The following is a 104006-nucleotide window of genomic DNA, read 5'->3' on the forward strand; positions in this document are numbered from 1 at the left end:
AGAGAGAAAAAGAGACAGAGAGAGAGAGAGGCAGAGAGAGAGGCATGGCTGACTCAGAGATGTGGGGGCTGTTTGAGTGCAGTACTGCACTGAATCATCAGCATCTTATCCAATATATTCCCCCTCGGATTTTATCACTCCAAACATTATCATCATCAGCGGCCTGGGGTACAACATGTCCCCCGGTCACCCTCTACGCATGGATGGAGAGATAGTGGGAGGGAGAAACGAGTGGGAGACTAGTAGTGAGAGAGCAACAGAGACGTGGAAAGAAAGAATGAGATCAGCTGAAGTAAAGATGCACACATTCATTCAGGTGATGAAGAATGCATTTAATTCAGCAAGAGTGTGGGTGTGTGAACCTCCAGGATATGAGAGAGAGACAGAAAGACAGAGAGAGAGAGAGAGAGAGAGAGAGATAGAGGGGGAGAGAGAGAGAGAGAGAGAGAGAGAGAGAGAGAGAAAAACAGTGACATGTAATACTATAGAGGACTCAGGGACAACAATAGTAAAAAGCAACAGATGGTTTACATTCTAGGAGGGTACAAATGGTGACATAGATAATTATTTGCAGTGGATATGAGATGTTGTTTTAAAGGGTGGAACACGATGTTTGCTTAACTTGAACACACACATCAGTGAGACATAAAGGAAAAACTGAGACAGAAAAAAAAAAAAAAAAAAAAAAAAACTCGGTATAGTACCAGTGATCTCTGACATAGGGATGCATCGATACAGAATCGGTCTGACACCGTGCTCATTTACTCGTCCTCGCACTCATCAAAATGCTCTGATACCAATATTCTATACCAAGCGATACGGTGACGCAAGCCTATTGTAAGTTGAAATGAAATGACAGTGATCTGGATGTATTTCTCGATTAACAATTGCAGCAAACCGTGCTACTACAGCATCTTCCTACAACACAAGAACATCCTTAGGTTGTATAAACAGTATTTTTAACAGAGAGAGCGCAAAGGCGCCCGACGTGAGCATACAGAGCACTATCGCAGAGCGTAGTCATTAAAAATGAGAGCAAGGTGCATTGAATTGTGTACACACAAAGGTATTTGAGAATGTAGAGCAGTGAAGAGAGCATGCAGAGAAACTGGGATACGCGAGAGAGAGAGTGAGCAATTCACTTCTGCGAGCACTGAGCACTGAGCACTGAGCCATACACACTTCAGGTCCTTTCTTTGCTCGCACCAAAGGTGCAAGTCACGTCACCTTGTGTTCATTTTTCATGATCATGTTTTCGCTGCTAATGCTCTGTGTACTCAGGTTTAAAGATACCCTTTCTCTATTAAAGATACTCTTCATTGCTACACAAACAGCGCTAAATAAAATCTGTGACATCCCTGGTTGATTAACACTAAGAAGGTAACTCACTTTAGTATCTCTATCCGTAACAAAAGGCACCAAAACACATCATACACAATCCAAAAAAAAAATCGTATCAATGCATCCCTATAAAATACCTATCATTAATTAATTTTAACTAATTACAAAAATAGTGAAAAAAAAAGAAAAAAGAAAAACAGAAAGCCATGGAGCATCAACTGCATTTTAATTAAAAACTCTTTTTTTTTTTTTTCCAAGTGCCATGACATACAAAATCAAGAGTTAAATCTTAACCCAAAGCAATATATTAAATAATTTGGATTTATTACGGGGAGTGAGTTGATATGAAATATTTTTTCCTATATGTGCAATTACCATTATAATACAGAACTATTTACATTCATGTCGATTTTAATTCACATGAAACATCAACCAAGAAGTGGATGAACCAAATACAAAAAGGATGACATTCATGAAAATAATAATAATTAAAAAAAAAGATACTTCAAATTAAAGCCATAGAATTGTCATTTTAAAAAATATAACGGTTAAGTTCTCTTACAATGACATGACAAATCAAGATTGCTTCTTTTCAAACATAGGCACATAAATTTATTCAGATCTGAGGCTTAGAGAGACTGGAAGTCTCCTTGGCAGCCATCTTGAAAGTGGAGTTCAGGCACCGAAAGCGGCTAACGCTCTGTATGTACTTGCATTTTTGTAAACAAAATCACTGAAGACTAAAGGGTCTGTGTTTAACCTCAACGCCAGTCCTATTAATCCCTTTAACCAGTCTTCAGTCAGCAATCCAAAAATACCTTAATGTCTATTATTTTATCATCCAATATCCTGTTAGAAGACCCTCGCTACCTTCTGGAACATTCCTCGATCTTTAAGATGACATTTTTTGTTTCTTTTAGGCGAGAAGTTTCTTTGGCGTCAACGACTTTCTGATCTTTTCTAGTTTACACCCACTAAAATAAAATAAAACCAAAAATGATTTATCACACATCTGATTGTTGATGTCCTAGGCAATCACCCCAAAAAAAAAAAAAAAAAAAACTGTAAACCTCCCACCACCATGTCACTCTATAAGTTAAAATACCAATTTCCGTAAGCTCATTCATCTAATTCTTCAAACCAGGGAAAAAAAAAAATAAGCAGCTTATCCAAATAATAATAAAAAAAAAAAAACTAACTAAAAGATGATTTCATTCTCAGGTCTAAAGCAGTCCCTTATTCTAAACCCGTCAGTTTACTGATCGCTTTTAAGGCTACAGGTGCCTATGGCACATCAAACCAACATCCCAGATGCAAATCCATGTATAAGAATGTGAGTTTTCAAGTGATGGATATATAACAGTATACTTGTGATGTGAACATTCAAATAATAATAATAATAATAGTAATAATGACAATAAAAAAACAAGCTGTGTTTTGTTACAGTCGTTTTGTAAAGCTGAGAAGAAAACGTCCGAGCGAGACTCTGCGGTGTGACTCTGAGGCTATCGCTGGCTGGGCTGAAGTCTCGGGCCGCTCTGACGGATGAGGCTGTGTGGGCCGCTTGTATTTTTAGGGCCAAAGCGGCGAGAGGTGACCTGCTTTCAGTATGATCGATTGTCTCGCCCGAGGTGCGCTTGAAAAAGAGGAGCATAAATAAAGGGAGGAAAGAGCGACTTTGCTGAGGAAAACGATGGCAAATTTGGCACGCGGCACCGCTGCCCTGTTTTCAGCGCTGGAGCTGCTTCAAGTAAGAAATGAAGAGGGTTTAAAAAAAAAAAAAAAGAAAAAAAAAAAAAGAAAGAAGGATGCTCTTGAGTTCTTGAGAACGCCGTTGGCTCATCCGAAGCGCTTTCAAATCAATGCTGCTAATTCTGATGTCCTCGACTAAAATGACATTAAAACAAGGAGAACTCTTCTCACCGTGTTCCTTTTTGATTAAGGAGGTTTCTGGAAGACGCTGCATATGCGTGTTGGTGTGTTTGTGTGTGAGTGAGAGAGAGAGAGAGAGAGAGAGAGGGCTTTCCTGGTACACCTTTTACCTGCCTGCTATAAGGCAGCGAGGGAGGACACACACTGCGCTGACAGCCCCGACTTTCCCCGTCTCAAGGAGAAACATTCAGCAGTCTGGTGGATTTATTTGGGTAATTGATGGCCAGGCTGATGGCAGCGATGTTCTTCAGGGCCTGCGCAATAAAGAATGAGAGAAAAAGGACAGAAAAGAAACAGAATGGAGGTGAGAAAAGCAGCCAGAGGGATGATTAAGCAAAGTATTACAGGTAATTCATCAGACTGTTCCACACCTGTGGTCCTGAGAACTCCTACGCAGTAATCAATGGCAGTCGCACAAATGGCTGTTTTGTTGTAAATGTGCACTTAAAATTTTTTGGCGTAGGAATAAATAAGCCTGACAAAAACAATTTCCTGAGCCAAAACTAAAGTAAGAGCGTGGTGTGGATATGGACCGGTACACTTCAGCGCATTTAAGCAGCCTACACCGTGTTCACACACACACACACACACACACACACACACACAACACAACATGGTCATCTTCCCACCTCTTCTGATCACATCCACACAGGATAATTACTAAAAGCATAAGAGTTAACCACAACCCACACTCACTTACACACACACACACACACACACAAACGCACACACACACACACACACACACATTTGTCTTACTATCCTTGTAAGGACCGTCCACTGACATAATTATTAAAGGCAGCTAATTAATGCTATGCCTATACTGAAATCTAATCCTAACCTTAACCTTTTGGCTCTTTTAGTTACGTTATAAAATAAAAGCTGCAGTTTTCCACGAGAAAACCAGCCAAATGTCCCCATAAGGTAAAAACTGTCACCCCATCAAGATATAAAACCATGCCCACAAATGCATCATATCAGCTTCGACATTTCATGTCCCGATAGTCACATTGCAGAGGCAGCGATTGTCGAGTTGTTTTAAATCCACTGAGAGAAAACATTTTAGTGTTTCACAGGAGACATGAACTAGCAGCGTTTGTGATTTTTATGGCTAATCCTGAAGAGACACAGAAGTGCCAACATTGCTCGCAAAATAACTTTAGCAAGCAGAGAAAAAAAAATCATTTTCACCACAAAACCCCCCTAGTGTATGTCCGTGGACTAAGTGACTCGATACTAATAGCATAACGATTTAGTGGTTGAACCGACATTTAACTCAATGCTTATAAATCTGCAAAAATGTCTGCAAAAATGTATAAGCAACTACCTGAATATACTGTATATATATTTTTATGATCATAAAAATAAAGTGCGTGTCTGCTCTACAATCCTATCTACAACAGTACATATAAAAAAAAAACAACAAAAACAAAAACCAGTTCCACCGTTTCCCTGTGTTTGACTTGTAAATCATAACTCAGAATTTTCAACCTCTGACTAAGAAAACCACCGCCAAGAAAACGCCCCTTCAACCTACAATTCCTACACGGAAAGTCAAGAAGGTCTCCTTAACCGCGAGTTCAGCAAGTGACATCACTTCATCACGGCTGCTCACGTCATCAGCAAGTAAACAAACAATCACTTCTTATCTTTAAATGAGTTATACTGTATATACAAGTATTTGCTTTAGGTTAATCAACACACACAGGTATTCGCTTGTTAAATTTTGAACCCTGACTATACAGTTCGCTGTTATGAGGAGGGAAATATAAAATCACACACCACAGTTATCTAGCTAGCTTGTTGCCAACAAAAGACAAACATGAGGCATCCATGTTTTTTCCCTCACTTTGTAGCTTGAACATACAGACGTCGTAAAATGCTGTAATTCCAAGTTCTGACTTCTCGCTTTCATGTTAAGTTGAACGCAGCATTAGCTAGCTAGCAAATTCCCTCTCCTTGCCCCATTATTCTCCACAAATTGGTCACCTCTACTACAATTCCCTGCCAGCTCTCCAACAGCTACCTGATGGGGAGAGTGAAGGCTAACACGTGTTTCCTCTGACACGTGACCACATCTTTGCGTACTGCTGCTCATGCTGCATCACAGGGCAGCGTAACATGCTTAGAGGAAAGAGTTATCTGCCCTCTTCCGCATACATGAGCTCACAGATGCCCATGATTGGCTAGTGTCGCTATGATTGACAGGAGATAGATAGAGAGAGAGAGAGAGAGAGAGACAGACAGAGAGAGTATCCCTCCTACCCAGAGAGCACAACCAATTTTGCTCCCTTGTTTCCCGCCCAAAGATGGTTGTGGCACAGTTGGGATTCAAACTCATCACGACAGAGCAAACACCTTTCTGTTGTTCCACATGGGAATCCAGCTAGCTGGCAAATTTATTGTTTTTTTTTTTCCCCCCCAAATGTGAGCCAAGCAACAGTAAAAAAAAAAAAAAGAAACCGCAGGAAAATTTTCCGCTACTTAATAATAAACATCCTTGGGTTTTTTTAACTGACCAAAAAGTTCACGGTCTTTGTTTCTATTGGCTCAAAGACTGAGCCTTGTGAATTCCCAGGTCATGGTTCATCGAGATAAAACCGGTGTGAAGTGAAAGTAACCACTGTCAGAAACAAAGCACGCTTTTCACATCCTGTCTCATTTCCCATTCAGTGAATAGGCTTTGCTGTGGCTGAACTGTTGATGACAGCACCTCTGGAAACAATGTCGAGTGTGTAAAAAGAACGAGTTGGCCATTTCTCGCGCCTGCGCAAATCATCATCGTTATCATCCCCGATAATGGTGAAGAAAATCACAAGAGGCAAATTCATAATTTTACAGTTTTATAGTATTTTACACCTTATTATATAGGCTCACTGTCCACTTTATTAGGAACACCTGTACACCTGCACGTTCATGCAGTTATCTAATCAACCAATCATGTTGCAGCAAAAACCATACCACAAGTAAAGTCACAGAGATCACATTTTCTTCCCATTCTCTTGTTTGATATGAACATTAACCGAAGCTCTTGGCCTGTCTTTGCGTGATTTCTTGCTGCCACATGATGTGTACAGATGTTCCTAATAAAGTGGCCAGGGAGTGTATATTTATGCTCCATCAATGCATCATAATACGTAGACACTGTAAGACAGGCTTTGTGTGAAATCAAACAGAGCCAGTTTTTTTTAACCTTTCCATTCTATTCTTTCACAGGAAGTGCTAAGATACAACATGAATACAACCCTGCTATATATATATTTTTTTTCCTAGTGCTCCTGACAACAACTCTAAACATTTTGTGTCCTTTTTAGAATCACAATCACCGTAACCATCTTTCCAAAGGCTGATCACTGTTCCCATTTATCATTATGTGCTTAAAAGCTTCATCTCCTTCCTGTCTCATTGTCAATCTGTTTTTCTTTTGTCTCTTTCTTTCCCCAGCGGCAGTGCTGAATTTACGGTCCGCTGCAAACACATGTGTAACCAAAGGCAAGATTCGATTTTATAGCAATGTCTTTGGGATACTCTCGGTTTCTAGACAACCTTCCAATACCAAGTGCACTATTCAGGAAGGACTGTTATTACACTCAAAAATGAAGCACTGAAGGATCATTATTCCACTGAATACTGCCAAGGAAAAAACAAAACATAGCCGTAACAGCATCATTAAGCTTTCATGATATGTAGCGCGCTATAGCGGTCTTTCAACGGTGTATGTAAACAAGATCACGTGTAAACGCGAAGTTTATCTGCTCGATCTTTCTCATACAATATATCATGTATGTCAACATATATTAATAGACATGGCATATGCAGTCACGAATGCTCTAGGCTATATGTTTCCTGTCCTTTAACACAGCACACTGCTGCTAGAAAGGTTTAAAATAATAATATAACATTTCTAACATCTGCAAAGTGCCTATTTAACGGAGAAATCCACCCTGAACGACATGCATTTTAATCTTTCTACTCACAAATGACATCCAAGATTTATTTTGTAATGAATTTCTGAGCTGACTTTAACTTTTAACATCGACATGTTGGTCAATATTTTCACTTTGCTTTACAGTTTCAACTTCTGATCATGGTGCCAGTGGGACATGGATCTCACTTTATATCTACTTAAAGAGAGCAATGCAGCAGCACTTTAGTCCTTTAGTCTGTCAGCTCTCTCACTTCCTGTTCAGACAGATCCGGTTCGAAAGCTTCATCTTTCACGGTGTAGATCGCTAACTAGCCGAGACGTAACTCAGTGCAACTGGGTCGTATAGCTGCATTGCATTCTGGAGCATTGAGCCCAACTTTTGCTGTTCAACTACTTCTATGTTGGATACATACTCATTAGTATGGCATTAAACATTGCTGGAAAATGAAGTCAGAAAAGAAGCTCTTGTTTTTTTTTGTTGTTGTTGTTGGTGGTGGTTTTTTACAAGCAAACAGGCAGCCTGACCATTATTCACTGATTCACTCAGCTTTGTTACACATGAAAACAGATTGTCTGGTTCGATTGTCTTGCTTGAAAACTCTTTTCCTGTATGGACTGTTGCCAGGTAATGTCACAATCATCCCTTTTCAACTTTTGCTACTGTTTGTAATAACACAATAATCCAGGGGAAATCTCTCCACTACTAAAGACTGCGCTTCCTTGTTCCCTTTGCTTGCTTTCTTCCCTCATGTTTAAGCTCCGCCTCCTGACAACATGACGAAATATTACGAGAAAAGGAATCAAGGTGTTACAGGTGTTACATCATTTATGAAATGAAATGTCCTGGCTCACGTTTCTGCAGCTGGAACTGCACATACACATCGTGGTGTAATTACAAACTGATTAAACATCGATAATAAAACAATATCGCACGTGACTCAGTTGTGTAATTTATCGTCCATTCTTTATTCGCGATACCTCTTAAGAAGAACTGCTTCATTTGACAGGCATAATGCTATGTTTTGTTAACACTACCAGCATTTTCGGAATTGGCTTAGCACTTTGTACGACTTACATTTGTGGACTTTTTTTTTTTTTTTTTTAATTAGCACAGGATGTGTTTCTCCTAGCATCTGCAACAATGTAGTATTCATGTTATAACACTTCCTGTGAAGGAGGTTAACACACTTCATAATGCACACTCGAGAGGAGGAAGGTCGTCTTACCTGAGCTGTGCGCATTACCAGTTGTTCGTTGGTTGTGAGAGCGAGCAGATACTCCTGAAGTATGCCCTGCTCCTGAAAAAAAAAAAAAAAAAAAAAGAACAGCTGTGTGTAAGCTAATACTCTAAGACACTACCAAAATTGCAATCTCGAATAACGTCAGCCATGTAAATATACAGTGTTTAAATTTCGACACAAAATCCTGCAAATCAGTAATGTGTAGATCACCAGGGTAACATCTACTTAATCATCTAATGCAATAAACAATATGATCAATGATAGCACCGAAGTCATCCCTTATCTTCTCCTGGTGCTGGCATTTCATCCATTTGTACACCGACAAATTGATTTTCCAACTGCATTTATTCACTGGCTATGACGTGGACGACTTGCAGACAGACCAGCTAGCTCTGAGATAGATAAGAAGCTTGCAGTGTTTATAAAGAGAGACTAAAAGTGGGATTGGGGCAGAAAAATGTCATGTAGGAGACATCATCCTGATTCAAGCCAGACTCCTCTTCGTCTCTCTGAGCTCTGGTCTTAATGCCATCTACGGTAAGAAGGTGCACTGTTCCCTGAACCTTTCCTCATGATGAACGTTTGTGGATCGTTGCTGAGTGATTAGTGTTGTGTTTTTTGGCAGTACTCGTGTGTCCTTTATGAGCTTCACTCGATCTACACTGTGAATGGTAAAACAGCCTGGAGTTACACAGAGCCTGATTGAGCTGTACTTGCTGGATATGCTGCATGGTAACACAGCATCACTGATCGTGGTGAGGCTTTATTGACAAACGCAGTGACAATGTGTAGCATATGGGCATCTATTATCGAGTAGAAATGTTGAACCAGTTCACTAAGAAAACCTAAAACAGTACGGTTTGGAAGCCAGTCACCAATGACCCATGTTCTGCTAGTCACAGCGCTATTATAATAATAAAATGGCTGCCATGCATAAAAACACCAATCGCTTCCAACACCTTCCCATGTTAGTCAACGTACCCTGTTAGCCCAGACATGTGCAGCACATGGAACGGTTACAAAACGTCTGTACTGATTTCGATTTTTGCTGCACACCACATGCAAAATGAAAGAAGAAGAAGCGTTTATTTGTCACATGTACATTATAGTACAGTGAAATTCTTTTCTTCACATACCCCAGCTTGTTAGAAAGTTAGGGTCAGAACTCAGGGTCAGGCATGATACGGCGGCCCTGGAGCAGAAAGGGTTAAGGGCCTTGCTCAAGGGCCCAATAGTGGCAGTTTGGTGGTGCTGGGGCTAGACTACCAAGCCTTCTGATCGGTAACCCAGAGCCTTAACGGTTGAGCCACCAATGCCCATGTCTAAAATGCCACAAATTCAAACTCTGAAATTTCCTCTCTCACCATGGCGTCTCCTTTAATGAGTGACCTTTAAGATTTGAAAAATGTGTGCATGTGTGTAATATGTAAGGAATAAAATGTGACAGGGCATGCTGTTAATCACCGACCAGGTGGCATGATGTGAAGCAGAGTTAGTTACCACCCTATAGTTGATTATTTTCCGAGAGTTTTATTCCTCTTACGCCACACCAAGTTATCGACAACTGCAATTTTTAAATTTTTTTTTGCAATTTATTATCGCACGACTCGGAATGCTCTTATAGCTACATTTAATATTGGAGAACAGAGGTATTCAAACTGTGGGATGCGAACCAAGACATTTCTCAAAAAAATGGGGCTCATGGGGGATCTGTCATTACTGAGAAACTGGAACGCATAATGTCCTCTGTCCTGAAGACTTTTCTGTGGTGGAAAAGTTAACGCTACGAAGCGTCGCTGGTAGTGTCTCTTTACAGAAAACTTCCCCATAACAGCAAATACACGTTATTCTTTGTTAATTTTTCCGTATCCACCATACGAGCCTGTCTAACTGTAGCTATTGAAAATTAAGCATAAGGTTGTGTGGGCTGCTAATAACTCTCACAACATTATTTTAATTACTGTGATGTTGTCAGGTTTTGTGCTTTCGCACACCAAGTATGCATTCCAGGGCAGTGTGAATGTGTGTGTTAGGTGTATATATACACCGAACTGCCATAAAATTAAAACCACTGACAGGTGAAGTGAATAACATTGATTATGTCGTTACAATGGCACCTGTCAAGGGGTGGAATATATTTGACAGCAAGTGAACAGTCAGTTCTTGAAGTTGATGTGTTGGAAGCAGGAAAAATGGGCAAGCGTAAGAATCTGAGAGACTCTGACAAGGGCCAAATTGTGATCGCTAGATGACTGGGTCAGAGCATCTTCAAAATGGCAGGTCTTGTGGGGTGTTCCTGGTATGCAGTGGTTAGTACCTACCAAAATGGTCCAAGGAAGCACAACCGGTGAACCGGCGACAGGATCATGGGCACCCAAGGCTCATTGATGCGCGTGGGGAGTGAAGGCTAGACTGTCTGGTCTCATCCCACAGAGGAGCTACTGTAGGACAGATTGCTGAAAAGGTTAATGCTGGCTATGACAGAAAGATGTCAGAACACACAGTCCATAGCAGCTTGCTGCATATGGGGCTGCGTAGCCACAGACTGGTCAGAGTGCCCATGCCGACTCCTGTCCACTGCCGAAAGCACCTACCATGGGCATGTGAGCATCAGAACTGGACCATGGAGCAATGGAAGAAGGTGGTCTGGTCTGATGAATCACTTTTTATTTCACATCGTGTGGACGGCCAGGTGCGTGTGCATCGTTTACCTGGGGAAGAGATGGCACCAGGATGCACTATAGGAAGTAGGCAAGCTGATGGAGGCAGTGTGATGCTCTGGGAAATGTTCTGCTGGGAAACCTTGAGTCCTGGCATTCATGTGGATGTCACTTTGACATGTACCACCTACATTGTTACAGACCAAGTACATCTCTTCATGGCAACAGTATTCCCTAAAGGCAGTGGCCTCTTTCAGCAGGAAAATGCGCCCTGCCACACTGCAAAAAAAATGTTCAGGAATGGTCTGAGGAACATGACAAAGAATTTGAGGTGTTGACTTGGCCTCCAAATTCCCCAGATCTCAATCCGATCGAGCATCTGTAGGATGTGCTGAACAAACAAGTCCGTTCCATGGAGGCCCCACCTCGGAACATACAACATAACGTCTTGGTGCTAGGTACCACAGCACATCTTCAGAGGTCTTGTGGAGTCCATGCCTCGATGGCTCAGAGCTATTTTGGCGGCACAAGGGGAGCTACACAATATTAGGCAGGTGATTTTAATTGTATGGCTGATCAGTGTAAATGTAAGTGTGTAACGAGCACTTACTTTACTCTAAAAGCTGTCAAGATGTGCTACTGCCCTCTAATGGAGTTTTTTTCTTCATTCATCTCGCACTCTTTCAAGCACACACACACACACACACACACACACACACATAGTTCTCTATTCAGGTGAGCAGGTGAACAGGATAAACAGAGTGTGTGTTCAGCAGTACTCCTAGAACTAACACTTATACACTGAGTAATGTGATACACGCAAACTCACATGATTTGAAGTGGACTTTGGTGCTGGGGAATAATAGTGTTACTGTGTGTGTGTGTGTGTGTGTGTGTGTGTGTGTGTGTGTGTGTAAGAAAGAGTGTGAGAGGAGGAGGGTAGTCTCACCATGGCTTTGGTCTCAGCAATGAAGAAGAGTTCAGTGAGGGCTCGATGAAGAGGCAACAGGACGGTGATGCTGGTGGGATCCTGGTTCACGCCACCCTCCATGGTGGTAAAGAGCTGCCAGAGCGGCCTCAGCAGGGTCAAATCACAGCCCCTGCAACACACACACACACACACACACACACACTTGTCTTACTTCCTTTGTTAGGATTTTCCACTGACATAATTATTAATGCCATTAATAACGATAATTTCTCCATCTAGAGCTACAATAATCTTAACCTCATTAAGCAAAAGCAAACCTTTTGGCACTTCCAGCTTTTATTATTTTCTTAATTAAAGCTTTTTTTGGTAAAAAAAAAAAAAAAAAAAAAAGCAGTTTTCCTCAGATATTCCTATCCTTCTGGGGACACTTTGGCCCCGACCAAGATATAAAAACTTGCTCGCACACAAATGGTTGGTTTAACAGGAACATGACAGGACAGTCAAATTACTTTAACTATTATATTTTAATTATTTAAAACAGTATTAACAGTAGTATTTGAATATTAATGAGACTGTTATTTCATTTTGCCACACACTGGGAGAACATTAGCACTAGCAATACATTCACTGTGTGTTCATATTATATTAACTATAGAAGCTGAAGCTGTATCGCTTTCTTAAACAACCCAAATAATGAGGTTCTATAATTTTCATAACATTTTAGATTCATTTTGATTCCTTTACCCTTTAATGTTTCCCTTCTTCTGATATTTTAATCACCTTTACATTTACCTTTACATTTTTTTCACATAGCAATAATTTAGTTAGACCAAATCCAAAATGACTTCCTATTCACTATATATGCTCACTACATAGTGTGTAACGTTGTCAAACACATGTAATGCGCAATATTCCCAACAGAACGTCATTTGAGATTCAGCTACAGAAAAAGTTACTTACGTGTAATATTAACTCTATAATACATTTTTTTAAGGACAAACATATTTGGTTTGTCTTTTTAAAAAAAGAACAAAATATGTCTTTTTTTAAAGAACAAAATCTATCTTTTTATTTATTTATTTATTTATTTTATTTAATTTTTTTTTTTTTGGACAAACATAGTTTGTCCTTAAAAAAAAAAAAAGAACAAAATATGTATTGGAAAGGTAATATTAGGTAAGGTAACATGTAAGTAACTTTTTTTGTAGCTGAATCTCTTTTTTTTTTTTTATTATTATTATACTTTGACAAGTCTCTAAAACCCTTCATATGTTTTTTATGAAATTTGGCACAGTGATAGAGGACAGTCTCAGCTACCTACACAGCAATTTTGGTGCTCTAAGTGCTCTAATGCCACAAACAAGGCAAATTTGGACATAGATTTGCTATAACTGGATTTTCCACCATTTTTAATTTTTTCAAAAACTGTTTTTTTTTTTTTGCTTCTTCTACAAACTTTGTCCAATCATCACAAAATTTGGATCACAGCATCATGAGACCAATCCAAACAAAACTTATTTCTCAGAGTTCTGATATATATACTGTCTATAACGTGAAAGCGTTCTTGACAGTAAAGTTGTTTAACAGGAAGTGAGGGCATATTTCAGTAACGTTGTTGATCGTTCAGACCAAACTTCTAATATGATTGAAGGACTAGGACCTGGTCCTTCACAGAAACTGAGGCCATTTCTCAGCAATGCTTTTACGTATCGAGACCAAACTTGGCACATATGTTTAGCAGCATGACCTAATGTTAACAAACAAGCTTTAAGTTCATTTGCAACTTGAGAAGGCTATAGATTCTGGTCTTCATCGTCACTAAGTGGACGAGTGAGGAAGTGCTTGGCCCCGCAATCGCTGCTTATATATATATTTTTACATTTAATAGGAAAAATGACAAAATTTAAAAAAAAAAAAAAAAAAAAAACAATATTGTGAAAATAAAGTATGACACAAATGACAAGAATTTATTCCTCTATTCCAGGTTATTCAGCCAAAAAAGTTCAGGAAAGATGAGTTTCAAACAGACTTATGTTAGGTGAGTGTAAGTGGAACATGGGATCTGCCATCAAATACGTAAATATTATGAAAATTTAGATAGTATTCAAATAGCAGAATTCAACAGCATTAGAACATGAAAACACATACACATTGTGTGTTGTATGCACACTGGGTCAGATTTGTTCACAGATATGAACACACACTCACACTCACTGAAAAGAATGAGCTCATTCTTTCTTTAATAGGCACAGTCATCCACTGTAATTCAGTGCTCTTGGGGACTGCTGCATCATTTTCAGCCACAGGTGGGCACGGAGCCATGTGCATGGCCTATTCCTCCAGCCTCTTATTCATCTGACACCACAGACCATAATATCCTCATTTTAGATCAACACACACACACAAACACACACACACACACACACACACCCTGCTGGGGATGATCGTGTCCTGGAGTCCAGACACCATGGAAAACATGCAAATCGTCTCACTGGCATGTGAACCCATCGTCATGGCAACAATCAAGGGAGGAAGCATGCGGCCAGTGTTTTATGCAAAAGCTTTGTAAATCTGAAGCGCAGGCACACGCGCACACACACACACACACACACAATTGTCAACTTATTAACCAAATGTTTCACATCTGGCTGGATGACTATACATGAGATAATGAGGTAACGCTACTATATTTACTCTGGATCTGGGTTCAGTCCTTTATAGTTGACTAAACACACTAAGTCTGGGAGACACACACACAGTGCCAGCTGCTGATACCATGACGTCATACTATGGAGTCAATTTTGTGCACAAAGTAATAAAGAAAATAACAATAAATAAATATATTAAATATCAATTGATCAAAAAAAAAAAATTAATAAAAGTTGCAGTGATGGGGAAAAACATTTCCAAAAATTACCTGCTCCTTTAGTTCTGTTTTTATTTTTATTTATTTTGTTAATTTGTCAATTTTTGTTTATGAATTTTTGCCGATGCATTTTTTCTTCTGGATTCCCTTTTTAGGTCCTGGAATATTTTTTTTACTTCTGACTTTTAGCACATTTTTCACATGTAAGCGAGTCTTAGAAGACATACACCTGAAATGTCTATTGGTCAAATGGAAAGTGGAGTCACATGATCTCTGACCTCTTAGCCACGCCCATTTAGTGACCCGCCTCTCCTTACTCAACATAGACCGAGCTGGAATATCCAGCTCGACTTGAACACGTACCTTATGCTGTAATCATGTAATTACTACAGGAAGTGTCTCTGAAATGCTGTGCAGTTTACTTTCCCTCAGAAATATTTGCCTGTTGTTAATGTTAGCTACTTGACAAACACCAGCAAACACTGAGTGGGTGTGGCTAAGAGATCGGAGGATGTGCCACTCCATTATTTTAGCTAAACAATAAACATTTAGGGTGTAATCCACCTTCTAAGCCCCGCCTCCTTGTGAAAAATGTGCCAAAGGTCAGAAGCCAGGAATGATTCCAGAAGCAAAAAACACATTCTGGCAAATTTCTCAAAAGAAAAAACAAAAAAAAGTGACAGGAATATTTAAGAAAAATTACTTTGGATTTATGTTTGATTTTTTTGTATTTGCAACATCAACTTTTAGATATAAAGACATAATACTTTTGGGACTCTCACATTACAAAGAAGAATGTATGTTGCTGAAAAAAAAAAAAAAAAAAATAGACCAAAAAGGTAGCCGGAAAATCAGAAGGCCTACATTACAGCTGATTCACTAGCTTTATTAAAGGGTAAATATTAGGGCTGTCAAAATGAAAGTCTGTACAAATACTATTCAAAATTTCATAACACAGATCCCATGTAGCTACTTGATGTAAGTCTACTGAAACACCCTTTTAGCCAAATAAGCCTTGTCACTTGATGGAGGTAAAGAATTTAAGTAATACTAGTTTATAATAGTAATAATAGTTTATAATTAGGGGTCGGTAGACATCTGTGAGAAAGCTACCACCAAAAATCTGACCATTTTACAGCTTGGGTGCCATGAAATTTTACCATTTTACAGCTTGGGTGCCAAAAAACCAACCAAATATGTTATATTTACATCTGCCATTTTAGCTTTTTTGTCTCTGCTACCATTTTGCTTGCTTACTGACACCAACTAAAGCTGATATTTCACATAGAGTACTGTCTTAGGCAAAAGTCTTAGGCATATGCAAAGACAAGCTATAAAGTAAAGATGCCTTCAAAAATAATAAAATTAAATATTTCTCTATTTAAAAAAGAGCAGTAAACAGTAATAAATTAAACAAAGTCAGTATTTGGTGTGACGACCCTTTGCATTAAAAAAAAAACACACTTTGCGCAGTTTTATAAGGAAATAATTAGCTCTTGAGTTTTTCTGAGCATCTTGAAGAATCTGCCGCAGTTAAATTTTTCCTTTCACCTGACGATGGCGGTAGACTGTGCTAACACAGTTAGTTAAATTTAGAGGCTTTTTTTTCCCTCCTCGAACTACACCTGCAAATTCATTTACTGAATGATATTTAGTCACGGCTCCGGATAATGGCAAAAGCGCAAAGTTAACCGTGAGAAGGAGCGATTTCAAAAGAGCTGGAAACGAGAATACTTTTTCATCAAGAGCCTTGTATGTCAAAAGACTTTTGCGGTAATTAAGGAATATAATATCATGAGACATTATGAAACAAATCAAGGGCACTGCAAAAAAATATTCAGAGGATGAGAATCTGAAGTAGCTGGAAGCTATCCAGGCAGAAACAACTTTTAATCAGAGCAGGGCACGGAACATTACTCAGAGCTAATAAGTGGTGATGTTTCCAACCACTAAGCATAGAAAATCTTTCGTGAAGCCTTGAAAGAGTCCTTAACAAAAGTGGTCAATGTCATCTGTCCTGAAAAGAAGCATGAATTTATGAATATCATAAATATGTGTCACAACTACAGCTGTCAGGTGATACCCTGCAGCTTTTCCACTAAAATTATATTCACTACATTGGAGCTCTAAAATAATAGATTGAAGTCTGGCACTCATTCATTATGTTTTTGGTCTGAAAAGTGGTCTGTTATGTAATATGCTCCTTTCTTTACTGGCATATAAACATTATTTTATTTTATTTTTTTTGTTGGAAAAGTAATGTTTGGAAATATAAAGTTTTTGTACACAGTAATAAATAAGTTATAAAATAAACCTCTATAAAAATGAAAAAAAGGGTTCTTAGGGACTTTTGCACAATACTCTATATTCACACGGATCCTAGGTTGTGTAACAATATTCTAATAATAATAAAAAAAGACCTGAATTTAACAAGAATAAAAGGAAAATAAATGTGCTATACGTGATACGAGTGCATAGGGTACAGCAACGGTTAATGTTAGCTGCTGGGAGCAGTATAAAATTCTATCATTTGAGTACTAAATCCAATATGAATGCAATTTTAAAGGAATTTTAACATTCCATGTCAGCTCTAATTCCTGAGTTCGTGGCCTGACAGTAACAGGCTCAGAAATGGAGGGATACATTTACACAACCATTAAAAGCTGAAGGTCTCAACTAGCAGATGCAAATTTATGGGACTGCAGTATGGAAATTCTCCTGCCTCTGTGTGATCTAAACCTAGGCTTCAGTATGAGCAGAGTAAGGCTTGTGATTAAATTACAGAGCAAATATTCATTACTTTGTCGGGTAGTAGGGAACCTAAAACACGTCGTGCATTCTTTTAATACATTTGTAAGTGGTGTAGTGACTGAGGGAATAGAAATGAATGTGTGTGTGTGTGTGTGAGAGAGAGAGAGAGAGAAAGAGAGAGAGAGCGATAACTAGCTCATACCACTGAGTAGGACACTGCAGTATCCGCAGCAGCAGGTGAATCGCCTTTAGGCGCTGACTTCCTGTCTGACGACAGGCCACGCCCACTTGCCATTCCCAGATGTCTGCCAGAGGCAGATGGGCGAGAGCCTGGTCATCAGCCAACATCTGCTTCAGGATCTCAAATCCTGCGTTCGGAAAAATAAAGTGGATCAGCGACAAGACATAATTACTGTAGGAAAATGAATCAAAATTAATCTGGAACATTAAATTGTATAATAAGATTTTGATATTGACTACTCATGAAGATTTCTACAGAAAAGCAATTCCAACCAGACAAGGTATCAGAGCAATTCTCTGTCGAGTGAGCTTTAATGGTCTGCACTATTTTGAGCTCCACTAATACGTCCTGGCTTGGCTCGCACTCTACCTGGGCAGGATGGGTAAGCAAATTAAGCCAGGGTGCTTAGGTATGTAGTGGAAATGGAAAACAATCATGGTTGATTTCCCAATGAGCCACATCGTCAGATGGAAAAAAGCTATCAGAGTACTGATTTAATATCAGATCAGCTTTATCCATACAAGTGCATTCTGAGCAATACAAAAAAATAAAAAAAAAATAAAAAAAATCGAGGCTCAGCACCTTTAAGAATTTTGCCAATTATGGACAATGAGAGCTCCTGGGCAGAAATCTGAAATATTTATAATGAGGCCCAAGAGAAAGCACTTAATGTTTAAATTACACAACTAGCCAGATGGAAAGAAAAAGTTCAGGATGGTAACTTTCCCCTCAACATTGTACCTCTCATCAAAACAGTTTTTTTCGGTTAATGCAGCACTGCTTTCTAAAATCAGAGACACAAAAAAGGCATCGTCCTGTGCTAGGAACTATCCTTTTCTACATAACGACTCATTTTCCACTATTTACCTGAAAGGCCATGGAAAAGCCTGGGTTGCCAAGTTTACCTTAATTCCCCTCCTGCCTGAGATAAATTACTTTAGCGTTCCATATAAACAAAGCATTTACACCGCGGATGGAAAAAAGCTATTTGATATTCCTGGACAGACTCATAATTCCAGCCATGGGGCAGAAAGGTGCACGACTCAATTAGTTTGATAATTAAGAGTGGCGAGGGCGCAGGTGAGGAGCGCGCACCTGCTGCTGCCCCAAAAATGACTACAGTAATCAATCACACACACTCTGGGGATAAATGCCACCTCTCTCAGGCAGAGGTAGAACTGGGTCAAGCAATTCTGATGGAAATTGACTGAATCTGGAAGCTATTTTACTAAAAATAGGCTAAACAGTGAAAGAAAACAGGACTACATTATTAGAGGGTGAGAGACGCTGACCAGTTTGGAAGCGTCCACGATGTCCTCCAGTCACAGTGAACTTGTAGCCCCACTCTGTATTACTCATGTCTGACACGAACCTGTAGTGAAGAGTGTCCCCTGTAGGAGAAAAAGAGAACAATCGAAATCTTTTCCACATTTTTATAGTCTTATACACTGGAACGGAAATGAATTCATTGTGATTTGATGTCCTGCATCTACAGAAAATAGTCCATAATAATACTGAAGTGGAGGGATTTTTTTTTTCACAGTTGGATGGCAATTAAATGGCAATTAAAGTCTCAGTACATGTACAACTAACACCAGAGTTAAATAAACAGCATCATGAATACCAAAGAGCTATCAAAACATGTGTGGGACGAAGTTCTAGGAACATGTCAATCAGGGTTTGGATTAAAAAAAAAACAAACAAAAAAAAATCCCCAACTTTGAATACACCATGAAGCACCGTTAAATCCATTATTTAAAAAAATGGAAAAATGTGGCTTAACCATGCCTTGGACTAGAGGTAACCGTCCACCAAAAGTCAGTGACCGGATAAGATCCACAACTCAGATCAGAGAAGCTGTTCACAGGACAACCCTGGCCTGGACATTCCACAAAGCTGGGTTTTATGGAAGAGTGGCACATCATATGAAATCCCATTTGGCAGACATGTTTGAAAAGGGTTGTGGAAAAAATTTCTTTGGTCTGCTGAGAGCAAAAGTAAACTTTTTGGCTCTGGCACAAAGCACTACATTTGGTGGAAAGCCAACACTGCTCGTTACCCTGAGAACAGCATCTCTACATGAAGCATGGTAGTGGTAGCATCCTGTTATGGGGATGTTTTTCATCAGCAGGAATTGGGAAAATGGTCTGGCTTGAGGACAAGAGGGATGGACAAATAGAGGACAATCCAAGAAGAAAACCTGTTCCAGTCTGCAAGACACTTGAGACTGGGGCAGAGGCAGGACAGCAGTCCCTTAGCATACTGCCAAGGTTACACTGTGGTTGAATGTTTATGCAAGGTACTGTTCAAGCACATGAACCCATTACCTGGTATCTCCACATCAGCCCATTTGTGGTAGGAACCGCTAAAGGTGTGCAGGTCCTGCTGGAAGTCAGCACTGCTGGACAGCTGCAGCTCATCACAGCCCTCCTCAGTTTGGCAGCGAGAGTCAAACTTCACAGACAGATAAAAAGCCCCGGGGATGTGCACCTTGTCCTGAAACAGTGGAGAAAATGGAGCATGTCAGAACAAGATTTCTGTTTTAGCACCAGTGTTCCTTATACTCCTATTATTCACAATATTGTGGCAGAATGGGGGCAGTATAGTGGCAAGACGGGGACTGTACAGGGCAGAATGGGGTGGTATGGGGCTGTATGGAGACAGAATGTGGTAGGATGAGGGCAAAATAGGGCAGTGTTGGGACGCAATGGGGCAGAATGACGGCAGTATGCTACAGAATAGTGGTAGAATTGGGGAGGTATGGGGCTGAACCGTGGCAGATTGGGCCATGATGGGGCAGGATGGGGCCAAGTTGGTGTGCTGTGGGGGCAGAATGAGGGCAGCATGAGGACAGGATAGGGGTACAAAGGAATCAGAATGGAGCAGGATGGGGCAGCATGAGGGCAGAAGAGGGGTAAAATGGTGTAGGTATGGGGACAAATAAGGGAGGTATAGGGGCTGTATGGTAGCAGTATGTGAGATCATAGGCAGTATGGGGCAAAATGCTGAAAGAATTAGAGTAGTAAAGCGGCCAGCATGCGGGCAGAATTGGGGCAGACTGGAAGCAGAATGGAGGCAATACTGGGTCAGTATATGGGTTGTGGCTGGCATGGAGGCTGAATGGGGGCAGACTGGAGGCTGAATGGGGGCAGACTGGTGGCAGTATGGGAGCAGTATGAGAAAAGGATGGAGGCAGAATGATGTAGAATAATGACAGAAGCACAAATTTCCTACCTCAAAGTTGGTGTTGTTGTCGTAGGGGTGTTTGGATTCCCGGACCTGCATGGCCATAACAGGCTCCTCCATGAACTGACACGCAGTCAGGGACAGACTGTCCAGCATGCTCTGACTGCAGCCTTTTATGACTTTCTGCAGGATCTGTGTCAGGACAAAAGAGGACAGTCAATATAAGCACCGGGGCACGCACACACACACACACACACACACACACACACACTTTTCCTACACATTCACAAGCATACTTGCACTTTGTTGAGGAAAGTTTCATATTGATTTAGGGATTTCTTTTCACCTGTGCAAGTTTTATAAAGAATATCTGAATGGAAACAGCCAAATATTGCTTTGGAGAAAAAGGTTCTGCAAATGGCTGAGGCTGAATCTTATTTAAAGAGATTTTTTTAACTGAACCTACATTTCCATTACTTATATACAATCCCCTCCGAAAATATTGGAACAGCAAGGCCAATTCTTTTGTTTTTGCTATACACTGCAGACAGCTGTTTTGAGATCAAAAAATGAATACAAGACAATATATCAGAATTTCAGCTTTCATTTCCTGATATATATATCTAGATGTGTTAAATAACTTAGAACTTGGAACCTTTTGTATGAACCCACCCACTTCTCAAGCGATCAGAAATATTGGAACATGGAACTGACAGGTGTTTCTTATTGCTCAGGTGTGCCCTGTTAGATCGAATGTTTAAACAGTTGTTTAAAGAAAATCCATCAGAGCCACTGCACAAGCATTTGACATAGCCAATACAACCATTTAGAATGTCCTGAAAAACAAAGAAACCACTGGTGTACTAACAACCAGACATCAAACAGGTCGGCCAAGGAAAACAACAGCAGTTGATGACAAACATTGTGAGAGCTGTGAAAAAACCCCCAGAAACAACAGTCAGTGACATCGCCAACAACCTCCACAGGGCAGGCGTGAAGGTATCACAATCCACCGTTGGAAGAAGACTTCAAGAGCAGAAATATAGAGGCCATACCACAAGATGCAAACCACTCATCAGCAGTAAGCATCAGAAGGCCAGATAGGAGTTTGCAAAGAAATACAGAGATGAGCCACAAAAGTTCTGGAACCAAGATGAACCTCCACCAAAGTGATGAAAAGGCCAAAGTGTGGAGAAAGAAAGAATCTGTTCATGATCCAAAACATATGAGCTCATTGGTCAAGCATGGTGGAGGTAGTGTCATGGCTTGGGCTTGCATGGCTGCTTCTGAAACAGGCTCACTAATCTTTATTGATGACATAACTCATGATGGTAGCAAACATCCTGTCTGCCAATTTACAGAGAAATGCATCCAATCTAATTGGGAGGAACTTCAAAATGCAGCAAGACAACGACCCAATGCACACTGCCAACACAACAAAGGACTTCATCAGGGGGGAAAAAGTGGAAGGTTTTAGACTGGCCAAGTCAATCCCCACACCTTACCCCAATAGAGCATGCATTTCATCACCTGAAGAGGTGACTGAAGGGAGAAAGCCCCAAAACAACTGACGAAGCTGTGGTAAAAGCCTGGAAAAGCATCACAAAAGAAGAATGCAACAGTTTGGTGATGTGAGTGGGTCGCTGGCTTGATGCAATTATTGCAAGCAAGGGATATGCAACCAAATATTAAGTATTATTCACTTTAAGACTATCTGTTCCAATACATTTGCTCACCTAAAAATTGGGTGCCCTGGTCCAAGATGTTTAACACATCCAGATGTCAGGAAATTAAATAAATATCAGGAAATGAAAGCTGAAATTCTAATCTATCATCTCATCTTCTAATCTCAAACCCACATGTCTTCAGTATATAGCAAAAACAAAAGAATTGGCCTTGTTGTTCCAATATTTTCGAAGGGGATTGTACATGACAGCTATTGCTCCTCTAACAGTATTTTTAAATTTTAAATCAAAAATATGATTCTTGATGATTCCTTACTGATTGACCAAAAAACCCCCAAACCATTTGGACCTAAAAATCAGCTTAAATTTTGCAAAAATATTCGAATTTATGCATAGCTTGTGTATTTTGCTAGCTCGGGAGTGCTGTGTATACACCTTTACACACAGATGTACCTTTTCCCACAACGGCTTCTCCTCCAGCTGCATGAGCATGTCCAGGATGTGGGCCATGTGTGAGGCTCCGCTCAGCTCCAGGTCCTCCTCTCTGATAGGGTCACGGTCGGGCCAGTGGGCCAGCAGTAGAGCCAGCACATGCCGGGCGTACAGGATGCTGATTGCTTCATTCACACGGAACAGGTAGTGGCGCACGGCCTTGTTGCTGCGTGCATCCAGCTCCTTGTGCAGCAGCGCTGAGCTCTTGGTGCGCCGCTGCTTGGCATAACTGAGCTGCAGCTCACTTTCTGTGATGGTGATCAGCTTCTGCGTCACCGCGTTCGTCTCCTCGGTGGCCGTATCGCAACGGCTCGGCTTCAACTGTGAGAGATGGGGAGAGAAAAAGATCAGAGATCAGAGTCTCGCAAATAAAATATAGTACTTCGTGGTACTGATTCCTCAGCAGCTTTTGAGAGTTTTATGGATTTCCCAGAGAACTGGGAAATACAAGACTGCTAATAATTTTCTGAAATTGTTCTATAATTTCCAGTTTTTTATTGTTGTGATGTCACATACAATCACATGATCTCCCTGTTAATCTGCCATTCTGTGTCTTCTTTAATTAATAAAATTGTCCTTGTTTTTGGGTCATTGTGCTCCCCTTTTAAGAAAACGAACAAACTGAACAAACAAGTTACAGCTTAGGTGACAGTCATGAAGGTGAAGTCTCCACATACACTTTTTGTCAGCAGCGAAATGGACACGAGTCTAATCAATTAAGTTTGTAATCAGACACAGGCTGATAAAATATCCGTCATGCTCCAGTGCCGCAGTTGTAACGGAATATTTACTTCTGGGCGCATTAACTATTTCATTTTTGGGCGCAACCTGACATAAAAATTCTACAACTTCATTTGCGATACACGCAGAAGAGAAACCTATCTCAGTTCTAGAAAGACTGTAGTTTAAATCTGAGCACGTAAAGGGTTTTCCCAGGTGGCCATAAAATTAAAGATGTCTGCAACACTGTAAGACAGATCACAGATGATATTAATGGTGCATGAGATTAATCACATCAATACACTGATTACTCAGTAGAGGAGATGGAATATTTCTAGATGAACGTTGGATATAGAAAGTTTCAAAAAGATGCCTGAACAGTTCTTGCTGAACTCGATGACAATTACTGAAGCTTGTTACTTAACTTATTACTTAACCATTATACTGCTGCTTTCTCTACGTCGATCTATAGCCACGCAATCTCTGTCACCTTGCAAATGCTAATTAAGGAATGATTTCTCTAAAGGATAGCAAATTAACCAAAACATAGGCACAATTTTACTAACTCGAACTAGCAACCAGAAAACATATGCACACAGTATGATTTTTTTTTAAACTTCATATTTAGTAGCTCATGGCTACATTAAAGTAAACTGTGCACACATGCACTTGGACTTATATACACATATATACTTAAAAAAAGTTTTTTTTCTCTAAAATTCCAGATCTGCTTGCGATGCCTACTCCTCCTACTCCTCAAGTTAAGTATTGGGCATCATCTAATCTAACATTTAACAGTTTGTAGATGGCCCAGAGAAATGTACCGCGCAGGGGATGATGATCATGTCTGTGTCCACGGCCTTTGCATGACGCTCGTCTGAGTGCATGCGTTTAGCAGGTTGCCATTTCTGTGCCAGAGTCCGGATCGTCTCATCTGTCTTTATTACGTCTCCGTCGAACCTGAGAGAAAGAACTCGTTCTCAGATCATTTCCATTTTAATAGCGTTTGTTACAGATGTTCCTTTTGATTTATCAGGCCGGAGGACTTCTCCATTCCAGGTTACATTGCTATTTCAGATATTAGTTGAAAGGACGAATAATTTTAATAGCAAATGAAAAACTCACCGTTTCTGCACTTCCCGGAAAAAGGAGTCTGTCCTCTTCATCTGGAGTTCATACAAAGCTCTCAGAATGTGTAGAGGAGCGTTTAGAGCATCGTGAGTAAGCTGGAAGCACACACAGAAACACCAGCATTAATTGGTTTTAAGTGTTTCATGTTTCATATTGGTGTAGGATTTAATGTATCCCATATATGGAAAGAATAGTTATCACATTATTGTCTTCTGTGTACGCTGTGTATTTGCGTGTCCTGTATAGGGATGCACCAATACTGATATACTGATGTTATCGCTCCAATATCAAGCTCATTTAGTTGTACTTGTACTCTTAAGGAAATACTCTGATGCCAAGAATGTGACATTGGCCTTGTGTACGTTGTGACTTTGCTCAACAGACGACACAAAATGACAGCGATCTGGATGTGTTTCACAATTAATGACAGCAAAATAGACTGCAAGTGTGCAAAAATATCAAGAGGATTAAACATCTTAAACATAAAACTCAAGCACAAGGAGTTCATTACTTGCACTGACGTTGGCTAGGTGAGAGAAATTGTTTACAGACAACACTAGATGAGTGAAAATAGCATCTCTTACTCAGTATGTTGCACTTGATGATCAGCCACTATCGGTCATTGAATACAAGGTGTTGAAAGCGACAAACCGTAATTTACATACAGCTGTACAGAAGCACTTTTGTGAAGTGAAACAAAACGCACTTTTCACCACTGCAACCCTGCTCGATCCAAGGTAATGAATGTAGCTAGCAAACTCACTTCAGTTAAAATGTCATTACATAAACAACGATCCTAGTAGCCTGAGTGCATGAACACACGTGCACGTGCGTGCTTTCCATGGCCACTATGTAAATAGATGAAACATAAACGGAGTACATAACATGTTCCATGACGCCTCTGACTGATTAATATTAAGTAGATTACTCATTCTGGTATTAGTAAAGCAATCAGTATCATCAAGTACCAAAAAACGTACTTGTACTTGGATGGAAAATTGATATTGGTGCATCCCTACTCCTGTATTCTGAAATGACTGTGTCTCCCATATATGGACAAAGAATCTGGAAAGAGGTTTGATGTATAGTTTACATAACATTTGTGTTGACTATAAGAGAAATGCTTGGAGCTTGGAGCTTGGTCGTGACAATAAAGAACTTGTTGGTCCGTGTTGTCGGTGGTCTCTGTGTTGGCTTGTTGATCACTCTCACCTGGAAGCAGGCCTTGGTCTCTTCGTCCAGCCCCTCAAGTGGGTCGACGTCTTCAGCGCAGCAGCTGGAAATGTCCGAGTCGTGCTCTTTCTCCCTCTCTCTGTCCTCCTCTCGCTCGCCGCTCTCGCTCTCCTCAGCCATGGAGTGGATCTCGCGTTTGGACGAGTACAGCATGATGGAGAGGATCTCCAGGTCACGCAGCAGCCACGTCTTGCTGAAGCCCGTGCCCTTGCTGCATTTGCGTACCAGCAGCTGCATAAGGCCGGCGCTATGCATGGCCTGCTGGGCCTGCTCACTGCCGTGCTTCTGCCCACACACACACACACACACACACACACACACACACACACACCGTTTACTGTCTGCTGGAGCATAATCAATAATGCTGAGTTAAAAAGCAGAGTCTTAGGCCAAGACATATATTTCTGCACAAACGTTAGCATGGTGCCAAGAGCAAAGCAAGCTAATAACTGCAGAACTAACAAATCTGAAGCTTATGTATTGTTGCCCCAGACAAGAATTTCACCACATTTCCCTGTTCTGAGAAAAGAACATACCCCCCCTCTATACTCCAAACTCATTTATAATGGAAGTCTCCAAGAGCAGCTCTCAAATTCCAGCACTCTCTGAACAATCTCATTTACTGTATCTCTGAAAGAAGCTCTAAATCTGTATAATTCATCATATTCAGATGAGACTATTTTTCAGAAGACAGATCTTGTGGTGGTGCTTTACTAACTGAGGCATGTAAAGACAAAAATGCCTCAGGAAACCTTCAGGAAGATGCTCTGCCTTAAGCTTCCTTATAAGCCTTGTGTTACAAGTTACTGATCTTTTCTTAGTATAGAAAATGTGACAAAATTCCTATGAATAGGTATTCCTATGAAGCTGAAGAAACAATACAGCATTCATTACTATTACTATGTACACTAGGGCTCAAAAGTCAACTACTGAAGCCAACATTTACACAGACAGAAAAAGACAGACATGAATACTACGGTGTTATCTTTTTAAAACAGAAATACACAGAACCCAAATAACCGCCTGGGTAACGTTCACCTTCACTTCCTTTCCATTTACTGCATGACATATCCGATAACTTCATTAAGGTAGGTGCGGAAAGGTTGCCAGATCTTACCAAACTAATTAAGGTCTAACTTTCCAAATGACCCTGATCCTCTTTAGTTGTAAAGTATTGACTAATTCACAAAGCTAGGCCTCCGGAAATGTCCTTTTTAGAACATACACTATACGGCTAAAGCTTTGTGGATATCTGACCATCACACCCATATGTGGTTCCTCCCCAAACTGTTGCCACAAAGTTGGAAGCACAAAACTGTATAGAATGTCTCTGTATGCTGTAGCAGTACAATTTCGCTTCACTGGAACTAAGAGGCCCAAACCTGTTCCAGCAATACAATGCCTCTGTGCACACAGCGAGCTCCATGAAGACATGCTTTTCCAAGGTTGGAGTGGAAGAACTCGAGTGAGCTGCACAGAGCACTGACTCAACCCCACTGAACACCTTTGGGATGAACTGGAACACCGACTGCACCCCAGGCCTCCTCGCACAACATCAGTGCCTGACCTCACTAATGCTCTTCTGGCTGATTGAACATAAATCCCCACAGCAATGTTCCAAAATGTAGAGGAAGGCCTTCCCAGAAGAGTAGAGGTTATTATAACAGCAAAAAGGAACTAAATTTGGAAAAAATTGGGATGCTCAGAAAGCACATATGGGTGTAATAGTCAGGTAATTCATAAACCTTTGGCTGTGTAGTGTACATATTTTATTTTGCAGTCTAGAGGGCATAATTGATCAATTGCTAATGAGATATCATTAAGCATGAAACGTTCTCTGACATCACAAGAATAATGGTGTTGCAGACTGGGGAAAAAATGTGAGATGTCTCAGTGGCTGAGTTCTGGCATAATTCAACCAAAAAAAAAAAAAAAAAATATATATATATATATATATATATATATATATATATATATATATATATATATATATATATATATATATATAGGGTTTTGCCCGAAATAGAGATTTCTGCTTATTACCTACATATTTACTTTAAGAATAAATATATGTGTGGAATATATCTCCAAAATATCTTTGACATTCCAGTTAGGATTAAATCTTTAAATGCAGATTTTTGCCTTTTCATTTTTTGGGGGTAACCAGAAATATAGAATGCTACAACTTTACTTCTGTAAAAAATGAATTAGAAAATGTCAAAATTTCAGCATAGCTGTCTGAGAAATAATTGCATTTATATATTGAACTCAGGTTCTAACACTTGTAAGAATTCTACTTCTTTCTTTAAATAAGAAAAATAAGAAAACTCTCATTTTTCTGATAATGCATGAAACAGTTGTAACAGTCTGTAACGTCAGCACATGCTTCAGATTTTTGTGCGGTATTTGCATGTGTGATAATAAGCTTATGTCACCTTAAGGATGCTGTAGAGGCCTTTGAGGGCGAGCGAGAGCACCCAGGTGGCTTCCACTGCTTCCGGGGAGCTGCTCTCCACCCCAGTCTGCAGCAGCTGGCTCACGATGGAGATTAAGTTCTTCAGGTAGTGGCTGGACAGAGCCAAGCTCTCATCAGCCTGCATCAGCTGGTAATCCTTCACTGTGGGGAAAGTGAGTAATGAGTACTGACATGATAACTGCAGTGCAATATGTCAGGGGGGGAAAAAAAACCCACACACAATGGGGCGTGCTGGTATAGGAAAATAATCAATGACGTAGTGGTGTGATGAATGTAATGAGTGGAATAGTTGATAGGGTTGGCTTTACATTCTTAAACACATGCAGGAGATCTTTAGTAGTTCTCAAACATTTTGCATCCAGAGTAAAAGAATTTCCAAAGTCCTCCTTATAATCAGAGAACAGATTTAACTTTAAGAACAATATGCAAATATGGACCATTATAGTAATTTTTTTTTAAGGCTTTTTATTCCCGAACTCTCCTGAACACTGTGTTTCATATTGTACCTTTCTGATGTTATTAAAATTGCAATTAAAGTTAACATTATTTATACATTTCTTTAGTTACTGTAAGTCAACTAGGCTTGCATCTATGATAAATAAATAATAACCACATCCCACTGGATATATCACGGACTCCTGGAACACCACTTTGAGAATCAAAACTATAAAGCATCCTAAAACTGAAAAAAAACATATTCTAAATATCTATAATTTAGATCGGCCCTTCTGCATAAAACATGTTCAGAGCGATTTCAAGTGTCGTGTTATTAAGGTGCCAGGCAGGCCAGTCATAATCATCGTTCAGGAGTGTGTTCTGACTGTGTCTCTCTCACCCGTCCTCCTTTTACGTGTCTTGACGTCGACGACGGCGGCTCGGTTCTTCTCGGTGAAGTGTTTGAGCAGAATGATGTTGTGCTGCTCGTTAGCATTGTCTATGAACACCGACTGAGTTCCCATACACAGCACCTGAAACCACAGCCGTTTGTTTAGCTTCAGCAAGGTATATTTGGATCGTGGTAATTTATGTTTATAACTCCTTGTCGCAAAGGCCACTCAAATTTGAATGCTTGTTTAATATAAATCATTTTAGTGAGATGGGCCAGATGTAAACACGGCTCGCGGCTGGAACTTGACGCCTCCTTTTACACGGAGACACACAATGGAATCTGTCAGCCACTCTTTATACCACATTGCTTAAGATGATCTGTGCAGCCAGTCATCTAGTTCTTTTTTTTTTAAACAGTCTGCCTTTAAGGGTGAATTAAAACCTTGATGGATCCTTATTCAGATTTAAAACTAAGATTCGTCTGAATTAATTTGATTGCATTGGCTTGATAAGGACAAATAATTAAACTTGCATGATCTGACTAACAGGTGGGGAAGATTAAGTGATTTACACACAGACAAAGCTGCTCAATTCAATTAAGTTTTATTTGTATTTGAAAAAGCCGCTCTAGATTTAGATTTAGATCCCTAATGAGAAAGCCAGAGGCAAGGAAAAAGCTCAGAGGACGAACCATTTGAGTAACCAAACTCAAAAAGGAAACCATTCTCTTCTAAATCATTACTCTTTTTTTAACAACTGTGCACTATTAAGTCAAACAGTACCAAGTGTCTTGAAAGGATGTTCAGTATGAGCAGATGTGTGAAGAGTCCTGAGATGAGCACTTTGTCTTTATGATTACAGCAGCAGCTCTTAGGCACAAGTCTACAATAACCAGGTGAAATAATCTACTAAAGTAAGAATGAGAATGGGCATAAACTGTGCTCACTGTGTGCGAGTATGCATGCTCATACCTCAGGGAAGATGACCAGGACATGCAGAGTGAAGATGTTGGTGCGTTTGAGTTGGTGTGGTAACTGCTGAATGCAGTGGTCAGTGAAGCTTGCAATAACGTCGCACCACTGAGGACATGCGTTCAGATTTCTCAAGATGTCCGCCACTGAGCTTGCCCAGTCCAAACCAATGCGACTGCAATGACACAAAGGTGCAGGAATATAATTTTAGGATTTATTAGAGACACACATCTTCAGCTCATACACCTGAAACATTCTCTTGTGTCCTCCCAAATGGCAAATATTTGTTTAACAAGTGTTTACAGATATAAAGCAGTGACGAGTGATCATCAGGTTCAACAACAATAAAAATCATCTGATGTGCAATGCTAGCATAACAAGATTTACAGTGAGTTCAATCATTTTAAATCTGTTTGCAATTTGAATAAAATGAAGAACAGAAGATGTTCATTTGTTGGTCATATCAACAGTAAAAAAAGGAAACATTTCCTAGAGTCATGTGAACATAAAACATGGGGCACAGGGAATCTGCACGCAGCCTCAGGTTAAATTTTTCTTATTATAAGTCATTTTAAACTTCAAATGTAATTTAAGGCCATCTAATTTGCCATGATTATATATATATATATATATGTGTGTGTGTGTGTGTGTATATATATATATATATATATACACACACACACACACACACACACACACACACACACACACACATATATATATATATATATATATATATATATATATATATACAGAGAGAGAGATAGATAGATAGATACAGTATTAACATAAAATATATATTTAATTAAATTTAATTTATATAAAGTGTCTTAAAAAATAAGAGTTTTATGGCAGGTTTTATTCAGTGAGAGGGTTTATTGTTCACCAACCACATTTAAAAATCCTACTTGTATTATTTAATATGTCTGATGTAATTTAGAAAAATTAATCTAAAAGGAAGAAATAAGAAAAAAGGAAAACCTAACAGAGCTAAATTTTACAAACATGTAAAATCAAGGCATAACTCGTAAAATACGACTTTCAATCATTTCAAATTAAGACTGTTTGTGTATCAGTAGTGAAATGAGCCTGGCTCCCGCATGCCTTTATCCCTGTCTGGTATTTTTAATTGGATTACTCAAGGGTGTGAGAATCTCTGACCTGTCCAGGCACACAGCTCCCAGGCTGAACAGAAGCTGAGTGGTTTTCCAGCCTTGTGTGTCGTTGATCGCTCCGTTGGCCGGCGCCAGCAGTTCGTATTTCTCTGAAAGAGCCTCAGTGACGGCTGCGTCGGCCTCAGCGGGTGAGATGCGCAGGAGCAGCTGCCCTAGAAGCCCGAGTGTCAGGTGGTAGGCCTCGTTCAGACAGCCCGCATTGGAGATGACCACACGGAAGAGCAGAGGCAGGATAGGGCTCAGACCGGATAGGGAAATTGTAGCGCCCTGCAAAGTCAAAGGCCAAACATGTGACCATGTATTTTTTTTTTTTTTTTTTTTTTTTTTTTTTTTAAAGGATACCTTTTTGAGGTAACATTAATGATCAGGAAGAATCTGGAATATCTCGACACGTATACAGGGTATGATTAATCTAAAGTAGCTTATAAAGAAGTTTGTCGTAAATATTGCGCCACATCTGATCATTAATCAGGCTTTGCTAAAAATGCTCATATATAAAGTCAGGCCTGTATTCTATAAATGTACACCTGAGTGCAAAAGTTTGCATCCCCTCAGGAGAAAATGAAGAGAGGAATGAAATTTATTTATTAGCAGCAGATATTTAGTGTGTTAGGTTCGGTACAGGACGTACAAACGCAACCATAAAATTCTTAAATGTTACCGGTTTGGCTGGAGGTAACATGGCTGCCAGCAATCCCAGAATCCTCTCCCTGGAGCACTCAGCGAAAACCTGCTCTTGCAGAGGCCCTTTAGGCGTCCCGTCTTCCTGTTCTTTATTCATGTCCAGATGTTCGGAGGTGGGAGACGTGATGGTATCACCACTGGAATCAGCAGCTGAGAGAGAAAATCAGATTCCCACACGCCACCATGGTACAGTGCAAGAATTAGATGTGTTATTTGTGTAGATTTGTATTCAGTGACAAATTATATTCCAGAATTTGCCATTTCTTTTATATATTTAAATGCATGAGGCAAGTATTCAATTCAAACTTAACATCTCACACTATCATACTCTCACAAGCAATCATACTCTCTCACACACCTTTATACTCTCACAAGCAATCATACTCTTACACACCTTTATACTCTCTCACAAGCAATCATACTCACTCACACACCTTTATACTCTCTCACAAGCAATCATACTCTCTCACACACCTTTATACTCTCTCACAAGCAATCATACTCTCTCATACACCTTTATACACTCTCACAAGCAATCATACTCTCACACACACCTTTATACTCTCTCACAAGCAATCATACTCACTCACACACCTTTATACTCTCTCACAAGCAATCATACTCACTCACACACCTTTATACTCTCTCACAAGCAATCATACTCTCTCATACACCTTTATACTCTCTCACACTATCACACACTCTCACACACATCTTTATACTCTCTCACAATCAATCATATTCTCTCATACACCTTTATACTCTCTCACAATCAATCATACTCTCTCATACACCTTTATACTCTCTCACAAGCAATCATACTCTCTCATACACCTTTATACACTCTCACAAGCAATCATACTCTCACACACACCTTTATACTCTTTCACACTATCACACACTCTCATACACCTTTATACTCCCTCACACTATCACACTCTCTCACAAGCAATCATACTCTCTCATACACCTTTATATGCTCTCACTCACCTTTATACTCTCTCACACTCACAAGCAATTATACTCTCTCACACACCATTACATGCTCTCACACTTTCATACTCTCACACACACCATGCTTGAACATGTTAATTTAACTGTAAATGTTATTACATTCTTGGTAATCCACACTGGGATATGCCATGCTGTCTCACCTCTGAGCTCTGGGGACAGCGTGTCTTCACTGGACAGTGACGGAGAATCCAGTGTATCCTGGGAAACCAGCTGGTCCTGCTCCTCCTTCTCTTCTGCAGACAATGATCTAAAAAGAGAGGATGGTGGAGAGCAGAGAGCTGCAGTGCTGCCAGGTAGAGAGGATGTGTCTGAGATGCTGAGCTCCTGACTGGGCTCTGGGCTGGGAGGACACGGCTCTGGCTCATTAGTGGAGAGCAAGGACAAAAGAGCTGAAGCGCGCAAACCTAGAGGAGGTGAAGAGACAGACAGGAACAGAAAATGGAAGAGATGGATAGAGAAGTCAGACTGTGATAAAGCACAATGATAGAGACAATGATAAATGATAGAGCTCGTATTAGTACTGAAAGTTTCCAGAGAAACATGGCGTTTCGGATGAATGCCCTTCATCAGCTGTGCAAGCAAAGTGCAAAGTTTCACCTCCTACAGCCTCAGAAGCATGTCGCTTACACAGAAGATAAAGGACACTCATCCGAAACATCCTGTTTCTCTGGAAACTTTGTGTATTATGCTTCATTTTTACTACATCCACCATCTTTATTGAAGAACACCACGGTTATTTCCTGGATTCTTCTTCATATATTACCTTTTCCTGTCTGACCCTTCATCAAACACTCGGTGATGAGCTGGGAGCAGCGGCTTTGCAGCGCTGCAGCGTGACCCTGAGCCACGGTGTCCGTCGACTCGCTCGTCAGCTCGGAGGTGAACAAGGCCAGGCTGGCAAACAGGAGCCAGGAATAGTTGTGTATGTAAGGCTGGATGAGCCTGTGCCGATCGCTGATGCGGATGGTCACCATGGGGTAGACTGTGATACGGTGGGTGGGCAGATGGCTGCAGGAAAATATTGAAGAAATTGTTACATGTAGCCAAAATTGACTAACTGTGGCATTTCCATTCACTTTATTAACACAAATTTTTCAATTTCTCCTCTTAGGCCAAGCATCTGGATGGGAATTTATATGCTGATCTGCTGAACTGTTGTGATCATTCCTAATCCAGTTTTCTGCTGAAACTTTCTACCTGTCGGGGTATTTCTTGGCGTTGTAGCAGCCGAAGCAGAGGTCGAAGTCCTCGCAGACGTTGCAGTTGATCCTGCTGCCTACGATGAGACCCTGGCAGTGATCACAAGCGTACTCCATGTTCACCATCTCATGCTCGTCCTCGTGCCCTTCAGGCTTGGCGCCGCCTGTAGAGTAAAAGCAGAACCATAACCAGTAAAAATAATCCCTTCTGCTGACACCTTAAAAACAAGTGTTTAACATCACAACAAACTCATTATGCATGCTGATAATTGGATATGATTACGATTTAAAAATATCATCAATACTCCTGTAATGAGACTGCCTCAACAAGTAAGATTTTTTGAGCAGCAACAAAAAAAATAAATAAATAAATAAATAAAAATAAATAAATAAAAATAAAAATATGCATGCCTCTGAGATACGGAGATAGAGATTAATAAGATAAATAAAACAAGATTCCTTTTTTGGCCAATTTTTATGCAGCAATGCATGTATTCTTGTTAAAATTTCTATGTTTCTTCACACAAGAGTTCTTTGGAACTACTGTTCCAGGAACTGGAACTGTGCCACTGCGGCAGACGACTGTACTTATAACAATATTATACATCATGTGCGTGATAAGTAAGAAATAAACACTTCAGGGCTTGCTGTTAAAATAATTAATAATGAGGTGGTGTCATGTAGTACAGTTACAACAGCAAAGCCTATCATAACAGCACATCCAGAAGTGTTTTATTCCTTCAATACCAGAGAAAGTCTAAAAAATAATAATAATAATAATAATATTTTATCCATTTATAGTTATATTTAATTTTGTGGAACATCCACGAGGCAATTTAGTTCCAGTTTTTGTCACTTACATTATAGCTGCTATAAATAGTCATTCTCTCACCATTTAGAAATATTTTCTTGTTGAGAAACAACCTTTTGTGTTACAGAAATATAAACCAAACATTGCTTTGCTACTGCTTTTATGAGGAGTTAAAGATCTCAGCAGCTCACTGAGGAAGCAGGTCTTGCACAGATCCATGTCAGTGCACTGCAGACAGCGGTAACGGTGTCCAGGAGCGATTCTCTCACATCCGTCACACGAGATCTCCACGTTCAACAGATCACAGTACCGCGCAATGAACATGTGCATCTGCAGAGAGCAAAGGACACAAGGTCGAAGGTCAAAATGTAGACACGAACAAGCTGAGCAAACTTCCACGAGTAAGAACTGTATCCATTAGCTGTATTATAAATCAGTGTAGTGCTTTAGTAGAATGTTTCGTATAGTTAATTCAGTCGCAGTTCAGAATGAGCTCATGGAAATACTCCTTAGCGTGTCTTCATAATTGGTAACAAACTGATAAACAGTAGATCTAGTGAGGAAAAATGAACATGAGCGTATACGGAGCATTTTCCATGGAAAGGTTTTTGTTATGCTGTTAAAAAAAAAAAGGAGATTTGTGTAAAGTGAAATGGCAAGTTTGCTAAGTTTGAGGTTGAATTCATTGTAAATATTTGTCTGGCTCGAGCTGTGGAATTATAACAGGTGTTGACATTTTCCCCATGTTTACTGAGTCAAGACAAAGAGACTCGCTGTTGCAAAAAACGCATTTGGGACACGCTTTAAGGGCCATTTTTCTTACTATTATTCTGAATAGGACACCTGTTAGCTATAAAAAGATTTACCATGCTTTTTGATTATTTTTACCATTCACTATTAATTCTACCATTCACTATTACTTCTACCATTCACTATTAATTCTACCATTCACTATTACTTCCACCATTCACTATTAATTCTACCATTCACTATTAATTCCACCATTCACTATTAATTCTACCATTCACTATTACTTCCACCATTCACTATTACTTCCACCATTCACTATTACTTCTACCATTCACTATTACTTCCACCATTCACTATTAATTCTACCATTCACTATTACTTCCACCATTCACTATTAGTTCTACCATTCACTATTTTCAGAGCTCCCTAGTTTTAATAAAATGCTGTGGTTTCTGAACTCTGGAACCCAGCCCGGGTTTTGTAACTAGTTGACAAAGAGGAAAAATGCAAAAGTGAAGTTTTTTGCATGGCAAAATCACTGTCTGTGTGATCATTAGCATTGTGTATTCAGGTGTGTCTACCTTTCTCTTGTCCTCTGCTGAGGCCTGGGAGATCTTGTCGAACCATTTCTCGAACATGCCGTCCATGCACTCGTCCATCCACTCTGTGTTTCTCTCATAGTCGGCGATCTCGTCCTCTTCTGTCCACTGACTGCAGAAACGACAGAGACAAGGAAGTATACATCAGTGGACATTAAGGACACTGAAGGCTTGCACACATGCTTAAAAACAAAGTCTGAATCTTTTATTCCGAGTAAACTGATTAATCATGATTGATTAAATAAATAAAGCTGGAATACAGCAGTAAGAATCCAGCAGGGGGCGCTAAGCTCCAGGACACACCTGATGGCGATGTCATGCACGCTGATGTTCTCCTGAGACATGGTGAGCAGCAGATCAGGTAACTTGATGTCTTCAAAAAGAGGCAGGTCTTGAACTTCCCAGCTCATGTCTAGCAGGTGGAGCAGACACGTCTGCACACACGACAATGCCGGCAGCAGCACCCTGAGGCACAAGAACACAGTCTTATTTAAAAGAAAATAAAACACATATCAAATTTATATGCATTCTGTTATACACACATACACACACATATATATACACTCACCATCCACTTTAACAGGAACATCTGTCCACCTGCTCATTCATGCAGTTATCCAATCAGCCAATCACGTGGCAGCAGTACAATGCATAAAATCATGCAGATACAGGTCAAGAGCTTCAGTTAATGTTCACATCCAACATCAGAATGGGAGAAAATGTGATCTCAGCGACTTTGTTCATGCCAGAAGGGTTGGTTTGAGATCTCCTGGGATTTCCACACACAACAGTTTTACACAGAATGTCTCGAAAAGAAAGTTCTGTGGGTGGAAACGCCTTATTGATAAGAGAGGTCAGAGGAAAATGGTCAGACTGGTTCAAGCTGCCAGGAAGGATATAGTAACTCATATAATCACTCTTTACAACTGTAGTGAGCAGAACAGTATCTCAGAATGCACAGAACATTGAAGGTAGATGGGCTACAACAGCAGAAGACCACATCAGGTTCCACTTCTGTCAGCCAGGAACAGGTATCTGAAGCTATCATGGGTACAGACTCACTCAAACTGGATAGTTGAAGATTAGAAAAAAAAACACCTGGTCTTTTTCCAGTCTTCAGCTGTCCAGTGTGGGTGAGTCTGTACCCATGATAGCCTCAGATTCCTGTTCTTGGTTGACAGGAGTGGAACCTGATGTGGTCTTCTGCTGTTGTAGCTCATCCACCACAGGTTTTGATGTTTTGTGTGTTCTGAGAGGCTTTTCTGCTCACCATGGTTGTAAACAGTGATTATTTGGTTACTATAGACTTCCTGTCAGCTCAGACCAGTCTGGTCATTCTCCTCTGATCTCTCTCACCAAGAAGGTGTTTCAGCCTGCAGACCTTCCGCATACAGGACGTTTTTTGTTTTTCGCACCATTCTGTGTCCTAGTAGATCAGCAGTTTCTGAAATACTCAAACCAGACCCTCTGGCACCAACAACCACGCCACGGTTAAAGTCACAGAGATCACACATTTTCTTCATTCTGATGTTTGACGTGTACGTTAACTAAAGCTCTTGACCTGCATCTGCGTGATTTTATGCACTGTGCTGCTGCCACATGATTGGCTGATTAGGTAACTGCATAAATGAGCAGGTGTACAAGTGTTCCTAATAAAGTTGACAGTGATTGTATATAACATTGCTTACATGGAAAGGAGTTCAATGAGTTTACATTCAATTATTCTTCTTTTTACATGTATTGTAAAAAGAATTCTGGTCATATAATAAGAAATACAATAATAATAATAATAATAATGACCAAAACCTTCATGGATTAAGATAAACAATTAATGATAAAATAACTGTGCTCAATAAAAACGCTGAGCTGAATCTTGATACACAGAAACAAAGACTACTTTACAAAAACAGTTTAAATAGCTCTCCCTTGTGGAGAATCATCAACTTACGACACACACGAGTGAGTGGGAAAGCTAAAATCTCTCTAAATACAGAAATCAGTCACTCTACTTCTTCAGTGTTTTGCATGTGGTCCTGCACCCGGTGATTAAAAAAAATATTTCTCATATTTACATCAAATTAATTAAATAGACTGTACATATAAGCTATATTAATCTAAAACAAAAGGCTCATTCACACTATCAAACATGATCTTACTTGTCATTGAGTTCGCCGAATCCTTGCACCGCCTCTTCGAGCATGCGAATGAGTTGATGGTAGGACGACCTGACCTGCTCCTTCAGATCCGACCCACAGCCGGATAACTGCGAGAAATAACTGAGAGAGACAGAGGACTATTATTAAATGTGTACACTGGCGAGAAGGTGTATGTAATTAGGACAGTGAATAAGCAGTACTATTAACATTATACATTATGCTATCCATGGCAACACAGAAAATAATCCAGGTGAAGCACACTGCTTGAAAACTGCTGCAAGAACTTAATAATCACGTAAACAAAAATGACACGTTTGAGATATAACCAACATATGAGGTCATGATGAGATCCCATGGTAATCAGCGTGACCTTTTACACAATATTACACTATACTGCGCAGTTCAATCTACACAGCAGTCCTTAAGCAGTGCCTGTTCTTGAGTCAGCTAAAATCCAAACTTCATAAAGGTTCTAAGTGCCACTCAGCATTGGACTGGATTAATAAACATCATTTAACAATCATGTCCATGTTCGTAATAATGTGAAGATCAATATGGCCATGTTGTTTATAAACGCTCTATTGTCTGCCTACAAACGGTCACTCGGCATGTGTGTGTCATCTCCATGATTAACACAGGAGCGTCTTGGAAGCAGGCACCATTGTAAAATCTTACAAATACCAGGAAACACATATAAATTGCAGTCCATGGTAATCAGCTATATCATACAGATGCATTAGCCAGATATTAGGGGGAAAAAAAACAAATATGCATGATAGTAACATCCTGACAGCCTGAATCAAAATTAAAACAAATCATGAGGTATCAGTGACACACCCACACCTATTACCCCTGTTACCCCTGTTATCATAGTTTGAACAGAAGAGCAAACACAACCGAACAACTCAGCGGTACGAATAGACAAGTCGTACTTGGTGAAGTCTTTCTGGCAGGCCAGCAGCTCCTGCAGGAACAGAATGCAGGGAGCCTGGAAGAGGTGCGGTTTCCCCAGGGACAGTAAACACTGCTGCACCATGTCTAAAACTTCACACACACTCGTAGCCTGGGACTTTTTTAAGGCAAGAGTCTGTAGAACACTACACACATATACACACACACACATACACAAACACACAAAGAGAGTTGAGGAATTAGTTATTGTATGCTGTTTGACCATAGCATATAGACAGACACAGTTATTTAATATAATAAATACATAAATAAAGTACTACACTGTAGTGTCTGAAAGCCAATTAGTGTTATTTCAGCAGTTCTGGAAAAATCTCAGTACATTTCTCCAAAAAAAAAAAAAAAAAAAAACATTAAAAATTTAGTTAAAATAATCTAAGAATTAATCAATATAATAATTATAACAAATATTTTTTAAAACTAATAAGTTATAAAAATCACGATGCTTTATATTAAAGTTTTATTAACCATTATTTATTGCATTTTTAACAATAATACACCACAAATTTCCACATCAGTTAACCACAAGTGATTAAAACTTATACTAGAAAAATATTTATGTTAATGTTGTGGAACATCCACGAAACAAGTTAATTAATTTTCTAGCAGCTATAAAACAGACGTTCCCTCACCAGTCCTCTTCTTTTTCTCTCTCGTGAAGTTAGTAAGACAAAGAAATGCAGGTTAATACCAAGAAACCACAAAGCTTTCCATCCTAAAGACTTTCCCGTGTCTTAAAACGTAAAGTTACAGCTCTACCTCTGACGGTTACAATGCGCTGACACTGGAGACTCCTTCCACAAATGCTACACAACCGTCTCCTTACAGAAAACATCATCATATCAACAATTACACATTTTTAAATCTGTTAACGTGGAGTGTCCACCATACCTGGTCTCACTAATCGCCATGTCCTTCACAAAGCTGAAAATGTGTTTGAGAATTGGGAATCTCTCTTTGACTGAGGGCATGGGGCGCGTCTCCTCAACCGAGCGGTAGGAAAGCAGTCTGAGGCGGCCGCGGCTGAAGGGCGCTCTGCGGGAAAAGGCCAGCGGGGACACGGGCTCTCCGCACTGAGAGTGAAGGCTCTCTGTGGATCCTCTCGAACCCTGAGCACTGGCACTGCTGGAAGCTCCGGGATCTGAGGAAGCAGAGCTCTGAGCCTCTATCCTTGTAGGACTCTGGGAGGAGGAGGGAGCGGGACAGGCCTGGAAATCACTTTCTGATATAGACATAGAGTGAGGGAGAGCGGGGACAACTGGGCTCTCTGCTGGTTTACAGGAATCAGGATATGGAGGAGGCGCAGTGGCACTGCCAGCACCGGGGCTGAACCTGAACAACAGCAAGCTCTTACTGATGCAGATCTCAGCTGGAGAGAGACAGACAGAGAGAGAGAGAGAGAGAGAGAGAAGAGAAAGAGAGAGAGAGAGAGAGAGAAAGACAGTAAGAACATATGGAAAGGATGTGAGAAATAGACAAAAGTTTTTTAAAAAAGAGAAAACGTGGTTTCATGACGTACAAAGTTAATGTTAAAAAAATTAATAAAAGCAGATAATAAAAAAATAAACATTTTTATTTAAAAGTATTTACCTTTTTCTTTATTTATAAAAACAAATAGTATTGTTTATTTATTTATTGCATGTTTCTATTAATATTTATAATAATAATAATAATAATAATAATAATAATAAGAGATGGCACAATACCACTTTTTCAGCCAATATCGATACCCATGTGATTTTTTTTTTCTTTAAATCTATTATAAGCTTTACAACTGAAGCATTTCAAAAAATACACATAAATATGCAGCTTAAAAAAACAAAGAAACAAAACAAAACTGCAGCTTTTACACAAAAATCACTCGCATTACAAATATAATTAATATAACTCATAATACATTTAATAAGAATAATATCCTTTTTTCATTAAATAAAGGAAAAAACTAACCCAGAGACTCTGGCGTAACTTCGCCTTGACTGTCTCCTTTCTCTCCTGACCCATTCATTTTGACCAGCAGGGAGCGCTGCTTCATCTCCAACTAACACACAAACACATGGTTCACTTCAAAACAACTGACGCATCACTCATGTGAATAGACTAATAAATGAGTAAGGCTCAGTCTCACCATCCATGTCCTAATGCCATCAGCGAGCATGTAGACTTGCACAAGGTCCTCACTCACACAGCTCTGCCCCTGCTTTAGCACTGGAGGGGCAAAAAGAGAGCGACACATGGGGCATGTAAACACACTGTGTATACGGTTAGTTCAGAAATGACAGTTTATTGTATTGTTAGTGTCAGATCTGGTAATGGGCAAGTGAGTTGCGGATAATTTAACAACAGCTTACAATCCACACACACAATCTGTGTGTGTGTGTGAGTGTGTGTGTGTGTGTGGAATACACAGACATCCAAAGCTGTAGATTGCCTACCAGTGTTAATTTAGTCAACATTACTAACATTAACATTTTGTCAGGGAATTATAAGACAAGAAATGCACATTGTGGGAACAATAAAAACAATTTTTAATTTAGGCTAATTGGCTTTTTAAGTGCTGTTTTGGAAGGATCTGGAAATTGACAGGGTGATGATTGATATCACCAAGTGTCATGAGATTTCTCAAAAATTGCTGAACAAATGCTGCACAAACAAAAATACTCTCATTGCTAGGAACATGTGTGTCTACATGTGTGTTCCTAATGTTTTCTTGTGTTTAGTGAAAAGTGTCTGAAAGCATACTGCACTAAAAATGAAAAAAACCCTTATAAGTGTAAATGAACCATGCAGATCTTCAATCCACTACAAATACATTTAAAGGTAAATAATAACTCTGAATGAAACAGGACAGGATTTCAGATTACCCCTGCTCTTAAAACTGGATTATTTCACAATAAGACTCTTTACCAAAGTTCCTGAGGGAAGTCTGAAGAGCTGGGGTGTGGTACACCATAGCCGCCCAGATTGCATTTACGGCCTGATCGACCTTCGACCCCGCAGCAATCTCATTCCTGATCAGCTGCTTCTTGCAAGACAGCATGAGGTTCCTCATAAGCTCCGCCCTTTCATCACACGACTCACGGGAAGGGTCCCAGCGAGCAAAGTCCACCAGGAACTCCACCAGGTCATCTCCAGAGGAGACAGATTTTGTCTGGAGGACAGGATTGTGTGCAAACAAACAAAAAAAAATGTCATATTTGACAGACAGACAGACTTTATTGATCTCCAAGGGGAAATTTAATATCCTGCTTAAGAGCTGTGTGAATGGATTGAACTGTTCAAACACATAATTAAGTGTGGACAAATCATAAATCCATTAGCTAGCAAGGGAACAATCTAATGTGTTTGCTTAGTTCCATGTTTTGGCAGCCCAGAAACCTCACTGACTAGACAGCTAACAATGTAATAACGTATAGTGGGCTAGTGTACTATTTTTAGTTTATTAAGACAGCATGAGGTTCAACATCTGTCTAATGCACCGTATCATGTTTGCGCCCTAAACAAGAAGTCATCAAGTCGCTGACCATCGTTTGGCCAATGAGATGTGCTCTTCTGCCTCACATTGCATGTGAAAGATATTATTAGAGTACAGCCTGCATCTTTATTTCCTTTCGATATGTTTTGTCAGTGTTCTTGATTCTGAAAATCAGGATCATCTGTCATCCGTGCACACTAATTATTCACCGTTCTACGGCCATAATACCGTCAGCCAGATGGCCAGGGGCGTAGTTTTTTCCCTTCTTTTTCTGGTTGTTGAATGTACTCACCTGCAGGGTAAACTATAAATAAAAAAAACTAATAGCTCTGGACTCAGGGCACCTGAGCTACTGACTGATAATATTTACAAATTAAAAGGCAAAATATGCATATTTGAGCATTTTACATTCGTTAAAGTTTATGAAAGCCCGCATTTCCACATGAATTGTGTCACTTCATGTAAGAAAAGTGCTCTGAGTAAATGCAAGATTTACAGCATACCAAGTTAAACAGAGAGTTTTTAATGCCAGAGGCAGATTTTAAACTGTTAAATATATGGATAAACAAATATGAAACTTTACACTTTACGCTAAAGTTATGATATCACCTTGTTATGTTTTTATTCGACTTAAAATGATAGTGTAGTGCTACTTCTAACACGCACTCCATCTGTCGCAGTAAAACAACGTAGATTCAGAATTCTGGTGCATTTCAATACTACATCTTTTAGCTAACAAATTGATTTCATAGCCCTTGACTACACATACAAAAAGTCTAAATAAATAAAAAATACAAACTGCATATACTGTACACTCATAGAGTTATAACGAAACGCAATGCTATATTACATTCTTAAGCTCTAGGTGAGGTACTTCACTGCAGAATGAAATGATGTTGGATTCAGTGATCCGTTTGTTTGAGTGCTTGTACCTGTTTTGTATCGTTACCACAGTGTTCAGGTTCTCGGCTTCTGGCTGGTCCACTCAGGCCATGTGTGAACACCGGCTTCCACAGAGGAGAGGAAATCACGTGGTTCATCACGGCTGCAGGAAGCTCCTTCACACTGTGCACCTCTGAGAAACCCGAAACACGGCAAAAACAAGCCATGAATGACGTAATGACATCAACATTTCACTAAAGAATGACCTGAACCAGGAAAGTAAGACACTGTTTACACTGAGAACATGTTTTAACTGGTTATGGAGGTATATGGTGGCCTTATGTTTGCAGCGTTCACACGTTTGGAATTGGAGAGTTGGATTGACGACGTGACAAATCTTAGGATCATCAAAGAAGAAAGAAAGAAAGAAAGAAAGAAAGAAAGCTGAGTGAATATCAGCACTCAGTAGAGGTGCAGATCTACTCAGAGGAATACACCTATTTTAGGATCACCTCCACTCGTCCGTACGATCGTATAAACAGGAAGTTAAGTAGAAAAACTCAGAAATATCATACCGTGAGTGGATTTGAGCGCCATGGTGCGTGAAGCCAGACGGCCCATCAGCCTCGACACCAGGAGCTGCAGGTCAGAGATCCAGGACACGCTGATGTCTGGAAGACCGAACGCCGTCACTGTGAACTTGTAGCCCCACTCGGTGTTACTGCTGTCTGAGTGGAACAGGAACTGCAGCTGGTGGCCTGCTTTAAACGTGACTTTCTAAAAAAAAAAAAAATAATAATAATAATAAATAAAAATAAATAATTTTTCAGTTTGTTCACTTTACCACATTTTGTAGTGTGAAACAGCCTTATTTGGAATTATACGTCATAAAAATGCAGAACATATCACATTATATTGAAGTGCAGCAATATAACAGCCGTATAGATTGCAAAATTATACGCAAATAAAAAAAGGTCAAAGTCAATAACACATTTTGGTCAGTAACTGAGGTTACGGCAATGAGTTGATTTCCCCTTTGTTCAAGTCTTTCAATTTTAATTACAGCCCACAAGATGATTTTAATTTAGAACATGGATATCATATTCACTCAGCAGGCCAGATTAAACCTTTATTGGACATGACTGCTCTAGATAATGGGACTAATACAATGGACATCACTACTCTAGATAATGGGAGTAATACAATGGACATGACTACACTAGATAAGGAGACTAATACAATGTCAATTTCATTAGTAACTGATACATATTTATAGCTCACCTTTGGCCACTTTTCAGAGCCGACTTTCATGTCATACCGCACTTTGCCTCCTCTGGAATCGGTAAACTCCAAATAGTCGTACCTGCCAGTTCAAAATACAAGCTACTTAACAGACAGTAATGTGGCAACTCCTTTACTTTAAAGTAGAAACACTTTCTATAAGTTTTATGAATAATTTTTGCACAAGTTAATGTGTAACTATTAGAAATGAGCACTCTTGAGTAGGGATGCTTCAATACCATTTTTTCAGACTGAGTACGAGTCTGAGGACATGCTTCTCAGCACGTGTTGATACCGATACTGATACAGGAATGACCTACTTCCACCTTGACACCCTTTTAAAAGGAAGCGTGTCTCAGTGCTCGCAGAAGTGAAGTGCTCTCACATGCAACAGTTTCTCCGCACACCCGGTTGACTCCTCCACACTTGCAAATATCTTTGCACTCATTTTTAATGATTGCTAATACTGTTCCGCATGCTCGTGCTCTTTATTAAGATTTCGTTTAAACGTCTTAAGATGTTTTATTAGGTTACTGGTATCGTAGGAAGATGCTGTGGTTATTACTATAGATATTTTCACAGAGGACAGATTGCAGTCTGCTTTGCTTCGATTAATGCTTTGTCGTCATTAATCATGTAATATGTCCAGGTCATTCTGTGTCATCTGTTCATTTTGTGGCATAGCAACATACACTAGGCTTATGTCATTACACTATCATATGGTATAGGCAGTTGATGCATCCCTAGTTATAAGTGTTAAGAACACAAACACTCATACCTCTTCTCTGTCTCGCAGCGTTCATCAAAATCCACTTCGAAATATGTGGCACCGGGACAGAGGAACACAGTGTTCTCATGTTTACTGTCTTCATAATTGTGAGGGGACTCCATGACCCATGTTCTTAACACCACCGGCTGCTGAGGATGCTGCCAGCCGTCCACATCCCCCTATAAAAAAGTGCAGCACTTCATTAGGCGACAACTATAAATGCTTTTACTATGGGCCCTATTTCATCTGGACATTTACTGTATACAAGTAGATTAATCATAACGTTCAGACGTGACCTCAAAAAAACATGCATCTCACTCACCTTGGAGGAATCCTCTACACCGCTGCACAGCTTCTTGAGCAGGTCCACCAGAGAGAAGAAGCTCTTGAGAATGATGCAGTGAGGAACGTCCAGAGCACACAGCTCCAGCAGGAAGATCGCCTACACCAACATTATAGCCAGCGTTATACAGGGATTAAAAGGCAATGACGGAAATGTGCTTCAAAATACAAACAAATGCAATTTATCATTATCAAAACTTTTTTGCCAGCTAGCTCAGTATGGCATGCATTATCAAAATTAAACACACCCCAGTTGGGAAATACTGTGGATGCATATACAACAAGTGACACTGACAACGCTACATGAGCTAATATACTATAGCTGCACAATCATCAGTTGCTAAGGGATCTCTATTACAGCCCCCGATGATTGCCTGTGTAACAAGTTTAGCAGTTTTATTTTTTTACAATGTCCATTTTGGAATCAAACGGCTTTTACTCTAGAGTAAACTCCCTTTATGTTAGGAGTGTGGTGCGGGTTTAGCAACGTAGGGACTCATTTTGGTGGTTGTTAGGGATGTAACCGAATATGAATACTTTATTCCGATTGAACAAAGTTTTCTAAACAGATATAAAGACAGATTCAAATAAGGAATACTATTCTTCATTTTTAAAGAAAGCTTGCCTAAAAGGTTCACCAGGCATCTTGTTCAGACTATAGATGTGCATCAACATCAGCGTGGGTCACTGTGCAATTCATTCATTCATTCATTCATCCTTAGTAACTGCCTGGTCAGGGTCACGGTGGTTTTAAATTAGGCTACTAGTTTGTTTATATTTTGGAAAATAGAACTATTATAATTTATCATGGGCACTTACAAACAAAAATAATAACTTTGTTTCGATTAAAAAAAAAAAACAGCCCCACACACATCTCTAGTTGAGACCAATTATGAACTGGAGTGATGTAGCTGAGGTTGAGGAACTGTCAGAGCCAGAATTCACACACCATGCTGACAGTGCTGGCATTTCTACGCCCACTATAGGTTTAAATCAAAAGTAGATACAAGTACGGATATTTGAGGCACTAAACAGGTAGAGATTGTGGTATATTGTTACAACCCTTGTGTTTATGTAGGATTTGCCTATTCAAATGGCACTATTCTACTGTCTTTGTGTCTCAAATCCTGTTTGCCTCTCCACAAAATCTGAAAAAATTCCAAAATATAAGCTCTATCTAGGACCCTTATGTCATTTTTACTTTTTTTTAAATCTTCAGCTATCTTAGCAGTTTATCATTTTGTAATATTCTATTAAACTATGGCCACATCTCATTTATACAAAATAACTCTGACAACATTAACTGGCACACAGAACAGAGTGAACTAACAAGGCATTATGGGTAAGTCAGTACCAGCTGCCTGGTTGCCATGGTGACGATGGAGTTGCCGAGCTTGGCAATGATGTCAGTCGCAGAGTATCTCTCCAGCAGGGAGCTCAGCGTGGTTCGGGTGTTGGCGAGGAACTGTGCTACATCTGTTCAAGAGAAAGCACTAGAGCACTTAAGAAAATCTTAAATCAAAGAAAACTCCACAGCAGTGCAGTCCAGTGTCTTCTTATTGATCAAATTAGGTATCAGACGCTGACTCATATCACTATAAATAAGAAAGACTTCTTCAGTGTTAGTCTCATTAATGCTCAATGACGAAGCGTTTTTAAATTCTGGCAACAATGAATTGCAATTGAAATTCAGTTTTTAAAAAAAAAAAAAAAAAAAAATGAAAAGAAAAATAACAATGTAAAAATGTTATCTATGCATTAAAATCCAAAAATAATATTTTAGTACGTTTATATCGTGTACAATATGATTACAAAACAAACATTTCAAGTATTTCTACTTATTCAACTTGAAAACATTTCCTGAAAACTTTTTTTTTTTATTGAATTTTATGACCTGTGATATCAGTCATTACATTATTAACTTCATGATTGATCCAAAGCAATCTAGTTTGATAAAACAGCACAAATAAAGTTTCTGATACCACAAACACAGCAAGAATGCAAAAGGCTGTTGATTTTACTGCCATTTGAAATGACCTCACAGATCGAAGAAGTTTGAATAAGTGCTTGTTTGAATAGGAGACGAGCATGTTAAATAATGTGAAAGTAAAAGTATAGATGAAAGAAATGTAGAATTTAACCATCTCCAAGTAAGAAAACGAATTCTAGCTTAGCTCCAGGCGTTCATAAAACCTGACACATAGCGACAATTACACGCAGCTGAATTTTTATCAGTTTCAGCTTACATTTGATCAGGATGTCTCTGGCCAGATCGCAGGCTGTGGCCATGCCTCCTTTGAGCTGGAGGAAGCACCAGGAGAGCAAACTGCCCTGCAGAGCCCAGAACAGAGAGAGCAGGACCTTCCGACTGGGTCCTCCAGAGCTGTCCACCATCATCGCCTCACACTGAAACACACACATGGAGATATTACAGTCCAGCCTAAACAATTCTCCTATTATAAAGCAATAGCAAAATGTCTAGTAGTATAGAAGTTGGTAGAAATTGGATAAACCTTAAAGGAACCAAATAATTAAATTGGAAATGTAAGCACAGGGCTAGTTTGAGTGGATTTTCATGTACAACAGTCACAAAAAACATCAAGTCAGTGGCAGTTCTGTGGGCGGAAACTCCTCTTTAATGAGAGAGGTCAGAGGAGACTGGCTAATGGTAACTCAAATAATCACGCTTTATAACCGTGGTGATCAGAAAAGCATCTCAGAATGCACAACACATCAGACTTTGTGGAGGATGGGCTACAACAGCAGAAGACCACATTCTCCTGTCAGCCAAAACCAGGAATCTAAGGCTACAGTGGACAGTTCAGAAAGGAAAAAAATGGTTGCCTGGTTGACATTTACAATTTGTGTGAATTTTTCTGTCTGCACTAATGTGCATATATAAGGAACACACCTCTCTAGTGGCTACAAGGAGCAGTGTGTCCATAACGTTGAGGATGGGGGAGATGTCAAAGTCAGCGGGCGCTCCTTTAGGAGGCAGAAGCAGTAGACCGCTCGGGTCCTGATCACTGCAGAGACACAGCATGTGTGTGAGAGAGAGAGAGAGAGAGAGAGACAGAGAGATAAGGAGAGAAGGTACAGTAAAATATAAAGTATATATCTTATGCTTTATCACTGAGTTTGCATCACGGTGATGAAAATAAAATAAGGTCCTCAGGAATACTAACGTAACTTCTGAGCGTTATTTGAGTTTAGCTGTGTGTTGTATGTGTGTGTGTGTGTTACCTGAAATAATTACAGAGTGACTCGAATGTCAGCTTAGCCGACTCGGGCTGATCTTCCTCTGTCAAGTTCTTCTATAAATGGAGAGAAAAAGGACATATAACATACAGACTAGACCACAAGCTCATGCTCTCCCACACTCACACACATACCATCATGTCAAAGAGTTTGTCTCTCCGGCTCTGTTTGTCTGGGTAGAAGATCGCTGCGCCGCTCAGGATGGCCTTCACCGCCTGCTTCCTCAGAGCTTTTTCCACTGCAGACTCTCCTTCAGGCCCGTCCACAACTGCACACAGCCAACATCATTCATATCATTCTTTACTAATATAAAGTAAAGAACCGTATTATTTACTGAAAGCACTGATGTCCCAGGTTCAGCATGTAGTGTTTTTATTGTTTGTTTTTTTTATTATACAATTTAAGTCACATAAAAATTTTAATTCAGTGGGTAAAATGTTTAAACAGAAATTTTATATGAAAAAATGACCAAATACCAAAATATCATTAAACATTCACTGTCAAGCAGGGCTGCGATATAATGACGATATAATATCCATACGATGAACAATAATTGTTGCTTTTTGAGATATTGCGATATCTTTTATTACTAAAAAATAATAATTACAAACTGATTGGAAGCATCATAATGTTTAAAATTGTAAAATATAGACTTTTTTTTTTTTTTTTTTTTTACAGATTTTTATTTTTTCTCTGCTCTTCTTCTACTTCTCTTCTTTTCTCTCTCTCTCTCTCTCTCTCTCTATATATATATATATATATATATATATATATATATATATATACATACACACATACACACACACACACACACATATATATATGTATGTATATGTATATATAAAATCATGATACACATTGTATACTATAGAAATGCCTCATAAAATACAGCCATAAAATTAAATTAAACAAGAAAAATCTACAGTTTATACTCCTGCATTAGTGTATTTATCTTAATCAAAGATTCATCAGTGGAAAAAAGTCATTACAGGATCAGCATCAGGTGATTGAATGGGGAGGAAAACCAACCAACCAACCAACCAACCAAACAACCAAACAACCAAACAAACAACCAAATAAACCAATGAAACTGGTGCATGCTTAGATATAAACAATGTATTTTTGAACAATTATGAATGATCCTGCTTTATTATAATTATTACATAAAGCAGTGTTACTGTTCATACCCTGACAGAGGTGACTATAAAGCTCCCCTACAGCCTCAGCTGGATCCACATCTGTGCTCACTGATGCTGCAGCTGCGGAAGATGATGAAGATGACGACGATGATGATGATGACGATGATGCCGTGTTCTCCGGCGAACCCCGGGACTCTGGCAAGGCAGGAAGAGCTGGGAAACAGTTCTGAAGGAGCTGGAGCAGGAGGACCCGGGCCTTCATTGCATCCTCTCCATCTCTGACAAAAGCACACATTCAAAGAAGAACAGCCTGCCGTTAGAGCAAACAGGGCACATGTCGAGTCTTCAACAGTTACACTACAGTCTTTAATAAAAATGCAATCATTGTAATCACAGTTGCTGAAGAATTAGAGGAATACAACACATCGGGATGTATTGTTATTATCCGGAAACATCACACCACCCCAGCGTTGATTGTTTTCCTATAACGGCATGCCCCATTGTGTTTTATTCCTTACTTAAATCTGTATACTCACATAGACCTGAGTTTGCGGTAGAAATCCCAGAAGAGCGGCAGGTTCAGCCCACTGAAGTCTAACAAAGACTTCTGCTTTTGTAGCATCATGTCCTAAAACAACATGCACAGCTCCATTACTCTACACACAAACATAAACACACTTCCTAAACAACACTACCGCTTTGTACACTGATCCAAGAAATACGGCCTCCTGGTTAATCGCTCTAACATCTACAAGCCTAGATGGTTTTAACAAAATCAAAAAATGATTATTACATGCACACTCACTGGCACATGTGAGCAAAGCTTGCCTGTGTGTGTGTGTGTGTGTGTGTGTGTGTTACCATGTCTCGAGTGAGCTGCTGAATGAAGTACAGAGTCTTTCTGATTAGTGTGAGGCCTGTGACTAGGCCGCCGTTGGCCCCCTGGGTGCGAGTGTTCAGTTGCTCCTCCTCCTCCTCCAGTCTCTCAGAGTCTGGACACACGTAGCCGCTAAAGGCTAGCTGCTGAACCCCGAGCCGCTCGGCTGAGTCCTGCCTCACGCACAGGAACTTCACCATGAGGAACTGGGCAAAGAGACACACACAGGATTACATAATCATACTTGCAGCAGAGAATAATGTCTGCACTACGGCCGGGTTACTGTGCTTACATTAACAGATTAGTCGAGTTAGTCACAGACCTACAGCCTTTACATGGTAAACGGAGAGGTTCAAAGAAGGGATTTCACAAGTTGATTCGATTTGTGTCACCATGGACATCTTAATACACCTCCATTTTTTATTTCTCTAGTTGAAATTATTATTATTTATTATTTATTATATCATTATTCATCACGCAAATCAATAGGATTAATGCATTTTCATTAGTGCTGTTCAAATATTCATAATATTTACATGTACAAATGCAAAATTATTAACATTTAAATGTTTTTAACTCCAAGTTCTACTTTTAGTTCATTAACCAAATCCTATCTTCTTAAACTTTTACGCTAAATGACTGTTGCGTTGATTAATGTAAGAAAAGATGTCTGAATTATGGCACACATTTATTTTTACATATTCCATTATTTATCATTTTTAAATTAAATATTAAAAAAGTAGGCATCCTAAACATGACATTACATGCAAGAAGGCACTTATTCGAGTGTTCGTTTCTGTGGCTGAATCCCTCAATGTAATGCACTATGTAGGTACTACAATACCATTATACAGATCCAATACCCTATGTAATAAGCATGTGTTATGAATGGGAAGCCTGCTGGTATTCAGCTTCAGAGTGTTAATTGTTAATTATTGTGTGAGGAAGAGTGAAAGAAGAACATCAGGACAAGAGAACTTTAAAGAGTTAAAAAAAAAAAAAGGCAGAGGTTAAAGGGTATGATAAAAGCTTTTTTTTTTTTTTTTTTTTACCTCCTTGTGATTTTATAGATAAAAAAATGGCAGGACAGAAAAAATACAAAATCTTTTAATTAATTTAAATTGCAGTGCGATTTCTAAAGAATGGGACTGGGGCAGAGGGGGTGTGGTCAAGTGTTGGTTTGTTAACGGAGGGTGAAGTTCTTCAGTGAGCGGTGGTGAGACGGTAAGAGGGAAGAGACAAGAGAGAGAATAATAATAATAATAATAATAATAATAATAATAAACAAAGAGTCAGATGGCGCTAACGCAAACCTGCCTCCCGTCTCCTTATTCCTCCCTGAACCCACAAGAGTGTTGATGTGGTTGTATATGTTTGTCAGAAACTCTTGCATTGATATTTATCAATTAATAAAAATAATAATTCATTAAATATTTAAGCATAATCTGATGTCAAAGTCTGGTTATGACATGTGGGGCATGATGCAGAATTATTCATGGAAAAAAACTGATGAATCTAAGGATCATATATTTTTCCCATTCCTACATAAATCCAGGAACGACAGCAACATTGATGCTTTAGAGGGGAAAAAGCACAGAGAGGAAAGATAGAGATAGAGAGAGAGAGAGAGAGAGAGATCCTACATTTGAAACACGGCACTGCTGTAGCTTGATCTCCACATCATTCCAGTCGTCTTCCAGCTCAAACCAGCCGACGGGATTCTCCTCTCTCACCTCTGCTGCTCCTTTATTGGAATGTCTGAGTGTGCATGAGAGAGATAGAGAGAGATATAAGGAGAGAGAGAACTAGAATGCATTCCGTTACTAAATTTAAAGCATGGCAGCACATGCTCTCTCACACACTTTGAGGTAAACAAACAGCCACACTTTCACACACAGGGCAGATGCACTACTCCTTAGTTTATTAGCTCTAACAATTATCTACACTTACTATCTTACTTACATCCAACAGTACTTCTGCAGTTACTCAGAACATGCGAAACCATGTGACCCGTCACATTACCACAAATTACAAAACAATTTGACGTACTTGTCTTGGACAAACTCCTTGTAGTCTTTAAAATCCCAGGAGTCGTACTTCCTGAACTTCTTGAAGTGCTTGTCTGCGTCAAAAACCTCAGAGTCGTTATAAGCGAACACCAGGCCACATTTAGCGCCGATGGCCCCTTTACGCACCTAATGAGGAAAAAAGTGAAAAACGAGTGAATAAGTAGTCAAAATATCACACAGTCCATTCTGCATGAATTACACCCTTCACGTAAACCAGCAAAAATGAATGTATAAAATAAACATTACACACAAGTCACAAAATTTGACATGGCGACGTTTTCTGTGAGAAGATGTTCATTTGGCATTTTGGAAGGAGTCTCCAGTTCCAGTGCTCGGTAAAAGAGCTAAAGCTATAAATAAGTTTTCTGACATTTCTTGGGAACAGGACAAGCTGCAATTTTTTTTTGTCTTCAAGAAGGAATGACTCTTGATAGCTGCTATAAAGTAAATGATAACTGAAACTAACTTGTTTTGTGGACGTTCCACAATATTAAAATGTCTATAAATGAGTAAAATCTACGATATGTTCTTCTTTAATTAATATCATTTAAACTAAAATCCTTGCTGTGGCAGGGGATATGAAGATTAATCGTATAAGAGGATTAAAACACTTCAAGATGTGCTGTTATAATTAAATAATCTGCAGGGTTGATTATTTCCTTTTCCCCACCCTGAGCATGACATCACAAGCAATATGGCTGACTTGTAAACATATTCAAGGCTAATCCTTGTGAGTTTAATAAACTTGAGGAATGTGTAAAATTAGTGACATTAGACACTGGATGCTTATTAACTTCCTTCTACTTAATTCTGACAAGACAGAAGTACTTGTACTAGACCACAGGCAGCTAGAAGTAAGCCTTCTGATTACATAGTAACTCTGAAGCTCTTGTAGATAATATTACTAGAACAGTCTTCTTTCATCTCAGAAATACTGCTAAGATAAGAAATATAATGTCACTACATGATGCAGAAAAACTAGTTCATTCTTTTGTTCCCTCTAGGTTGGACTATTGTAATTCCTTATTGTCTGGATGTTCCAGTAGGTGCATAAACAAGATCCAGTTAGTCCACAATACAGCAGCGAGAATCCTTATTCGATCCAGAAGATATGACCATATCACCCCTATCTATCCACACGGCACTGGCTCCCAATCAAATTTCACATCGATTATAAAATACTACTATTGACCTATAAAGCACTGAATGGTCTCGTGCCGCAGTACCTGAGCGAACTTCTGGTCTTTTATGGTCCGCCATGCCTACGTCAATCGAAAGGTGCAGGCTCTTTGTTAGTACCTAGAATAGTGAAGGCTATAGCAGGGAGTAGAGATTTCTCTTTCAAAGCCCCACAGTTATGGAGCAGCTTTCCAGTTAGTGTTCGGGACTCAGCCACAGTCTCAGTGTTTAAGTCTAGGCTGAAAACAATTTTTTTTTCAGTAAAGCCTTTCGTTAATAGTTTTTTCACACCCTCATGTCTGTGTTACCTTCTGGCTTTCTCTTTTAGTTATACTGTCAGCTAGTCTTGCTGGAGTCCCAGGAGTCCCTAACAAGGAGCATACCTAATAATCTCTCTCTCTCTCTCTCTCACTCTCTCTTTCGATCTCATTCTCTCTCTCTCTCTCTCTCTCTCTCTCTCTCTCTCTCTTTCGATCTCGTTCTCTCTCTCTCTCTCTCAGGTACACATGCTACTCCTGAGATACCAGTGATCCTGACCCCTTCTCCTCTCTGAACTTTCCTGATCCATCCTGATGCCCTACTTCTGGTTGGAGTTCTCATCACCTGAAAACCACTCGCTGTTGCTGATTATGGCCCCATATGGACAGCCTAAAGATCAATGAGATTAATGTGGATAATACCACTTAGAAACCATAAAGATGGCTTAGGACTGCAATTGCTACAAACAGTTTTGCACTCAAGTCTCCATCATTGAACAGTTGATAACTTCAACAAAACAGACTTCAAGTTAAAACGACAATGAATTCAGAAATAACTCTAATGCTCATACATAAGTTGCTCCTAAGTTCATAAGATCTTGGTTACACAAGTGCACTTTAGCTTTAGAAGGGAAATTATTTATAATTTATTATTTATAATCCGGTGTCACCCAGATGAGGATGGGTTGCCTTATTCATTAGGGATAAACTTTAAAATGTTACATTTATATCCGGAATTTATAGATTTCTGTAAAGCTGCTTTGTGACAATCTCCATTGTTAAAAGCGCTATATAAATAAAATTGAATTGAATTGAATTAATCAAAGCACTTCTTCCGTGGTGAACTTTGACATGGCAATGCAGTAACGTTTACAGTCGACACTTTAACTCTATAATCCTGTCTGGGCCGATTCTTGTTTTTGGAAAAGCAGTGGAAAAACACTTGAAGTAATGAATCATTTGAGGCGGTGTATAGCTCTGAGGAGTCGACTCACTTTGATTCTGATCTGTGTGACCTGGAAGCAGGTCTGGTCCTCAGTGGATAGAATCACGCTGGCTCTCGTCTTCCCGCTCTCTGTGAGAAAACCTGCCCAGATAAAATGCGTACGTTTCACATCTCTGCATGCCTGTAATCCCTGAAAGCTGTAATCACCATGTATTGTCTGAGGCTTTTATGGTCAATTTGTCATATTGAGGAGTTTGGTCACAGAGTGTAATTATATTAACGTAGCGAAAGAATAATTTCAGTATAGAACACTAAATCTGTCTAAAATACAAAATCAGTTGTAATTCTATGATGCATTAAATTATTAATTAATGAATTAAATACAGAACATCTGGGAATGGCAGAAAATCCTAAATCCTGTAAACTCAGAAGTAGAGGGATGAGTACCGTCTCCTGTAGAGGGGTCAGTCAGCATGTTCTCCGGGCCACACTTATCATCTCGGCTCTTCACATCACATGCTTGCAAACGTAGCTGTAAAGTTTTACCTACACCAAACGAGAAGAGAGATTATGCAGAAAGGATGCACTATAATACAGAGTACACTACACATTAATGTGCACTGCAGTGTTTTACAATGTGGATCTGGGACTAATTATCTCCTGAACATATTATTATTGTGGTCATTAATGTGTTATTATGACCCAGAGAAGCACAGTAATGTCAGTAAGTGTGTGTTACCATTGCGGTAGAGCAGATTGAGGCGCACTGAGGCCATGGAGGCCAGCAGCGAGGCAGCACGATACTCGGAGTTCACTCGCTCACACATCCCAGCCAGAGACAGCAACACCTTCATCACGCTGCCCCGAGCCAGAGCAAACGCCAAGAGGGTCAACTCAGCGTCCGGAGTCACACAGCAACTACAGTGTGCACACACACACACACACACACACATACACACATACACACAAGATGTATAGAGAGAGAGAGAGAGAGAGAGAGAAAAGAAGGAAGAAAGAAAGACATGCAGAGAGAGACACAGAGACAAACAGCAGAGAAAGAGAGAGAGAAATGGACAGCGAAAGGCACAGCGAGAGAGAGACAGAGACAAAGAGGTAGAGACAGACAAAGAGAGAAAAGAAAAGAACACAAATAAAATAAAAAGTAAAAATTAATAAATAATAATAAAATAATTATAATAAATTCAAAGAACAAGTAAAGACAATAAAAAAGGAACAATTAAAAGATATGAAATAAGTACAACAGAATAAAAAAGAAAAAATGAAAAAAAAGAAGAAATAAAAGAGCAACATTTTGAAAGGAAGGATATAACAAAACATAATATAAAAAGGATGTCACATAATAATATTTAAAAAAATAAAAGAACGAAAGAGAAATTAAACAATATATAAATGAAAAGAAAGAAAAAAAGAGGATAAAAAAAGAAAGGAAAGAAAAGAATAGAGGAAGGGGAGAGAGAATAACAGAATGAATCAGATGTGAGTAAACAGCAGCAGTGGGTAATTACTCAGTAATTACTGCTGCGTATACAATTATCTCATCACAGCATGAGTAAACATTATTGCGTGATCAATATGTAAAAACTGAACATCTTCCAGCTTATTAAAGTAAGTGTGTGTGTGTGTGTGTGTGTGTGTCAGCGGTACACTGTCACAGTGCAGAGAAAACCACAGAAACTCAAGTGCACTCAGATGAAGCTGCTTACTCTGCGATTCGGAGGAGGAAGGCGTCCACCTCTTCCAGGATGTTGGGGGAGAAGAACTTGGGGAACTCGGTGGAGGAGGGCGTCAGCGACAAAGGCGGCATGTGCTCTAAGGCTTTTCTAAAGAGACACACCGAACCAATAAAACACCTCAAGCCTGTTAATTCCTACACACCACTAAACACACTAAACGCTAGCTAGTGGGTTTCAAGAGTTACAAGTGTCCCTAGTTACTGAATGCTTGCTTATTAGTATACGCTTTAAAAACCTACAAGGCCATGTTTTTTATCCAAAGAACTCTTATAATTTTAAACAACAAAACGCTTTGTTGATGAAAGAGGTCAGAGAAGAATTTTCAGACTAGTTCTAGCTAATAAGAAGGCTAGCGTACCTCAGATAACCACTCTGTACAAACATACTGAGCAGAAAAGCATCTCAAAATGCACAACAAGTGGATCTTGTAGTTTACATGTAAACATGTAAACTAATCACTAAACATCTAATCACTATTATTATTATTTCCCCTTCGGGACTGATGTTAAAGGGTGTAATCACTCACTGTGTGCTCTGTAGGACAGTGTTGGCAAGGGCGGGGTTTGTCTCCATAGACGCCGTCACCAGTGAGGTAAGCAGAGAGAGGTACCAGATGGCCGAGGCGTCTGACACCGACACCTCTCTGCTCTTAGTCACCTGGTAGCCCATGGTCTTCAGGCCGTGGATGCGCGTGTCACAGCCATCGCTTAAACACCGCTTGATGTTGATCTGAACATCTGTATAGGCAGAGTGCAGGAGATTATTACATTTTGTTTATTTTTACACTTTTTTGAAATGGTCTTTGCGGTTAATTAGCTTAATCTCACAGTGAAAAATTTTTAAAAAACGTAACCGGTAACTGAAGCAAATTTATGCTTCACCACACACTATATATATATATATATATATATATATATATGTATATATACACCCATACACACATCCGAGAGCTCTCTTTTATACACAATCCCTCCAGAATCTCCAGGATCTTGGGTTCTCTCTTGTGGATTCCCCTCTTCAGCTCACCCACAGGTTTTCAATCGGATTTAGGTCAGGGGACTGGGATGGCCATGTCAAATTGTGTGCATTTTTGTGTGGATTTGAACATATGTTTTGGATTATAGTCCTTCTGGAAGATACAACAACAACCCAGCTGTAACTTCTTGGCAGAGGCAGCCAGAATTTCATTTAAAATCCTCTGGTACGTCATGGAGTCCATGATGCCATGCATCCTAACAAGGTTCCAAGGGCTTTCGGACGAAAAACAGCTCCACATCATTACAGATCCTCCACCATACTTGAATGTGGGGATTAGTTTCTTTTCTGTATAAACTACCCTTCTCATTATGCCAAATACATCTTGAGGATTTGTTGCCAAACAATCATCTGACCATAGAACCTGGCTCCAGTAGTGTATAGTGAACTCCAGGCTCTTACTTTTGTTGTTAGAGGAAAGAAAAGTCTTTTTTCTGGCACATCTTCCAAATAGTTTATTGGCATTTATTGGTAGGTGGCGTCTAATTGTAGATTTGGGAACTTGGTGACCCCCAAAATGCTACCGTCTTCTGCAAATCTCACATTTTTGCCTCACTGGGGGACTTGTTTCCTATTCCAGGCAGATTCATTACAGCCATGTTGTATTGAACCTCTGAATTATTTCCATAACAGTGGATAGGTGCATTTTTTGGGGGCAGTTGTGGCCTAATGGTTAGAGTCTCGGACTCTGAAGGTTGTGGGTTCGAGTCTCGGGTCCGGCAGGGATTGTAGGTGGGGGGAGTGAATGACCAGCGCTCTCTCCCACCCTCAAGACCACGACTGAGGTGAGACCCTTGAGCAAGGCACCGAACCCCAAACTGCTCCCCGGGCGCCGCAGCAAAAAAGGCTGCCCACTGCTCCGGGTGTGTGTTCACGGTGTGTATGTGTGTTCACTACTGTGTGTGTGCACTTTGATGGGTTAAATGCAGAGCACAAATTCCGAGTATAGCTCACCATACTTGGCTACACGTCGCTTCACTTCAGTTTTTCTAGCCATTGTCTGATGTCTGATGAATTTACTCATTTCATTTGTATATCCTCTAATCCTCCCAATACAGAAGAACAACTAAAGGGAAATTATCAACTCATAATTATACCCTAGTTAAACAGGAAGTCATGGCTGACTGTTTAAGAGTTCCTAAACACTCAGCATGGGAAATGTCATTTCTGACCACAAAAATAGCAACTGGGCAAAAAGAGTAAACATCAGCACTTTTTTCCCTTTAACAACATTAGCAATACGGCAAACAACATGAACCATATGCTACCGTTATATCCTGTTTGTTCCTACATGAAAATAGAGCCATATCACAACATATCCTATTAAGATTTCAGAACATATGAATAGCATAGGTTTTCTTTTTATGTAAGTGCTGATGGAAGCTCACATGGCTGAGAGATGTTGGCGTTGTCCAGCAGGGGCACGTAGCCTGTGACGTTGCTGGGGATGCGAATGTCTCTGATCTCCTGCAGCGAGCGCCGGCTCTTTCCTACAGATACAGACACCAGCTGTGGCATGTAGCTGTGATCGCTGGAGGCCACAGCGATAGCCAACCGCCTCAGCACCACATCTGGCTTCAGCTTTAACCTGCAACAGAGTGAACGAGGAAGTTAATGTGCTGCACAAAACCAAGAATTTGCTTTCAACACATTTCCATAAGTTTCAAGTCAACAAGTTTTTAAGCTCGTTTCACGGTACAGCAAACCGTGTCACGGTTCTTCATTGTAGTAATAAAGCACACACTACAAACACAGCAGTTTCAGATTAGGTTAAAAATCACTGGAGGATTCCTTTCAATGAAAGCAAAATCAGTGTTTTAGAGTCTCTTGGCACTGTAGACACCCAGCATGTACTGTACATATACAGTGGGGTCCAAAAGTCTGAGACCACACTGAAAAATGTTTTTTCATTTAAAATGAAAAAGAAAGAAAGTTTTAAAATATTTGAACTATTTAAAACAAAGAAAGTACATGTTCGATATTTTGAATATTCAAGATTCTGCACTATTTCTATTTAAATGTAAGCAAATTTGTGATATTGATCATGTTAACTGCTTTGTACAAAAGGTCAGATTTTCCTCATGCCTAATCTCTTCTATTGAAGCGTGCGATCAGATGACACTCTGATGGATTTGATCCAAAATGGATCGTAAAGTTTTAAACAAACTTGTAGAGTCCAGACCAGCTCGAGTGCACACTACCAGTAAAGCAAAAGAGGGGAAATAACAAATACTTAGAGACTCTGAAATTCATGTAAATATTTCTAAGACTCACTCACGTTGTTGCCAAGAATATAATTTGTAATGAAAATTGTTGCATTAAATTAGAAAAAATGCAAAACAGAAGCATTTTCACAAGTGGTCTCAGACTTCTGGACCCCAATGTATATCAAAAAATTGACAAAAATGTGTTTTGCAGATATCCTGATTATAATTTTCTGTACTGAAGAACAGCCTTACAAACAAACTGCGGCTATCACTCTAGAGCATCAAACACACGTAGGTCGTTTGTGTAATTGTGATTGTGCAGCTCTCTGCATGTTATTCTCCTTCCAAACAACCCCCTTGTGTGTTGAAAAGATGATTGGAGTTTATGTGTGTGTCTGAACTCACTTCCCTTCCAAAATCCTGATCTTGGCTCAAGCTGTGCTGACTGTGATGGTCTATGCAGTGTGATATGAAGTTTAATATACAGCTAATGTGAGTGTGTGTCAAAAGAAGTCACACTACACACAGTACTGTGTGTGAAAAGAAGAGCAGGTGGGCAGTTGGACATATTAAGGCAAGTTAGTTTGTGTGTTTGAGACGAAGTTGTCCAAGACACTAATATATAATCTCAATATAGTTTTATTAAACTGCCACGTGTTAAAAGGCAGTCTTTTCCCTCTCTCTCACGGGTAGATTCTTACTCTGAGTGCCATGGGGAAGAGGAAAAAAACCACTGCGGGCCAGTAACAAATGAGCCATGGCCTGGTACCCATCTGAAGCACGGTAGTTGGAAGTCTAGGATACCAAAACTGACAACAATGAGGCAAACTGGCCACAAGAAATCCTACACAGGATTGTTAAGATTCATCAAGTGTGATGTAGCTTGAATGCTATTGGCTGTGCAAAATATCAGTCATGCTCCCTCCCTGACTTCCTGTTTCTAAAGGAAATACACCAGCATACTGAATCAATTCATGGCTCTTCACGGGCGCTTTAATAGCCAAGGTCTGGTTTTAAACCAGCTGTTACAGCCTTCTATACAGTATCTGCATTAATTCTTTCATTCAGTGAAGTACGTGCATTTAGGAATCATAATTTCAGAAAATGTGGTTTAGTGTTTTATTAGACTCAGACTTCTGCTTCCTACTGAATCCTAATAAACTTTTATCTTTTCTAAGGCTAGGTATTCTAAGCTGCTTACTACAAATACTATAAGCGTTATCTATACGATAAAATATAAGCTTCAAATGTTATCAAGATCTCTTCTGACCTACTGGTAGACACACCCAAAAATGGTTAAATAATGCAATGCAGTGTCAGTGAGTTTGTAATAATTATATTATAGTCATTTTATGCAACTATAATTATCACAACCGTTTACTGCTCCCAATCCCTCATGAGTCATTTATCTAACAGCAACTGCAAGTAGAAAGTCTAAACAAGCCTTACTCTCGGGATCACAGAATGTATCACGGGAATAGACTGAAGAGAGAAAACCAAACGCTTGTAGACTATGTAGGTTATAAACTAGAGAAAGCCACCATGCCTGATCCAGTGGGAGCGCGCACTGCCGTCTGACTGCCAGTAGGACATGGTTTCTCCGTTGGTCATCCTGTAGACGTCTGCGCCATTGGACGAAGCCTCGATGGAGCTGTAGCACTGAGAGACCACCTTTACCCGATCCACTTCCTGGCCCTGGGTCAGCTCTGTCCCATACTGAATGTCCAGGTCTTTAAGACAAAAAGGAAAAGAAGAATAAAAATACAACATCAGGTTAAAGAGTCAGTTTAAGGAGCAACAATTTGCTTCCATAATGCTTAAGACTTATATAAAGAGGAAAACGGAACATCTAGCAGAACAAAATAAAGCAGAAAATAAAATAAACCTCCACATTACATCTACACCGGGTGAAGCAAAAATGACACGATTATGGTTGTGATTGGTTTTTTTTTCCTAAAATGGCCAAAAATGTATATTTTTAAAATATATTTATATATTTATGCTGTGTCATTTTTATAAGGCCGGTATTCGTTGACTGATATTTTTGGTATTCTTTGGGTCCTTGCTAAACAAATAACCAAACCAAACCAAACTTCCAAATAAAATTGAATAATATTGTCTTTATCATGTTTTGCGGGTTTTTTTTTCCCCATAAGTTTGAATCCGTGGCTGGGAGTCACAAACAACAAAACTGGCCGTACTCCCTGAGTGGGAGGGATGGTGTTACTCTTTCCCCTGTCAATCAGAGCAACACTAATCTTTGGTGGGTGTCTGTGAGCTCATGTATGTGGAAGAGGGCAGATAGCGCTTTCCTCCAGGTGTGTTACGCTATGACGCAGAATGATCAGCAGTTCAAAAACAATGCAGATGTTGGCTTCATGTGTCTTGGAGGAGGAGGCGTGTGTTTGGCCCACCCTCCAGATTTGGTAGCTGTGATAGGGGAGACCAAATTGGGGAGGAAAAAAAAACCCCTGCAAGCTAATCACAACACAGTGGGTTTCTCCAGTGCTGTGAGATTGTTTCCTATTTCTGAATTTACATTGTCTAATAACAGATTTATGCAGCTGCAGATGTATGCCTGTTATTTGCAGATATAGACTTCCATGTGTGCTAATAACTTGTGCTAAATATCATTAAAGGTGATTGTTTAAGGTAATAATCTTGCCCATCAATACAAACACATTTTTTTTTCATTTCTCTCCATAAAACACTTCAGCACATGAATTGAAACTGATCTAAAATCCGACAAGAAGCACTACCTTTCTCTTTTTGTAGAAGGTAATCCAGGAAGTCCTGCAGCACTGAGGCCCTCATGGAGCTGATGCTATTGTAGCCGTCCAGAACGGGGAAGGGAATTGCACTGCTTGGGATGCGATTCCTGTGCAGGAACTTCAGGATCTTTGAAGCGTGCGCACCAATTCTGTCTTTTGACTTGGAGAAGATGTCCACAAATCCTGCAAGGGAATGACAGGGATAATAAAGGGATATCAATGTTAGACATAATAAATCTCTTTGAACAATTACGTCTGGCTAGAAGTGAAATATAATAGAAACAGCCCCCATTCTAAGCCACGCCCACAAAACAGTGGGCAATGTCAACGTAAGAAAGAGTGCCTCGGAACTGACACGCAAGTCGAGACACTTCCTTGTTCTGACTGGATAGATGCTGGTGGCTTATATTATTTATTATTTGAGTTATTTACAGAACTTGAGGACCACAGAGGCCAGAGCTTCTGCTCCGAGCAGATATTTTACAGGAACTGCAGGAATACAAGAAGAACTTTGCCAAATATATATTAAAAAAAGTGTTCTGACTTAGAAATCTGACTTTAGCTGCACTTTTTATCATATCATATTAGTGACAGCCCTAAATAGTAATTGTATGTTATGTTAAAAAGACCCTCAGCATGTCATGTGATAAACTCTTTCCTAATTCTCTGGGCCAAAACTACTCAAAGTACCCTTGGATATTGTTAATATAAGAACACTAATACTACTACAGCTACTAGAACTACTACTACAACTACTATTACTACAACAACAACAACTACTATTACTACTATTGTTACGACTGCTACAACAACTACTACAACTATAATGATAATAATAATAAATATAGACATAAGTGGCGCTCTGCGGGGTCCAAGCACTCAATCCAAGCACAAGTTTGGTTCAAATCCATATGACCAATCATGAATTACAGGTATTTAAGTAAAGCAACTCCTTGATTAACATGTGGTGGCTATATCATATACAAATGTCAACATGTTTTTGATCATTATTAAGATTCACACTCTGCTGACACCAGATTTGTGAAGACAAGCCAAAAATCCTAGGACTAGTTCACAAAAGTAGGTTTTTTCATGTTATACAAATTAGCAAAAAAATCTAAGTCAGGTGAACTAAATGGTTCTTGAGGCTTTTTGGCTTGGGAGAACCCAAGAAATCAGTGGGGAAAAGATTTTTGTTTGTAGGGCTCATAGTTCATGAGACACAGATCAAAAGGTAAAACTGTGTGCTATAGCGCCCCCATTAGGCTGCTTGGGCTCATCTCGCTTGCCTGAGTAGTGGGAAGGAGTACAACCCATTAACCAAGTTTCATGTGTCTTCATGTGATTTACAGTTTGGTCTGCATGGTCTGTTTTGAAAAGGGGGGTTTAGGAAGGAAGGAAGGAAGGAAGGAAGGAAAAGAAAGATTACAATAGAATTCCAGCACCTTTGGTGTTTGGACCCCTAAAAATGTTTTATTTATCATGACCAGGCAAACTCTAAGCTTCATGAATACAAGGAGAAAAATTCCCAGTTTGTAGCAACACCAGATAAATGCTGTGTCATGACACCTCAGCCAACTACCCTCAATCCTGTTCCAAAAAGAAAACCGTTCACGTTAACCCTAAAGGCATTCGGTCTTACCTGGAGTCAGAGAGCAGGCCTGCAGCTGTCTGATCACGTGACTAAGTTCTCCTTGCAGATTTGCACCATTGCTGTTCTTCAGGGCCATGAGCATGCTCTCGACATCAACAGCCCCATCGCCCTCAGCATCAAACTGACCAAAAGCCTGTTTAAACACAACAAGGGGACACAATGTTTTTTTCCACATCACTTAAAATTCAAGCAAAGTGACCATTAGAGTCAATAAAATTAGATTAGACTGAAATCATTTTCCAGGTAGTACCAAAATTCACGATAAAGGATGCATCAACAATACAATACTATAACTTTTGTTATATTTATTATTATAAAATTCTTAAATAAGCTCTGTTTAAATAGGTGAATTCTACGGTGATTAAGTCACTAAGCCTTTATTAGATGAGTCAAATAGTGCATGAGCAAGAAATTCATATGTTCACCTGTAATACAAATATGAATACTTTATTCATAATGTGTTCTGAACAGATACAAATATGTGGTGGACTGTTTGTGTCTTTTGTAAGCTTGGCAGAAAAGTTGACAGGGCATTGGACAGACACAAGAGGTGTGGGATCCCACGGGACGCAGAAAAAGCGTAGTGCAATCAGGAAGGTTTTACTTTCATGAAGACGCAAGCAAGCTGTCAGATATGAAGCTTGCGGGAAGAAGAAAGAGGATCATTAAAACGAAAGGGCGGCACTCAACAACGCATTTACAGCATTCATTTATCCTTAGTAACTGCCTGGTCAGGGTCACAGTGATTTTAATTAGACTACTAGTAATTAGAAATTAACTAGAAATTAACGGAATTTGTTCGAAAATATCGCAGATAGGTACAAACAAAAATAAAAACTGCGTGAGCAGGATTACACCATCTCTATTAGAGACTAATCATGAAGTGGAATGATGTAGCTGAGGTTGAGGAACTGTCACAACGTGCTGACAGCGCTGGCATTTCTACCTCTGGGTATTTTTTCAGCGTTTTTCAGCATTTCTGTGGGTGTAGTGGTATGTTTCATACTGAATTAAAGAAAATACAGATAACTGCATTATGTTACACCCCTAACATTTAGCAGTGAATTGTCTATAGTTGTTATGTAGCCTACTTTTAAATAAACTTGGTTGTTCTTTGATAGAAATAAGAATACTTGCCCTTTAATCTATAAATCATAAAATTATAAATGAATTTGAGGCAACCCATTTAGATATGACAATGTCTAAATGGGTTGCCTCAAATTCATTTATAATTTTATAATTTTAGACTTTGAGCATGCAAACTTTTGTATATATTGATATATATGTTTCTGAAAGCATAAGCTTACATGCAATACTTATGCTTTCAGAAACATATATATCAATATATACAAAAGTTTGCATGCTCAAAGTCTTTTGAACTACAATGTATATACATTTATATATATATATATACACAGTATATATATATATATATATATATATATATATATATATATATATATAAAATGTATAGATTTCCAGAATAGTCATTAAACTTCAATAAAAAAATGTCACGATACGTCAAGAAAAAAGTCGTAATATCATCGCAATATCTGATATTACGAGGAAAAAGTCTCATTATTTCAAGAACAAAGACTTTGAGGAAAAAAAAGTCATAAAAGTATGAGAAAAAGGTCGCAGTATTTCGAGAAGAAAGTCTTGCAAGTATTACAAAATGCTACATATCAAAGCAACGTTCGTGTGTAAAAATGAAAGATGTATTCGGTGACGTTACTGTCAAGCTTGTTTCTTTTAATATTATGACTTTGTTCTCAAAATACTGCAACTTTTTTTGTCATAATATCAGATATTACGACTTTTTTTTTCTCAAAATATTACAACTTTATTCTCAAAATCTTGTATTTTCATTTTTAAAACTGTGGCCCTAAAACACCATCATACCATGACCTACTGAGTCCTTTTAAAAGGAAAGTGCTTGATAAACGACTGAGTTATAACACATGTGAAGAAGAAAAGGCAAAGAGAATGCACCAGAATAAAAGACTGCACCAGAAAGAATGTGCAGGGGGTGGGGTATGGGGGGAGCAAATATTTACAAAAGCTGTTCAGAGGACATGAAAGAGGTTGAAGGCCATTATAAATGCAAAAGTGCGTGCAAAAGATTATTACAGGACATTCGTATTATGTTCACAGAGGGAGATGCAAACCTTTGACCTGATTATTTAGGTTTTTTTCACTATTAATATCTTAACATTTACTATTCCACCATTACTTTATTATAAATGACATTTCTTTATAAAGCAGCAACTGAATTCTGGAAACTGATTGGTCAGAAGGTGTTGATTAATTTTCTATAACAGTAGCTCTGACAAGTAGTGTCTACTGTCATTCAAATCACATGTTTATATGAACATTCTCGTTCTATTTTACGTAGCTACTTATTTTACGTAGCTTTCGTACGTTATTGTTTATATAGTAAAACCTACACAGATATTTGCATAATCTAAGCCTAGCAATAAACAGGTTGCTTTATTTTTTATTTATTTATTTTTTTAAGTGTCATTATTTTACAATGAAAAACATATAAAGGTTCATTTAAGTTTTCCACCACAGTCGAGTCCTTTGTCCTGAGGACTTTCTCAGTTATGTGACAAGCTGCATTATTAGTTTTGAGAGAGAGAGAGAGAGAGAGAGAGAGAGAGAAGGCTGTTGACGAAACAACTGCTATAACGTAAGTGACAACATGAACTAACTTGTATCTGCAGACGTTCCACCACATTTCATTCTTTAATATGAAGACATTGTAATCACTGCTGTGGTATAAGGACATGCTGCTATAGGCAAATAATCAACTTTGCGTCAGGCTGCATCACACCGCCCCGTCGTTCATTATTTTCCTTATAACACACCCAGTTGTGTTTTCTTCCTTACTCGATTACGTCATTTTATCTTAAGGGGATGCAAACGTTCTTTAATCCATTTTGCATTTGCTTTAAACACAGTGTAATGAATGCCCGATGAGGACGAGTATTGCATCCTTAATTCCAGGAGACAGAATGCAGGTTATCTGCTCAGAACAGATTTAACAATCATTATTTCCATACTTTCTTTTTTGCTAAGAAAAAAAACACAGTCTACCAGGACATAACATCGATTCACAACACTGAAAGCAAGAAAGAAATGGCACAATAAATACAACAAGTGTGCATTCCCACTGCTGGACTGAATGTTTCCTTCCTAAACCCAGTCAAATCAAAGCTATTGCGCAATGAAGCAAAGTCCTCGCAGTAGTACGAGACAGAGTGGAGGAGCGCTACGTGATAAGACGGCGATAATGTCAAACAATGTCAATCAATAAACGCAACACAAGCAGGTTTATTCTGGACAGATGATTAGACTGTAAGTGTCAGGACATATCAGAAGACTGCTTAGATAAGGGAAGCCTGGAGCAGCTCTTGGTTAATGTGCCAATAATGCGCTGAAGTGATGATGTCATTATTACTAGCGGAAGACTTCTTGTATGAAAATCATCGGAGGGAGAAAAACAGGTGATGATAAAAACCTTTCGCCATCCAAAAAAAAAAAAAAGTCTGTCAACGCTACTAATTACTTTTCGATATAAGCTGTTTTTTCTGCGTAAATCCATCATACCTCAATTGTATCTGTATTGATGCACGTAACTAGCTAATAGAGGTGTAACAATGCACAAAATTCTAATTCAATAAAATAGGATACAATAACGTGGTGTTTCGATATGATAAAATTTTTGATACAGAAAAAATAAGCATTGTCTGAAAATGTACTTAATTGCGAAATTGTGTTAACTGAACCCTACTGTGTTAAAAAAAATAGCAATAAATTAAATTTCTTAAGTGTTTTTACTGTATGTTCTTGCCCATTAAAAGGTCAAGTTTCCATTTTCATTTTATTACTGATTAAAACATTCGACATTATAAAAGCACAATAATTGTAATCTTATAATAATAACACAGTGTCTGCGTGATCCATTCAGACTCTTAGCAGTGTATAATAAAACAATTATACACAGTAAAATGGAACAAAAATTAAACATGGATAACTAAAGATTAGCTCCCTGGCCAAGCTTTCAGTGGTGTGACTCTCAAAGAGAGTTTATTTTCTGAATCTGCTGTTAGCTAGCTGTGCTTTCGAAGGCACGTAGCTCTGCGTAGCCCTGGACGTGTGTTTGAATCATGAGTTCTCCACTACTGAGTCGAGTCTCATATCTGCAGCTATGAACTTCCCAATCGCCGTGCTGATTTCTTTAGTCTGGATTGAATCAGCGAGGAAACACGACGTGGTGTGTGCTGCTTCCTCTTTTCATATACAGCGTGTCCGAAAAGTCAGGAACCAATGAAAGTAAAATTACATACAAATCATTTTGTATTTATTATTTACAACCTATGCTCTATGTTCATCCTTGCGCTGTAGGTATTTTCTCAACCGCTGTATTATGTTTGTGTGGTTTTCCCTCAACATATTCCCATTGGTTGTTTAAGAGACAGACACAGAAGGTTGATGTCGGACATGTTTGTGGTATTTGCGCTGGTGTATTGTACTGTTATTCATCAGATTCGCCACATTGCAATGTTTCTGTCCACCACTCACTTGCCATCAGTGAGCCGGTAAAGGGTACAGGTTCACCAAAACAGGATAAAGACCAAGCAATGTTTTTGGAAATTGCCCAGATTTGGTTAGCCAATGCCCACTGAAGTCTCAGATTCCTGTTCTTGGCTGACAGGAGTGGAATCCGATGTGGTCTCCTGCTGTTGTAGCCCATCAGCCTCAAGATTCAATGTGTTGTGTGCTCTGAGATGCTTTTCTGCTCATCACGCTTGTAATGAGTGCTTATTTGAGTTACCTGTCAACTCGAACCTGTCTGGCTGTTCTTCTCTGTCCTCTCTCATCAAGACGATGTTTCTGCGCACAGACCTGCCGCTCTGAGATGCTTTTCTGCTCATCACGCTTGTAATGAGTGCTTATTTGAGTTACCTGCCTCTCACTGGATGGTTTTTGTTTTTTTGCACCGTTCTGTGTAGACATTCCAGGAGATCTGAAATACTCAAACCAGCTTGTCTGGCACCAACAAACATGCCACTGAGATGACATTTCTCCTCACTCTGATGTTTGAGGTGAACATTAACTCTAGCGCTTGACCTGTATCTGCATGATTTACTGCACTGAGCTGCTGCAACATGACGAGCAAGTGTACAGGTGTTCCTATTAAAGTGGCCGGTTAGTGTAGCATATAACACATTTTTCAACAATCTGTACTTTATCCTTTAGTGACCTTTATTCCATTACATCAGGAACGAAAAGTTGTTTGTCTACTTTTCAGAATAAAAAAGAAAGAAATATCAGATGACTAAGTGGAGTTCACTGTTCCTCCGATCATAGCATTTAATTTGACTTTTTAACCTTTGCATTTAATAACACTGCAAACATACTACTTACACTTCTCTTCAGTCTTTTCTGAGTTCATCTCTGAGTTCATTTCTGAGCTGCTGCTGAATGAATAAAACCAGCTGCAGGCATCTGTGTGTACACTATAACACCAGTTATTCATTTTAATTAGCAGTATCATTCAGAACTCCATCATATTTTATTTCTTATTAGATATATTAATTCATATTTTGCATATTTCTTTCTTAACAGTTCCATTTATTTATATATGCATAATTTTTGCACACATTGTTCAGCACCTTGAGCCAAATTTGAACTAGGTTGAATGGTGCAATGTAAACAAAGTAATTATTTTTAATAAAAATAGCTACAGGCACTTGTGTTTACTATACAACACTAAGGCAATTAACGGCTGAAGTCAACTGAAGCCACTAACGAAAGTTCATTCTTGTACCTGTAACAGCGTGAGGTGTTCATGAGTACATGCAAGATGAGCAACTCATCTATTCGACTTTTAACTGTTACGTCTCCTTTGTTCTATCTGAAACAAGACTACCAGCCTGTTATTATGGAGAGCAACTCTGTATTGGAGCTTAAAGGTTTAGCAGGAAGGTTTTAATCCTTTAATGCTGTCTGACTGATCATTTACTCACGCACACTTCTTTTTTTTTTTTTCTGCGTCGACATGAGACATGACTGCCCCACATCAGGGTGTTGAGTTATAGTTAACCACAACAAGTTCTCCATAACAGGTGTGTCATAGTGTTTCCTGCTGAGTCCTGCTCACAGAACTGTCCTGCACATTAGGTAAGGAATAAAACACTCAGGGGCATGCTGTTAAATTAAAATAACAATCTGATACAAAGCATTGTTACTGTTACCACCTTGAAGCTATTTATTTTCCAATAACAGAACGCCACAAAGAGCTTTATTCCTCTTTTACAACAGGAAAATTTAGCTCGTCTTGTTACCAAGAAACTGCAAAGCCTTCTATCCTGTAGACTTTTCCGAGGCGGAAGACTTAAAGGAACAGTTGAACTTCTAACTGTTACACAATGCTGACACTGGAGACTCCTTCCAAACATCCTAAACATCCGTCTCCTCACAAAAACGACAACGTGTTAGAATGAGAACATTAATATAAACCTGCCTTGCCTTGCAGCTGGAACTACTGGCAGAGCTGCTGTTATAGAAAATTAATCAACACCTTCTGACCTGATTTAAGAATTCAACCAAGTGTTTTATTTGCTCCAAGACAACTCAACAGCTCATTACCAAGCCCTTCCTGAAGATAAAGAGGGTGTGTTAGTGCAGGAAAAATAACAAAATATGCACTGTGGAGGGACTAACAAGCCAGGATTGAGATATTTTATTTTATGTCGAGAGTCAAATCTGATATTAGAAACAATTAAAAAGACCTACAAACATAACTCAAAGGGTTTGTTATAGAGTAGGTTACCCTGCATTTTCAATGCTGGTCATGTAATGACAATGTGAACTAGATTTTAATACAGTGGAACAGTATAAACCACAGTGCTGCTGGTCAAAACGTGGTGATTGATTTTCTATAACCGTAGTTTTGATACTAGCTCCACATGCAAATCAGATCAGAGGTTAATATTAATGCGCTCCTTCTAATACGTCATTGTTTCTATTGTAACAATTTACACAAGGTCTCTATAGAAATTCAAACATATTTAAAAACACATGTAAGTGTTGATATGGTGAAGTTTTCTCTGAGGAGATGTTTATTTACATTTATGGAAGGAGTCTCCAGTGTTAGCACTTTATAAAGGTCAGAAATAAAGCTGTAACTTTAAGTTTTCTGACACATCTGACACATTGGAGGGCTTTGCAGTTTTTCTGTAACATGACAAACTGCAGTATTTTGCCTTATTATCTTAGAATAACTCTTTATAACTGCTATAATCTAAGTGATAACAGGAACTAGACTTATTTCAAGGATGTTCCACAACATTACTCCTAATTATATACACCAATAACAAGCATGATGTCTTGTTCTTTAATTATTAAAAAGGTTTACTTGGCAGATGAGAGGAATAAAATACTTTCTGAGGTGATGTTATTGGAAAATAATCAACAGCGCACCACCTTGTCGTGGATTTTTTTCCCCTATAAGAGCACACCGTGTCATGTTTTATTCCTCACTCAAAAGGTTAACTATATTAATTAATGCTCGATGGGCTATTATCATTCATTTTCATTTTGTCTGTTCATGAGCCAACAGAACCCAGCTCGACTTGAATGGATTACTGGCACACTGTGAACTCATAAGTGCAGTGATTTATTTTCAATAGGCTGAGCTTCTAGAAATACTGAGGAAAATATTTTTTGTATTATTTATGTTATTATAGGTTCAACATTAACAACGCTTTTTAATAAGTTCGTCCTATATAAGGAAATATGTGTAAATTCCCATTTTTATTCGTACACCACTGCTGTAATGGATCGTTTTCTCTGTCGATAGTTGGCTCCTGTATTCTTGTACATTCGACCAGGAGCTTGCTGTTCTTCTCTGGCAAAGGCTCATGTCCATTTCATTCTGGACAAATAGCATCAATCTCTTGGTGGATGTTTAATGCCTCATCTACCTGATGATGCTGTTGGAATCATGCTGACTCGTCATTCAGGTCTCTACGGGTAGACTGAATTTGCTTTGTTGCATCTTCCAGCATGCTTTTTAAATTTTATTTATTTTTAATATTTCCTCAATTTCACCTTATCAATTCCCGCCCACTAGCCAACTCGCCCCTATCACATGACAACCAAAAACCGGGGCAAGTGAACGCGTGCTTTCTCCGAGACTAACGCGTGCTTTCTCCGAGACTAACGCGTGCTTTCTCCGAGACTAACACGTGCTTTCTCCGAGACTAACACGTGCTTTCTCCGAGACTAACACGTGAAGCCAACCAGACAGCTGCATATGCTGCATCACAGGGCAGCGTACCACACTTGGAGGAAAGCGCTATCTACCCTCTTCTGCATACATGAGCTCACAGAAGCCCAGGATTGGCTACTGTCCCTGTGATTGACAGCATAGAGACAGTAATGCCACCCCTCCCACCCTGACCGCACGGCCAGTTTTGCTCGCTTCCAATCACAGGAAAATAGGGTGAACGCTTTTCTGTTGCGCGACTCGGGATCCTCCTAGCATGTTTTGTCTACGTTATAATCTTTCGTGTGTCTTCCAGAATCACTGACATGGTGATGTTCTGTTGATGTGTTAATGATTTTCTAGCTACATACTTATGTAATGTCTTTACAGTTACATGGGTATAAATGAGAAAGAGTGAATGGAACAGTTAAATCGAGACTGAAGAATGACTTAAACACTCACGATGTACGATAATATCGATTGTCCCTATTATTAACCCTATCTGAGGTACGCTTATGGGCGGAGCTGAGTACGTATCCTAGTTTGGGGGCGGGGCTAATTTCCGGGTTCTAGAATTGTAAATAGAAGGCAGAAAGGAAAAATCCAGGCAGATCCACTGCATGGCAATGCTGTAAATCATTGTTTTTGCAAGGTATCTTTGCAGTTTTAAGATTTTACAGGTCTAGTAAGATGTTTAATGTGTTTTACAAACAGGCTGTATGGATCTTTCCAAGAGTTTTGACACCTCAGTGATCGGACAGCTAGTTGATCATGAACTAGTTGGATGTTTGTGTTCTTGGGATGAAAATGAAGCACAGAGATCATGTCTACCTCCTCGCACTCGTCCCGCTGCGCGTCTCTGCTCTCCAGCATGTCGCAGAACTGCTCCAGTGTGAGTGTTTCCTCCCCGCGGCCGAGCCGCTCCTCCAGCCAGCGCACCAGCGCGCTCTCGTTGCGGGCGATCACAGACTCCGACACGGCCAGAGTGGTGGTGTCACCGGCGCGGCCCGCTGCCTCTCTCAGCCGCACCTGCTCCATCAGGGCCTCGGGCGACGGCAGGCCGGAGCTCGCTACAGGCGCGTGGGTCGAGCCCCTGCCGCTGCGTCCCGAGCCGGAGCCTCCTGCTGCCGAACCACCGCCGCCGCCGCCGCCGCCGCCAGTCCCGGTCCCCGTGGCCGCCGCTGAGGCCGGGCCGCCTTCCGTGAAACTCGGGCTCTCCGCCTCGATGTCCTCCTCGTCACCGCTCCCGGTGCCGCCGCTCTCCGCGTTCCCCATCACTGATGTCCCGGGTGCGGGCTAACACACGGAGTCTTTACTCGTTTCAGCTCCGTGATTCAGTCCCTTTCGATATCTCCACTGCGCTCCGCTCGCCTGCTTTCGGTCGGTGTCACTACCGCATTTGATGTCAGTAGCGTCACAGCCTGGGTTACGGATCTGCAGCAAACTTCCGCGATCCTCCAGCAGGCGCTGAGTGGAACAGCGCGCCCTCTACTGCTTCCCTCCAGTACTACACCACTGTCTCCCTCTAGTACTACACCACTGTCTCCCTCCAGTACTACACCACTGCCTCCCTCCAGTACTACACCACTGCCTCCCTCCAGTACTACACCACTGCCTCCCTCCAGTACTACACCACTGCCTCCCTCCAGTACTACACTACTGCCTCCCTCTAGTACTACACCACTGTCTCCCTCTAGTACTACACCACTGTCTCCCTCTAGTACTACACCACTGCCTCCCTCCAGTACTACACTACTGCCTCCCTCCAGTACTACACCACTGCCTCCCTCCCTCCAGTACTACACCACTGTCTCCCTCCCTCTAGTACTACACCACTGCCTCCCTCCCTCTAGTACTACACCACTGCCTCCCTCCCTCTAGTACTACACCACTGCCTCCCTCCCTCCAGTACTACACTACTGCCTCCCTCCAGTACTACACCACTGCCTCCCTCCCTCCAGTACTACACCACTGCCTCCCTCCCTCCAGTTCTACACCACTGTCTCCCTCTAGTACTACACCACTGCCTCCCTCCCTCCAGTACTACACCACTGTCTCCCTCTAGTACTACACCACTGTCTCCCTCCAGTTCTACACTACTGCCTCCCTCCAGTACTACACCACTGCCTCCCTCCAGTACTACACCACTGTCTCCCTCCAGTACTACACCACTGCCTCCCTCCAGTACTACACCACTGTCTCCCTCCAGTACTACACCACTGCCTCCCTCTAGTACTACACCACTGTCTCCCTCCAGTACTACACCACTGTCTCCCTCTAGTACTACACCACTGTCTCCCTCCAGTACTACACCACTGTCTCCCTCCAGTACTACACCACTGCCTCCCTCCAGTACTACACCACTGTCTCCCTCTAGTACTACACCACTGTCTCCCTCCAGTACTACACCACTGTCTCCCTCCAGTACTACACTACTGCTTCCTTTTCCTTTTCTCTTTTCTTTTTCATTTGTGTTGGGGTATTGCACATTTCTGTGGGTTTGGACTGACATTATCAATAAAATTGTTACAAATAAATAAATATGCTGAAAGTAACTATAGAAAAAAATATATAGTTTTATTTATCTTTATTTCTTTTTATAATTCATAATTTTACTTCACTCTCTTCAGTAAAGGACTTTTGTACATTAACACACACCATCTCCTTCAAGATTCCATTAAAAACACACACCATGTAGAACTTAATTAACTTCATTTATTATTTTTAGAACATACTTCACAACTGTGTCTGCTTCAGGGTTAAAAAAGGACCTTATCTAGTAATTTCTGACTATATGAGTTACTATATCCTTCCCGGCAGCTTGAACCTGGTCATTTTCCTCTGACCTCTCTCATCAACAAGGCGTTTCCACCCACAGACCTGTCGCTCACTTATTGTTTTTCATTTTTCATACCACTCTGTGTAAACTCTAGAGACTGTTGTGTGTGAAAATCCCAGGAGATCAGCAGTTTCTGAAATACTCAAACCAGCCCATCAGCACCAACAACCACACCACGGTTAAAGTCACAGAGATCACACTTTTCCTTCATTCTGAGGTTTGAGGTGAAGATTAACTGAACCTCTTGACCTGCACCTGCATGATCTGCCACGTGACTGGCTGATTGGATTGGATAACTGCATAAATGTACAGGTGTTCCTAATAAAGTGGATGGTGAGTGTATAGTTTTATTCATATATATACATATATATATATATATATATATATATATATATATATATATATATATATATATATATATATATATATATATACACACACACACAAACACACACAAAAATAGATAGATATAGATAGATAGATAGATAGATAGATATACTACTCTCTCTCTCTCTCTCTCTCTCTCTCTCTCTATCTATCTATATATATATATATATATATATATATATATATATATATATATATATTGAGCATCATAATTTTACTTCACTCTTGACAATGAAGAAAATATTTTTAAATACTGATTCTGACCATTTTTGAGGGGCAATGAATCCTGGGAGATGCAGTTTTATAAAAATTTTTAAAAGTATTATTATTATTATTATTATTATTATTGTTGTTGTTGTTGTTGTTGTTGTTGTTGTTGTTGTTGTTGTTGCTGATGATGATGCTGTTGTTTTAATTTTTTTACTTGAGTCCAGACCTTCATTATCTTTATTTAATTCTTTTTAGAACATATTTTACTTCCTGTTTAAGGGTTAAAGGGGAATTTATCTAGTAATCTCTGCGTTTTGAACCCCTTTTAATTTCAAAATCTACATGTTGAATATTTACATTTTTCAGTAGCAGACATGCGCACTACGAGCAACCAAAACCCGGAAGTTCACAGCGACGTCACTGCTGTGTTTACAGTAGCCTTGTGTTTGGGCTTGCCGGTTATGCTATTTTATTAAAGCTTCTATTTTTCAGTTATGTAGTGAGTGAACTGTGCGCAGCACGATGTTAAAATATGTAGTAGCGCTTATTTCAGTGAGTGTGGCGCTCTGGAGCGGGTGTGAGTGGTTAAACTTGTGGTTTTGGGAGCTGGCTGAGGTGTCTCAGGACTCGGGCAGACTGCTGAGGCAGGAAGAGCTGTCCCTTTATAACGGCAGGGAGGACAGTAGAGGACTTTACCTCGCCATTTTAGGACAGGTGTTTGATGTTGAAAAAGGGAGAAAGCACTACGGTCCTGGTGGAGGCTATCGTTTCTTTACAGGTATTTCTCCAGCACTCTCCCTGATGCTGAATACTGCTTTTGAATAGGAACACCACTAGGGGGCGTGGTCAGGGTGCAGGAGGTCCAGTGGGTGGAGCTGGACCTGATCCAACGCCAACTATATCCTGAAACCCTAATCCATGAGACACGGAACAACACACTCATCAACAACATTGAATTGTCTCAACCTCCACCTCCACCTCCTTTTTTTCTCAACTGAGGTAGGAGGAGTTGGATCAGATCTGACTCCACCCCCTGGATTTTTCTTTCCGCAGCAAGGAGATAGCAAAGTGGGGGCAAGAGCATTGAGCACATGCACCAACTAATAAAGGACAAGGTTGGGATTCAGCCAGTGAGATTTGAGAATGCCGAGGACGCACTCTTATAGCATTCAAGTTCTGGGAATCCCTCAGTGTGAGGATTATGTACAAAGTGATAACCCCTGTTGTTTACATGCATCTTTGTGTTGATGTATTTTCAGGCCGAGATGCCTCTAGGGCTTTTGTGACAGGTGATTTTACAGAGGCAGGGTTGACCGATGATGTCTCGGACCTGTCTCCATCTCAAATAGTGGCACTCTACGACTGGCTGGCTTTCTATCAGAAGGACTACACACATGTAGGTAAGATACTGTGGAGTTTACTGTGAAGAAGCTTGACCAGGAAGGATCATAAAACCATGCCTTTGTGTTTTTGACGGCACACACTTACAGCACACAACAGCAGGTTTGGTGATTAGCTGCAGAACTGGATAAGAACTGGCAGCAGTACCAAATCCTACATAACGGGAAACCTGTTGACACTGTCTTCATCAACAGCAAACACATAGTCTGCTACACCTTACTGTGCTTTGGAGGCGTGTTTTCACTGTTTCGATGTCATTTTGTCAATTCTGAGCTTTTACGTAATTTTGTGGGTGTCACTAAATGTCAATCATTTGTACACTGAACATGCTTGGTAATTTACGGCTGATTGGCATTGACCAATATATGCACCATTATGAAGAAAATCATTGTTCCTTTTCATCTTTTGTAAATCTGGCTGGAATTTTTTTGTTCAGTTTGCCCTGTGAAAACATTTACACACAACATCAGTAAAATAGTGATAAATGAGACCCACTGTTTCCTCCAGTTCATGCCTAATACCTGTTTGCTCCACAGGTAGGTTAATTGGTCGATTCTACAGCGAGAGCGGAAAGCCCACAGACGTCCTGCAGCAGGTCAGAATCAGAAACACAATCAGAAAGAGCTTTTATTGCCAAGTGTGCTCACACACACAAGGAATTTGACTTGGTAGGAAGCTTCCAGAAAACACGTACCAGTAAGATAGTGAGTCATATAATAATAAAAATTACAAATAAAAATAATGAGAGCATATACATACATATATATACATGTGTGTGTGTGTGTGTATACACTGTACAGTAGACACAATAGGCTTAAACAGAATAGATTTATGTACAGATGTGATATAATACAGCTATGTGCAAGGTGAAGGCAATGGGAGAAGCATTAAGGACATGTGTACAGGTAATATAGTAAAAGAATGAATTTACATATTGCACAAAAAGGTGGAGGCCTCATTGGCTCAGGGGCTGAAACTGAAAGCCCAGGCTGAGAAGGAGAACGAGCTTTATCCAGCCTGTAACTCCGAGTGGAGCTCTGACAGAGGAGGACGTGTTTGGTGCTCCACTAAAAGGTAACTCTGACACACAGGTACATCATACAGCCAGGTCCAAAAGTCTGAACATACAACCAAGGACTGTTTTTATACCTCCGCCACTAGGTGGTGGAATGATTCTCCACGATTCTCCATGAACAAGTGGTTGAATGTTTGTAGGATTTATATGGAATTATTATTATATCCAGAGGATTAGATTTTGGAATTAATCCAAACAGGGTCAAGGTCACAGCAAGGTCAAATGTCTGAAATAGTTTTTCTTTAAATGCTGCCTTTCTGATTGAAGTATAATCATTTCAGTCATACAAATTATTAACAAGAAAGACTAGACCTGTTTGCGACAGAGGCATCCATGTCGACGCATAGATGTTGTTGAGTTCTACATGTTTATTTCAGACTGATGCTTTTTAATCAGAGAAGATATTATTTAAACTAAGACAAGTCATTTTTTCAGCTGGTTAAAAACACCATAAAATTAAAATACAAGGGTGAGACAAATGAAAACCTTAAAAGTGCGACATAAATTACAATTGAATAATCAGTTTTTTTTCTAGAGGAATCCGGACACTCATTAAGTGCTGCGACACTTACATTGAAAGAAACCAAGATTATGTAGAAAAATGATAACTTTTATGACACCTATTGGCAATAAACAATGCTAAATAAAAACAGATTGTATTTGCACTTCAGTTTATTTATTTAAAAAAAAGAATAAGTGACATTTTATCCAAATGACAATATGTGTACAGTTTCTATGTACCACCTAATACTGACTAAAGATTAAAAAATCTTTTAAAAAAAAAAAAAAAAGATTTAAAAAATTTAATTTTTGGTTATGCATAATTTTTTGTCTTTGTTTTTCAATTGAAAAAAAAAAAAACAGTAATAAACATTTCTGCTTAAAACAGTAAATTCATTAAGCCAAAAATGTGAGCGGTCATACTTTAAAAAACTGAGTGTTAAATAAATTTAAAAATGTAACAGATTTGCATCATGATGAATAAATAAAAAAATAAAATTGTGATTTAACATATTCATAAATCATGTTTGGGAATTTATTTTAAATTGTGTTTATAACGATATAAATGATGTATAACGATGATGTATCACAGATTGACACCACAGCTACTTGAATACTGTTAGAAAGTGCAATAACTCTGTACTTGAATAACACAACTAATGTTAAAAATCACAAATCACTTGCATAATGTATTTATACCAGAAAGGGTGAAATCCCTAAATCACCAAAAGTTACATACTGCTGCTTTAATGTGTAAGACTGCAAACTGTATTGTGTCTTTTCCAGCGGTGGAGTGCACAGAGACTGGGCTGGCGTTCCCAGAATGCTCTTCTCACCCGGTTCAGGCCAGACACGCTGTGTGTGTGTACGACTGGATGATCCCACACATTCGAACAACCCAAATCTCCAGGAGTACAAAGATTGTCCACCTCAAGCAGAGTCATGTCTCCTTAGCCAAGACTGAGCTTTCTGAGATTTTCTAACTTTTTATATGTCATTAGTTACTATATTTTATGCAATAAAATTTAAAACTTTAAAAATCTGTTTTGACTGCTCTCAGGATGGACAACCAGACAGGATACCTTTAAAGGTGTTGTGTAAGAGTTTTCTGTTTAAAATCATTGTTCTGGGTTCATTTCCTTCATAGGTCATTAAAAGTCAGTGCCTTTGGAAATTTATCAAAAACCCATCAGATACAAGTAGTTTATTGTAGAACCCAGTGTGTGTGATGTTGGGTAAGAAGGAATCATCATGTGTTACCTGCTGGCTCGACCCGCCTCCTCTCCATCTGCAGCTGATGCTTGACCACGCCCCCCTGCCATATTTATATTATATATTTTTTTAACTCTCAGTGATTTACTTGCGAGAAATTACAGTTTAAGGCAGTTTGCTGATTCATAAATGTACTCTCCCGACTCCCCTCAGAATATTTACACTCATCATGCACTTTAATAGGAACATATGTATACCTGTTCATTCATGTAATTCTCTAATCAGCCAATCATGTGGCAGAAGCAGAATGCTTAAAAATCATGCAGATACAGGTCAAGAGCTTCAGTTAGTGTTCACATCAAACATCAGAACGAGGAAAAAATGTCATCACTGTGAGTTTGACCGTGGGGATTGTAGTCCAACCTGTTTAGGCTGCATTCTGAGAGAAAAGATAAAGTTCCTTCTGAGTGTTATAAAGCACTGACACTGGAGACTCCTTCCATTAACGTTAAATAAACATCTCCTTACAGAAAACGTCACAATATCAACAATCGTCCATTTTTATTTATTAAACAATAACATGTTTTTAATTCATTTATGATTAGTCTTAGATTGTATGGACTGTGCCATAGAAGTCCCTGTGAATTAGCCGTTACTATAGAAATGTTAGCATTAATATAAACCTGTGATTTGCCTTGCAGCTACTGTTATTCACTGCCACAGCAGTGCCATATAACGTAGTGCAACCATTTACAATGTTACCATGCCAGACATCATACACATCTATAAAAGCTGCAAAAGGATCTTAATACTTGATAAGTGACGTTTACATTTTTGTTGATTTGGTTCCTTTTAATATTCAGCTGATATTTAGTGATGAATGTTTTCAATGATGCAATTGAACTCATTGAAACGTTCATATAAAAAGCAGTAACTCCCGCTTTCCATTTGTAAACGATTGAGAAAAGTCAATACAACTCGCTTTAATTGATTTTTTTTTTTAATCATCTGATGACCTTAATGTAAAGTTGTCCTCCCTTTCTTGAAAAGGATACTAGAGGAAGTGACAGGCTAGATATCTGAGCATACAGATACAATATAGTGTGCATAAGAGATCGGACAGAGGCAAAGAGCACAACCTGCGTTTAAGTACAAAACAGTTGTAGTGGTCAAAAATAGTATACAATTAGCTGTACAATTTAACATAACCTAGAATGGACTGCGGACTCTCCAACCTTGAATGTCACATTCTCCTTTTGTACGATCAGGAAAAAAAAAAAAAAAATATCCAGTATGATAAAGTGCAGCTGTTTAGCTTTTCAGAAGAAAGAGATTAAAAACATAACATGGTCAACTTAATGTGACATCAGGCAGATCTAAAAATAATAATAACTTTATAAAAAAAAAAAAAAAAAAAAGCATGACCTTTTACCGAAATTCAGTAATATGCCATAGATTTAATGGAATGTGTGCTTTGGTGATTGGAATGATTAGGACAGAGCTAAAATGATAAACGTGCATATGCATAGTAGGCAACTCATCATACTTCTGCACCTAAAACCTCAGTTTACTTGGTAATAGTAAAGTTTTTTTTTTTGCTTTTTGTTCGGGTCACAAAAATGACAGTTTGCTTTTGCTGTGAACGTGTCATGAATATCTTAAAAAAATATTAATGGAAGAATAAAAAGTGCATTTAATATGCAGATTCCTCACTGATTAATGATCATGAACTGATGCACAACAAGGATTAAATAATAGAAGACAAAGTAAAAATCATATCGTTTACTGCAATGTGCTTGACGTCGAGTTAACCTTGTGTTTTATTATTTTGAGGTCTTCAGGGTGATAATTCCCTGTGTAGACCTTGATAGGTGCAAGAAAATAGTAAAGGTTCATAAACGCTCCTTGTTTTAGACTAAACAAAAAGCATCACTCAGGCCAACGTGATTAAGGCTTTAAACCCTCTCGAGAGGAACGGCTAATTATCCGATCAGGGATAATTCTTCATTCAGATTCTTCCTTCAGATTCCATCATTCTTCATAGTCAGTGCTCGCTAATGAAATAATCTTCAAATCTATGTATGTGTGTGTGTTTTTTTTTTTTTAAACACTATGATGACTGATGTTGATTTTGTAATTAATTTCTACAGGTCTATAATCATTCCCTCTACAGCTTCCCCCATTATCGGTTTCTTTCTTCAGGCCTGGCACCTACAACACCTACTAGGTCTACTTCAATAGCATTCTGCTACTTCAGAGGTTCTTAACTCCAGTCATGCAGACCCCATACCATGCACAATCTGAAGTCCATATTCTCAACAGACCATTGTCATTAAAGGAAAACTTCACCCTGAAACACATTAAATGTGTTTATAATGGAATCTGTAATGTGCTTAGAGATTTTGGTGCTGTATTTTCGTTATACCTGTGAGAAGTTAGCTGCTCTGATGTCACAGGGGGACACTGCTAGCCAGGTTACAGTAGCGTGTAAAAGGGGGGAATTACCTCTCTCAAACGTACGGGATAATGGTGAGGTACGTCTCTTCGCTCCTTAGCACGAGCTTCTTTTCTCACTCACGTAGAAATAGCAGATACAGCAAACGTTGGACTCAAAGTTCCAGAATGCAATGCAGCTACATGATGCACTTGCGCCAAGTTAACTCGGCTTCTCAGCGATCTACAAGCACGATGGTTGTGACGGCAGTGTTAGCGTGAACGATTAAGCTTTGTTAAATTCTGTTTGAGCAGAGTGTATAGATGAGGAGGTGAGAGAGCTGGACAGACGTAAGGACTAAAGCACTGCTGCATCTCTCTCTTTAGAAAGGTAGAAATGAATTCCCACTGGCATTACTATCAGAAGGTATTCAAATGGCATTGTGGGTAACGGAGGAAGCCAGTAACCATAGAGAAAATAGTCCATCATGATGATTTTAGTTCAACCCAAAAACGTCAATCCTAAAATAAATCATCTGCACCACTGAAGATGGCATATTGATTCTAAATATTGATATGTACGTCATTCAGGGTGGATTTCTCCTTCAATAATTAGCTCAAGGGTGTCACAGAACACAGGGTCCTCAAGATTAGAGTTAAGAACTCCTGCACTACTTTAATTTTCCTTGATCTAGTTGGTACTAGAACATACATACACAGTTGTTTTGTTCAGAGATGTCTGCAATAGTAGTAAAAACTGTGGTCCATACATTTAGTCCATGCTTTTTTCCTCCCTTCTCTCCCTCTCCACCTTTTTAACCACCACGGTCCAGTTTAGCGTGTGCATCGCCCATGTCCTGCTAGTGTGTTAGGAAACTCCACCCAAAGTTAGCACGTCGAAGCAAATATCACACACGCGGACTGGCTTGTTCAGGTCGAATTTGATGATGGGGATCTCCTTAATGGAGCACTTGTGGCAGAGCAAGCGGCCACAGTGACGGCTAGTGGGATAAAGAGGAAAGAATCGGTTTAGAAGGATAGAAGTAGTTTCTGAGAGATACAAGTATTGCAAAGAGATAAGAACATTCCAAATACATACCAGTGATGCTTTCTTGTAGTGACTCCAAACTTGGCAGCACATTCGTAACAGTTGGAGCCATCACACCATGGGGGCTCTTTGGACAGCATATCTTTATTATACAGGACGGCAAAAAATAAAATCTGATTTGAAGCATGATGACCTTTGGCTAGCCAACGGATATATAATATATATGAGATATTGGCATGTTATTTGTTAGACATTAGGCCTTAGTTATCCAGTAAATGTTAAATCTGTGGATCTTGTACCTAGGAGGCGGAAGAGGAGCTGCTTAGTGGCCACTTGATAGTTGAAGATGTTTATGCCCTGATTGTTGTTGACACCCAGACGAGCTCCAGCCCTCACAATAGCACGACAGAGATTAGCGTTTCCTTTCATATAAGCCAACAGAAGAACTAAAGAGCAAAGAGAATGAATCAAATGAATAATCACGTCAAATCCTGCCTGCCCAAGAAACAGACATATGCAACTCCATATTGTTTCATTTTCAGTCAATAAAAAACAAGCTATGTAATATAATACATTGTTTAAAGAGCAACTCTAGCTGCTTTTTTGTGTTTATCATGCTCTGTGGTCAAACTGCATCATTTCGTGGTACAAAAAACATCCGGTAAGCAGCAGTTCTGCAGGCAGAAACGTCTTTCTGATGAGAGAGGTCAGAGGAGAATGACCAGACTGACTAACTACTCTTTACAACCATGGTGAACAGAAAAGCATCTCAGAATGCACAAAACATCGAATCCTAAGGCAAATGGGCTACAACAGCAATAAATAAATAAATAAATAAACATTGAGTTCCACTACTATCAGCCAAGAACATAAATCTAAGGCTACAGTGGGAACTTCTGTTGGCTCACTGAAACTGGACACTTAAATACTGGAAGATCTTTATCCAATCATCAACTGTCCAGTTTTGAAAGATGGTTTGAAAGCGTGTGAATGAAATAAGCCCTGCCCCAAATAAAAGTAGACATCTCTGTCCCTGACTCTCCTAAAGCAAAATCCATGGCTTTAGTTGTAAAAAAATATTTCTGCCTTTAAACAAACATTGCATTTGTTTAAAGCCAGAAATACTCATTAAAAAAAGCTAATACAGTTTAAGTGCATGTTTTTGTGACATTTTAATGAAATTCAGTTGCTCTTTAATGTACATTTAATGTCCAATAATTTACTAGAACCATCTATTACATCATCCTCTATGAATAGGTATGAATTAGAAACAGCCACATGCCCTCCTGATTTATATACCGATATATAAATGTATATTAAACAGAGCCAATGGGAAATCTCTGCACAGCATTTGTGAGGAAAATGCTAGGGCACTAACCTGTATTCCCTTCACTATCCGGTTTATCCAGAGGATATTCTGGCATACATTCCAAGAACAGCTCAAAGATGGCTGCCGCATTTTCCTTCCCATAGTGTCCAAGAACATGCATTGGAGACTGGCCCCTGAAGGTGACAAGCAAGGTCAACAAAATGAAAAGCAATCCATCAGCTCTCATAATTTCAATATATTAAAAAAAGAGTGACTGTGTGGCAGTTGACGTGTGTTTTCGCAGTAAGCGTACCTGAGATTGTAGGCCTCTGCGTCAATGTTTGACTCGGTGAGAAGAGCTCGCACATTATTGAGACGTCCCTGCATCACAGCTAGGTGTAGAGCTGAGACAAAAACAAATGAAGACATTACATTAATAATGAGACCTCAAAATGCATCATTTTGATCTCTGACTATGACTGAAGTTCATCTGATGTAGTTTTATTAGTACAGATACACACCATTGTTTCCATTCTCATCAACAGCTGGGAAATCAACACCATTTTCGAGCAGCACAGAGCAAATTGTGGCCAGATCTTGCTGCGCCGCCAAATGTAGAGCCGTCTGACGGTGTTTAGTCAACTCGTTCACTTTAGCACCTGCTAGAAGCTAAACATAAACAGACGAAAATCTGTACACTGTACATGTACACGCACAGCAAACATGAAAACATCATCATCACAGTCATACAAATCCACACAAATATGCAAATTGATCAAATGTAGGAATACATACAGCAGTATGTAATAGGGGTGTAACAATACACTCTGGTCACTATTCAACTGAATTCACGATACTGGCTTCACGATTCGACTCAATTTTATTCTCAGAATATTTTGAACAAAATTTGACTGAATAAAAATTGACATTTTATGAAATGAAAATTATGAAAAGACTCCTTTTTTATTTATGAATGATAAACAATGCAAAACAATGTGCGTTTTTGTCTGTTTAAAATGAAATAAATAAAATGATCAGGGAAAATGATCGACTGAAACATAATGAGCACCGTAGTAGCGTCTGAGGCGTTTTAACCTGAAACTGAGCTCCAAATTCGGCTAAAATGCCCGGGTTCTGTGACCTCTTTCTTGGGCACTATAGATCGCAGCGGCATGGGGCTGGTGTCCTTTGAAAGCTAGTGAAGAGCTCTTTTTATCTGTTATAACATAGTGGTGTAACCATATTACATATAATGCGTGTCAGTCGTTTTGCTATCATTCAGTGTGCTCTCTATATATTGTAAGTCTACAGGTTGTGCAGATTGGGTGTTCCTCTGGTGTTCAAGCAGTACAACTGTATTAGATGCATAATTAATAGAATGCGGATTCCCACAATGTGAGTCACATATTCCTACAATGCACACAGTCACATATTTGGCATCTCCTTACACTCCAATAAATAATTAATGACACACAGCCCTAAACCCACATTGCGTTATAATTGTTATCATAGACATAAATACTGGCGACTGTCTTTTTCTACGTAGAGCTTACCAGGTTGCGCACAATGATCTCAGAGCCGGCCTGCACGGCGAGGTGCAGTGGTGTGAGTTTGGCTGCATCCTGCACTCTGGAGTTAACGTTAGCCTGCACGCTGATCAGGAAAAGCACGCTCTCAATGTCAGAGTTCTGCACAGCTATGTGAAGGAAGTTACGTCCCTTGTTGTCAACCTAAGCGGAGACAGAAAGAGAGTGCAACCAGAAGTACATGTGAGATGTGCATTTACTCAGATGAAACCTGGGATATTTTGAGATATCTCAGGATATTTAGTTTTGTGAACTAATTATTCTCTTTCACAGTTTATAGGACCCTATAAGACTGTAGCTTACATTAGCTATCAGAATTTAAATCAAATTGTCCAAATATAAAATATACCATTACACCACAGCACTGTTGAATTCTTGGCTCTTATTGTTCAAAAGGTGCAGAATAATTTTATATAAAAGTAGCTCTGATGGCAGTTCCAGCTGTAATTCAAATCAAAGGTTTGTGGATGTTCCACAACATTAAGCGTAACTATAAACAGATAAAAAGTATGATGTCATTCTTGGTAATGCTGGTAAATTGCTGGGATATGAGAGGAATAAAACATTTCAGGGCATGCTGTTACTCTACAATAATCAACTTGGGAGTGATAACATATCACATTACCCTGTCATTGATTAATTTCCTAAAACGGCATACCCTGTTGTATTTCATTCCTTACATGTTCCTGCCTGTTCCTTGTGAAAAAAAAAAGCAGACAATTTCAATGTTACATACATATTTAAAGATATTAAACAATATTAAAGAGATTATTTTACACACTGATATAACATTATTAACTATCCGCTAGCCATTAATGGCACAGTGCCTTAGGATAGTCATCAGCATGATACAATGTGCAACATGTGTAATTCATAGGAATGCTAAATCTGTGGCATCTATGGTCATGAATCTAATCCACAAAGAGGCACCATCTTTGAGAGAAATGTCACTTGTGCAATGTTCTCCACCACTGTTCCACCCATCTGTCTCCCTCTTGCCTATCCCACCTGCTCGGCTGCTCCAGGCTCTCTTTTGAGGATGGCTTCTGCTGCTTTGTTGTTCTTGTGAGTCATGGCACAGGCAAATGGCGTCGTGCCCAGTCGGTCTCTCAGGTTCAGCCGGATGTCTGGGTGTGAGATGAGAAGCTGGATAATCACGCTGTGCTGGTTACTGATGGCCACATGGATTGGCGCCCGGCCTTCTGCATCCTACATGTAACGGGAAAGCAGGAACACCATGAATGTGAGGAAATATACTCTAGTGTGATCTATACACATTTATACACACAGTACTATAATACAATATAGTTTCAAAAAATGTACTACCACGATTTACCTGCATAACTTCTCAATGAAAGCTTAAGCAAAGGAAACTGTAATATATAATAGATTCATATTAGAATGTTAGAAACCCATGCACTATGTTAGTACCTGTGCATTAACATTGGCTCCGAACTCCAGAAGGCACTGCACCACCTCCTCGAGGCCCCAGCAGGAGGCCAGGTGCAGAGGGCTCTGACCATCTCGCGCCTCCTCATCTCCCTCTCCGTTAGTACCAGGCCTCCGAGGACTGTTCACATCACAGCCACTGAGAGAGAGAGCCACATACACAAACACAAAGAGAAAAGGTAAACACGACTGTAAGCAAAACACCATTCAGGAAGGCCCACGTAGTCAGCATTTTTGCCCACGTTCTTTTCTTTTACACTTTAGGTAATATTATATCGGTAAAAAGGTTCGAGGTATTACTCCTCGGTAAAGAACTAAACCTCAAACTTTAGACAGTAAGCCCCATTAAGCCTCAGCCTGTTGTCTCAGAGGCTCATGATGTGTAAGGTTAATCTGAAGTCTGTATGCCACCATGCCACCATGGTGATACAGAGGAATATATACACAATCCTGCCCCATATACACCTGTCAGTAGAGCTGTTTGTTCTGTTATTGCCACACCTGAAATTTAAGTCACACCAGTCAGACTGCAGGGACACAAAGGTTTCATATCGTATGCATGTCTGAAACAGAATACCAGCCATATGAGCATGAGTGTTGATGATATGATTAGTGCGTATGTGCAAACCTGCGTATAAGGAAGCAGGCGGAGACCTCATTGTTCTCATCGATGGCTCTGTGCAGCAACGTCTGCTGGCACCCTCCCGGTCCCGTACTCCAGCATGTTGCGTCACAGCCATGCCTGACCTATCAGGAACCACAAGTATAAACATAAGCATTCCAATAATTTACCAAAATCATAGCAAAACTCTAAACTAAATATATTAAACTATAATAAATACAAACACTGAGAAATCTTTGCAACATCTTTGCAAAAGATGACCATTTTCCTGGTCTCCCTTACCAGCGTTGAGGCAATATCCTCCAGGCCATTCTTTAAGGCCAGCCACAGTGGAGGATCTCCATTCTCATCCACCACTGACATGTCTGCTCCACGTGTACAGATAGCATCCACCACCAAGGGGAGCTGGTTACTGATGGCCAGCTGCAGGGCTGTCTGTCCCTCCTGAGTCCTGCAAGGCGAGAGAACCTTTAGTGACTGATTCAGTATGAGATTAATTCATATAAGTTACGTATATGTATATTCATACTCATTCTTAAAGCTTTACAATAACCCAAATAAGCCAAACTGCATTATCCAATCTTTCTACTGTCAATGAGTTAAATTAAGTCCACAATGACCAACACCTTAATAACATATTTGTGGTTGTTAACTGGCTAAATTCAGAAGTGATGCTGAAGCAAGTTCCAAGTTTATATCTGGAGACCAGAGTTCTGTAAGTTATCAACATTTATTTACATGGTGTTATTTATTTTTTTCCTGTTTTCTGTGGACTTATTTTTAGTCATGGACTGAATAAACAATAATTAATACAAGTGTATTAAACATTTAAACCAATATCAATCAATATGTGTTACACTGTTACTTTAACATTAATTTCTGTTTAGTAATGCAGTAAATAATGATAGTTAAGGGAACCGCAATATTCATCCTAATATTCTGTTAATAATCTGATAGATCACTCAGAATAAAAAGCCTTATAGATACACCCAGGGATTTCAAGAATGAATTCTTTCAGATTGATGAAAACCTCTGCAGGTAGACACAGGCAATGGCAAAGTTCAGTCAGCCAGATTTGTATGATCGTCTCCAGTGTGATAATCCTGGATCAGTTTTTGCCAGAAGGTGGTTTACACCATCTATTTCTGTAACAGACACCACCAAACTGGTCTCGGCTGCACAAGAACGGTCTCTTCTTCTGCCTGGAAGCAACATACCTTACATTGATGTCTGCCTGGTGCTCTAGCAGGAAGAGGGCACTCTTGCTGTCCTGTCTCTTGATGGCCATGTGGAGAAGAGTCTGGCCATCTGACATGGTATCATTAATGGCTGCCCCTGACCCCAGGAGCTGTGCGGCAATGATGTGCATTCCTGACAAACGATGACGATTATTTATTAAGGATAAGTATAGTTTGGTGTTTGGAGATCTGTCACTGATCCAGGCAGTAGAAAAGCACTATAATTCAGTAGTACCTGTCCAGAGAGCAAGTCCGAGCACAGTCTGGTCCAAGGAATCTTTAAGGCTGAAGTCTGGGATGATCTGTAGGTTGTTGGTGGCATGGAGTGCATTGGCTGTGAAACAGAAAGGAAGAATGGAATCACTATCCCAGGAGTAATAGTAAAAAGACCCTGTAAAGGACAATAGTAGTACCTTTCTGCTCTAGTATGACAGACACAACGTCGGGGTGGTTGTGAACGATGGCCATGTGCAGAGGGCTCTGTAAGGAGACACCATGGCTCCGGTCCCCTGCGTCAGGCAAGGCAGTGTGGGTTTGTAGATTAGGATTGGCTCCCTGCTGCAGAAGCTCAGCTGTCAGAGCTGCTAATCCGCAACGACACGCTGTGTGCAGGGGAGTTTCTCCCTACGGAGTGAACAGAGGGCACTGGAGTTAACAAGGGGGCACCAAGCACAATCAAACGCATGACCCTACATTCACACAAGCAAGGGACCAAAAAAAAATTGCGGAAAGCAATAAAGAGTTAACATGACATTTAAATTGAGAATTTCTCAATTCTATGCAAATTCAGTATGATACAATAAAATGACAAATCCAAACAATTGTTCCTCAAATCTATCCTATGGCACATGTGGGCTGAAGCATTTCAGTTCCACACTCACAACTTTAGTTCCTACATGCACTTAGTTCCCATTTACTGCATAAAAATGGGGGAAAAAAATTATAACTGTGGTTTGGCCTAAAAATGCATACAGAGCACAAAAATGCTTACAGAGCACAATTTTTTTTTTTTAACTCAGAAACACTCACCCATTTATTGGTATGATTGACCTTTGCTTCATGGGTAGCCAGGAAGATGGCAGCTGCCTCACTTCCTGCAAGGGCTGCTCTCTGAATGAGGCAGTTTCCTATAGAAAAGACCAACTGCCACTTCACATATTTTTAAAGTAAAAAAATGTATCGATTTATGATTTTAGACAATAATATATAGAATGTACGGATGTGCATGAAGTATGCGAGTCCTTACCTGAGGCATCCGGAGCATTGGGATCGCTTCCTCTTTGTATAAGTCGAGCCGCAAAGCTGTTCTCATCAAATGAGGTGCCGTTAACTACAGGGGCGTCATCGTCGAAGGGGTTAATGGAGGGATCAGATGCTACTGTAATGTACTGCAGGGCCAGCCACAGAGCAGTATTCCCCTCATGGTCTTTCAGATCCATGTCCAGTCTGAACATTAAAAAAGAGATCAGTATATTTGAACAAATTATTTTAAAAAAAATGTATGTATGATTATCAGTTTGATTGTCTGGCTAAGAAATTTTATGCTCACTGTTTGCACTGCAGGAGTTGGTTGAACACAGGTTCGTTTCCTGACAGCACTGCTTCATGTAAAGGTGTTCTGAAAAATTGACATAAAAATAAAGATCACATCAATAATGTTTTGAAAGAAACAGATGAACAGAGGGCTGCATGAAACAAAAAGAGACTAATTTCTGATCCATACTACGTTACTCACCGTCCTCTGCTGTTTTGCATGTTGGGGTTGGCGCCGGTTTTGAGCAAGGCCTCTGCAATGCGGGCCATGCCGCTCATCACCTCGGCGCTGTGTTTCTTTGGGCTGAAGGAGCAGACGAGGTGCAGCGGCGTCTCCACTGCCCCCACTGTGGCTGCGTTCACCTGGGCTGAGTGGCGGATCAGGAAGGTGGAAGCAAACTCATCTCCTGAAGCCACACACGGGGAAGAAGAAAATAACTATTCACATGTAGAAGGTTTATATCAACGCAAGGAGAAATGAAAAGAGAGAACATTTCAACACAAGCATGAGACACTGAACAGAATGATGCCTGAAGGCAATAGTGCCACAAACCTCTCTGGATGGCTTTGTGCAGGAGGCTCCAGCCACTCTGATCCACCATGTCCACGTCTGCTTTGTTGTTGACCAAGGTGGTGGCAATGCTCTCCTGTTTCCTGGATAAGGCCAGATCCAGAGCCAGATCTCCATTATTGTCCAGTTCATTCAGCTTCCCTGGCAGCTGAGAAGGAAAAGAAAAAGGAATTTCGCCTACCGGAATTCAGTCTGATCTGAATAACGGTGAACAAGGCATATGGCTAGTCGCTAGCTAAATCACTCCTAACTCACTGGAAGTTCCTTGGAAATGGGATGGAACTGAATTTAAACATTACACTTTTTACTGCAGTGGTGAGTCTAGTCTGTCATGTTTACAACAAGCAGCACTGTATTGAACATATCTGCACTTTATACCTCATACAGTTCATACATCTTTTGACATCTTTTTATATATTTTATATTTATACTTTTCTTTTGCTATTTCTATGTAAGTAAATTCTGATTTTATGTCAGTTCTGTTTTATGTCACCGGATAGTCATTAAAAGCATTTCACTGCACATTGTGCTGTGCATGGTTTTGTGTGTGTGACCCATAAAATTTGATTTGATTATTAATTAAACTACAAAAACTCTTTATGTATCAAAAAAACAAAAAACAAAAAAACAAACAAAAAAAAACCCAGATACTTTAATTCAGTGTAACTGGTTTGTGGCCTGGCTGCTATAAATAAATATGATGGTACATATGTGAGTAGTTGGAGTATACAGTCTGATTTGTTAAATGTTTTTTGGACAATAAAAACATTTCAAAAGACCTACTTCAAATAGTTAACTTTTTTTTTTTTCTTCCAGGCAGGTTTATGGCTGACCTACCTGAGCATCCATCTCGATAAGATACAGGAAGACCACATCCTCCCTCTCCACTTTAATGGCTTTGTGAAGAGGAAACTCAGTCTTGGATTTGATCATCTTATACAGCAGCTGAGCACTCATAGTACTGAAGTCCTCTTTCCTCAGGTCGTCCTGTGACAGGGCACAGAGTTACGACTGGTCAATTCGAGCGTATGAAGGACATGATGGGAAGGACGGTATAAAAGAGACATGTATGTACATGAACCTTATACATCAGTGAAGGTAAAATCACTTATTTTAGACACACCATGCATTGAGACATGACATTATATAAATAAATAAATGTCCCATTGGTATACACACACACACACACACACCAATGGGTGGGAATGACTGCAGAGAAAGAGGCTACAGCTCCAACAGGGGCGAATAATTACCGTCTGCCTCTGCGACCTATTCAGGAAAATCACCTTGAGGATCAGTGAGCATGCTCCATAGAGATTTATGAAGGGAGAATTTAAGGAATCATAAATGAAGTCCTGAATACCAAGGACAGTTCTTCATCAAAACTCGCTTCCTGCTGCTGCAGAAACAGCAGGAGGGGAGTTACTGTCAGCTACTGACTCAAAAAGACAACAGAGAACCAGCACATCCATATAGAATGGCAAAATCAATAATCCTGAATGGGGGAAAAAGGTCATTACCTTGTTTGAGGTAAATTATTTCAGAATAAAATCTCCTGGCTTTTTAGAAATAGATTATATCAATACGTGTTAGTCCTCTTGTGTGATTCAGGTTTATAGAGAGACTACAGACATATGAGCTAGAGAGACGCAGCTAGACAGACACACCTTCCCCCACACTGCGTTAATGATGATTTGAGACTGAAGACTTGGTGTTTATGACTCACGGCGTCCTGACTCACCCAGTGGCTGGCGATGATTTCACCGCAGTAGTTCATCAGCGTGGTAGCGTCCAACTCCTCGGCCGTCTGGTAGAACCGAATGCAGTTCCTCACGTTTACTGACGACATTACTCCTTTCTCACATCTATAAAGTGAAGAGGAATACCAGCATTTAAATCATGAGAATAACGTTAAACGATAAATATAACGTACATGTCAGCATAATGATGTAATGCTGATATCTAGCGTCTCCTTCTATCCACATCTTCTGGTATTAATCTTCATTTTATAGGAGCAGTCAGTAATTTTTACACTCCTCTGCTGCCTGTGAGACCCGAAATAAATTAATGAACCAAGTCCTCTACATAGGAACATCGGCGAATCACAGTTTTTGTACTGGAACTTTTAAATTATTACAGGTCCTTATTAATCATCAAGGCATTTTTGAACTAAAAACACTTTTAAACATTATAAACTGCACCTTTAATAGTATCATCAATGATACTGCTCCAGATGTGACATCCCTGAAAAGGAGTAAGGTGTCATCAACTAATGCGTAATTGGCCAAAACATTACTAATGTGAGAGGAGGGGAAAAGGACAGAGCTTCCAGAGTGTGTCAATTAATATCCGAGAGCTCAAAACACCTGCATAACTGTCAATCATTTCATATGTCGATTGACTCATCTGTCATTTTCATCATGAAAAAAAAACAGCTCTTTTGGTCTATTTTTTAGTTTTAGTAAGAGCATATTCCAATGTTAAAATGCAAAGCTCCTGTCAAGTCTAGAGCTGAAACTATAAACTTTGAAGTCCATATCTGCTGCAGGTCAGTTCATTCATCCTTATCTAAAATGCATGAATGGATGCAGAACCACGGCAGCTTGCGTTTTTACGTGGGCCAAAAGACAAACCAGTTGGTTTTTTTTTTGTCCAGTTCAATACGGTCATTGACCTGCAGCCTATGAGTCATGCGCCCTCACTCCTCTATGTGCCCACCTCTCTCGTAGGAGGTAAAGCTGGAAGCGGTTGGCCAGCTTCATCAGGTCAATGAGGAAGGTGTCGTCTTCGCACAGCTCTAGCTCATCTGTGTAAGCCCAGCGCAGCATCGCCATGGCAACCTCCGGCTTGGCCTCTGAGGATGAGACACATTCATTGAAAAAGGAGAAGAAAAATAGATACAGTGGGGGGCGGGGGTGGGAACAAGGAAGGAACTGGACCTTAATATCCACATCATTGTTACAGGTCAGATCTAAACTGTGTGGGTCCTGAGGGACGTGTCTAAAGTTTCCATTACCAGTTTAATCCAGATAATTAGCAAGTCAGTGTGTTTCAGACTGGATAAGTGTGTTAAGTGTGTTGTTTCATGTTGTACAGCATTGTGTGTGTTAGGGGTTAGGGTTAGGCCTATAGGAGGAGGAGGATAAGGTCTAGTTCCACCACTTTAGACTTTTGGTTCTACAGTGAGGACTATCTCTACTTAGTCCTGCTCTCTGAGTGGGAGGAGCTTATTTTCTTGTTCTTCCTCTCATGCTAGCCAATCACTTGCTGTAGAAAATCATAAAACCTCATTGATTCTCACCTGACAGGTCAAGCTCGGACGTGGAAGCCATGTTGGCCAGGCTCCAGACGTCACTGCGCGCTGCCAGGACAAACTTATGGGCACTCAGCTGCTCCTGTCCGATCTTCACTTTCAGGTCACTGCAACATGGCACCACAGCTCACATTCAGACTCACACAAAGCACCAGGTGAACATTCAAACATCATGAACTTTTGTCTAATCCCATAGGGTTTGAAGCTAAAATAACACATCAGAAGCTTGTTTAATATCCCCCATACAGCATTTAACAGACCATGCATAGCACTTTACATTTACATTTACACTTTAATGTATATTCACTTTACATTTATCCTTTATGTCATGAGAAAAGATAACAGCTACAGCTCCCAGCATGCACCTGTACTGGTCTTGCTGATAAAGTTCAGCTACGATGGCCAGCAGGCGGCTGATGAAGGAGTCGCTGGGCTGTGAGGAGGAGGAGCCGTGACCGGAGGCCTGCGCCGCCAGCAGGGAGCACCTCCTCTCCGTCTCCACCAGCTTCTGCTGCATTTTGACATACTCCTGCCGCAGCAAGGACAGGTGCTTCTGCAGTTTCTGCACCTCCTCTGCACACCAGGAGGAGAGAGCATCGGGGAGGAAGAGAAACAGGGCAGAGGGTGAGCCACCAGCAGTAACGAGGTGTGCAGGGACGTAAAATAAATAAATAAATAAAAATAATCACTGGTAGAGACAAGGAATGACAAGCATAAATGTGAAAACTAGAAAGAGAGTGTGTGATATATGGGTCATCACACACATATACACACACACAGATAGACACACATACAAAGAGACAATGACATGCAAGCAGACACATGCATACAGACACACAGGGACACACACATACACACACACGGAGGCAGGGACACACACACACGGAGGCAGGGACACACACACACGGAGGCAGGGACACACACACACGGAGGCAGGGACACACACACACGGAGGCAGGGACACACACACACACACGGAGGCAGGGACACACACACACACACGGAGGCAGGGACACACACACACACACGGAGGCAGGGACACACACACACACACGGAGGCAGGGACACACACACACACACGGAGGCAGGGACACACACACACACACGGAGGCAGGGACACACACACACACACGGAGGCAGGGACACACACACACACACGGAGGCAGGGACACACACACACACACGGAGGCAGGGACACACACACACACACGGAGGCAGGGACACACACACACACACGGAGGCAGGGACACACACACACACACGGAGGCAGGGACACACACACACACACGGAGGCAGGGACACACACACACACACGGAGGCAGGGACACACACACACACACGGAGGCAGGGACACACACACACACACGGAGGCAGGGACACACACACACACACACGGAGGCAGGGACACACACACACACACGGAGGCAGGGACACACACACACACACGGAGGCAGGGACACACACACACACACGGAGGCAGGGACACACACACACACACGGAGGCAGGGACACACACACACACACGGAGGCAGGGACACACACACACACACGGAGGCAGGGACACACACACACACACGCAGGCAGGGACACACACACACACACGCAGGCAGGGACACACACACACACACGCAGGCAGGGACACACACACACACACGCAGGCAGGGACACACACACACACACGCAGGCAGGGACACACACACACACGCAGGCAGGGACACACACACACACACACACACACACACGCAGGCAGGGACACACACGCAGGCAGGGACACACACGCAGGCAGGGACACACACGCAGGCAGGGACACACACGCAGGCAGGGACACACACGCAGGCAGGGACACACACGCAGGCAGGGACACACACGCAGGCAGGGACACACACGCAGGCAGGGACACACACGCAGGCAGGGACACACACACAGGCAGGGACACACACACAGGCAGGGACACACACACAGGCAGGGACACACACACAGGCAGGGACACACACAGGCAGGGACACACACAGGCAGGGACACACACAGGCAGGGACACAGAGAAAGACACAGGGACACAGAGAAAGACACAGGGACACAGAGAAAGACACAGGGACACACGCACATGCATAGAGACAAACAGGTCCACAAGCACAGAGAAACACAAATGCAGTGACAAACACACAGAAACAGACAGACAGACACTCACAGGGAAACACACACGCAGACAGACACAGAGACACACTCACGCAAAGTCTTGTGCGCACACACAGACACATACACACATAGTAACACATATGCATGCACACAAGCATAGAGACACACACACACACACAACGGGTACGACCTGAGGTTTAATAAAAAAATCTGAAAGAAGACACAAACCTGCTGATCATACACACTAACTTTCCTAGAGGGACTAAACTCCAACTGAATGTAATGTAATCATACAGTTCTCATATTTCCCAATGATTATTAAGACAAACCGGATTTATGATTAAATCTCATAACTTCCCCTGAGACAGCTGCGATTTGTCTAAACGTGTGTGCCTGTAGAAATCATGACGAAACATCCACATCCTCAATGCTCTTGAAGCGAGGCGACATTGGAATTTGACAGCTTAGCAGAAATTCTGCAAGCCGAGCTTCCTTCCTCTTTACTATCACTCCGTACACGAGCTTGTCATTTCCAAGAATGCAGAGGAGACACTTTGGCTTTGTTTTGCGCAGGCTCGGGATTGTGTGCGCTCACGGTGATTGGTGCACGAGTTACTCCGAACCACATGACTGATCCTTCCCAGGGGAACAATAAACGCTCAAGTAACACCAACAAGGACTTTATGGACACTATAGCTTTGACTCTAGGACTAATTACAGTGTATGAGATCTCCAAATAGTCTTTATAATCTTTATAATGGGACTAAATCCAGGTAATTTTTGAGCAAGGCATTGCGCTTTCTTCCCACAATGATAAACAAAAGAGCCAGCAGCTTTGTTTCTCAGGAGGTCAATAGGCACAATAAAGCAGTTTAAAAAGCCTATGAGAAGCATAACACACTGGTTACACAACTATGAAGCTGTAAAATGCACCCAGGTTGAAAACTATGCTGACCCTTCAACAAAACATTGCAAGCTGATCAGCCTGGGTGCCAATATTTTCAGTCTGACAAAGGAAACTGTTACAAGTGTCTGGTTCAATAGATAAGAGAAAGTCTTAAGACACCTAGATTGCAATTTGATCAGCCTGGGTGCCAATATTTTCGGTCATTCAAGTGTCTGGTTCAGTAGATAAGAGAAAGTCTTAAGACACCTATCACGTGATCACAAAAATGGCTCCACTGTAAGATTTTCAAAGATTAGCTCGAAAAATAGCATATAATTCATGTCAGCTTTGCTTCCCTACACAGATCAAATGTTATCTCAACCCCAGATAGATCCCCCTGACTAGTGTACTACATAGAATACAAAGCACTGGTGTTTACACCCTATGTAGCGCACTATATATCCAATAGTGAGCAATTTGGGATTCAGCCACAGTGACCAGACAAATTACCGTTAGGCGAATGAGCTAATGACAATTGTTGATATCCCACTGTTTTAGCTAGTGTTAAGATACAAGGCCAGCCATGTCGCCTGTCAGGCTCATGCTACTGCTAAGAAGAATTAATAAGACACAAACCAACTACAGCAAGCTGATCATAAAATTCTGAGGGAAAATGTTTTATTCTGTATTTTCGTGAATTTTCACTTCAACCACCGCCCAACCCACCACCTTACTCACCGACCAAAAAAAAAAAACACAGACGCAATATTAAGCTAGTCCATACAAACGCTTATTTATAGCATAACTCAAAACATGACATAAATGTATTTACGTATACGCTTGTCACTTAATCCAACGCGAAATTAACATAAAAGATAAAGAAAAAAGGACGCGAAAATATGCAAGAAATCATTTTCATACCTTCCGCCATGTTGGATCCGCGGCTGGTTGTGTGTTCTCGCGAGAACACGGTGAAACCGCAGGGTAAGTATCGCGAGAACACGGAGACACTCAGGCGGGAGTTCAGGAGGAGCATTGTTTTGTTGAAAATTTATATCAGGCCAATACATTTTGCAGCCAATGACCATTACCTTTGTGTAAAAAAAATACATGGACTCCCTGTAATTACTGCACTGATCAATTTTAATCTAACTTTTGGAATACAAGGCAGATTAGGCAAATATATTGCATAATATTTATTTATTTGGGTCAAAATATTTCATTCAATCTTGGACCCCAAACCAGGTACATATGGAGCTCGGAAGCTGACAGAAGTATTTGAATATGAATTTCATATATTTGAATTATATCCTTGTCACATAAATAAAAATACAAAAAAATCTGTGGTGTATTTAATAAATTTACATATTTGTCTGTGTTTTTCCCCCTTTGTTTTGAAATTGCTAGGGGTAAGATTTCAGATATTACAAAATCAGAGGCCTAACATAAAAAAAAAAAAAAAAATTTGAACCCTATATGTAACTCGAAAAAATTCACATTTCAAAAATACATTTTAGAAAAAAATGCAGGACCCTAAATACAAATCCCAAAAATTTTAAAATGTATTTAAAATCTAAACAATAGAGATTTTATGTAAATTAGGTCAAAGGTGAATCATCCTGGATTCCCATGGAAAAAACAGATGCTTTCAGAGTGGTCCAGCTCAGAATTTAGCCAATCACAGACACCTGCCACATATGTGCCATGACCGAGAAGAGAAGAGAAGAGATGAGAAGAGACGAGAAGAGACGAGAAGAGACAAGGGCTGTGGAGTGTATCACCTTTCTCAGTTTCATTAAAGTTACTGTTCGGTTTAAGGTGATGATGTTTATACCTGTTTTAAGGTTAATAATGTTTAAACCTATCCATTTAAAGTGACCAGGCTTAGGCACCATTCCATTATTGTCATGCCATTTGTGTCCCACTGATATTACATTTACATATACAGTTTAAGGTCAAAGGTTTGTGGACACCTGACCATCACACCCATATGTGCTTGTTGAACATCCCATTCCAGATTTAGCAGCCTCCTTGGCTGTTAATAATAACCTCCACTCTTCTGAGAAGGCTTTCCGCTAGATTTTGGAGTGTGGCTGTAGGGATTTGTGTTCATTCAGCCATAAGAACATTAGTGAGGTCAGGCAGTGATGTTGTGTGAGGAGGCCTGGGGTGCAGTCGGCGTTCCAGTTCATCCCAAAGGTGTTCAGTGGGGTTGAGGTCAGGGTTCTGTGCAGGACACTCGAGTTCTTCCACTCCAACCATGGAAAAAAATGTCTTCATGGACCTCACTTTGTGCATATGGCATAACAATAAATGATAAATAAAACCTCTACAGCATTTGGGTAGCAGTGCATTAATGTGTGTCCACTTAACATCTCATGCTTGAAACATCACTTCCCATGATTCAAATGTACATTTTATTGTCCCATAACATTCACTCAACCCTGTTACTATGAAAAGTCACATGTTCAACAGGAAGTTGCATCCTCCAAATGAAGAAAAGTAAGTTTTCTCATTAATTTTTCTTTATTTTCAATATTAGGGTATTGCATGATGGGGTCACTTTGAAAGCACAACTGGAGAGCCAGGATACACTTGAGTGCAAAAGAATTTGCATACTTTTAGAATAAAAAAAAAAGGGAAAGAACAACAAATTTATACCAATATTTAATGTGGTAGTGTGTTTTTTTTTTCCATTCATACTTAAGTATACTTAAATAGTCCTGTAGTGTATTTTAAGATATTTAGTGGGAAAAATGTAAATTCAGTTCCAAATATACGTATCTCCCTCCTTGAATAACTCGCATGCCTTCCAGGTGACTTTGTAACTACCTCCAATTTTTGTGTATCCTTAAAGCAGCTTTCAGATCCTCCTAGTCGGATTCTCTTACCGAGTCAGAACAAAAACATTTTAGATTTCCAAACATTAGTTTTCCAGCACTAAATTAAATGTTACAGAAGAATGTTTGTATGTCAGAAAAAAAGCAGCATATTATGTAAGAGATCACTTTTCAGCCAAAAAACATAATGAAGGCTGCTGGGTTTTGCTGCAAAAATAGGAAGCAAGTGTGACAGTCAAATTCTCCAGAAGAACTGTGGCTGGTTCTGCAAGATGCTCAGTAACACTTACAGCTCATTTCCTTATAAAACTGCACAAACTGTACTGCAAAGTGTTGTTACACCAAATATTGACTTTGTTTCATTTATTGTGTACTACTGTTTATAGTATTTTTTAGATGTAGAAACATTTAATTTCATTATTTTTGAAGGCATCTTTGCATGTGCCTAAGACTTCTGCACAGTACTGTATACCTTAAATTTCATGCCCACTGTATAAGTTCATAAGGCGCTTATTATATATATATATATATTACACTACACAAGGTATAGAACCCATTATTTCCCACCTTATAGTACTCTCTTATATTGTGATAGAATATCAAATGTTCACTACTTGTACAACACTGACCAACTTACATGATAAATATATCATTTTCCCTGCTAAATATTTCTTTTAGACTTAAGGTTTTATTGAAGTCAGTTTTTGTAGGTGACAATACTTCTTTGCTGACACTAAATATAAGGTTCTGTCATTGTATCTTAAATTATATAGAAGAGTAATACCAAGGTAACAATATACAGTATATCGTGTTTTATAAAAACTGTCGTGTCGTGATGTGTTTTGCCATATGAACTAGAATCCATGATGTAAGGCCATGGTTCTCGAACTGTTGTCCTGGTATCCCCAGGGGTCCATGAAGCATAGCCACGTTTGATACAATGGTGGAATTACCAACCCACCATTATCAAATTTACACTACGGGGCCAAAAGTAGGTAGACACCTGACTGTCACATGGTTGCCACAAAGTTGGAAGCACACAATTGTCTAAAATGTCTTTGTATGTTGTAAAATTACAATTTCCCTTCACTGGAACTAACGGGCCCAGACCTGCCCACAAAGCGAGCTACATGAAGACATGGTTTGCCACTGTTAGTGTGGAAGAACTCGAGTGGCCTGTCAAAATCATGCACTTTACAGTTAAAGCAGTAACTGGTTGCAAAAAGTTTGCGAACCCTTGGGGTAAGGAGCAATTTAGTCTTTAGCCCACATCTTTA

At 39.9% G+C, this 104006-nt stretch overlaps 3 protein-coding genes across 4 annotated transcripts; 1 reads left to right on the top strand and 2 right to left on the bottom strand.

Annotated features, from left to right (window-relative positions):
- Positions 1–1548: 1548 nt before the first annotated feature.
- zzef1 (zinc finger, ZZ-type with EF hand domain 1) lies at positions 1549–75579 on the bottom strand. Of its 2 annotated transcripts, none has more exons than XM_053230329.1 (53): positions 74972–75579; positions 65851–65995; positions 64197–64391; positions 62984–63167; positions 60619–60818; positions 58722–58932; positions 58166–58282; positions 57181–57359; positions 56889–56987; positions 56491–56582; positions 54040–54185; positions 53634–53748; positions 51975–52196; positions 51650–51741; positions 51162–51391; positions 50109–50242; positions 49960–50027; positions 49628–49742; positions 48963–49122; positions 48071–48192; positions 46697–46816; positions 46384–46553; positions 45606–45687; positions 44900–45101; positions 44375–44517; positions 42875–43118; positions 42096–42175; positions 41918–42008; positions 40862–41339; positions 39934–40098; positions 39002–39121; positions 37149–37310; positions 36828–36957; positions 35688–35826; positions 34684–34849; positions 34250–34494; positions 33627–33890; positions 32450–32622; positions 31775–32055; positions 30614–30788; positions 29650–29782; positions 28774–28955; positions 26318–26623; positions 25100–25200; positions 24799–24934; positions 23216–23575; positions 21126–21269; positions 20219–20387; positions 19184–19282; positions 17853–18018; positions 12052–12202; positions 8428–8499; positions 1549–3527 (listed from the first exon to the last, which is right to left on the bottom strand). In XM_053230329.1, exons 1-53 carry the CDS (start codon positions 75413–75415, stop codon positions 3447–3449), a joined length of 9000 nt encoding a protein of 2999 aa, XP_053086304.1. In that variant the 5' UTR covers positions 75416–75579; the 3' UTR covers positions 1549–3446. The 2 variants fall into 2 exon arrangements, with proteins under 2 accessions (XP_053086304.1, XP_034156471.2); XM_034300580.2 differs by having other exon boundaries at positions 49960–50030; positions 74972–75578.
- Positions 75580–77954: 2375 nt separating this feature from the next.
- On the top strand, positions 77955–81665 carry LOC113531515 (neuferricin). The gene is made up of 5 exons (XM_026922291.3): positions 77955–78354; positions 78836–78976; positions 79514–79572; positions 79924–80051; positions 81340–81665. Exons 1-5 carry the CDS (start codon positions 78099–78101, stop codon positions 81515–81517), a joined length of 762 nt encoding a protein of 253 aa, XP_026778092.1. The 5' UTR covers positions 77955–78098; the 3' UTR covers positions 81518–81665.
- A 2143-nt stretch (positions 81666–83808) lies between these two features.
- ankfy1 (ankyrin repeat and FYVE domain containing 1) lies at positions 83809–100925 on the bottom strand. The gene is made up of 25 exons (XM_026922052.3): positions 100811–100925; positions 97233–97440; positions 96856–96974; positions 96273–96408; positions 95296–95419; positions 94392–94541; positions 93537–93702; positions 93186–93390; positions 93000–93068; positions 92697–92896; positions 92480–92577; positions 91864–92074; positions 91686–91784; positions 91430–91583; positions 90495–90663; positions 90219–90337; positions 89573–89729; positions 89150–89350; positions 88109–88285; positions 87077–87224; positions 86869–86959; positions 86625–86749; positions 85546–85692; positions 85298–85388; positions 83809–85199 (listed from the first exon to the last, which is right to left on the bottom strand). The coding sequence occupies exons 1-25, from the start codon at positions 100923–100925 to the stop codon at positions 85067–85069; spliced, it is 3612 nt and encodes a 1203-aa protein (XP_026777853.2). The 3' UTR covers positions 83809–85066.
- Between the last annotated feature and the right edge of the window lie 3081 nt (positions 100926–104006).

The sequence above is a fragment of the Pangasianodon hypophthalmus genome, chromosome 27, assembly GCF_027358585.1.
Source record: "Pangasianodon hypophthalmus isolate fPanHyp1 chromosome 27, fPanHyp1.pri, whole genome shotgun sequence".
NCBI lineage: Eukaryota > Metazoa > Chordata > Actinopteri > Siluriformes > Pangasiidae > Pangasianodon > Pangasianodon hypophthalmus.

What these genes read in the sequence shown, in the direction of transcription:
- ankfy1 (XM_026922052.3), bottom strand. Translation starts at nt 100,925, where the DNA reads ATGCTCCTCCTGAACTCCCGCCTGAGTGTCTCCGTGTTCTCGCGATAC. An exon ending in CTTTACCTCCTACGAGAGAG is followed by an intron (nt 95,420 to 96,272) that starts GTGGGCACATAG and finishes TTCACTTTATAG; the next exon opens with ATGTGAGAAAGGAGTAATGT. An exon ending in CGGACTTGCTCTCTGGACAG is followed by an intron (nt 91,584 to 91,685) that starts GTACTACTGAAT and finishes ATCGTTTGTCAG; the next exon opens with GAATGCACATCATTGCCGCA.
- LOC113531515 (XM_026922291.3), top strand. Translation starts at nt 78,099, where the DNA reads ATGTTAAAATATGTAGTAGCGCTTATTTCAGTGAGTGTGGCGCTCTGG. An exon ending in AGGCTATCGTTTCTTTACAG is followed by an intron (nt 78,355 to 78,835) that starts GTATTTCTCCAG and finishes ATGTATTTTCAG; the next exon opens with GCCGAGATGCCTCTAGGGCT. An exon ending in CCACAGACGTCCTGCAGCAG is followed by an intron (nt 79,573 to 79,923) that starts GTCAGAATCAGA and finishes TTGCACAAAAAG; the next exon opens with GTGGAGGCCTCATTGGCTCA.
- zzef1 (XM_034300580.2), bottom strand. Translation starts at nt 75,415, where the DNA reads ATGGGGAACGCGGAGAGCGGCGGCACCGGGAGCGGTGACGAGGAGGAC. An exon ending in GCCTCTACAGCATCCTTAAG is followed by an intron (nt 26,624 to 28,773) that starts GTGACATAAGCT and finishes GTGTGTGGGCAG; the next exon opens with AAGCACGGCAGTGAGCAGGC. An exon ending in CTGCAGTGTCCTACTCAGTG is followed by an intron (nt 12,203 to 17,852) that starts GTATGAGCTAGT and finishes TGTGTGTTGCAG; the next exon opens with GGGCTGTGATTTGACCCTGC.